Source organism: Calypte anna, chromosome 14, assembly GCF_003957555.1.
Source record: "Calypte anna isolate BGI_N300 chromosome 14, bCalAnn1_v1.p, whole genome shotgun sequence".
Classification (NCBI taxonomy): Eukaryota; Metazoa; Chordata; class Aves; order Apodiformes; family Trochilidae; genus Calypte; species Calypte anna.
In genome coordinates this window covers 9,703,169-9,847,347 of record NC_044260.1, presented here as the reverse complement: position 1 = coordinate 9,847,347, position 144,179 = coordinate 9,703,169, and the positions used below count along the sequence as shown (strand labels likewise).

The window sequence follows — 144,179 nt, the reverse complement described above, 5'->3', positions numbered from 1 at the left end:
AGCTGGGCCACCAGATCTCACAAAGTCTTTGCCACTGACAAATGTGTGATTAATATTAGACATAAGGATGGAAGTGTCTTTGCTACACTTTGTCTTGCTACAAAACAAGGCATCAGTCAGAACATTGAGGTGGTAAAACTTGACAACTGCCACAAAGAAAGGAACTGAAATCACCAGTAAATTAATGAGAAAGTACAGTAGGTTGTACAGGGAGATATATTCTGTTGATGTATAACAATTTCCAACCATACTCAACACTGGTATAACTCCAATGGCTTAAGTGGGCTCCTTCTATCTAGGCAGGACCTCTGCTAAGCAACAAGAAATCAGTAAGGAAGTCAGAAATACAATTTTATTTCATCCCTTTCCCTTAATAATGTTATATCAATATTTTCATCTTTCTTAATGCTCTTTTATAGAAAACAGTGACTGTGAGCAAGTCTGTACTATCAAGTCTAATACTGGTTAACACAGAGAGAAAAGATTCTTGTTTCCATTTAACCCTCAATCAAGCATGTACAGTCAAGCCCAAACTAGCTTTAAAGTTTCCATAAATCCTGGATAATACCAATAAATTAAAAAGACAGCCAGCACAGTCTTAAAAGGAGTGGGGGAATACTAGGAATTGACTGGTAATTTGCACAGGAATAATAAATGCAAAAGTCACAAACAGGATCTTCATTAGAGATCATCCTAGTGAGAAATCCAAGTGAATAAAATCACCCAAACTGTCACACTGAAGAGCAAGAACCGAGATACAAGGGGATAAAAAAAGGATTAGGAAACCACAAAGTGTCAGGAACAGATGGGCTTTTTTTGAACTGATCTTCATTTAGTTCTAATCTGTCTAATTCCCATTATTATTTTTAGGCAGAATGAAGTTTCATTTTCAGAATATAATTGCCTTGCTATTTTCTATGGTATTCCAAGTCTCGCTGTATCCTCCATGTATTATTTCTGCTCCTATGCTATTTTCTTTTTTAATAATTTACCAAGGTTGATTCTTCTTTTTAATCCTGTTGCAATCTCCCATTTCACTGCTAAAATGTTGCCCTGAGATGGCTGATGACATCTTTGACATTTACATTTTGTTGCAATGAATGTAGATTGCTTCTTTCCTGTCTGTTCCCCAAACATTTCCTCCATTCTTCTGCAACACATTTTTGGGGACAATATTTGCACCCCCATCAATTTCCTTGAATTCATTACAGAATTCTTCAAATATTACCTTTTCAAAATTTAATATTTCTGTGCTGCTATTCTCTGTACATATTGTAGCCTCATGAATACTTCAAATCCAATAGCATTATGATCACTCAGCCTCATAAAAGCTCACCAGCATCTTTCTTATTTATCATACAGGTCCTGCTTCATTTCCTGGGACTATGTCTAAAATATCCTCTAAGATTATTTTTTGTACTTGCTTATATAAATTACAAGAGAAAACAATCTTACACTGCCCACATGTATCTTTTCTCAGGTGTTACACAATTCTTGTTCCAGTCAAACTTGAAGTAACTGAAGTCCTATGTGATCAATGCTCCATCTTTTTAATGAGTCTCCACAAGTGCATAAATATCTCTTGATTTTTCTGCTTACCCTCTCATGAATAATATGCTTATGGTCATAATCTTAACCATTTCAAGAATGTATTTTAATTCTGATAACCTATTTGGAAACTTAGTTGGAAAAAACATAAGTCAAGTCCAAGCATCACACAGATCCTTATCTCCTTTTCCATATGTCCTTCTGTGCACCCTGCTGCAGAGCTCCAGCTGTAAAAACCTGTAAAAACATTTCATTTAATAACATTCCTTAAAAATTTCTCAGACTCCCCATTCACATAGGATTTTACCTCTAGCAACCTGCAAACAAGGGTCAATTTTGAAAGGACTCTCCTTTCATCAAAGAAAGTAATTTAAAATGCCACTCTGGATACACTAGAAATTTTTTAATACATTAAAGGGCAGCAGCTCTTACTGTAGTTCTTACAGCAATCAGGAATAGTTGCTGTTTGCCATACTCACTAGGGTGACTTGCAGAGCATGGGCTGTTTGGCCTGACTCACAAAGCTGTCCTTGAAATAGCTGCAGATGCTGAGGGGTCTAGGAGGAGTCCAGGCTGCTGCATCCTGGCTCTCTGTGCATTCCTGCCCCAGCATGACAGGTTCCTTCTAGCAGCAAAGCCAGACTGAGATTCTTACCATACCTAATGTCTGGCTGGTGATGTGAAGCAGGAACCCAGCAGCTCCATACACATGCAGGGAAAGGAGCTCAAAAGTGCACCCAGCAGGCTGAGAATCTGGCCACAGCAATCAAGCTTATATAGGAATAAATCTGCTGACAGCAAGATCAAGTAGTACATCAATTATTTCCAGGTAATGACGTTATCGGATCCATCTGCCAAAATCTATGTCTCTTAGAGAGTGCTGGCAAGAACAGATAAAGCCCTGGCCAATTAATGAACTTCTCCACACACATTGGGTGAAAATGTACTGAATATTTTACTACCTGCATAGCACGGAAGCAGCTCTGCTGAGGAGCCAACTCCAGCCATGTGAGCAGCAGTTATCAGCAGACACCATGCAAAGGATGGGATCCAAAGCCCTTCCTTGCTTGGAAATATTTTCCACCAATTTATTTCCTATAAAACTCAGGGCCTTTACAGAAGGTCCATAAACTTTCATAGGTTAAAAGCTAATTGCAGCATATTAGCATGGGGTTTTCTTTTTTAAGCTATGTAGCAAGAGCCCAGGTCTAGACTCCAGGAAAGAGATACAGAAAGCAATTCAGGATCTGTTGCTTTTTCTATTTATGTCTGAAAAAAGAGCTCAATACACTGTGACAGAACAAAGTGTTCTCACCTTCCAGAGGCATCAGGCAATGGAAACTCAAATATCATACTGCATGGTGTGGCATCCAGTAAGCTTATGAGACAGGGCAGGAAGCTCTCTCCTTTTTTACATACTTCCTTCAAGAGAGAGAAGATGCCTCATCCCAAATTAACACACTGTAAATACTGTGTGTTAATACACAGAATAACTGTGATTGACGTAATAAAGTCAGTGGGTGAATAGTAATACTACCTGAGAACAAAAACCAAACTCTATTTGCTTAGAGAATTCCAATAGTTTCCCATAGCTTAATTTAAAATTTTAATCCCACTAGGCTTCTCTAATTAAAATCAGATTAAATTTCAAATGATGTTAACATCCTCAACAGCTTGTATTCACTGGGGGTAAATTATTTCCATGCAGTCCCCAACCTGTCACCCCTCAGTATCCGTCATTAGAAACCATTCATCAAGATCCAGCTCTCCAGGTTCACCTACAAAAATTAAGGTCATTTACTCTCAAAGCTCTTGGCTGTTATCCTAATATTAAGTCTGAAGTTCCTCTTCTCCAGTGTTGCTTTGCTCTGGAAATGGAGAGGACCAAGAGCAGAGAGCAACACAGGCCTGTGCCCAAGTTTTAAATTTTACATCACAAACTTTTCAAATCTAGGGTGAGGGCTTTCTCCATGCAGCACCTGGGTGTGCTCAAATATACCTCATGTACAGGGAAAGAATCACCCAGATGTCCACTTCCAGGTATCATATTCCTCACAGTTCAAGATTTCCCTCTAAGACTCTCAGCAGAGAAACTGGTTTTCAATTTATTTCTTTTCTTAAATACAAGGCTACTCCAGCCTTTGTGATCCACTTTTGCATTTTCTCATGGAAGCAGATTCATTTCAGCAGCATGTAAGCCATGACTGCACATTATCTGGAAAGTGCTTTCTGGTCTTCCAGGGTGAAAGTCACTTAGGGGCAAGCTATTAATAAAAACAGTGGGTGGCTTGTTTCATTGTGTTTAAGTATCACTCCCTTTTAATAAGTGATTCAATCATTTAAGTTATTCAGGAAAGATAAAAATAAAAATGTTTGGGAAAAGACAGCGCTAGGCATGGCTCTCACAGGCAAACATGGGCATTCTCATTCTTTAAATTAAAAGTCCAGCACAGCTCTGGGAATTCACATTTAACTGAATTAGGGGTGAGCAACCACAAGGCTTTCAGCAGCATTTGGACTCCAGCCCTCTGGAAAGCAGAACAAGAACACTCAAGCCTGCAATCACCTGTACCCCAGGGTCATCTGCACCTTGTCTCAGAAGGGAAAACTGATGAGGGGAGTAGAGACATTACAAATGTTATGTTCTTTTTAACACCATTTAAAAGTAATAATAATAATAAAACATTACAAGATGAAATGGGTTATAGGTAAGATTTCAGTGTTTGAGGGTCTTGGGCTTGCTGTGTGCACAACAGTTAATTTCTTCATCAAAAAGCAAGTAGCATAAAGAGAGCTAGACTGCAAAAGGTATTTGTTGGCTTGCATCCAGCTGAAATGAGACTGCATTAACACATAACATTCAGCTGCTGCAAACAACTCTAACAATTACCTTATTTACCTATTCCAGTTCAGATATCTGTTCCATCTGTATTTGTCCTAGAGGCTCCATGCAGAAACTTATTGATCCTTTTTAATTGGTGAGGACCTCACTAAGTGACAAAACCGTCTGCCCACTTTCCCTAATTAAGAAAACTAATTATCACACACAAGTGTGACTTGTGAGACTGTAAATACCACCCATCCATCTTCAGAAATTGGTACAACTGGCATCAATGTTCCCCAACCATCTGTACAGTGACGGATTCATTAAAAACTTGTCAACTTATGTACTAGTTTGTAGGACAGAAACTTGCCAGAAAGTATAAGCATTTGGAAATGGTTATGAACAGTCAGGATTAGCTATTTCCTCATCGTGTGCGTGACTGTGGTCATACAGGGTTTCTAGATTCTGAGGCAGACATTTCTGTTCTCAATTCAGCCTTGCAGATCAATCCTCTCTTCAAAATCCCAAAAGAAGATGAAGTGGAAAAGTTCTGGAGAGGTGGAAATGTAGAACAGTGCTGCAGAACATACAGAATCCATGGCAGCTGCTGGAGGGGGAACAGAGCAAACAAGTACTCTCCCTAACACTGGAGAGGTGACATGACATAGATAAACTAAAATAACTGTCAGCAAGACACACACAAGCATACAGATATATTTTAGCTTTAAATTGATACCAACATCTTGCTCTGCACATTAATAAATAATCACTGTGATAATTATCTTTCTCCAAGGGCCTAAAATTAGAAGCAAACACTAACAAATGTTATTTTGACACAGGGCTGCTACTCTGTCTCCACTGTTTAGCTTCATCTAGTAAATTTCAAAATTTTCACTGACTCCATAACAGAATTTCCAGGGGAACAAGAAACACAGAAAAACTGAATTGTCTGATAGAAAGGTGATATAAAATGCAATGAAGCAGCTTCTCTAGAGCCCCATGCCTAATGTGATTGACAAGCTAGTGAAAAATCATACCACAGACAGACTTACCTTTAAAAGAAAATCAAAATTGTCTGCTCAAGCAAAAGCAATGTTGGCTTTGATCATTATGTGAATATGTCAGCTTCTGTTTCCTTACCTGCTTGGTGCTGCTAGAACACAGACCATTAGTACAAACAGATATTTACCTTCACCTATCATTTTGTAATAGTTATGATGTTGACATAGTTTCAATGTACACCTCAATTCTTAATGACACATGCTGTGTCTTGACTCTCTCTGGGTCCATTAGGCCAAAACTAAAGAAAAAACTGCCATACTCCATGCAGTTTGATAGGGGCTGATTTATCTTTAGCAAAACTCTGACCTTGCCTTTGCTACAAAGTCAAGAAGAGAGGAAAAAAACCAGTTCAGTTTGCAAAACTGGGAACAGAAGATTGGGTCCTTAGAGCCTGTAGTAACTGGTTTTAATATTTTCAATCTGTAGTTCATCTTTGTCACAAAAAATTTTCCTATGGAAGATGAGTATTAGGTACTATCCAAATTGTATGACTTTATTAATTCAAAGTAACTGTTACAGAGTATTTTAGACATGAATGTTGTTCCACTTGCAGAGCAATATTCTTAGCAATAATCCCATACATTCTTTCTTTCCATAGAGTCTTCTGTTTTTGGCTCTTCGAGCCATAAAACTACTTAAAAGGAATAGTCTGAGTTATGGTAAAAATCACTCAAAATTAAAAACAACACAACTGTTAAGGGCTTGAGATAAATTATTTAGTCACTTCTTCCATTTCAAATCTGCATTTAAATATGTAAACATTGCAGCACTCAAAGATTTATCCAATACAAAATGAAAACATCAGCAGTTTCCTTCTGAAGGGGCAGATGCTAAAGTCATTCTGGTGATTTGTCACAGATGTTGCACTCCCAAAATATTTTAAATGGGATTTCTGTCTCACTTCTGAAAATCCGTATTCTCATACCAAAATGCATGCAGGTGATACAGGCTATGAGAGCACTTCATGATAACTGCACAAACAGCCAGGAACTAAAGAGGGAGGAACTTTGGCATCCACATGAATCCAACAGCCTGTTCCCAATGTGCTATGGAATAGGGCATGCTGCAGCCTGGCTTCTATAGTTCTGCTGATGTAACTGAAGAGATAACCAATTGATACCTCTGCACAGTCTGAAAAATCTGCAATTTTTTACCCATACTACAAAACTGTCATGAGGTCTCAGAGCATAGAGGCTCCCACACAGTCTTTCTCTCAGAGCCTGCACCTGCCTTAGGGGGCATCCAGAATAAAGTGGTAAAAAGATTGAAGGCTGGCACAGTGTCCCTTCCGGTGTCCCCACACTAGCACAGGGGAAAGGGACACATTCTTGAAGATTTCAGAGTGCTAACAAATGTGTTAATGCTATTATCAGATCCAATGCTACTGAACAATACACAGCAAAGGCAGCAGCAAACAGCCCACCCCTCATTGCTCTTACAGTCTAAACAAGAGAAAATCCTGACATTTTGAAATATGATGGTAGGGATGAAAAATGTTTTCCTGAAAGTCCAAAAATCAAGGACAGGAGATGATGAGACAATATGAAAACATCTCCAAAACCTTCTTCTGAAATAAAAATCAGCCTGAAGCAAAGCACTGCAAACAGTATAAAATGTCAGCCTCGCAGGTTTCCTCCAAATCAGCTCCACCACTGGCTAGGGGCAAGATCAGAGGGGCACCATATTCTTCTTCAAGTGCCTGGTTTATCCTGCAGGGTATCTGTCACTCACATTATCTCCCTGAAGTCACAGACCTTCACACTTCCAGGCAGGTCAAAACTGCCAAGTCAAGCACCTGGAGTTTCCTAAGTACTTGAAAATATCTGCTTCTCAGAAGTTTTAGGGTCTGATTCACCTGCAGTGATGCAAATAAGGAATATTATTATTTAAAGTTAAGTAAGCAGAGACCAGGCAGCACACCCTGAAGAAGAGAATCTGAAAGATCATTTGTTGATTGGGTTTTGCCTCACCAGCTCCCAAGCACTGCAGCAGTCAGAATAGGAGGTAGGTAAGACATCAATGTAGAAACATGGGCAGGAAAAGTTACTACAAATCTGAAAGAAATAAGAACATGCATTTCCCAAGGAGAAATTCAGGAATGAAGAAAGTGTGACTGCTGTAGCACAAATCAGATTTTCTATAACCTCCTATGCAGCTAAAATGAAAGTAGCCAGGAGCAGACTTGTCCTGTTTGGTCTCCTGCAGGTCCCTGGAGCAAGCAGAGGAGGGAGAGGAATGAGACTAGAAGCTAATTTGGGAAAGGCATCCTACAAAGTAACAGCATCCTCTCTTTTCATCTTGCTCATGCCGAGCTGATGCACAAAGCCAGTGGTACTAAAGGGCATAAAAAAAAAAAACAAAAACCAAACAGAAGGTTTCCTATAGCCAGAGAAAAACCTACAAAATCCCAGATTCTAACATTTTGTGACAAGTTTGGTGTTTTATAGTCATGCAAATATATATATAAACCATCTATAGAAAGGTTTAGTAACCTAAGTAGATTTCTTTTGCAATGTGTCTTGCATCCAAAAGTTAGTAAAATTAAACCACCTTTTTTTTTTTTTTTCTTTTAGGGGTGGGGGTCAGAAAGCAGTTATATGTATTTTCATCATTATCAGTTTACAACTACATCTAAGTGCTCACTGCACACCAGACAGCTCAGATCATAACCACCACCTTTGCTTGCCCAGCAAAGTGGATTCCTGTTGGAAGTCAGACAGAAACCAGAGGCTGGGAGAGAATGTTGTACACATTTTCTGTTTCGTCTCACTAATGCACCTTGCACAGCTCTTTCAAAAAAAGTCCCCTATACTGGAAAATCATTAAAAACTTTTTTTCCAGATGAAGAAATAAAAGAGGAAAAGGTTAGACGACTCTCAAGCTCTGTCTTACCAGAGTTCACTGGCTGGAGTTAACCCACCTCCTACTTCTGCTCATTAGCACAACTGCTGGCATTTAAAAAAAATTTTCCTCTTCTCTAATCTCTGATCTCATTTATTTTAGGACTAAAGTTCTAACAGAGAATTTATCACATCAGAAGCTTTATTTCCCTGGCAACACACTGATATAGCCACAAATATCAAGCAAGAGACAACAAGCTATGACTGCAAAACAGAGCTGTATTTAGAGAAAAGCAACACCCTGCATAAAGATTCCCCATCTGACACACAATCACTCTCACTCCAGCTCTAAAAAAATGTTCTCAGGACCATCTTCTGCCCTATGTTTTCTTTTCCTCTGCTTAGAGTGCAGCAGATAAAGTACAATTTGGGAACAGGCAGCCTGAAACAATTTTCTCATGGAACCCTCTGTCCATTCCACAGGACACTCCTTCACAGCTGTAGGGCTTGTGGGGAGCTGCCTGCCAGCAGTACCTGGAAGCACTTGATGGAAGCACAGGAAGGGGCAATGTCTCTCCCTCTGCCTTCTCCCCTTCCCACTCCATCATTGGATCCAGCCCTTCGTCAGGATATGAGGGATGATAAATGGTTCTGTCAAGTAGATTCCTGGCTATGAACACTCCATAACACCTTGGGGACCCATAGTGAGGTACAATGGGTGCCTGGCATGATAACCACCCTGTGGCAAGGGTTATTTAAAACAACTGCCCTACTGGAAATTAAAACTTTATCATTCTGGTTTTCCTAGGCTCAGGTGTTTATGAAAAGCACAATCAGGAGTGGGCTGAGCTCAGGAAGAGATGGGTGCTCAGCTCCTATGGGGCTCTTAGGCAGCCCTGGACCAATTCCCCCATGTGTTGTCAAACCAAATGGACAAATAAATAAGAACCAAGACTGAAGGAGTTTCTGCTCTGGTGTTCTACAAAAATAATTCAGCTGTAATTGGAGAAACCAGGATGCATGAGACACTTCCCTTCTCACTAGGCAGATGAATCTATGATCTGTATTCTGTGATTTTAAATGAGATTCCCACCCATCTTCAGAGGATTTGATTGATACTGCACACAAGGACACTCAGGGGAATGACACAGTGTAGATCAAAGCATGAAAGATAACTTTCCCTGGAATGTATGTAGTGAAGACTAAGTTATGACTCTTTGTTTCACAGTTTATGGAACACAATTTCATTTAAAGCCTGTATCTGTCATTTCAGCATTGTTTATCAAAACACATCCAATACCCTCTCCCCCTAGGACAGTGTCAAGTCAGAGGTAGAAAATCAAACCAGTATAAAGACATTATTTCCAGTATAAACTCATGCAGAATTGCTTGTGATTTGCATTAATATTATCCACATGTGATGCATATGATGCAAGCAAAAAGTAAATCATCTGCAAGTTATATACACAAAATGGCAAAAGGTGCTGTAAAATTTATGATGGACTGTTTGATGTACATGTAAAGACACTATGAACTGTCTTCACCTGCTTGTTTATCTCTAATTTTATTTATTCTTGCAGGAGCTGAAACATATTCCAAAGAATGATAATTTTTAATCTTTTTTTCTTTGTTATCTGATTTTTGGCTTACTGGCACCTTGGGAGTAGATTTTTTCCTTAAATCATTTCACTGCCAAATTACCATGTACAACATATGAAAGCCACTCCATTTTTTTTCATTCCAGCAATGCCAGGTTGGATGGTTCACAGCAGCTTTGCAAACATCCCAAGCACTCTGCCCCTCATCCTCTGCACCACACCCAGTAAAGCTGCAACATCACTTTGAATCAATTTTTACAAACCTAATAGAAAAGTGAATTTGGGAGAGATTTGAGAAAGCAGAATAGTCATAAGAAAACATGTGGGAAGAGGAAGAGAGGAGATGAAAAGATGAAATAAAATTCTAAATATTCTATGCTTGTATTTTACATTTATTTCTGAAAATCTTACCCTGTAAATTTAATCAGGTACATCTCTCTGGAGAGCAATGAGCTATTATATCAGTCAGCCCACTGAGATGGAAATCAAATGCCAAAGCCTGTCCTCTATTATACCTGTGGATCCTTGGATCCTTCATAATTACTTCTGTGCTCAGTCTGGAGCTTTTCCACTAATGCATACACGGGTCACATAGTAAGGTTTGATGCAGTCACTTGTGTTTTCTTCTTTTCTAAAAGCAAGGCCCTCAAGCACAGGGGACATCTGCATCAGCTCACTGCATTCAGGAGGCACCCACACCCCATGACCCAGGCTGTGCTGGTCTCAGAACAAAACCCATTCATATATACCAGAATTTATGTGCCAGTTAGACAGGGAAAACAGCTCCTAGCTGGGACACTTGCTGTTCAATTTAATAAAGCTTCAGGAAGGGTCTAGATAAAGGAGAAATTTGGCCACTAGCTTGTGTCATCTCTGCTTCAGCCCCATGGCTCTTTCTCTTTCTACATAAAATGAGCAGTTCCCTGGCTGAAACATAGGAAGAATAAACAAACTCCACACAGAGCCATAATAAAGACAAATACTGCCTTTGCAGGAAACTTTCAGGAAAAAAAAATAATTTTAGACTTACTAAAATACTGTTATTAGTATATTTGCAAACAGACTTGCTGACCCCACAGGGCAGCCTGCAGGGGAGTCAGCAAGCTGAAGTATTTAGGTGGCACATACCAGAAAAAGTGATTTTTTTTGCAAACATAGTTCCACAGTGAAAATAAATCTAGGTTATTACCCAGCATAAAGCCCTGCACAAAACTATTACTGCACAAAGCCCTGCACAAAGTTTTTGTCCTGCTGCACAGGAGGAGAAAGAGGGTTGCTTATTACCCTGTGAGAAATGCCTACAGGAATCCTGTAGCAGGTTTTGTTAATAATACACTACTTGAACTGTCTGCAGACAAAGGGACTTCATTTTAAGTTATATGGTTTGTCAGATTTTATAACCAGCTAAAGAATTTATAAGTGACCATAGGTCATTCAGCCACTTAGATTCTCCCCCCTGCCTCCCCTCTCTCCCATAGCAATACATAAATAATTAAAACTGAGCTGAAACAAGATTCAAAGCAAAATAACATGGATGAGCAGATTTTTACCCTGCTGCCCTAGGTCTGTGAATGGCAAAATTACAAGATATATAGACAGAAAATTGAAAGCCAGCCATACTTGCAGATATGACTATTTCTTATTTTTGGTCTGGAGCCACACCACATGGAAGTCCAATGAGTTGAACAATATTTGGCTCAGAGTCCCCCATGACTTGAGTTAAAACTTAGGTACTTATTTATGTGTAACTTCTCATCTGCACATGCAACTCTGCCCTAACTTCACTGCCATGCAGGAGTGGTGGGATGGATGACCTGCCTAGAAACACACAGTGTCTGTAAAGATCTTGAGGAAATGCCTGGTGGGATATGTTCCTTTCAAGGCAATCCAGTCCTTCAACAAAATAATAACCATTGCTCACAGCAGGCAGGAGGACATTTAGCACAAATCTGTATTAATGTACAGCCAGTCCTCTATACTACTTAAAATTTACATACGGCTATAATTTGATTTTTTTTTTAACCTCATGATATTTCTACTTATGGCTCTTTTTGCCCACCAAATATGTCAAAATAAAGGTAGAAGTATTTTTGGCTTTATATAAAAGCTTTGAAAAAGCCCTTTTTCATTCCCCAAAAGCTTTATGCTCTTGGTTCCTGACCATTCCAAATCTCAAATGGCTCATAACTGCTGAAACAACCACTCTGCAGTGTTAAAAAGTAAAAGGAACAACTTAGTGCTTATTCATCTTCAGCATCTGCCAGAGGTTTTGGTCCAAACTACCTTGCACAAATGCTGATATTGTTGCTCATCTGAAGACTCCACACGTATTTCATCTAAAAATCTCTGCTCTACTTCACATATTACACTACACATGTACCTCTGCATGGAAAGCATAAATTTATGAAGCCTTTATTGCCTGTCACACAGTACCCTGTGCTTATGGATGCTCAAGCAAAGCCTATGAGCTTTTCTTCTAAAAACATCAAGCTGTAATTGCCAGCATGAGCATCTGCATCACACCTGACAAGACACTGGGGCAGCTCCTGGGAAAAACAATGACTTAATTGAAACAAGCACACTGCCAGGGAATGCATTTATTACTCTTTGTCACTCCATTAATATTGTATGGCATAGAAGTGATCACATTGAAAAGGTTACTGTCAAGTGAGTAAGAAACCTCTGTCACTACAGGAAGGTCAACATCCTACATTAGGACAGAGGCAGCCAGTCAGCCATTTACATACACCATGGTGAAAAATTACAGAGCTGGAGACAGACCCACCACTAGAGATTCACTTTGAATAATTCTGAAATCCTTTTGTTGTTCTTCATGGAACCTGACAATAGTTTGCATATTTTTAAATTGCCCTGATAAGGCCACAGGAAATGTTCTACTGATAAAAGCACAGGATATAAATTAGAGTTGGATTTACTTAAATGCCCACAATAGATCATCCTGACATGCTATTCCCCTTAAGCAACAACATGGAGGAAAAACACAAGCTGTGTTTTGCTTCCAAGAGTATATCAGACAAGTGTCTTTATTTCAAGATAAAACATGAAACACAAAGAAGAAAGGGAAAAGCCTGGTAAAAATCCTTTTTCATATGTGTTAATGCATGCATTAAAGCAGATGGCCCAAGTATTTTCATTATTTACATAATTTTTTCTATTAGTAAGAAACCACAACAGGCCCTAATGAAAGGTAGATCTAACTGTTTGAAACAGGGAAATCAAAACCTGGATGTACAGGAAAAAAAAGAATACTCAACATGTTTATCTCTTACTATTAAAAATCCCCACAGACTGATTCTACAGCTATTAAAGCAAACACATCCTAAAGGAACACTAAGTCCTTTATCAGAGCTGCTAGCTACAACTGAAGTCTAGAGCCTTCCCACTTCTACATATGGGATTTGGAGAAGTACCATGATACCACACAACAAATTAAAATTAGATATGAGATGGCAGAATTCATTCTCACCCACCTGAAATGCTGAGAAACCAAAACTTCTTTCTTCAAGAGTTTTGCAAAAAGGGGACAAAGTGAAATCTTCCCCAGCTCCTCTCCCCAACAGTACATAACAGAAGGGAAATACTGATAGATACACAGGTTGCTGCTTTTGAGTGCTGTCTTTCTGGTGGTTTTCATTTGAGGAAGGATAGGAGATAAAATGTTAAAAAAACATTCTTTTTAAAATAATTTGTATTATATTATTCTGCCCTTGGAGGACAATGTGTGTTTTTTTACTTTATTCAGGACAAAGAAATGCACAACATAAAAAACTTCTAGCAGAAATGAATGGTAAAGATAGCAACAGAGGACAGCCCATCCCCCCAGCTCCTGCACTGAGAATCATCCACATTGTTCTGTTTGAGGTCCTCCAGAGAGCTGAACATTTCCCCACTGGAGCTCCACCTGACTCCAAATGAAACTTGGGAACTCTACCTAAGACTTGTTTCTTTCCAGACAGCACAAGACAGGCTGTAAAGAACATTTCATAGGAGCATTCCAGCTCACATCTGACATGGAGGATTACTGTAGGATCAAGTTGAAATAACTTGGGAGTGGGGTAGAGGAGAGGGGATTCAGCATGAGATGATCTCTCTCCTGCTTCTCCACCACATGCTTTCTGCTTTTCAAAATGACTTTCAAGGGAACAGACTGCACAAACAGAACAAGGCAGTTCCAAGCTAGGAATTGACTGATTTCACCCTTACCAACATCTGTGAAATGAGAACATTGTCAGTGGTACATTCACTTTAACTGATTCCCAAGAAAGACCACTTTCCTTAAATTAACATTCTGTGAAAGCAGGGAGTGGAAGGAAGAGAGACCCAGGATCTTTGAAAGAGATACCTAACTTTCTGATAATTAAAATGTTAACAGTTCTCTAATTGAAAAATGTTGAATGTATTCCCCAGAACCTTACATTATTTTTTCCATTACATTAATCATTAGAGGACACCTATTACAGATTACCCCTTTCAAACACAATCTTCCTGATAGAGAGAGTCAGGAATACTGACGGGGTCAAATGCTCAGCTAAATCCCAGTGAGAGCAGGCAACCAGTGAGTACAGTGCTCAGGAAGATTTACAAAATGTCAGGCAATGAAGAAGATAAACGGTGGCTTTCCAAATTTAAGGCAGAACACATGAAGTACAGTACACAGGTCAATACTTCCCCATGAATAATGTATTTGTCTTCAGAGATGGTTCACATACTGCCCTATTAGTTCCCTACAATCAGAAAGGAATTAAGTTAAGCAAAGAAGTTTTAGGTAGAATCTGTTTATACAAAATAAAGAAGGACAGGATTTTATTTTTGCTTCTATAGGTCCATGTTCTGTAACATCTCAACGCTTTCCAAATATTTTTTTTGCAGATTATAAAGATTCCACTGCATATTAATTATAATGGCCTTAAATATATACCTTACCATTTCAGTATACTTCTGTTCCCTTTCAGATTAACAGAATCTATCACATGAAGTCATAATCACCAGAACAGGGAATGAGTATTTGTCACAAGCCTAAGTTATTTTTGCAGACAGTGCTGTACAGGGGCTGCCTGTAGGTTGCCTCTTAACTGATAACTTTGCATATCAGGGAGAGAGGAACAGGCTGGTGTGAAGCATGTTCCATCACACCCAGGAGCCTGCTGCCATCACTGACCTGTCTTTCTACCTGCTTCATCATTTTGTCTTATAAACATGAACAGTCACATGCTGGTAGCCTGTTTCACCCTATTTCCCTCAACATGATCTAGGAAAGTCATTGCAGGGACAAGACAACTCTACAGACACCTTTTGGGACATGCAGTATGTGGGAGGGGTGCTTATGATGAAGGAACATCCACTTTCAGACATGTAGCCAGTATGGCATTGAAAATGAGGTCTAGGGCAGAAGTACCTGAGGGACTGGAGCCCTGGATGAGCCACAGAGATTGATGTCATCCTTACCCCTTTATAAATAAACGCATTCAGATTGGTAATGAAAACATGACCAGCCTAGAGAAACAGTTTTGTGATGGAACATTTTGATAATGAGCCTTGTTGTAATTATGTAGTAAGTAGTCATAGATGGTAAAAGAGGCTGAAAGGCTGAATCATTTCTCCATATAATTTCTCCACATGTTTATTAAACAAACATCACATGAGGCCTGCAGTAAATTACAGCTTTAATTCTCTCATTCCCAGTAGCTACCTGGCAACACAAAGGGCTGGGGAAACCAAGCATGGTCTGTTAGCATTGAGCTCAGGGTCTCAAGGTAAACAGAACCCAGTAGTTTATCCAGTTTGCACACCCTCACTTATTCTGCTTGGCTATTACTTGCTATAGCAGTTGTTCTGTGGAACAACTTTGAGCCAAACTGTACTCTGTGTATTTCAAATGTAAATACAAAATAGCTCCATGGTATCCAGTGGCATCAGCATTTTATGTCATGACCTGATGTGGTAGAAATGTAATCTGCTGCCACTCCAGATGGGCTTTGTTCCTAATCTGTTAGTAGGCATCTGCTGAAGTGAGACTTTAGTGGGAACTGGGGCAGCCCTGCAGCAATCACTTGCCCAAAGGATGCTCCAACAGCAGTGAGAGTCCTCTGTGTAAGGACTAGGAGAGGAGGCTAGAGAGGCAACAGCAAGCTGTGAGAGTTGAAAGAGATCCTTCAGGGAAATCCTATAGCTCATGTTATGACAAAGATCAGGCTGGTTGTCTGACTATCCTCAGGCCAACACAATTAACAGCTCCTTAACTTATTTTTTTTTAAATTGCATTCTTCTGCAAATCTGTATCAAATAATTTTCCTCAACATTTATTCAGCCATGCTTTTATAAATGATTGTGAATTATTAACATCCCTTTTTACTTCATACCTTTACTTCTTTGGACACTACTGATTTTCAAACACACCGGAACTTGTAACAATTCCCCAAAGGAGGTCTCTGTTAAGATTAAACCCTCTTTAAAGAAGCAAGTTCCCTGCCACCTCTCTCAGTACCAAGCAGGCTCTGGGAGGCTTCATGCTGTCTGCTACAAAATAACAACGTTTTTTTTTTCCTTAGGTAGAGCTTTGTGGAGAAAGAAATGCTTTATGCTATTGTAAGCACAAAAGCCAATTGAGTGTGAAATACTCAGGTGCTTGCAGCAGAGCCCTCTTACTCTCATTTTGTAGATGGCATTCCTTGATTGGATGACCATAACTAGGTTATAGCTTCCAATTATTGCTCACCTTCATTGTTTTAAAATAATCTTGATCCACAGAGATTATTTCAACAAGTCAGAAGTGAATAAATTAAACAAGTGACAGGCCATAAGTGCTCTCTACTCTAATGGCACTTCTCCAAGCATTATGGAGTCCCAGTGCTTGCTGGTACCTAAAAATAGAACTTGACATATCAACAAATCATCAGCACAGGTACAGTTCTCCATGGTTAAAATGGCTAAAATCCACTTTCAAGACAGGACATATTCTTGGGGGAAGGTTTACTTCCAGGAACACTAGTAAACAATGATACAATATTAGCTACAGAAAAGTGCTTCTTTTTTTTTTTTAATATAGGTTTTCCCAAGCTTTTTTCTGTGTCTCTGTCATTGCAGAGATAAGGAACAGAACAGATCCATAAGCAAGTTAAAGTAAAACCCATGGGGCCAGAAGTGGGGGAAAAAACCCCAACAAAACAAAACAAAAAAACAAAACAAACAAACAAACAAACAAAAAGTTGTCCTGTTATTTATGTACTAGGAAAGATACAGTAACATGTATTTTAGAGTTTATGCATGGAGGTTATGCATTTCTTGTACATCCAAAATTTTTATTCACTAGAAGTTCAGGAGATGAGGAAAAGAGGATAGGGAATGATTTCTTAAGTAAAAGAGGAAGATATAAAGGGAAAAAAAAAAAAATTGAAAGCACCAGTATCTAACAGTATCCTGGGCAATTTTACATCTCACACATTAATAACAGGCAAAACTGAGAGAAAATTAGAAGCAGCATTCTGTAAAACAGGGCTGACATGCAAATATGGCAGCAGGAACACATGTATTCAGTCTGAGCATTTGATAAATTCCAGGTTTTTAAAATGAGTCTTACAGAATCAGCTACTGTCATTTCTCATTCCTCCAATTGTTCCTTGCTCTGCTGTCTCCAGAAGCCATTTTAGCTTCAAAATTAGTTCTTGGATGCCTCCCTCAGGACCATTCTTTTCTCTGGCTTTGGCAGAAGGAGCTCAGTCCTGGGCCAGCTGCAGCTGACCAGCCTTGGGATGGCAAAATCTGAGTTGCCCTACACTGCTGAAAAGCCCCATGCTGGCTCTGCTCACAGGGAGAAAGATGCTGCTGGCAATTTCAGCAGCACTGCATACTGACAGAGCCCAGTCAACAACTGGGGAAGAACAAGGGGAAGAACAGATCCCAGAATCAAGAAGAAAACCAGTTTCTGGGATTCAGCAGAAAGTCAAAACTCTGAGTCAAGAAGAGAGATTATAATAACCTTCTAGCAAAACAATTTGGATAACTATTTCATGTATTACCTATAATCTTGTGCACTCTTCTTTCATGTCGGGCTATGCAAATTGAATTGTCATTCAGCATCCCCAATATTCTTCAGAAATCAGTAGTCCTATCCTACAGAAAAGACAGACACTACAGCATCATCAGGAAAATCACCACTCCCTTCCCCAGGCAGTGGCAAGACTGCAGGGAAGTCCACATAGCCTGAACTTTCATATTCATTCTGAAGCTTTCCAGTTTAGCACTTCATCATCAAATGTAGATTACTTTCTTTCATTGCCCTATATGAATTCATAGCCAAAATGTTTGACTTGCCCAGAACTACTTGTCTATCAGGAAGATATTTTGCAGCCAAGCAGATAGCTTAATTGGATAGTTAATTTAACTGCAGGCTTTGTTTCTTCCTATTTTGAGTCTTATTCCTTAATGTTTGCTAAATCATGCATTCTGAACACAACCTTGGATTGTCTGCCTCTGAGTGTTCTGTTGTTATTTGATAATAAACTTTTCGTCATGAACTCCTTGCTTCCTGCCTTTTCTGTTGCAATTAAAAAAAAAAAAAAAAGTTTAAAAAAAAAAAAACCAAAAAACATGACAGGCAGGTCCCTTCTGGAAATAGAACAGATTGACTCCATTGTCTCCAGCCAGTTAGCATTCATAGCATTACAAACATAATCTGAAATATTTCATTTATTTGCAGATGAGAAATGTTCCTGATAGTGAAGTGAGGCACCTGTGGGAAGCAGCAGAGATGTGCAGAGGTTAAGTCACTGCAGGATAATCCCAGCTGACAGAGAGGACACTCCCAAGATCTTCCCTAGATGCTGCTCTGCAACACCAGGACCAGTGTTCACCTTCACACATAGGCAGGTCCTACAAGAAGTCAGGGCCAAGAAGAAAAGTGGAAATCAGTATTTCATCCCTTTTTTGTCCCTTTCCCTAAAGAAAAATGTAGTTTTAGATCCCAGCTCCCTTGTCTCTTTACTCCTATCAAGGTACAGTTTATTGTCAAATTTATCAGCCGAGCAGAGTTCACACAATGTACTTCCAGCCCAAGCTGCCAAATCTAACTTATAAGGTTCCTCAAAAGAGGAATCTCTGAAGAATCCTTGTTTCAGAGATCCCTGGCTCTCGCCAGATCCTTAGCATTCTCCTGATAAATTTTCTAGTATGTCTTGTGTAATGATCATCTTAAAAGAGAAAAAAGATATACTCAAAATTTATATCCCATAGCACATGGCAAATGGGATAAAGAGCATAGTAAACGGAATAAATTACATGGACAGGGATGCTTCTGATTTTATTATCAGCCTTGTCTAGGCATCTGTTGTCCTCTTTGAAGCTGCACAACAACTGCTGATAATGGTCTCCCTCCTGATTAGGGCAGTGTATGTGATCTTCATTGTCTAACTGATTAGAGCTTTGCTAACAATTTTTCAACATCACTTATTCAGACACCATTGATTTTCAAATGCATCTAATTACATGACACTCAGACCTTTTTTGTAAAAAGCTTTTTATTTGCATAAAACAAGATCAAAATAATGGTGTTAAGGGTCCAGTGAGAATCAGAAAACTGACTTCCATAAGTCTTACAGGAATTCTACATGTATAGTCTCTCAAGTAAAGCTTATCAGCTTACAAAGCTTCTCTGAATTACACCACCCTAGCATTAGGTATTGGACCTGGATTTCTAGTCAAAGCTACTTTGGTTCTGCCTAGGACAATCTACCTGGAAACCATCTAATATTTGAGAGCAGTTTGCTGTGCTTCATTTTTTCATCTTTATTCCTTATTGTTATTAAGGACAGGATAACCTTAAGGACTATTTTATAACTTGTTTTCAAACAAGGTCCAGCCCATATTTTCCTTTTACTGCATTTCAAAACAGAAGTTGGCCCTTTTGAACACATTCATTCCAATACAATTTCTAAGTTCTTCATCAGGGCTTAGAATAGACATTGCTGAGAACAGAAATCACAGTGAAACAAATCTGCTTTACAGAGAAGGATGCACAGAAGGAACTGAACGTTCATCTTAAGAGTGAAGGCAACTTTCCTTTAACTATAAAGCTATGTTATATGATACTTCAATAAAATATACTAAGAATACACTGAAAAAATACATCACTCTAAATGCCCATGTAGTTTGAACAAGAGCAATAATGGTCCTATCAGCTACAAAGGATCTGATTAAGGAAATTCCATTCTTCAGATAAGTTATGATTAAAAAAATAACAACACCTACTGAAATCAACAGAGAAGACTGTATAGAGTAGAGGGTGAATGTCACTATACATATAAACAGAGAGCTGAGATCTTGCCTTTCAAATAGTTGATGAATAATTAATGGTGCACTTGATGAAATAGATTTGCTTATTTTCATAATTTCCACACTGTCAAACCCTTTGCACCTACATCAAAAAGAGGACAGGAGAAAGGAAAGAAAATGGCAATTTGTTTGAAAGTCTGTTTTGTTTCATTAATATTCAAGATCATATTTTTAAAGCAGCCATTTGCAAATGAAACAGTATGTGCCATTTTGCATATGAACAGAATTTTAATATGAACAGCACCAAATTTCAATTACCAGCATAGGAGGCCAAAATCAGATCTCAAACAGATGAACAGATGAAGAAAAATGCTCCAGATTCTTAGTGTAGGACTTCATACCACTTTAAAGCATTATCACTGCCCAGAAAAAAAAATACAAAAAACCAAAAAACAAAGCACATTGTCAATTAATAAGTGAAAAATTATCATAATAAGATAAGCATAAGTACAAACTTATTAGTAGCTGTTTATTTATTTTAACATCTTTTACATACCCTCCAGTTTTGCAATCTCCATTTTAAAAGTCCTCAGGACTATCTGCAACAGAGAAGTCTTTACCTCTAGCTTCCTCCAAGCCCTGTTCATTATTGCTCAGAGTCACACTCATTGCTGTTGCTCTGGGGCACCACATTTCCCCTGACTGACCAGTATATTCCCTTCCCAAGAGTGCCTGCCAGACTTTTTTGCTCCAGGGTAAGCATTTCATTCAGCATCTGTCTCAGCTCGATTTAGACTCAGGCAAATTTAGAACGCACTGAATGTGACAAAAATCTTGCTTTGCTTAGCACTCCCTTAACTCGTATGTCACATCCAAACAATACTAGGAAGCTTTTATTTTACTTTGTGATCACCAAAAAAATAAATTATCAGATCTAAGAATATGCCCCACAGAACCCTAGACCACCCATCTGCCCAATATAAGTCATTCTATGTCCAACTCTAAACATGCTGTGGTGGGTGGTTGTGATGGATTGTATAAGGGGGAGGCTGGAACAATTATTTGACTCAGAAAACTATAAATCCCTAATCCATAATTCACACCTCCAGGACAAACAAACATTAATTCCTTTTTTGCTGGTCAAAACAATAACTAAGGAACTTGGGAAAAACCTCTTCCAATTTGCATATAGCAATCCTGGACACCTATATTTTTATGCACATAACCTCAGAAGTCATCAGCAGAAAGCAGCACTGTGCCCAAAGTACTTGGTACTGGCAACAAGGAAAGCTTTTCTGTTCACTTATGCAACTCCAGTTCTTGAGTTTCTCTTCTATGCTGCTATGAGCATTTGGCAAACAGCAATCTAGGGGTTTGTTTTTTTTTTTTTTTTACTCTGGAGCAAATGTTTTTCTGACAATCAGTATAATTATTTCTCCAGGACCCTGCTCTCCCACCATCAGTTTTGTTGAATAAATCTTTCAACCACAAATAGCCATAGCAACTCTAAAGAAAGGGGGTTTCCAGGCTGTGCCAGGGGATGTAACATGCTCTGCATGCATATTCCTTGCTGCATTTTCACAAGGTGGAAGCTGAACAAATAGCTTACCTAGCCTGGCAAATACAGAGGTATCTAATTTCCCAGCTCAACTACCCTTAAGTACTGAAGAGACAATTTTAACCTTAAAAAAGAGAAGATAAGGAAATAGAGAGGCAACATACCTAGCTAGAAGAAGCAGGAAAAAAGGACAGCTTGGGAAATCAGAATAAATGTTTTCTAGGATTAAAATTTTAAAAAATAGATCAAACCTTTGACAAAATTAAGTCTCTTGGCCACTTTAAGAGGAAAATTAGAATTTTGAAGGACAAACTGCATGAGATGAGGACTAAAAAGCTGTTCAAGCAAACGTGCTGATGTTCCCTGTTGGTAGTTCAACCAGTATTCCTAGACACAGGACAGGTTTGCTGAGTGCCTCTCAGTGAAGCCTCCAGAGGCCAGGGACAGCAGCTGAACCAACTGCACACCCAACCCATCAGGAGTCCCAGCTGGAGCTAAGCAGGGGAAATTTAGGTTAGATATTAGAAAGAACTTCTTTACGGAGAGAGTGATCCGGTATTGGAATGGGCTGCCCAGGGAAGCAGTGGATTCTCCATCCCTGGAGATATTTAAAAAGAGACTGGATGTGGCACTCAGTGCCATGGTCTAGCAACCGCAACGGTGGCAAAAGGGTTGGACTAGATGATCTCTGAGGTCCCTTCCAACCCAGCCAATTCTATGATTCTATGATTTACCAATTCAGTGACTGCCCCATTTATTATTTAAGGCTTGCACTAAATAGTCCAAAGTTTCACAAGCTCTTCCCTCATGACATTACCCAGATACACAAAAAATTTATTCTAATGTTGTCAGCCCAGCAGTTTGTGGGGTATTAGTTCCCAGCTCCATCAGTTCCTGTGACAAAGCTCCCAAGCACCATCCATGCTGGATGATATCCAAGTGTATAGCCAATATATGTGCATGGTCTGTATGTTACAAAATTCTACCCTCAAAGGTAAGAATACTTGGCAATCTTGTATCATTATAGAAGTGCTTCGTTATCAGTGTGAAGTTACACAGAACAGAACTCTTAATCAACCTTAGAGGACAAAAATGCCACATAACTTGACCCTCTGAATTATGCACACAGAAATTATCCATCATCAGCTGTGTCTTGGTCATAAAAAACATGGCAAAGCTGAAAAGTTAATTGGTAGACATTCAGTATGACTAATCTGAGCCCAGGACAATCAAAGATCTTAATTCTGAAACTTTCATCTGAGATTCACCATCAGCCCCCCTTGCAATGTTTAAACAGCTCAGCCAGTGCCCTTGCAGCAGCTGTCCCAGAATTTGCAATATCTATGCAGATGGGGCATAACATGTTTGCATTCTTACTCCACAATATTTCATTTGTCATAAAAAATTAATAGAAATTTTCAGAAAGGGCATTTTGTGCTCTGACTGTGCTAATGTGGCATTCAGTGGGCCAGATTAATCCCTGAAGTAATATCTGGCTTCCTGGAGCTCATGCTGTGCCTGATTCAACACAGGGGCCCAGTTATTCTTTCCTGATGTCTGCAACAGGGAAAATTCCACCCTTTGTGATGTACAGAAGGAAGCAAAGAAATTCTGACAGTTTCATTTTAGACTTGGCCATCTCTGTTTCAGTTTGTCATTCTCAGCCTCTTTCCAAGTAAGACAGACAAGTGTGTCTCCTGTGATTCACTCCCCACCACCCTCTCCTTGTAGACTAGCACTGCATCTCTTATTTCCTAGTGGGAGTTTCACACACTTGAGCTGATGCACAAACATGTTATGTCTATAACCCCATTCCATTTGCATGTTGAAAATTCCATCGTGGCCAAAACCTCAGCCACTCAAACTTCACAGCACATCAGGGATTTTCAGGCACCCCATCCACTGGTGGACTTCAAGAAGAGGACAAGGACCTCGATCTGTTGGATGTGAACACTTAAAAGAACAAGTTTATCACAAACCCTATTCAAATCCTCATGAGAAACAAGCTGGCTTCCCACAGAGCCAACAGCTGTACTCCACCCTTCAAAGCCAAAGACTCAGGTACCTTTCAAAAAGCTCAAAGGATGCAGTTCAGCAGTCACAAGCTAAAGGTAACTAGCAGGACTATGCTAAGGTTTGCTCAATAAAAACACATTAAAAAAATAATCATAAGTGATTCCTGAACCAACACCTAAAAAATTCTTTTTCTCTTTCCATTCTGCCCCGTTCATGGGAGTTTGTCCAGTGCTCCCCTGCCTCTCAGCCTCACACCCTCTAACTGAGGGCTGCCCACTCCCAGCAAGGTCTCTGACTGGGCACACAGCTTTGTCCCAGCCTACCCACTTCACTCAGGACCTGGCACAAGGAGGTTGGCCAGGATTCCACAGTCCTGCACCGTTGTGTCTGCACTGTCAGGTTTAGAAAAAGCAGCTGGCAAGCACCCCAAGCAATCCCTTCTACTGCCATCTAGTGCACCTTCAGAGAAAACTAAAAATCTACAAGCACTGCAAACCTGTATTGGGGTCAAAATTTGACACAAATCATCCCAGTGCTGGTCTCCATTTCTAAATGGACCCAGCCTTTTCTTAGCTCTCTCCTTCATGCACTCTGGAACCCATGAGCACTGCCTCAGAGGATAAATTACTTAAACACAGATGGACCTGATCTGAAGCCAGGGTCAGAGAGCACCCAACTGCTGAGTAACATCACAAAAGCCTGACCTGTGTCCACAAACCAGGTGCCTCAATTTGCCAGAAAGAGCAGCCTCCTTCTTACAGTCTGCCCTCAGACAGCCAGACCACAGCAGAACCACTAATGACACTAAGTTGCTCCACAGCCCAATTTAGGACCAGTCCACAGGATAGTGAAAGGCAGCAGGGGAAAAGAAACACCCACATAACTGTTGGCTACAGAAAGCCACAGCTTCAGACAGGGGCACTGAATGAGCCTTCTGTCAGTGTCAGGTATTGTTTATGTGTTCATGGATTTTTTTAACATCCCACAAGGAAAACACCACACTAATATGACATCCACTTAAAAGCCAGAGCTCAAGCTACAAGAGCAGCTTGTTCCATCCTTCTGAAAGGCAGATGTGTTTCTGTAACACTGTACTAGTGCCTCTATGTTGACCAAGGACTACTCAAAGTCTACAAGGAATTTGCTCTCATCCTACATTACTATTAAGAAAAGTAAAGGTCTTCGAGTTTACTCTTGAAAAGCTTTTAGAGAGACTGGATATATAATTTATCTTAACAGTATCTGCTCCATCATACATGAATTCTGGACAGATTAATGCCAGCCTGTCACACTTTTCAACAAGCAGCATCCTTATCTTGTCCATGTAATTCAAATATTGTATATAAAAAGCTGGGAGAAAAAAACCCCTCAGAGATGGAAGAATGTTTAAGTGAAAAAAAATTAAAATGCATTTACACTTAGGAAAACAAGTGCCAAAAAATGGCATGCTGCTTCACAGCAAAGATGTAAAGGCAAATTGATTTTTTGGATCACTGACAGAACAAAAGTTTTTATTCACAGCAACACAAAGGTATTACTTTACCTTTATTTAAATAAAGTTAGAGTGTTTTGAAATTAGAGTTGTGCAGCTGAAGAATCTAAATTTTATGCTTCTAACTGATCTATTCCTCCATGACCCCAATGAAAATGTTAAGTAGTTTTGGCTGACCAGAACTTTTTTATTAATAGAAGAGTGCAATGCACACATCCCCTTCAGCACATCTCTGAATATAATCTGCACCATTCTGGTTTTCTGCTCCTGTTTTTCCTCAGGTGAGCACCTCAAAGCTAACACTGCCTGAAAGTTCCCCAATCATACAGCCTTGGTAATCCCTTGCTCCTGACATGGAAAAGCTGGAGATTACTACTAGATAATCAGTGTTATAAATCTGCTGTGACAGAGTTAAACAGTACTTACTTGCACATACACACACATAATCTTCAGGAAAGAAATGGGAACATTGTGCCATTGGTTCCTCCCCAGCTCAGCAATGAAAAAAACTGGTTTAGGAGAACAGGTAAAGGTTACATAGATTGCAAGAGGAGTGTTATGAACAACCTGCAGCTGCAGCAATTCATTTATGAAGACAAGCATCTAATATACATTTTATAGTGTCCATGTATACATATTAAGGATAAAATATATCCCTACTTTTCAGGGCTCCACAAGATATGCAAGACTCAGAAATACATTTTTCTTAAATGTGTCTTCATTTAATGTAAAAAATACTATTGACAGATGAAAAAAGGCAAATTTAATAATAATGTTCAGATGCTAAAGCTAAGCTGTTATTCTTAATTAAAAAAACATTTTAAAAATTACTAGCATCAAGCAGATATCATTTAATTTTAACATCACTTTAGAGGTTTCTCCTTTCATAACTTTGTAAGTGTAAAGCAGAACCACCATTTCACATCAACACACTCTGTATCCTTCCTAAGCTGCTATAAATAAAACATATTTTAAAAACCTACTCTAGTGATTCTCTTTTCCATCACAATTTGCCTGTGGTGTTATTAAAAGAAAATAAAAGCTATAGCACTACAAAAATGTAAGTGGAGGTTGTATCTTCAATCAGCACTCCCACCTTGTAGGAACAAATTCTGATCTCAATAATGTTAATTACTTTTCTTAACAATCCTACTCTTTTGCATTTACAGCTCCCATTTTACGTCATTGCCTAAACTTCTGTTAGGGTAACTCACAAGTGTCTGAGACAGATTAACACAAAACTATTTTAAATTTATTGGTTTATTATTTACTGAAGGTTCAGTTCATTGGTGGTAGTCAAAAAATGCATGCTATTTAGGAAGTAATCTGATTATTTGATATGTTTCCAGTTAAATATGTTAATAGTCCATTTCCATATAGTGTGGACTCTTATTCCCAAGTGAAATAGACTTCTTGGTGGGGGTAATGCTGCATGGCATCCAATATCACACCCAACATAGGAATAACACATTTTACATTGAAACTACCCATCAGCAGTGAGAAGACACCTAGCCCACTCAAGGAATAAAAGTGTTGCTACTAATTTCAATGTAGCCTGGGTTTTACACATCCTCTAGTGCTAAGGAAATCTTTCATATGAATTTCTAGAATGCAACTCCTTTCACAGCTCAGAATCTCCTCCTGTGGGTGCAGGCTCAATACTGAACCCAGTTCTCCCCGAATGGGAGGGAGTTTAGACTGGTGTAACAAGCACTCAGGACTCTAGGGAATAGCCAGCTTTCAATTCAGCTCTGTGTCTAACTGCTACAGCACTGTGTACTGTCAAACAGAGAAAAACTGAAAAAAATAAATAGAAGAAAAAATATTTATATATAAAAGTAATGATCTAAGCATCATAGATATTTTTTCCTATCGCAAGATCAGAATTGCTCCTTTCCTTCACTCCAGCTTCACACAAACCCAATGCAATTGGGAATTTCAGAATACAGAATGACCAAATCTCCCACCTATAATGGTAATAGGGTGGCAAGAGTAAGGTCAGACTAATCAGGGCTGGAGTAGGCAACCAGCACCTGGAAAAGCTGGTGCTATGGCACTTGGTAAAATGTAAGGCTTTTTTTACTTTGTACTACACTTAGTCTGGACCCTTCTGTTGCATGTTTCCACCATGATTTGAAGATATCCAGCAGATAACATGAAAGACCACCTGCATCAGCCATTGGAGAGCACCTACAGTAATTCTTGATTCATTTTGGAGAAATCTGAAATATCACATGCACTGAAGTCATTCCCCAAAAAACAACATAGAGTAAGCATGGATGACTGGAAGATTCAATTCAGGGTAACAGTGCAGTTTTGAAGTGCAATGCTAACAGTATCAGCCATTCATTGACTTTTATAGCTTTTCTTTAAATGTCTCCTATTTCATAAACACAGTACCCAAAAGTGTAAGAAAAGTCTCTCAGAAGTCAGATTTCCAGGCAAATTACTGTCTAAATAAAGACAGCCCCCATGAATCTACAGAAGCTATAATCACCCTGCTGACATCATCAGCAATTAATGCCAGGCTTGATTTAAGCAGCCAGGGAGTGTTTGTCACGTGGTTTTATGAGTTACCCATTAGTAGAAGTGAAAAGAGTATCATGTCCCCATAGGTTGTACTTGGTCAGCAACAGTCATACCAAGGGCTACAGGCAAAAAATAAGAAAGGGTCTGTTGTACTCTTGATCATTACTTACTGTCATATTACATCTTTTGCTTTTATTACTGGCAAACATAAGCAAGTGTCTTACTCATTTACAGCTGAAGACAGCAAAAAGCTGCAGTGTTTAATGAGAAAAAAGTAGATATTGGGTATTGATGCACACTTCTGACTCTAATTCAATAGACATAGTAAATGTAGCATTCTCATTTTCATATGCATTCATATGCATTCATCATGTGCTCAAGTATGATTTTACAGACTGCTTAATATTTCAAAATTAAGTAAAATGAGCCTCTTGTGGCTAGAGATGTTTATTATTCTAAGTATTTTAGGTTGTTAGGCTAATTTTATTTAAATTACTATCCACTGCCTGACACTTTTAATAATTTTCATTGATACGCCTTCAGGGTTTTATTTTACCCTGAAGTCAACTTTGTTGAAGCAGTACATTGGATTTACCTGTAATTTTACCATTACTAATTCTTCACAGCTGTTCAGATATAGTGCATCCCTAATCCTACTGAATGATATGGAGACACTTTTTATTACCTCTTCCATTTGAGTTAAAACCAAGTTGTTAGGAAGAGTAAGTGGCTGACAGCAGCACATTCTGCTCCTGTGGAGCCTGCTGCCCAGCTTCCTGCACCAGGAGTGGTGCTGGGCACAGGCCAGACCTTGGCACATGCACACTCCCCAGAGCAAGGCTGGAGAGCACCAGAAGAGTGCATGGTCCTACAAGGAGCAATGACTTCCAGTATCCCAGAAATACTCTCATGCTTTGGATAATGAGTGACTTTAATTGTTTCTTTCTCAATCTTGAAATTCTTAGACCTACTGGAGACCTCATTTTGAGAGCCACAAATAACATTACCTCTGTAGATGTAAAGTGGTCCATGCTACTTCCCCTATCAAGCAACTGCAACCAGAAGAAACAAACCTTTATTTAAGCCTAAATTTTCCATCAAGTTTTGTCATTTAAGATAAAATATGAACTATAAATTATAACTCTTTAGGATTGCAGATTGAAGTGACATTTTCTCACACTCCCTGCAATATAGTGGTCTCTTTGATCCCTGAAAGGAATCAATTTCTCATTTGCCAGTGGCCCCCAGCAGATCTCACCATTTTGTAGCCACATCCAGAACAGTTCCTGCACTGCTCACACCCACACTGTCCTGTGCTTCATCAGGACTTGGAGTCAAGTAACTACTTCAGGTAGCAGTGGGACCTTGGGCTTCATTATCCCCAGAAAGGTGCAGGGAGGCTGCAATGAACAAGAACCATAGTTCTCCAGAAAGGGACTGAATTAAGTCTCCAAGAGCCACACCACTGCAGGGAAACGTGCAATACCATTATAAACACGTAGCTGGTATAACTAAATCCTCAGCACAGTGCTTGGTTTTCACCACTGGTGATAAAAAACCACCAATACTGTACATCAGCCAACAAGTCCATTCTATCAATTTTTCACTAGCAGCCCCACTCACTGTAGAATTCAGCTCTTTAAGCTTTTCACCTCATACTTTATTTACAATGTTTGTGGTAATAAGCATTTGCCACTAAAAAGGTGACTGGAGAAATTACACAATATTAGCAAAGCAAGCTTTTCAGTGCACAGCAAGAAAAGCATCATTCCTAATTATGAGTTTTAAAATAACTGTATGATACAGTAATTGGGATGGATTTGAAGTGGCTTCAGCAAGTTCCATTTAAAGAAAAATCAGGACAGCGGAAAGTAATATTCATTATAGTCAGCCATTAGTAAATATTCTCAACAATTCCTGGAGGAAACATTTCTGGGTTTCCTATAATTACTGGAAATCCAAATGTATTTGGGAGAATGAAAATTATTTGCCTGCACTGACAAAGTTTGCAACTATGCAGGGGGGTCCAATTAATGAAACATTGCTTTAAAAGCCACACTAATTTTCTCATTTCTTTTCTTCACACCTATTCACTCACTAGATGAACAAGATGCTATTTCCCAATGAAAACACTGTTCTCCTATTTATGTGTAACTCAACATTTCTTGCAATAACTAAACAGGATTTGTCAAGTTGTACATCTCCAAAAGCATCATTCATTGCTTGCCAGTGCTTACCATCTGGAAGAGAAGTATCTAACTGGTTTATGTTCAGTGCACATTCAACCCAGCAGCACACTACCAAAGTCACTTAGAGAAGACTCGATTAATAAACTATTCTTCTGCCAAGGGTATAATAATTTAAAGCCACTACAAAAATCAATAGGAACATAAATTGATTTAACATGACACAAACCAGTGTGCATGTAAAACTGTAAGCACGTCTAGAATGTTGGAGCTCCACCAGTTTCAGTTCAGTTAGTGAAGATTTCAGCTCCACAGCAACAAGCCTGTTCTTTGTCCTCTCATCTAATACTACTGTAAATCACCAAAAAAAAAAAACTGCTACGAAAAACCAACACAACGCAGGCATCAGTTGCCAAAAGGCTACAGGGTGTGTTTGCAACTCTGTTACAGTCCTTAGTTCCATTTTCATTCAAGAGAAGAACAAAATACATGGAAAATTAATTCCACAAGGTTTTGGTTTTTTCTTTTGAAATTGCTTTTTAAACTGGCATGTCTAATCTGTGTATTAGACTGAAAGATAAACGACCTGCAGCATCTTGTGATGACTGCCCACAAACACACACACTGGTACCATAAGCCTGAGGATTTTTTGCCTCTAATATAGGTCCTTCTAAATTAAATTTTTGAAGACTTAACTAGAGGCTGGAAAACTTAGGCTCTTCTGTGTCCTTTACAACAGAGATAAGCTAAACACCAGGAATAAACCTGAAAGTGTTAAATGTGCATGTACCCAAATAATTATAATATGGGATTCATAAGGATTAAACATATTAATAAAGTAATTTGTGGGGGCTCAGTCAATTATTGGCATCTTTCATGTTAATTAACACTCAGGACCACTGTATTTTAGTCTCTTAAATTCATATAATTTCCAGAGCATTTTTAAGTAGCTGCTAATGAGAAATAATGGTTGCCTGAGTGAAGTGTTGGGCTAAGCTGAAATACAAGGTCTTGTTCCAGAATTTAAAGGTTAATTCCCAAGAGGATGGCTTTTATTCCAACACTTTGATTCAGAGTAATACCTGATGCAGATGGACAAGCTTCTCCAGTTACAGGAGCTCTGCCATATGCATCCATCTTTATCTATTTGCAAGATAATATTCTGTAGTTGGAATTAGCACCAGAAATCAGTTCTGTGTGTATGCATATATAAATCTCTCTAGTACAACTCTTCCACTAAGCAGAAAAGATAGGCTTATTTCATTTTTGAGGCTCTAAATGTAAATTTGTGTCTTGTCTACAGACCAAATGCTGAAATGAGTTTGTCTGGCATGTTCATCTCTCAATGACCACCATAGTAGCCCTCATTTCATTCTTTCCAGAAGGGACAAATGGGACCTATCTAGCTTCAGTTTGGCTGCATGGGATAATTCATTTGGACAGTCACTAATGCTACTCTCCAAAATGCCAGCCAAGCACTATCAGAAATAGGCTACAAGGCCTTCAACCCAGACTAAAACACTGGCTTGTTCACAACTCTGAAGTTCAGATATTCATTTAAATAGCTATTAGACACCCTGCAGTAGTGCTTATGGTGGCTGCAGAATTATCTGAGCTGTCAGAATGGGAGCAGTTGTCCCCTCTGACTTCATATATTCACAGCCCCTGATTACTTGGGAACATTGCCTGCATCTGTACCCAGGAATCATCCAGTTCTCATTTAGGATTTTGTCTGATCTTTCCCCAGTTACATTCCATATCACCTACTCATTTTATCAAACAGAAACTAACTGCCAGCACATAGCCAAATTAATGCATTAGGCAGAAGAAGGGTAACATCAACTTCTTCCCCTCAAGAAATATTGCTGCAGCAAGTACCTATCCCTTTGAGGAAATATGTTGCTTAAACTGATTATTTCAGTTTTTTGCACTGAAAATTAAACTAACACATAGGTCAGGTCATCCTTAGCAGAAAGTTCAGATGCTCCAGCTTTATTTCTGCAAATGTTACAGTAATCCTTCATGCTTCAAGAAAATAAACATTCCTTAGTAAAGTAAAAAAAAACCTACCAGCTTTCTCGGTACCCTCCCTAGGTCATCAAGCGGTTTTTTTCTTGTCTTGCCACGCTCAGAGGATGACAGTACTAGACAGGTTATCATCACACTGTCAGAGATTCTTCAAGTTGCCAGCTGCTGCTACTTCATCCTATTTTTCAATAACCACAGCTCATTCTGATGCCTGCCAAAGTCTTCCATTGCTGTAATATAATCGTTGCTGACTGGCAGGATTGCTTCAAGAAGAAAAACTTTGCTACATGTCTGCTCCCTGCCCGCCACCTCCCTCAAAGAGGAAGTGCCATTTAGTGACAGGTTCCTGTCAGCCAAGAATGACTGGCAGGTTGCTTGCATTCCTCTTGAGAGCAAATTTCACAAATTTATGCTTAAAAGCTGTAAAAGCCCACAAGTCAAAAAAGTTTAACAGTAGTTCTTCAAGTACAAGGACAACTTAAGCTTAAGTGCTTCCTTAATGTGCAATAATAAAACAGATTTACATAAATACTGTGCTTAGTAGCACTCTTCCTCATAAAATAGCTCAACAGCAGAGATGTGACCTTATTTAAACACCCTTTGAACTAACAGCATAGGAACTCTCTCAGACACAAGTTTCTTAGATTCAGCTCACTAAAGGAACTTTCTATCTACAGCAGGGAGGAAGATCAAAGGTGTTACAGGGTTCTGCTCACTAATGAACTAGTTTGGTGGGCAAGTGCAAAAAGCTCAGCTGACACTTACCTGCACTGGTACAGCCAGCCCTGCAGAAGGGCTAGCATAAGACACAGCCAGGGTTTTTTTGTATATACCACACTAAGCTTTACACATACCATGTCCTTAGAATATTCCAGTCATACTTTTTCCTTTTTGACTGGGCTTTCCATCTGTCTTCTCAGGCAACAAAATGATGCAGCAATATGAAATACCACGTTTTCCAACTCCCACGCTGGATGGTTGCATGGGAGTTCTCATCTAAGACCTTGATTAGATTTCACTTAAAATCCAAAACAGGAGTACCCAGGGCATGTTTCATGTGGCCTCCCCGAAGAATGATTACAGGGACTCTGAGTATTGGTGTTTGCCCTCTGTCAACATTTTTAGAAGTAAAAGAATGAAAAGTCACCAGACTTGCAACAAGCAGGACAGCTCATCTTAAACAAAATCCATATGATGAGACAGTGATCTAGAAAACTACATCCTTGCAAGTGTTTCCTGCTCACCTAAACAGCAGCACTGAACTCTGTGAAAACAAAGTGATTCATCAGGTGAGCACCTGCAGTCTGCTCCAGACACACAGAACAAATGTCAGGTTACACAGGTATCCCCAAACAACTCAAATATTCAAATAATCAGTAAAAGCACAATTTTAATAACAAGATAAGGAACATACCACATAACAGCCCTGTCTGCAAAGCTTGACAGGTCACCAGATGCTTTAGCTGGCATGCACACTGTAGGAAGGGTTGGAAGCTCCATGAGGACAGCAGCAGCCTCCTGGCCATCTTGTGAGGAGCAGCAGCCCCCACACCATGGAGAGGGTAGAAACCTGAGGAAAAACATCCTCTCCTGAGGAAAAAAACTTAAAATGCCCTTAAAGCTTGCCGGTTCTTCCAGTTGCACCTCCTAGTCTACCAAGAGCTATTACATCTCCCAACAAACATTTCTCTGCTATTATGCGGGCTGGATCTTAGGCCAAAAAAAACCCCAACAAACCCAAAATCCAAACAGGTTATCAACCTGTTATCGTTCCAATATTACAGTCTTCCTCACTCATGTCCTTCTCTGCTTTCAGACAAAAGGTACCTTCAGCAGTAGGCCACAGCAATTATCAGTACCTCAGCTCCTGTCCCACACAACCGCTCTGCTCCAGCCCTGAGGTAACACCAGTCGCCATCTTGTGCGCCCACGGCCACCTCGAGAGATGAACAAGGAACATCCACTGGGATTAGTCCCAGCTGCTCTTAACAGCTCCATGTGCCCCTCGGAGACTGAAGAGGAGCAGCTGTGACCACAGAAGCCTCTGGGTCTCCATGGCACTAGAGGAAGACAGCCTGGCAGTCCCAGACATGGCACCCACACGCACACTCCCCTCACCCAGGCCAGCTGCAGCCGGTTCCAGCCAGCTCTGCAGCCCCGTGAAGTGCAGGGGATGAAGCTGCCGCCCCCAAAGCCCTACCCACATTCCTCTTCTCAGGTTTAATTATATTTGTGGGATCTTTTCTGCTTACTACAAATGAAAAAGTCTTTAGCCTGTTCCCAGAATGCACATTAAGTCATCCCATGAAAACTGTTCCACATGTAAAACACCAGGAATTGTATGATTGTACCTCATGCTTGCTCAGTGCTACCTGCAGAGATATTATACTATTGCTGCAGCTGATAGTTTAAACAGGAATATCAATATTTTCTTTTGCCTCTAAATTCTTCCATTCTTTGGCTCTCCACAGTAGGTAACCACACTTACCTGCTCTGCACACATTAACTCATCAAAAGCCTGTACAGCCTCAATCTGTGCTCCAGCATGGTTGCACACAGCTATTGTGCAGTTCTTCTTACTGCTTCAAGAAAGATCAGATATATTTTGATACTACATTTCTCATTGTATCAGCAAGGCTTTATTCTCCTCTCCTGAAAGGATTCAGCACTAAGGACACTGCTTGGCTCACAGCCACATCATCTCATATTGAAGTCCTGAGAGGGAACATATGCACGCTAAGGATTATGAAAAGCAATGACAGAGAGAACAGTTGCTCCATCACAAATGGCACACAGAAGATGATCTTTCTTTTAGATCACAGTGGGTCAAGATGAAACACATTTTCCCCCTTTTTACAAGTTACATTTTAAGTCCGTGTGGTGCCTGGGAATCATCCATAATTATCTACTTTTAAAATTTCACTATACTATCAGGCAGCCCTAGTTTTCTTTTCTGTTTTGGGGCATGTATTATTGCTGTGCCTATTACACGGCTTTTTAACTCTGAAACCAAAAGAACGGAGAGTAGGTAAGAAAGCAGGACGTACAAGAGATATTGAACAAATCCTCATTCACTGCATAGGAATTGTGAATATTGATTATTTACAAAGGTCTACGGGGTACCACACTACATATACTGCAGAAGTATCTGGAGTTTTGGTAATGGCAATGTAGCTCAGCACAAATCGAGAGCCACTTGGTAGTGTCCTGCTAGAGGGCACATGTCATCACCACATAGCAAGTCATGAAAGTGTGAAATTGGATGTTTGTGATCTCCTGCCCCCATTTTGAAATAATGATAATGAAAACAATCTATTCCTCACTCATCCCAGAAACAGCAAAACTTAAGAAAAACAGTTAAAGAAAAAATACTGAGAAAGAAAAGTGATTTTTCAAAGTTAACTGTAACACAATCTGCAAGTTCAATGAAGTGCATCTTCATTTTAGTTCTAATTAGATCCCCAGTCAAAAGAAGCATTATTCAAAGAAGCAGCACTCATTTACAGCAATTTCAGCACAGTGCAGAACAGCAGCTGAGGAGCACAAACCGATAAAGAAGTTGAAAGTTGAGTAAGGGAAGCCTCAGAACACCAGTTAAAATGAGAAGCTTTTTCGCCTTACAAAACTCAGCAGTTCGCTACAGTCTCATCCTTGCTTTCCAGCTCCTCTCCATACAGATCCATCAGACTACTGGAACAGGTCAGATAAGACAAGACAGCTGTTTTGTTTAGCTTTTGCACACAGCATTAAGCTCCTTTCTTTTAGGGAGAAAATAATTTCCTGTCCATAAAAATAAACATCCAATACAATGGGACATCACATTCACTCCAGAAATTGGAAGCTAATTCTGTTGTTACTACCTCACTGATAGAAGCAATATCTGCTCCCCCACACAAAACTGCTGAAGCATAATGTTGTCCCCAAAAGGGACAAAGTATCTGGTAGGAGGACTTACCCCATGGTGCAGGAGAAGGGACTGTCTCCTCACTGTGTTCTCTTCAGCACACTCAGCTTACATGGCAGCCTTCCAGAGTAAAGCTTTTCTTTAGATCGTTCCTCACAAGATTGAATTATTTTGGCTATAAGGTTTGGTTTTGGTTTTTACAGCCTTAAGTTTCTAGGATTTTAAGCATGACCTCCTCCTCAGAAGGGCAAATTTCTCTGTTTCTGTGGGAATTCAGTTTTAGCCAGGTTCCTCCACTACAGCAGGGCCCAGCCATGCTTGTAGCTCCCAAAATGCACCTGAGATTCATCCCTCTGTGGGCTGAGCCTTTTCTAACAGCCCACAGCCACAACTCATCTCAGTAAGGAGCAGGGCTGGCTTTATCCTTGAGTTCCTTGGCCTGGACCATATCCTGTCTGAGGAGCAGCTATAGGGTGAACAGCCCAGTAAAGCTGCTGCTGCCAGCATGAACTTAAGCAGTAGAGCTTTGCACACCAACTTATTTAAAAAGTGGGGAAGAGGAAGATACAGGTGAGGGTCCTCTGAGATTATAATCAGGGAAAATTTTCTGAAGCAGGGAAGGTATATTGTTACTTTTGTACATATGCTGCTGACCAGCCCAGGAGAGGTTTACTGGAGGATATGAATTGGGACTCGTATTTATTCTGCAGAGAAAGAGCACATTCTGTAGGGGATCTTTCTGCTTTCAGGTGTCTACACAAGCCTGGTGATGCTGCAAAAGAAATCCTGCAGTGCAGGCAGAGACTCTCTCTCCCTTGGCCAGGGACACTTAGATGGCCCTGCTACCACTGCACGTGCTGCACACACCATCTCACATTTCCTTAGGAAGCTACAACCACTCCCAGCCTAGCTGGTACTTTACACATTATGAGCTGTAATAAATCTGTCTGGCTATTTATCTCTTTCCCCAGTTACAACATGCTCGTGGCTCCAACAGGTTGGACCGTTCAGAGATTTGTGCTTTGCTAGTCTTACCTCCCAGCTCCAAGGTACTGCCTTGTTATCTGATTATTATCAGATTACTGGTCATGTTATTGTCACCAGCTGAGGGGAGACTCAGAGCCATCTGACAGCAATGTGTTGTAGAGACATCTGAGCTTCCTGAAAATAGTTCAGTGCTAAAAGCTTTTTAACCAGGGTGCTGTGAAGCTTGATTTATTTATTCAGATTTTCCTGTACCGAGTTCAACACTGCAGCAGCTAATACAAAGTGCAGATCACCATGTCTCCTAACTTTATGTTTAAAACACCTCCTTCAGACACTGAGATCCTCTTCACCCAGCCTAGCAGGGAGGGTAAAGGATGAGACAGCAAATTTCTGCAGGGAGAGAAACTTGTTTCTCAGAATGCTGAAGACATAAATGAAAGACCCCGTTGCTTGCCAGGAATGCCAGGTGTACCACATTCCCACCTGAATTTTTCAGATTAGACAGCTGGCCTGCATAAACCTGAGCTTTCAAGAAAAGGCTTGGCTCACTGCAAAACATTCTGGGTTTCTGGCTGGAGCCATTTGAAGATAAAATATCCTAAAAGACCTGGCAATTTCAGATTTCTTTCTGTTATAAAATGAAATGAAAAGAACAAAAATCCAATAAAGTCAACTTTCTAAAAAGTTTTTAGGCAAATAAAATTCTTGTTCTCTCTTTCATTATGGTATGAAATCTGCTATATATGATATAATACAAAATTACCATATGAGTATGCTTCTTTACATCCAGTATTTTAAAACGTGTTTTTATTTAAACCAACACTTCCTCATTAATGTAATCCATCACAATTTTTTTTTTAGATTCTTATTCTTAGTGTTAAACTGTGTACTTAGCTTCTGTAGGAAAAAATGTGATTACATGCCATAAAGTCACAAAGTATTTTCATCTGGAATATAAATGGAAGTAACCTTTCCAAACAGAATATATTAACATATGCTGAAAAATCCATTGGTTACTCTGAGACCTCTGCCTTTCAGTCCTTAATCACTAAAGCCATCATTTTAGAGTCAGTTTTACAAATGACAAAAGGACCAAAAGCTCTCACAAGATGTGGGGTTTATTCCCAATCCAGGCAAGGTCTCACAACTGAGCTATATTCTAGACATTTTTTTAAGCAGAAATGTCTTCCCCTTCCCTACATTTATAAATGAATCTGATTCTTCAGAATTCCATTAAGCTCCCTGCAAATGAAATAATGCTCACCTGAGAAGTACAAATATGCAGATGACTTTTCCATATTATATCTTATTCTTTCAGACAGAAGGGAATTTAAAGAAACCAGAAACTAGCAAATATTGCCAGGGAAGATTTGAAAGACCCTGAAGAAAACGGAGCAGCTCATCTGTTGTTCTTCTCCTGTGATAACAGAGAATAAAACTGACAGAATACACTTCAGAAAGGGTCATGTAAGGAGAAAGGAAAACATTTAAGATTTACTTTAAGGAAGTAAGTTTTTAAACTCTCAGGAGAGCTGTATCATGTTTTTTAAAAGACCAAGTCTCTGTGCTCTATCTTACATAAATAAAGTTCAAGATTCTGCTTTTACAACAAGATACAAACCGAAGAATACTTTTTTTTTTTAGTCTCCTTTTCCCAGATCCCCAGAGCACCATGCTGTCTTCTTGAAGGTAGGTCCAAAGGCTTTGTCCATCAGGAGTCCAAGTAACAGGGGATGCAGATGCCCTAGCAGGGAGCAGCTATGTGGGGACTGGGTACTGCAGTGCTCAGTAGCTGTGAGGAGTGTCTGGACCTCTTTGGATCTTGGTGGCCATCATATAGACTTTGCACATTTGAATTTCCTGTCATTTCCTATCTGGCTGATTGTTGTGGATTTCATGGCCTCCTGGGGGGATATTTCAGAGAAAGGAAGGTTGCACAGTAATGAGGGTGTTCTCTCAGTAACTCCCCACATCTTTGTGGAGGTCAGAGAAGAGTTCTCTTAGAATTGCCCTTGATTTTACCTAGAGCTCAACACTGCAACTTTCACACCAAGGCTTCATCCTCCAGATTGCCATCATCATTACCAGGATGAACAACAGGCTCATGATCAATGAATGCAGCTCTTTGTTCAGCTTTATGTAATGCTGGGCATTGCATATGGAAGCATACAAATGAGAGCCCAGCTGTGTAAGAGCACATCCATGTCTGTAGTCAGGACATAAATGTTTTGCTTTCAGAGTTATAAATCACACAACATATAATCACTGCAACTTGTCAGCCCCAGTTTATCTTAACAAGCACTAACTATTGGTTATTTTTATGAAATTGCATTCTTTAATGGATCTGACACTCTATTAGCTCTCACTTCTCTCTCAGCAACAGCACATGGCATGGAGGAAGTCTGATGAGGAACAAAAATCTATGTGTTTATATGGATCATGACAGAGGTATCATTTTCTATATAAATATTAATGAATGCAATAATTACAGACAGCATTCACTACCAGAAAGAACACAGGTTCATTGACACAGCAGTAAGCTCAGGCAGGGCTTTGTGGATGAAGTTTTTCCTCTGATTAATTTGATGGAAAAAAGAAATGTTGCACAGCACAATGAAGAATAAAAGCTACGTAGCCAAATATATTTGTGCCTTTATATTTTACCTTCTCTGCCCCTTCCTTTCTGTATTTATTCAGCTGACACATAAACAACTGAACACTATATCAAAAGGAAGCCTTCTTATTGTGCGAGACATCTTTATTGAAAAGCTGACTTTTTCAGTAGTTTGAACATTTTACTGTAGAAGAGCTGCCCACATAGCTAGAGTTCAACAGAAACAACTGAAAACTGAAGATGCATTTACACAGAAGTCCACTCTGAGCCGCTGGAGCAGCTTTAATGCAGCAAACAAAGAGACCACTGAAACAAAGGAACTGCTTTTTGTGTTTTACCTAAGCCCCTATTAGTTTCTTTTGTGTGGAGAGTAGGAAGGCTTGGAGAGGCAATAAGTAGCTAGGCTCAGTGTGATGCAAGACCTGTGAAGAAACCAGAGTCTTCCTGATGGGGATTTAATTATTCTGGTATCGACAGAAGTGAAATTAAAGCAGGAATCAACCTGCTGACTTCCACAAGCAGTGAGAAAACAGGTTATCTTTCACTGCTTATTGAGCTCTTAGATATGATAAATTCAATAATGGTCTGGTGGGTGTTTAGTGCTTTATGATAATATATCATTAGGCTTAAAGTAATCATGATCTTAGGCAATGAAGGTAACAAATGAAACTTTCAACAGCATCATGTTGCTAAACTAATATTCTCAGAAAGATTGTGGAAGAGGAGGGGGTTGAACAAGGAAAAGGGATATTTAAAGCAAACTGAGTAAATAATGCAATCATGTTGACCCTAGTAATAGCAAACAGTTAAAAGTGATAATGAAAGTTACTAGAGTACAACATATCAAACATAGACAGAAAGCAATTACAAAAGGTATAACAGAAAACTGAAAGGACAAGGTGGCTGATGTAAAAGCTCACAGGAACTCTGTAAAACATCCAAAGGGAAAAAGTTGCACTTGTGAATACTAATCCATGAAGGCTCAGGGAATGCTGATTAGTGCAGAGATGCTCTTCATTTATACAAGAATATATGGGCCTGTTCTAGGTTTATATAAATGACTGAATGACAGAGACTAAACCCATTGGTGTTCTTTGGAACGTAAAAAAAAAAAAAAAATTTCTTTAAAATTACAGAGTTCTGGCATAATTCGATAATGCACCAGAAGTAGATTTACTGCATTTTCGGTGGCTTTCAGAGGTTTCCTAAAGCCACCAATCTATCTGCAAGGACAACATGTCTTACCATACATAATGTGAACCCACTGCTTGGTGTGATTTGAGTCAATGCTGTTTCAGGTCAGAAATGTTGCTACCTTTCAGACCTTCTCTACACCACTCATTTTATTGCAAGAAGGCCAATCTACATTGCTTGTAGAAAGGTAAAAAATAGAAATACAGACACTATACAAAGTAGAGAATACAGAACAGAAATAAATATAAACACAAATCACTTCCTGGTGCAGTTACATATTCAGCCTCACCTTTTTTGGACAAGTCAGTAAGATGTCTGGTAGGTTTTGCAAAGCTATCTTACCTTCAAAATCCTCAGTGCTTAAGTCTGTGTTTCCTCATCACAGGACTGAGAAGGGTGCTCATTACTTAGTAAGAAAGCTGATTCTGCAGCTGCACTTGCACATCTAAAGAACAAAATTCACACAAGGATAAACAGCAGCACGAATGAAGTTGTGGTCTCAGATGAGAGATGTTGGAAAGTCACAGCCTTGTCTTTTTGTTTTCACAGTTTAGACAGTATTTGCTGATAGAAAGCAAAATATCTAAAGCATAACACCATGGTATTGAACTGCAATATCAGAGGATGGCACATTTGCTGTCAGCCATGCCTGAGTTACTTTTCTTTCCTTCTTTTCTTTAGTGAGTTAGAGAAGTTGGCTCGGGTCATGGCTATTCTGCTGCATAAAAAGTAGATCTGGTAGGAGGAGGAACCCCTCCATCTGTACATCAGCATGTTAAGCAGTAACACTGGAGATATTTCCTCCTGTAATCCTGTCCTGTGTAGGGAGGGAAACACTGAGCTGGCTGGCATGTGGGGCACTTCATCTCCTCTTTGGCCCCTAGAGGATCTACAGACCCAATCTCACACTATATTATTGCTTTTTCCCCTACATGTTTTTAATTGAAAAAAATTTTAAAAAAAAATGCTTAGCCCCAAGCAACTGATTCATACAACTAGGTGTTTCACATTAAACAGTGCAATTAAGCAAACTAAACAATTTAGATTTTAAAAATAAATGTAACTAAGTCTATTAACTATAAAGATACCTGTACTCTTCCACTCTTGATGAGAATGCTTATTTTCTGTTTTAAGACTAAGTATGTTTTCCTGCTTTTAAGCACGTTTATTTTTTAAATTGCTGTATTTTTATTTAACAATATTGATGCTTACACAGCAAAAACACCTGTTCAGACAGCCATCTAATAAAGATGATGCTTTAGAAACTCTGAACCATCTATAAAGAAACTGTAAAATTCAATATTAATGATCCGTTTCATTCTTAAACAATAGAATTCCGTGCATCACTGATGAGCCAACCAAAAATATGTAATATTCACTGTTGCTTTTGATAGAAAAATCAAGTAACTTGCATTGCCATCTTTATCCGGAGGGCACTACTCCCATTTGCACATATTTACCTCATACCAAGCAAATAAATTAATCATTCTCTCCCTACTGTGCATGAAAAAAAAAAAATAGCAAACACAGCCTTGAATGTTTTCTACTAAAAGTCAATGTCTAAATGTTATTTCCATTCTGCAGTTAATCTCTATATTAACATAAATTAAAGATGCACAAGCAGCTTTAACTGCAATTTTCAATAGGAAATCCTGCAAAGGCCAGTCCAACTGGTACACTGACATCTTACGTTTTAAAAGCACAAAATCAATGGCAAACCTTAGATACCTAGAGCGTGTAACACCTAAATATGCAGCTTTGAAGAATACAGAAGGTAATCCAAAACAGAGTCCTCCATTTCTGCACTGAAAAGCAGAGCAATGCAGCCATGCTGTGTAAATGAGACCTGCTAGACCTACATGCTCTGTTAAATCAACAGGGCAGAGCTGTCACCATCCCAGGTCTGCAGGTGAAGGGCTATGATGACTGCAGAAGCTGGGGTTGTCTCTTGACCTCTTGTTCTGCCTGGGACCCTGTCCAGAATCAGCACCATCCTGAAGAAACTCGCTGCACCCCTGGTGGTGACTCTCTCTCTCTCTCTCTCTCTCTCTCTCTCTTACTTGCCACTTTCTTACCCTTTTTCTCCACTTTTCTCTCATTCTTTCTTACCACTCTCCTCTCTCTCTTTTATCTTCTTTTCCTCTCTCCCTCTTTTGCCTGGCTCTATATTTTTGCCTGTGTCAATTGTCAAATAAAATCTGCTTGCACCCAAACTTTCTACAGTTGGACTTTGTTTTGTGGGTCCAAAACAAAAATAAATTTTAATGTTACCTCAGACCATAACACATCTGTATTTCTAAGAATGGTAGAATTTGTAAGCATAAATATTTAAATGTAAAGGGGCTTTATTTCAAGTACTATAAAAGAGAAACATTGCCACTTACTGGCAGTACCAATGCCTTTGCAATATTTATAGACATTTATGTGCATCTTTGAAAAGCTCTATGAACCTTTATATTCTGTCAACAAAAAGGCCCATTAACATTTAAACTGCATGGCCAACTGCCTACTTCAAATAAGAATCAAAAGATAGCCTGTAAGTAACAGTTATTACAGACTACAAAACCAAACCAACCAAACAAAACCAAACAAAACAATCACAAACCCAAACCAATCATCAATAGGCAAAAAGGCTGCGCATGGCCTGAGCTGGAGATGTGACAGCTACATGGGTGTGCATTCAGCAGCACAGTACAGCTTTGGAAAGAAGAGTACAATCAGCTGGAGCCACTTCAGGAATACTGGAGGTCTAAAGAGATCACATTGTATATGGAACTGAAATTTAAAACCTGCTTTCTCAGTACTATCAACAGACCTTCTCTTACATTGCCCCATTTAATCTCTACAATTTGTCTTCATTGAGGAAAAATTTGATTTTAATCAAAGATAACATAACCATTGTGTAAGAACTGAAACCACAGCTGTGCAGATAACAGACTCTTCAATCAAGCTGCTGAATTGGAAGTGCCATAGACATAATTCACGTTTGTGTATGTCCCCCAGAACTTTTTTTAAACACCACTGATGTAGTTAAATCCTCACATACGTCTTCTACAAAGTGGGTATTTCAAAAGGTAAGGAAAAATAAGGCCAAAATCTAGAAAACAAAAGTCAAGTCAGGCAGTCTATGACCACTGCTTTTATAAATCACCACGACCTGTTACACTGAAGAGAAAAAAAAAAAATCATGAATTGTCTTCAAGTATGGGGGATGCACTCACAGTGATAATAGAGGAGTTCATTTCATTACTTTACAACAAAGAATTCTATAGACTCCAAAGAAAATTTACAACCAAAATGGAGCTAGTCTGACAAACAGCACTCACGTAGCAACAATAAAAATGTAAAGTCCCCAGATTCAACAAAAATGCATTTTAGTGGCTTTACTTTCTCAGACTCCAGTTCAACGGGGCACCACTTGATGCAATCATTCATCTCATGTCCGTCTTGTCTTCTGTTTTTTTGTTTGTCTCTTTGCATCTTCTGAGCCACCTGTGTCAGAACCTGTCTGTCCAAGAGCACGTACTCCCTGCAGTCGAGTTGTCAGCTGCAGCAACAGGGGGATAAGCTGGGCAAAAAAAGAGGAATCAGCTTGTGATTACAGAGGTATGTAAGGTCTGAACTGTATCACTCTTAGATTCATGCATTCCCAAGCAAACAGCTGCAGCACATCTACAAAGATACCAGAAAATGGCAACAAATCTTGGGAAGGCATCAAACCAAACTTTTGGGAACTTATGATAATCAAAAACTAAAATGATTGCCAGTAATTTTTTTTCCTGGAGTCATCTAGCAGTTTAAGCCCTGAGTCTAGGAGATGACCACTGTTTTCAGTAGAGGCACTTTGAATGACACTGCAGAAAACCCTGGAGAATCCCAGGTTTTCTTCTGTTTTACCCATCTTTAGGAGGAAGCCAAATTGCACAGACAAATTTATTTTCTCTTACCAGTAGAACAGAAATCCAGTCATATCAGAGAACATTAGAAGAGTGTGGCTTGTTAACAAAGACAGTGGGGTAGGTAACATAGAAGGTAATTCTCTTGAGACTATAACCCTCCTTTACACCCTCCTTTTCACTAGAGAGGGTGTAACACTACAGAGACCAGAATCAATGACTTGCAAGACTTTTTCCAATCTGACTGCTCCTGAAGCCAAGAAAATAATTATTTTCATTCCTATTAGTACTGAGTCTGGTTACATGAATTTGAATGAAGCTGTATTGGTTTTTTTCCTATGAGAAGACAAAATTCATAAACAGCAAAATTCATAATTATCTTGACACTGAGTTTTTTTAAAAGAAAGTAATTGTCAAAAACTTGGCTACCTTGTGGCTTTTCTTGAAATGTGTCACTTAATGTGTGACTGCTGATTGAATTTCTTTCTGGATAACCAACTCAACAAGTCCTCACTTAACACAGTACAAAGCATTCATTGATAGGACAGTAATATTTGGATAAGACAAGAAAACCCATCACCTACCTTATCGTGGTTGTAACCAGCCAGCAATAGAAGCAATGTCAGTGGCAATGCAATGTAAGATCCTTGGGCAATATCTTGTTCAGGCAGTTTTCTCTGAAAACAGTGAGGACCAATACATTTTTTTTTCAGTCATTTCAAATATGAAATCTCTCAGCTCCAAGCAACATCAGTGACAGGATCATATGGCATGCCCAGCTCTTCCTATATGACTTTCTTCTAACTGCTGCTCAGAGATTCATTTGACCTTCAGCTTCAAAGCAGTGCCCCTGATCAGATTCACTCATCTATTACCTTCAACCTCTTCCTGGGGTTTGATTTTTTTAAAGCTAATCCATTGATGGCCAGTCTCCACTTTACAGTCAACCTGGTGTGTTTTGTCTTCACTGTCACATGCTGCCCAAACCTCTGTGATCCCAATGACAAAACTACAGCAACCACACTGGCATAACATCCTTTAGACACATCTGCATCCTTCACTTAGAATTGTCATTTCCTGTTTCCCTCATGTTTCACTGGCATCTGAACATTCAGTGATGCAGAAAAGTACTAAATCATACAAGCATTACAGAACAAACATTGCACTAAATTGACTACACTGTTCAGAAGTACAGACACACCTCTGTCTCCAGGGAGAAATTTCCCCTGATGCTAGTTTGAGAACCACTCCACTTTACCCTCTACCTCAGCTCCAGTATCTAAAGCTCTCTTCTTGATCCCATGATACGTCTTTCCTATGCACAGAGGTCTTTAAAGGAATTGTGACAACAATCCTATGTTTCTCCTTCTCCCCTTTTCAGTTAATGTCATGGCTACCATTTCATCAACTCTTTAACCTGCTTCCCATAACATACCAGGCTATTACAACCCTGCCTGATGCCTTAAATGTGGCCAAATCCAAATCAATTTCCATTTTAATGTCTCTCATAAACCTCCTTATATTTACATTCACAGAAGGTTTGGCCAAAACCACAAAACACATGCAGGCTATAGTACCAGACATTGCTCCCAAGGTGAGCATTTGGGCATTTCAAAATATTGTACTTACAGTGGGACTAAAGATCAGTGTGACATGTTTATGATATCCAATAGTAGTGAACGAAACTTGAGGTAGGGTGTAGTCATACTGTGATTTAGACAATGTAGAATCCAGGAGCACCACATAGTTCTATGGGTAAAAAATACACTCAGTGTACAGCATAAGTAGCAGTCTGAGACAAAATTACATTGAAAGGCAAAAGTCAGTTTAACAGGCTTCACATCTTCTGTGACACTGGTCACTTCAGCATGACCACAGTGCTGCAAGCACACCAAAAATACCCGTTCAGTGTCCCTAGGCTAAAAAAATAAAAGCCAGCTAAGCTGATTATTCAGCAACATTCTTACCTCTCCATCTCGCAGCAGTGGTGGGAAATGGAAAAACAAGGATAGGCCTAAGTTGACTGTGTGAATTGGGTTGTCAAGATTTTCACTTTTGTAGAGCTTCACCTGTGAGACAAAGAAGAAAGCACACACCAGGTATTTCTAAGCCTGCACCACAATAGAGATTTCAGACATCCCACATCTTAAGGGAGATCATTTGCACTCTAAGCCAAAAGAATGTTTATCAAGGTTTTGTCCCCATCAATGTGCAGTCTTTTGAATTTTGACAATTTCAGCTTTACTATTTGTCTCATACTTTCCCTTATAACAGTACTTTTAATCCATGTGTCCTACACCTTGCACTCATGTACTATCTTCTTGCTACCAAACAAGCATATCAAAAACTGCTGGTATTTCAGGAATAAATGCAGTTTCTTGATGCATATGACATTTCACCCCTGATGTCTGGCTCTTCCTCTAGACAGGTCATGCCTGCTAATCAGGGAAGAAGAATCAGAAAAGAACAGGCCAACTTGAGAAAGTATTTTTTAAAACATATTCCCATGAAAATGGAAACATTAAAGCAAAGTGGGGAGGAACACTGTTCTATCTGGAATTCAAATTCACCTTAATTAAAGTATTAGTCATAATTTGAATTAAATGTGTGTTCTAGATACAGAGCGTTTTCCAGTGAACTTGCAAAAAATTTAGGAAACCAATGACAGATACACTTGATAGAGATAAAAGGCTTGAGCTTACACATAATGTGGAAAGATATTCAGAAGATGTAATTACATTTCCACTTAAATCAAACTGATTTATTTGCCGGAATGCTATAATATTCACATCATCAATGTCACTGTTCCCAACCTGCAACAGAAAACAAAGTCATGTTTTTACCAACAGAGAAACAGTTAATAGAGGACAGTTAGAACAACACAAATGCTGCTCATAATTTTAACAAAGTGAATTTTGTTCTATACTAACCACATGGAACCTTGAAGGCTTCCCAATTGCAAGTACCTTTCCTCCAGAGTGCACAGTTTGCCATTATATATTTGTGCATTTTCAGCATAAAGCTGATGTCATTAAGTTAAACTAAAAATTAAAAAAAGCACCAAAAGAATGTATTATTTTGGAAGAGGCTGAGTTACATACACAGGACTGCCTGATGCCTGAACATTGGTCTCAACATTTTGCAGCTGTGCCAAGATGCATATTACTGTGCTCTGAAGTTTATACAGTTGATTAATGAGGAATATGCTCATATCATAACCTACTTCAAAAACATGTAACTTTATATTATTCAAAATTTAAAATATGAAATACTTGTGTTTCTAACTCTGCTGCTAAATCTAAATCAAATCAGAGTAAGGAAGGACATTTACTCAAATAACTACAGTGACAAATTATGGCTAGGCCAAGTTCCATATCAACACTCTGGCATCACTGAGGTTGCACATTTTTCCTCCAGGGTCTTTCAAGACCTTCTTTCTCCTGTCACTTGCAGTACATGACCTTCACAGGATTCACTGGAACTTAGGTTGGAGTTCTCCTCACCTTCCCAACCAGCAGCACTCCTAACAAGAAGACACCAAGGACTGGAAAGATTTCTGCCCTTTGTGCTGCTGCACAGGAGGGCACCCTGGTCAGGTGCCTATCTGAGATAAAGTAATGACCACCTCCCACTGAAAAGATTTGGGCAAACAACAGGGTAATTAACCTTTGCTGGATGCCAAGAGATAAATGCAAGGCAACAAATATGAATCCAAAAGATGGAGGAATATTTAACAAGTTTCCAATTCAAAGCTATTATTAATTCAAAGCTTTATAAAGATTTGCTAGTCTGAATGACAATTTAATCTACATGAAGACTGCAGGATCTGGACCAAATAAAGCATAACAAAATCTATCAATCAATAACTAAATACAGTGCAACATAACATAACAATTTATGACATCCTCAAGTCATCAGTGCTTTGTTCCACATCATAAACAAATACTGAAAGGTATTCTATACGTGTATGCTCTCATTATGTATAGTTTTTGTGACTGTAAAAGAATCCTTTTCACTTGTTTACTGTTCAGGCTTTATCCTACTTCCATTAACTTCCATTTAACTACATCCTACTTCCCCACACAACATGGGGCCTAACTTGCTGAAAGGTACTTGCCTAAATAGAATGAAATAAAGTCCATTACTGCAGACAGAACATAACTAATGCCTACACAGATGCATTTCATATTAAAGTGATACTGCAATAAAAACCAACACAAGAACCAAAACCATAATTACCTCAATTGCCCGATGCTGGGGTAAAGCTCTTTCAATGTGATCATTGCCTTCAGCTTTGAGTTGGACATGATACACACAACCAGGCTAAAAGCAACATTCAAATGATAAATCCCAAATTGAATAATACATATTACAGTTTCAGAACACAGTTAAGAGATTCCATTTAATAAACACAACCCAAACATCTCTAAATTCTATCCCGTTAAAGTTTTCCATATCACAAATAGAAAATGTAACACAATCACACCATTAGGCATGTTTACTGCCAGCAGATACAAAAGGAATACCACACAACATTCACTAGTTTATTACATTAGGATTAAAATAAATAATCTGCTGTGGTTAGCTAGAAAAAAAATCCATTAAACGGGATTAAAGCCTGATCAAATACTGCTTTTTACTTCAGCATAATTGCTTACTCCATACATAGTGGTCCCAGAAATTCAGCTTCCAAGTTTCCTGCAGAACATCTTCACACACTTGTACAATCAGCATCATACCCAAATACATACCAAATATTCTGCTAAAAACATAGTGTAACAGTATTTTCACAACAGAAACTAAACTATTCCCTATTTTCTTTTGCTGAAGAATATTCTCTGCTGTAACACTGCTGAATACCTGTTAGACACACTCAGAACATGGACAAGGGGCTCAGGTTCCACCATGGGAACTGTTCTGTGTTTGTGGGAAGTCACCACAGTATGCTGGCAGCAAGTTCCACAGACTTTACTACAATGTTCACTACATGACAAGTGTAACAAAGAGATTTAAGGGAATCAGAGCTAGCAAATATGTAGGAAACACAAATCGGTAACTAATTAATAAAACACTTTTTCTCCTCTATTATCACACGAACATAAAAGAAAATGACAGGGAGTATTCCAGTCCTTACCAGAAGGCCACGTAGCCTGAATTTGCCCTCTTCATCAGTTATTGTGTCTTCTCCATAGATGCTGCAATCCTTCTGCCCCACAGCTTCTACAGAGACTCCCTGCTCAGGCTCTCCATTTAAAGAAGAAACTGTGCCATAACAGCTAGAGGAATAAAGAGAACCAATTCCTACAGGTGTAGAGATGCTGTTTTAATACACATTTTAAAGACAGTTTCTTGTTGTAAATCATGGAACAAGTATTTAATATATTTAGCATACCAAGAAGAAAAGGGGAAATTAGAATGTATATTTAAAACTGTTTGAAACACTAGAATTAGCTGCAGTTCAGACAACAACTTTAGGAATCCAAGTTTCCCTGACCTCCATGGCCAGTAGCAGCACTTACAAGGAAAGCACAAGGACAGGAAGGATCTTGAAGTCAGATACCCAAAGTGGTACTCAAGTACAGTCCACTCCTTTCCCATGTGACAAAGCACAAGCCACTTCCAACTCCACTGACAGTGCTTTCATCACAATGTTTCTCCTCACAGTCCTGCCATCTCAACTTAGCTATATAATCACATGCATGAGAACAGGCTACAAAGAAGTGCTTATACAGCATAAACTATGCCTTCAAAATAGCATCCAATCCTTCAGAACAGAGGTGTATCAGAAGAATGAATACATCTTGCATAATGCACCTGATACAGTACACAGCATTTTGCTCTACTGACCTGTAAGCTGTTCTGTAGCCAGTTATCCGAATTTTAAGATTCTGTCCTTCCTGCACTTCAATCATTTGTGAAGATGGTTCAAAACGAAACTCTTTCATCATGGGTTTAAAATAATACTGTCCTGGGCTCTACAAAGAGGCATAAAACAAGCATAAAACACAAAAACAGGCATAAAACACAAAAATTCACCAGCTCCCAACACTTATGCTTGTGCAAGAGCTAAAGCTGTCTGTCCCAATCATGGGTTAAACTGGTTGGAAAATGGGAGCACTGAAAAACAAGGAGCACTTTGGACAGTAAATCAATGGAACTCCACCAGGGGATAAAGCCTGAAGTGTGAGGGCAAACTTTGGCCCTAAAACATTACAAGAATAGCACAGTGACCAGGTGAAAAAGATGTCTGTAAGGAAACTATTCAGGCATGTCTATACAGATGTACAGATCAATAATCTAATTCTATTTCTTTCCTCTAAAGACTCTCAAATGATCATCAACAAATGAGCTTATTTCATGTTCATAGACTGCAAATTTGTAACCAAGATCAATCAATACCACCTACTACCTATTGGGAAGAAATCTCCTTCCAGGTTACATTTCACATCTTTCTTTTGCTAAGCTTTTAAGTGCTGTGCACTCTGAGGGATCTCCATCTCTTATTGTGGGTTGTAATTTCTAAGGAGACCATAGATTCCCCTGCCACTGAAGAAAACCAATAGCATCCCTGTTTCAGAAGGCAAAGTAACAAAGCATCACACATGCAGCCACCCACGGAAGAATCAATTTCAACTCACCAGATTGGAAAAAGTCAGCATGCCATTATCTTGTGTAAGGAGGTTGGACCGAAACACCCCTCCACTGAGAGACAGAAGAACTCCAGCAAGAGCCTGGTCATCCTCTGACTTGATCTATTTTCAAAAACACAAGAGTTTTAAGTGTAAGCAAGGGCTGTTTGAGGAAGCAGGGCTCAATTCTGAACTTCACAGAGAGCATGGACATGCTGGCTCTGAGCACTCAGCTGTAAGCAGAAGTAAACTGGCCACAACTGCAGTGCATCCCCCTGCAGGGCTGCAGCAGCTTCTGCTCACATTTGGGCAGCTGCAGCTCCATGCAGCATGTGCCACCAGAATATTGGTTCTCTATCACTTCACAGGACAGGCCAGGGGCCAGAACAAAGTATCCTGAAGAAGAGAACCAGGCACTATCTGGACCATACTGTACATGAAAAAAAATCACCTCAAGGAATAAAGCATTAAGAGAAGGATGGTCCAATAGTACAAAAGCTAATAAAACCCATTGTTTCAAGAGCAGGCTCTAACTTAAACTCTATAAACCCTGCAAAACATCTTCTGAAGGATAATTCATGGTCTGCAACTAAGCTCATGACAACATTCTCATTCCCAAATCCCACAGCCATTTTGTTTGGCTGAGACATGTGTTAACTTTTTTGTCTTGTCTAGGTCTAACTGCACACACTACCCATCTAGAACCCAAAGTGTTTAGAACATTACCTCAAAAGTCACCCCAGCAAGAGCAAAAGCTTTGAAGTCCCCAACTGTTCCTTCTACTGCAGTCAAAACAAAGCCTTCTTTCTGAGCAGTAACTGTATATTCCAAGTCACTGTGGAGTGGCCCAACACTTCAAAGGAAAGGAAAGAAGAAGCCACTTGAAAAAAAAGCACTTGAAAATGGATGCATTCTCAGATCAACAATGAACTTTAGCTGAAGAATCCAAAAGATCAAAAGAAATCTGTTGATTACCTGTAAGCACCTTTGTCATCAGTGAAAACAGTGATGAGTGGGGAAGCTGCTCCCTTTTCACCAATTACAATCTCAACACCTTCCAATTCCGGATGAATTCGCCCTTCCAGAAATAAGCCTGCTTTTCCATGAATTTCTATCAGCTTTCCAGGACAACTCTCTTGGTAATTGCAATATGGATTTAAGACAAACAATAAAGTCAAAAATACACTCATCATTATGTCTCACATCAAGAGTTTAATTACTTCCAAAGTGATCAGTTTCTTTTACCATGGAAGAAGATACCAACCCACACAACTGTACAACTTCTCAACACACACACCAAATCAGTAACTAGAGTTCCAAAGTTATAAGCACATCTCCAGAACAAACATTCTGGATCTGCTAATTGCTTTGAGGATTTAAGTTACACATATTGCAGCCACAGGAAGAAGATTCCAACCATATTCTCTTCTAGCTCATATTACACTGAGCTTTAACGATTTTTTTTGAGATCAAATTCAGGTCACCAGATGTCATGTTTAATGACAGAAATAAATTTTATTTGTCCCCCTTAAAACGTATTTATAATGTGCACAGAAAAGAGGCACATAAAAGGAGGTACCTAACACTAATGATTTCAAATGATCTATGTTCCTTTAGGAACCTGACAGCAAGATGGAGACTGACTTAACAAGTAGCATCAACTATCTGATGATAACCTTGACAATTCTGAAGTTTACTTTTTTGTATTTTTGTCATTTGCTACCAAGAAAACTTGACAAAAACATCAATTTGGTAACAAACTCAGAATACAAACACAGCTTTTGCACAACTACTTTTCTAGATAAGAGTAATATGAACAATTCTGAGAATCTGGTGCAACATCCAGAAATCTAGTGCCAGCTGGTCTTTCAGCACTTGGAAGCATAATTTGCTGATAAAAACTGTACTTGCACTCTACCAAACATCTATGCTTCCAAACTGCAGAGTAAAAACTGACACAAATAAGCAGCTGCAATAGAAACTTTCCTAGTATTTCCTTGAAGAGTTATTATTACATTCATCTATAAGGATGCATTTCTGCCTTAAAAAGTTACTCCTTTCAAATTCAATTCTGTTTATATTTACCTCCACTAACAACTGTTTCCACATAAGGTGGGTAGAAGAGTAGCTCTTTTGATGATGGTGTCACAGTAATTTTCTCTCCAGACCTGTAAGACACAAATAAGATACAATCAAGAAAACTGAATTGGCAGCTTTCATCTAGAATGGAATACTGCATATTGACCCAAGAACCCTATCTAAATACCACAAGGAAAAAAATATCAACAATTACTTGAGCAAAATTAATATTACGTTGTACTATAGTTCCCATTTCACAGAGAGTCACTTATAACTGGTACAGGTACTCATACAGCAGCTCTTCCCTGTATGGAATATATGACATTCTGTTCCGTTGAAACATTGGACAATAGTACGAAGAATACAGTTTGTCCATTGGAGCTTTGTATTACCTTGCCCAGTATGAAAATTCATATAAGAATGGTCCTTGGAGTTCCTCCACCATTTCTTGCACTGGTGGCTTTGTTCCTTCCTCCTCCTGACCCTTCTTTTCTCTCTCTTGTCGTCTGCTCTCAATTTCTGCCAGCTGCTGCTCCCTACGTAACTCCTGTACAGATTTCAGGGGCCCCAAAACTAAGGCAGGTTCACTGTCAATGGATGACCTGAAAACATGAAGAAAATGAAATCAACTTCTTTCATTCATAGGAACTAAAAGAAAGAACCTACTTGCAACTCTCAAATTCTGCCTCATCATGCTTTCTTGATAACCATTCAAGTTACAGCCTTGTTGCCTTCTCCTCCCCCTCAGCACCCCACTGCAGAGCCAGTGTCACATTCTTACATCTCAACCACTTTGAAGAGTCCAACATCTTAGCTTGGCTTAGGTTTTGTTAAGTAGAGTCTTGATTTTGCACAAGCCAGCAGGAGTGGTCAATTCTTAAACCAGTTTGCCAAAGTACCTTTAACAAAGCCCTAAACTAAAAAAGAAAGACTGGAATCCAACTCTGACAACATGCTTGATACAGAAAATAAACAGAGACTGGTAAGCTCTTTTTTTTTTTCAGTACTAGGAACTTTACCTCAGAACCTATCACTCAGGAGTATACAAGGAGAAAATAACTTCACAAATAAATAATTCCAATAGCTAGAAATTCCCAGAAGAAAATGAGTTCTAACCTATCTGCTCCATATATTTGAACAATCCAGATATCTTGTCACTGTCTGCTGAACATATTGCTAGGTAAGTTTAACCAAGATCTTTAAATCATCAGCTCAGAAGAATCTTGTTTCACTTTCCCTGATCTTACATCCTCTCCTATCAACCACCCTTTGTATCATATCTTCTGTCTCTCCAACAGAGGTCTGAAAAACTGTCAGAGAATACTGCAAAACTGTCTATAAGAAGTGAACTGATCACAACTACTTTTCCTGCAACCACTTGAGAAAAACTCAGCAAATAGCTTCTTTTTACCATGACACACAAGCTGTGTGTCAAGAAAGCAGCTGTATTGAAATGAAGTGACACTGTTCAAAATGAGGGCTGAGCTACAAAGAACTTGAAGCACAGTTTAGCATAAAAGCTTCCAGCCTAGAGTAGGATACCATCCCCTTAGGAGGCAGTCACTGCAGGATTAAAACCAGAGCAAAACTTTACAAGAGAATTTTCTTTTTTCTTCCCTTTTTTATAGCCTCAAGATTTCTTTTTTCTTACTTAATGGTAACAGTCACATCCATCAGTTTATCTGTTACAATCGTGCCAAGGACATGGTGTCGAACTGCAGTGAGTGTCAGGATACTGGGAGAGGACCTGTAAATCAAAGTTACAAAGAGATGAATTTGAAGCTTCCTCCTAAACAAAATAACCAGATCTTACTTAGCAGAGTGTGTTCTCCCCCCCTAAATTTGAAGTGCTTTATGAAAGGCAATATACAAATTACACAGCAAAGCTATGGTACCGAGATGACAGCATCTCAGGGAAGGGAGCATTTTTCAACTTTGAACCCCAAACCACTGCATGGTATTGGTGAAATCCACTCCCTCCTTTGTGGCTCTTGCTTCATCTCAGGCTAAAGCTGATTTGATTGATTCCATATATACAATCTCTTCACACACATCAGAAGTACATTCAGAAGCCTGTCATACTGGACACAGTTCACCAGGATGCCCCAAGCTTTGCTGTCAAAAGGGCATTCTATCAAGTCACTTTGTGCTGGCTCTAATGTTTAGCACATATCTCTCTAAAGTACTTTTAGTTCACTAACAAAGCAGAAAATAATCACATTTTAATGATGGATTTGTTTTCTGCCACGTTAACGAATCAGAATTAGTTTGTGAGCAGAAATCCTCTTTTTTTAAAACAAAGGGCCATTAAGCACATTGTGAGATCATAAACTATAAATAATCAATAAAACATGGCTGATTTAGGAGGATCAGCACTGCTTACTTGTGATTAGGATGACTATTTATTCAGCTTTCAAAACCTGGGTGAGCAGAATCAAATCACCAGAGTCACAGAACTAGTGATGTATAACAATGATACATGCCTCTCAGTAAACTTACTATCTTATCTTTCACATTTCAACTCTCATCAGTGATTCACACTTTCTACTGAAGTATCTCTGCTGTGTTACAAAGTAAATTCAACATTAAACAGAAGGCTGACAATATCCATTTAAAGTAGCAAGAGGATTTTTAAAGCCCTCCATTAGCTGATAATTTTTTGAAGCCTAGGAAGGGCAGCAGAACACATCTGACGTGATCTGATGTGATTCCCTCTACTGGTTAAAGCAAGTCATAGCAACACACATTGAATTGCTGAAAGAAGGCAGCTGCCTGCAGCAGAAAGCAGCTTTATGAAAGCATACTGATTGATCTGCATAAGATCAAAACCAGATTTTTCTCTTACGTGTCATAAGTGTAATATTCATGTTCAAACTGATGGCAGGAACGTGGGGTCACTTCATATACGCCTGTAAAGAAGAAAGATTCTCTGAAAAAAACCAAGCTTACTACATCAAGATCACACAAAACCTGAGGGACATAACTGCAAAACTTGAGGATACATCTAGTGCCTCTCAAATAGACTCGGGCAAAATAGTTCAGCTCTGCTCAGTGACACATGACTCCTGGAAGCAGCACAGAGTTTCTAATGCACACTGATACAAAACACCCTAAGACATCACTGCAGATCCATGTACTTATAAACACAACAAACCAAACAAGTGGTGGGACCACAAGACCCCTTGGGTACAGAACCACTGTATTATTGTGAAAGAGACCACTGGCTGCAGGGGTTAAATTTTCAAAGCTGAAAACTGAATCAAAAGCAAAAAAATTTTTAACTGTTTTGCTAAGTGGCCATAACAGAGAATTAGCTCAAAAACATTAAAAGGAGGAAACAAAAGATCTGATTTTAATACATTCCTTTTTCCTGTTATAGATGACCTGGGGGCACTTTTAGAAGTTATCATTTAAGAATCCTGTATTGAAATGAATCTTTTATGTCAGTTGCACTCTAATGAATGATCTGATATGAACAAGATTATTAATTTAACATGCTCTTTATTAAAGACCAGAATCAGTCACCTTATTTCCCCTCCTCCCCCCCAAAATTGTTCTATTTCTGGAATCTCTATTTAGGGGAAGGACTAAATAGTAGGAGAATTCTAAGAAATCAGAAGAGTATTTACATACAGATGTAAATAAAACAAGGCCTCTGAGAAACAGTAACAGATTTTCTTTCTTTTTTTTTTTTAATTTCCTGCAATATTAGTTAGTTGACTGGTTCTTTTTTATTTTTTAAACTAACATTTTAGAGCTGTTACCTGGCTTTGAAAGACAGAATCTATTAACTCCTTTGGACAAGTTATAAACACCAACATTCTCTGGTCCATTTCCATCCTGATAAAATTCCTGTGAAGTCACAACACAATTCACTATTAGTAACCATCAAACAAGAAAATTAAAACAGTAATTGCCTAAAGATACAGTACTGCTTCTCTTACATAGCAGCCAACAACACAAACTATTTTACCCTAACAAACAAATCCCAAAGCAATCCAAACACAGAGCACTGGCTGTGTTAGATGACTCCCCAGAGACATGAGAAACACCTTGATTCCAAGCATAATCCAATCTATGTACATAAATTCATTTTAAAAAATAGGATATTTGTTACCTACATACCAGTGTAATTGCATGAGAAAGAGAACATCTCAGCATATATCCAGTCTGCCTGAATTCTACTCCCAAAACATCTTCCTCCATGACTTCCAGCTCCAAGGACTTATTCTTCCAGCACCAGTCTTCATGAACAATGCTTACTACAATGCAAACCAAAGCATTTTAGCACAGTACAACTGTGTGAATATGGCAGGGTTTGTGGTGTAAAAAGCCTGTATCACTCCTTCACAAGATGCCTGACAACAATCTTCAAAGCCAGCCAACAAACATGGCTCACAGCACTGCAGCATCACCAGGAACCCAGCACATCTTGTATAAAAAAAAACCTATTCTAAAAAAGAATAATGAAGTCTGTTCACCCCGGACAGTTCTGCAATGTGCACTACCATTGCCACAGGCAAAGCAGGCTAGAGGAAATCAGAGTCTAACTTCAATTTCACCTGGCTGAAAGGTCTTCTGATGTGTGTAAAAAGAGCAATCTGTATGTAATCCTCACCTTCCCCTTGAAAAAAATTTATCCTAATAAGCCAAGGCAGGCTGGCCAAAACATGTACTGCTCTTGAAAGATGTAGTCTAGTTCTGGTCTAGTCTAGAACTAGTGTGCTCCTGTTTTCAGGCTTGGGACAAGTCAGTTCATGATAAAGCCCTTTTCCTCACACCAGGCATGTAGACTCTAAAACTTAGGGGAACAGATACCTGTAAGGTGACAAAAAGGTTTAACAGATAAGATTAAGAAAACTTTATACACTGGTGTATCATATTTTTCCAGATTCTCTCAAGCTTCAAAACTAATTCCACATGCCGGGCATATTGTAAACAGTACCCTTATAAGAGAAGCATACAGATTAAGTCACAAAGTTAGCTGTTAAGGCAACACTTTAAGAAGTTGCCCATAATCCCACCTTTGTATTTGCTTGGCAGTACATTTTCAAATGTGAAACCCACTGAGTCTGTGTTTCCAGAGAGCTGCAGGTTGCGTTTCTCACCCTGACGGCTCACAGACTGCAATGTCACCATCAGGTCACCACAAGCATCTGCAAAGAAAAGACAGCAGAAAATGAGTGCTAAAGTTCTCTTTTTCCATTTCTAATTCCCTTTCAAAATTAGCTTACCTAAACAAGAGATCTTTCCTGAGACAGATGCCAAAAACTGAGAGAAGGTCACATCCAATACTGGTCTGTCTGTAACAGTAACAGGGAGTAGTTTGGGTTTCAAAGCCAGTCCTGCTCTGGTTTCAGCCTCTGGAATAACTACCTGTAGAGAATATGACATCACCAGTTTTTAAACACCAGTTCAAATACCCACTTTGCTGAATTCAATCCACTTGCCAGAAATTAGGAAGTGGAAATTTACTGTAACTCCCAGGCAAAGCAAAGCCAGCCTCCTAAATAGGCTTTTCTAGCATATTCTGTACTAAAAATCCTTCAAAAAAATGCAAAAAAAATGAGCTTAAAATCCTCTAAACAGTCCAGATTAAAAAGTTACAGGGAATTTTCACTTCAGGCCATACAGCTGCTTCTAAATTGGGCTATTTCATTATCTGTAAGGTCAGTTAGAGGCCTTATCTTCCATCCTGCACATGCAGCATCTCCAACAATGGAAAATTCATGGTGGTTCTGCTGTCACCTAGAAAATCAGGAATCATTTTGATACCTGAGAAAGGTACACATTACATGTCTCACTCAAAAGATACTCTATCGAGATAAGTAACCTAAGGGATATCAAGAATAAAGGAAAGAGAGGTAAGAACTTTCAGCCTCGATGGCCTGATCTAATGTTAACAATTGTAACACAAATGGAGCCTAGGAGTTAAGAAAAAAAAATAAGTCATTGTTTAAATAGTGGAAATTTTAGAAATTAAAATTTTAGACATTAAAATCTTCTAAAACCTCATGACATTCTTACAATGAAGAAACAGAAGCTCATTCTTACCTGAACATCATATACACCTGGTTTTGCCTTAAAACAAAACGCTCCATGAGGGTCAGTTTCTGTTGTAACCAGTGATGCTTTGTCTTTGTCTTGAGACATCATGGTTACCTTATATTTACTGATCTGTTTGACTGTGTCAGGGAAACGAGTTACTGATATCTGGCCACACACACTGAATCTGTTAAATAAAAGCCAGTCATCAGAATACATACCTTGATTTGATAAAGCTCAGAAAAATACTTGTTCTAAAATTTCCTTAAAAAGTAAATTTCACTATGTTGAGGTATTAACACATGAACTGGAATTATCTTATCCTGAAAGACTTCATATAAGCAAAATACTGCAAGTGAAAATGGCAGAGCAGCTGTACACTCTCATACAATGAAACACGTTTCTGCAAACACATATTAACAGATCTTTTCTTTTACAATGAAGGCACCATGTTGTTATGTTCCTATTTCCAAGCAATTTGCCTCACTCTTCCCCCACACTCCAACCCAATCACTTTGAACCTTTTTTCTCTATTTTTTTGTCAGCTAAGCAAGCAATTGACTTCCATCCCTCAGGTTTTTTTTTAAATGGTATGAAATGCTTTGTGTCAGAGACCTCAAATACAGTGGGTAATTTACTGGGACACAACCCTTGTTCACCTACACTTGTGAAAACACAAGACAAGATGACCAACTAGAAGCTGTCGAAATTTACTTTTCACCTTCAAGGGTACAACATATTTAGGGACATTAAAACTGGAAGTGAGCATTAACAGCACACAGGGTTTTTTCTCTAATCAGCCAGCTAAGTCTGCATGAGCTGGTTGCCATTTGCTTCAGTAAATTCCTAGTTTTTACTTCTCTGGAAGGTTGCCAATATTTTGTCCTCCAGGAGAAGTTCCTGGACAGAGAACCACGGCCCTTTTATGATGACACCAGTACTTACCCTCTGGCAATGATATTTGCTAGCTGAGGTGTATTTGGTGCAATCTTCACTGTAACAGTATCAAAGAAGAGATGCTCTTTCTTGGCATGAATTGTGTATGTACCTGTTGTTATGTTCTCAAGGCGGAAAGAGCCATCAGTTTTTGTTTTTACTGCAGCAAAAGAAGAGACAAGTTACAATACAGAGCATGCCTTGACTGTCAATCATTCTGTGTCAAAAGAGTTAGAGAGCACAAGCTGCTTTAAGCTAATTTTCATTTATATTGCATGACAAGGAAATAGTACTATGCTTTCTTACTAAACCAGCCTTCATTTCTGTATTACAAAACAATATTTGGCATGTGGTTGAAAGAAAATGTAAGAAACATTCTACAGCAAAACAAAACTAACATCTAATACTCACATCTAAACCAGAAAATGCAAAATAATCAACTGCATGAAAACCAGTTTTCAGACTAACTGCAGCAAATGTAGTACAGTATCCTGAAGGCTTAATTCCATCATACACCAGTCCTGTACCTAATTTTAATACAGGTTTCCCTGTAGCAGCAAAGATCAAGACTCCTGCACACCTTTGATCTGATTGTTCAGAGTCACAGTAGCATCAGCAACTCCTTCTCCACCAGGACCATTCAGCACCCGGCCTGTGACAGAGAAACCCATCACATGGAAAACAGGCTGGAACAGGAAAAAAGTGAACATTAATCTTTACTCAGTAAAAGCAAAACAATAGCAATCAACAAGGACTGTTTTTATTACACACACATAAAAGGAAATTTACTTCCAGTTTTAGGAAAAAAACAGCAGAATAATCACAATAAAAGTACATGTCTATCTCCAGGCACACTGTTCTCCTAAGTACATGAACAGATTCTCAATTTATCTGCATCAGTACAGCTCAGAAGGCCCAGTTCAGAGATCAAAATGCCATTACACAAAGCATTCTGAAACCTTACAGGCTCTCTAGCAATCTAAATGAGTAAAATTAAGCAAGCTGAAAGTTTATTGCCAGTCTGCAACATGGACACAGAAATGAGCACGGTAGACAGCTTTTCACAATTTCATTTCTTACTAGTAAAAGGGCCTGAAATGTAGAAATACAGCATAATGCCAGATATTACCTCCTACCTGATGTGCAAGAGGGTAGACATAACACATCTTTAAACTTATCGTGAAGAAGTTGTTGTGTAATACACTTGCTTTGGCCTAAAATCAGTTATTCTTTTACAGGAATGAATGGCACAAGAAGATTACTTCCTCTGAACTCCTTACCTCAATTTGTAAACTGTCATGCTCTACAAGGAAGTCCAATCTGGAGGGAGCAACATCAAAGGTAATTCTTTCTCCCCTGTAGAATGGTATCTGAAAGAAGACACATTATTTTGACTCCTAACAAGCTGTGGTGACAGCACTGTTTTCTTTTACCATTTTCCATGTCCTATCTGTCATCAGACACCTCTATGAAGGGTCAAATGGCCTGCAGACATCCTGGAAAAAAATAACTCAGGTGGATGGGGTGAAGAATAAAGGCTGTATTTCAAGACTCTTTGGTGGAAACCACATGAAATTATCCAAAGAGACAGAAAAGTAAACTTACTCAGAATAGAGCCAAGGTTCACACACACACACGAGTTTACAGATAGGAGATAGATAGGATACAGATAGGATTGCTAGAAAGGTGAAAGGAGTAAGGGATGCTTGAACCCCAGTTCCAGATCATGCAGACTGAGAATGCAGAAAAATCACCCTAGGCAGGTCACAGATAAACATGTCCCTACACTACTCAGGCATAATACAGAGAAGGGACAAAAAAGAACACTGAAAACTTAAAGCACATGAAGTAGCTGCAGTCAACTGAAACTTTCAGTATCCCAGCAGCCTCCACATATGGTTCTGGGACTGACAATGTATTTGGGTAATTCAGAGACTGATTTGCAAATAAGTCCTTCCTCAGAAGGACTTCCACAGATCCCTACCACAGCAACCTAATTGACTTACATCCTGAAGTCATACACTTTAGGATGGAGGTTTCTACTCCAACCATTTCATCCAATTCAGAATATTTCAACTATTTCTCTTTTACCAGTTCCCAAGTTATTTGCAATCTAGTTTAGAAAATTAAATCTAACAACCCAACAGTTAAACAAGCAATGACATTTCTAGCTACTTACCACAGTGTATTTTCCACTTGGCAGAGAAAGAAACGTGAAGGATCCATCTTCCTTTGATACAACATTGCACAAATAGGACAGAGACTCATCTCTTGACTGGAATCCATCCACAGGAGAAATATTGCAGCCCACAACATCCTGCAATAATAAATGCAATATAACTCCCATAGGAGAACAGAGAAAATCATTACAAAGTAGGGATGTAAGAGGGTTCAAAATACTATACTGTGAATGAAGGATAGGAAGTACAAAACCATTTTAGAGGCAGTTTGACAGCATGTCTTATAATTCATGTATAGGTAAAGAGGAAGAAAAACAACCAGTCATCAACTTTATGGTAACAGGGACAGAAAACAACACCCCCAATACCCCAGAAATGCACTGCATGTCTTAACATTAATTGACTTCAGTTCTGCAGACAAGGTTCACACTCTAGAGCAAAGCTCTATCTTACACAATAAATCACAGCACATAACCAAACGTTTCACACTCACTTCTTAACACACTTCTAAGGTGGCAACAGAAGCTGTTGAACTTCTTTCACCACGGAGGAGTGTCATCCTCATGAGGGAACACATTTACTAACCAATATTTAACATGCAAAAAGCTGTAACTGGAAATATATTGTCTTAAAATTGTAGCCCTTAACCCTATTGACCCACAGGGAATATATAGATCAATAACCTGCTGAGAATCATGTTATATTTTGTATCTGTTGCTTGTTTTAGTTCAGCTCTCAGTCTCCTATGTCTTTGAACCTGACTGTTGAGTACATGGTTGTTTGAAAACAATAATGAAGAGTTCAAAAGAGTTGAAATTAAAATCATTTTCTAAATTTTCGTGTTTGAAAAAAAAATACAGACTTTAAACCTCAATTTTGTGAACATTTAAAAAGATAAAATCCAAGTAATTCCATGAAGGTCAAGTAAAAACTGAGTATGTATACAAATGAACACAAGGGCCTTGTTTTAAAAAAAATATATATATACATATATAAAATATAGCTTGAGGAGTTGTACAGCTTATGTTTTCTAAAAGCCAAGCTCAATTAAGGACAGAGATGAGTAAAAAGGCAATATAAACCTAGAAGCTATTTAGCAGCTACTTATTTATGTCCACACATACTGAAAGATCACTGATACACCATTACCTCTTTAGAAACAGAGGAAGAGAAGAGGAGGAACATGACCCCTTTCATTGGTTCTCCATCACTCCTTACTGACCCAGAAACGTTGTAGCCAGTAACAATCAGAGCGCTGGCAGCGTAAGCATTGGAACTGGTCACTCGTACCACTGTGTTTGACTGAAATATAGAAAACCAAACATTCTCATCAAAAGTAGGCATTAGATCTCATTTACAGCACCTAAATATCAATCAGAAGCTGTATGTTAAAAAACAGAAACAGAGGTGAGAGCAGCAGTACTCAGAGGGCCCAGAGGCTGCTCGTATCACAAAGACTCTAAAGCAGCCATTTTGCAAAACAGTGGCTTTCCTATTTTCACTGATTTAGGAATTGGGCAGTATCTCAGAGCTCCTCAGCAAGCAAGAAGTCTGACAGAGAAGGATTAGAGTATCTGCTATAATATTGAAGGTCCTGCAAAAAGTATAAGATTAGATGCCCAAAAGCAAGAGCTCATTTGCCACTGACTGACTCCACTGTGTCTGAGCTGAGCCTGCACGAGGTAGTTTCTTCACTACCTAAATTTATGAAAACTCTGTTAAGCTTCTCCACTCACAAAACCCCTTCCTCACAGTAGCTGATCAAGAAAGGATCAAGCAGATCTGCCCTGACTAAAGAGGTAAACCAGAACTTTTGTAGGCTCTAACCTCTTTCAGCATCCAGGTAGGATGAGATGCAAAGATTTCATATTCGCCAGGAAGCACTTTAAAGAAAGCAAACCTGTAAGGCAAGAAAGGGGTTACACCTCTTCAGAAATAAGTCAAAAACTTTTCTTTACAGAAAACCAATTCAGACTCTATACATACGTTAGAAAAAATATTTCAGAACCAGTGTAATGCCAGTTGATATGGCAGAACTGAAAGAATCTGGTGTAAATGAACAATATGCATCACCCACACTCACTTTCCTCCAGGCTGAGTAACAGTTGCTTGTATGTTCACGTCACTACCAGCATTTCTCAGTGCAACCTGGACTCCAGCAGGACCTAATGTCTGACCTTTGCTGAGAACCTGTCAAAGTGAAGAGAAACCAGAGTACAAATGGATAAAAATATTGTGCAGAGTTGAAACAGAATTTTAAATGAAAGTAGAATTAGCATAAGATGGAATAAATAAAGATAAAGGAATCTAACCTTTCCATTCACAGAAAACCCTGTGAACACAAAGTTAATATCACCTCCTTTTGTACAAATGTCATTAATGCCATCCACATGGATGTCTACACTGGTTGGTTCTGGAGGGGAAGAAGAATGAAAGAGCATGGCAGTTAGTGAGAGAGCAATCATGAAGCAATTCTACTTTAGCTTTACAAAAGTCTCATAGATACACATTAACTCAAGCATATAAGTGCTGCTCTGGAAGTCTTGCCTCAGAAAAGTTAAAGCACCCAAAAATCTTGAAGTTGAAAATCCTCTTTCCCCCTTCCATTGCAATGATTTCTTTCAAAAACCCACATCCCTTCAAATCAGTTTATGTGTTACTTTGTCTGCCTTAAAGTTTCATATTCCTCTGGTACAGTAAGTACTTTGTAGTTCTTTAAACACATGGTAGGACTTATCTCTTTCAACAGTCCTTTGTTTTCCATGCCTACTGCAAGTTACAGGTAGTTAAGTCTCACACTGCAGATACACTTGCCTATTGTAAAAAGACATACAAGCACTTACCAAAACTCCACCCTAGGGGAGGCTCAATTTTAAGAATGAAATCCCCCTAAAAATAAAAGAGCAATTACTGTCTTCACTGATCTAATTCAATTTAGTTAAAGGATGGGGAAAGAAAAAGTCAGAATACAAGTATCATGCTGTACAGTGTAACACAAGACTCAAATGTCTCATTCTCCTTTCCTCCTACCTAAGATATTCTTCAAAAAAGCAGAAGTATCTTGCCAGACAGGCAAGGATGCTGCCATCCCAGACAGGCTGGGAAGCTGGGCTTATATCCAGCCAGCAAGGAGCTGAAATTATGCACAATCACACTGATACCACTTTCAGACCAAACCTGGCTCATGCTTAAGCAGCTCAGTATTATTAGAAAGTATTCAAATCAATCTCTATCTACCCCAACAGATGCGCTCTAAATCCATTTCCACTAGGAGGTCCTATATGATAATTCTGCCTAAAAATGGGATAACAAAATTTCAATCTTATTAAAAGTTCTGTACCAAAAGATTATTAATCTACACAGAGATCTACTTTACATCAGTGAGCACCTGCATATGCTGTTGCCACATGTGTTCTGAAGTTCATCCATGGAAAGGCTCAAAGACCTAAGAATAAAATCACTGGGATCAGAAAGCATCTTACATTCTTAGATTTGAAAGGGAAGGATTTATTTCTAATCCCTGAGATAAAAACTCAGACCACCTGAAGGCAGGCTGTATTTAATTTGAATGTAAACAGACATCAAACTTCTAATACACTCTGAGCTTCCTGTCATTTCTTAATATCCACAAGTAGTCATTCAAGTTATTTTCAAATCAGTCACATCAAACACATTCCCATACAGATTAACTTCTACAGATTGGTAACTGAAAACTTCATCTGTACCCTGTAGGGAACCTCCACTTTTTCTGACTACAGCTAACAGCTCACACAAGGCAGCCGGCAGTGACTCAGGCTCCCAACGCTGCAGTGATTTAGATAAAAAGCACAAACACAGCACTGCAGCTGAAGCTGCCTGGCTTTTCCCATAATAGTTAGCACTGAAAAATAAAATAGCTGCATTAGAAAACGAAACACATTAAAGTTTAGTCCGAAACTAAACAGTGGCTGCCCTACCGTAGAGGAGACAGAACCGGTGTTTCGGTTTCTTACCTTATCATAAAGGGGAATCATGAAATATCCATTGTTTGGAGCGCAGTCTGTCTGGTATTTCAGAGTACCATGTTTTGTATACAGCTTAATCTAAAGGAAAAAAAAAAACAACACAAAAAGTAATTCGGAAAACGTGAGCAAAGCACCTCGTAACCAAACGCTTTTACACAGCAGCAGCCGCCTGTCCCCCGGAGGTGCCAGGTTATTGCACGAAAACCACAACCTGCCAGGCAAAGAGTTCAGTCCCGACTAGGAATAAGACGTTTATAAGAGCCCGATTTCAGCCCAACCGAGGCCACAACCGCAGTCACCTCAAGCAGCGGCCGGGACAGGAGAGCGGAGCCCCGGGCCGAGCCGCTACAGCCGCACGGGCACCGGGGGCGAGGGCCGCCATCCCGGCGGGCTGAGGGCAGGGCGCGGCACCCACCTCGATCAGGGAGTAGTTGATCTCCACGTCGGACTTAACGAAGCCGCCGCAGCCCACGACGATGTCCTCGGAGCCCCTCGCCAGGGCGCATCCGAGCGCGCAGAGCAGCGCTGCCGCCCAGGGCCCCATCCCACCGGCACCCCCCTGACTCAGCGCCAGCCGCCGCGCTGCCGGAAGCGCCGGGACAGAGCGGGCCGGGCCGGTGGGTGCTGCCCCCTGCCGAAGCGGCGGGCTCCGTGCCCCCTCTCCCCCCCCGCGGGCTGTCCCGCTCCACAGCGCTGCGAACCCCGCAACGCGACCGTGACCAGCGTGGCTCCACGGGTCCCCGCCCCGGGATTATCCCTTGTTCCTTCCTGCCCCTCCGGGTATCACCCCGCCTGCCGGGCCTAAGGCGAGAGAGAGGCGCGGGAGTCCCCAGCCTCTGCCCCTTCCCGCTGCCGGGGTCTCTGCCTCCGCCAGACTGCACAGATCCGGGCGTGTACCCGTCCCGGGTGGACTTTGCCCACTGCCCCCAGCCGGGACGAAGAGCCCGGGAGCTCGCAGCAAGTTCCCCGCACACCCGGCGGGCACGGGGCTCAGGGCTGTGTGGAAACGCCTCTCCCGCCGCCTCTGAGGTGAGCCCCGGGCCCGCCCCCACCGCCTGCCGCGCTGGGACACCCGCCCGCCCCTCTGTGGGAGTCCGGGCGGGCGGCATGGCGGCGAGCGGGCAGCTCTGCGGCTCCCGGGAGGGCTCCGCTGGGCTCTGGGTGAGTGACGGAGCGAGCGAGCACCGCGGCAGCGTCCCGCGGTTGGGCAGCCCCCCCAAAGCTGTGTCAGAGCCCGCGCCCCGCGGTGCGAGAGGAAGGAGGGAGCGGTGAGGGCGGCCCCGGCCCCTGGAGGGTGCGGGTTCCTCCTGAGGGGAGGCGCGGAGAGCCCTTCCCGGCCCCGCAGAGCCCTCGGCCGGGCTGCGGTTGGCAGCGTGAGGCGGGTGACACCCGGCAAAGCGGTGCGGTGCGTTCCTGTCAGACGGGGTTGGTGTTGCGGACTTTGCCTCCCAGGGGCAAAGTTTCACCCCCAGAGAGAAGAGCACAAGGGTCTGTGCGATTGCAGGGAATTTGATGACAGCACTTCCAGCTGCACTGCTGGCAGGTTGTTGATATTAGTCCTTCATTGTCTTCAGAAAGTATCTGCAGAAAAACTTCTAAAAGGACTGTCATGAGTTGGTCAGTCCAGATTCATATGAATTCGTCATCAGGGTTGATAAACCCGCATAATTCGTGATCCATTAACTGCTTTGGTTTTTCATCAAGTGATGCCTTTCCCCTAGTCTTGCTTTGCCTCATAACCTCCACATAGAGGACTCAAACCACCTACATAAGTAGCTGAACTAAAAATACCCTTGCCAGTTCATCTACGGTTGTTGTATTTTTAGTATTTTTATGGTAGCAGATGAGATGCAAGTCATTATTTTAGCAATTTGTTCAGTCAACAAATTACAACTGGATTATAAATATAGCTGAGGAAATGCAGAGGAGATGCAGTTTGTGCACTAGGACACTTATTTCCTCCTCATCTCCATTTCAGCAGTATTCCCTCATGACTATTCTCATGGTTCCTAAATGCCGATATTCTTTTCTATTCCAAAATTAATTTTTCTCATTCAACATCAAAAAAACTTCATTTTCCTCTTTTTCTCTCGTTAGGATACATGATGTCCTTTCTTTAGCATCTTTCAGTTTTCCCACCTTTCTTTCCCCTTTTTTCTACTTCCATTCCCTCCAAAATGCTGCTGCTGAGTCCTCCCTCACCTGTGACACCTTCCTAGTGTCCAGCAGCCCCTCTCTCCTACATTAGAAACCCTAAATCAGGTTCCTCTAACATTATAGGATGTCACTATTGTAGCATTAGCAACTTTCATTAGCTGGTGGAATTCTGTGTATAGTATCTTTACTGCTTAATTTCTGTGTTGATTCTGTGACAGGACTGGAACCAGACATGGTATACAAACACCCCACGATTTACCTGGTGCTTTGAGAATACAGTCATTGCTTGGATCCCTTGTGCCTATCTTTGGATATGTTTTCCTTTCTACTACTTGTATCTTCGACACAAAAATAAAGGCTATATCAGGATGTCCTACATCTTCAAAACCAAAATGGTAAGAATGTAGAATGGGGTTTGACCCTAACATCACAACTTTGATGTAAAAATTAATTTTTCTAAATCATTGAGTCTTCTGGATGATCCATCTCTGGATTTACTTTGACATTTACTCAGGTAAAGTCAGGTCAGTATAAATCAAGTAAAGCTTTAGCAAGAGTTGTCATAAGATCTTCCCTGAACTTCCATTCAGTTCCACACTAATTCCCACAGTGCTCTTTATCCCATACTTGCTCTTCCACCTCTCCAGTCTTACTGCCCAGGCTGCCTGGAGCATTAAGTTCAGTAGCTCATCCCATCACCCTTTCAGTCCATTCCAACTTGTGTTTGCTGTCTCTGCCCTAGGTCCTTGGATTCATCCTGGTAATACTGTGTTTTTCTAAAGTCTTCTTTGTACTATGGGAAATAAGCCAAGGAATCTCACGGGATCCAGCATTCTTCATTAGTCCTGCTGTGGTGGGAATCACAATGGTAATTTTTCCTTTATTTTGTCATTTTGTGGCCCAGCTTAGCCCTCCTGGGCTGGATATTGGTTTTCCCATGTTTCTTGATATCTTTGAATGCAAAGGTAGCAGATGAAGGGTAGAAGACTGGAGTCAGGCTTTGTGAGATTCTGCTGTGTGACACCACATGGGTTTTGACTTGGGACAGACCCCTGGATCGACAGCTACAGTAAAGAGCCCTGTGGGCAGACTACACCTCACAAGAGCTGAGGTAGAAGTAGTGTTTAGAAAGAGGTCTAATAACAACAAGACAAGATCTAGCTTCTCATAACCATGGTATGCAATTCAGCACAGTTTAAAATGAAATGAGATTTCTGTTCAACCTAAATGCCTGTCCTCCCCTTCTGCCATTGCAACTTCATAGCCTAGATCCTCCCAGCCTGTTGTTCCATTTGTACTTTTATTTGCCCTTTCTGGAGAGACAAAATGGGCAAAATGGCACACAATGTTTTTCAGTTTTAACGTTCTAGGAAGAATATTGCAGCTCTGAACATCCTTGAAATATCTGTGCAGGAAACTAAATATTTTTTCTACTGTATCCATTACTTGATAATAACATTTGGCATTCCATTACCAGCTGTTTATTTAGATAAAACTGTACTTCCTCACAGATCCTTGCCATATTCCTTACCCATGCAGAAAGAATGATGGGTATCCAGTCTTCAGGCATCCTGTTGATTTACTGGCTGCTGTCATTTGTGGCTGCAGTTGTGATGTTTAGTTCCAAAGTCCAACATGCCCTGGAAAGAGTAAGTGAAATCATGTATCTTTAACATGCAGGGCTATGAAATCTCTAAACAACAGGGTTCTTTTTGCCTCACAGATTGTGGAGAACCAAATTATTCTTTTGAAATATGTGCTGAGAAAAATTATTGTTGACACTTTGTCATCCCTCTGTTATCCCTTCCAATGCAGAGGGAGTGTGGCAGATTTCATATATGAATGAAAGCAAAATTAACATAAACAAAAATGCCACTAAAAACTGGCCTTATGCCAGGTTTTGCATCAGCACAAATCTGTTGATATGAGATACATTTTTATTATTTGGGTGCTTGTGGTGAATGTTTATTTGTGGAGGAATGCTTGCTGGGTTTACACATTTGAGACAGTGTCAGTGACCATTTTGCTCAGGCAAAGAGTTGGACCTTTCCATTACAGCAAGGAATAAACATAAGTGTATGTTACTTGTGTGTTTAAGTAACAGGGGAAAAATAAGCAGCCAATAAACAACAGACAGTTGGGAACTTGCTTGTTCCTACTGAGTTGAAAGATACAGGCACCTGGTCTCTTGTAGAAATACCACTTTGCCACTTTTTTATTTTCCTGAAATAGTCACATTTTTCCCTGCATTTTTCTCTCAATCACAAAATTAATTATAGAGTCCTTCATGGAACCCCTTAGACACAGCATTTATAATGGCAGCTGGTTTATTGTGTTAACAACTCAGGCCACTAGGTAAGCAAGGAGCTTCAGTCCCTCAGGACACCTTAACTTCCCTTATTCCAGCTGCAGAAGACACCTAGTTAAGTAGCTCTACATGTCTGCATTTTAAATAAATGAACCTCACGAAAAACTCACATCTTCTGGCTGGTAGAACATGAGAAGCTATTTTTCTCAGCTGATGATGTAAACATTTTTACCTCAGTCTCAACAGTGTTCTGTTTTGTAGGGCTTCATGAAAGACCATTTTCACTACGTTACAACTTACCTTCATACTAGCCTGGTGCTGGGAGAACTTGTGTTATTTTGCTTAGTTGATCAGCCTCCCTTCTTCTCTAAAGGTGTCACCAATCCTGTAAGTATAACACACCTTCTCCTAATGCATTGCTTCTTTGCTTGAAAAGGAATTTAAATTCATGGAGATACAAAATACATGAGTATGTGGGAGATGCAAGTTGCATCATCCTGTATAAAGGCTGATGGTTTCAAAAGGTAACCGGCAGAATTTAGGATAACCATACTCTGTCTATGTAGATTTTGAAAAACTAAAACCTCTTGTATCCATACTCCTGTTTTCATTTTCATTGAAACCAGTAAAGAGAGCTCATATGGCATCCCCATGCTGTCCTGTGCAGCAGTACTCTCTTTGAGGTATGAGCATGGCAGAGCTCAGTGCTTCAGAAAGTATCTTTGGGTATGAAAAATGTATTTTCTGTTCTTCCATCTGAGACATTCTCCAAAGTCTCCTGACCCCATTGATCCTCCACAATACATTTATACTTTCAGGTACTGGGGAGGGTGTAACAGTTTGATTGCTTTTTCTGTGGAACCACAGAGATGATTACATTCCTCTGACACATGCCCTTTTCTATCTATAAATATGACCTGTGTTTTTCCTCCCATCAGAATCAGTGTCCAGAAGCCAGCACTTCTTTTCTTTCCAAAATCACATACTGGTGGTTCTCTGGGTAAGAAAACACAGAAAAAGACTTGGTTTTGCTAGAACAACAAAACAACAGAATAAGAGAGAGTGTAGATTACAGCCAGTAAGAAATGTCTCAGCCCCTGAGTTAGCTTATGCAGCAAGGATTTGAATTCTTTCTCTGGGGACTCCAGATATTCTCACAAGATCAAATTACAAAAATTTAACTTACTTTTCCCAAAGTAGTCCAAAACACAAAATTGTGATTCTAGCTAATTCTTTTCCCCTATCCAATGACCCTTCCAGTGTCCTCCCAACCTTGAAATAGGCCTCAGCAATCTCAGAAGATCACTGCACACCAACCACAGACCTAATGCCATGTAACAACTGCTGGGCAAGGGTAAATAGTGAATAGTGAATTAGCCCAGCCTCCTGTTTAGCATTTAGATAAAATGATTGCATACCTTAGGCCTAACATCCACTATTGTAAGGTCTCATCTGTGTCTCACAGAACCACAGAGTCAGTGAAAGTGAATTTTGTCCCCCACTGTACAAGACCCAGGTCTCAAGATGGACTAGAACGTAGAGTTTACTGACAAATCCTCTTTATATTGACAGAAGATAGCATAGGAACTTGAGACAAAACTGTAGTTCCTGAACATTCATATTTATTCTGTGAAAGAGTAGTCCTGAGTAGTGTTTTCTATAAGTAAGTCCCCATGTGGTCACTGTGGCACACTAACTTCAAGCCCCTCTGTTTTGAAAACTACACACACACCAAATCCTGCTGTGCTTACCTTACAGCAGTCTGTGTGTTCTCCAGGCTTCTCTGGAGAGGCTGTCAGCAGCCCTTGGGAGTGGATGACTTGTGGCCAGTGAGGAAAGAGGACTCCTCTGAAGAAATTGTTGCCTGGGCTGAGAGAGAGTGGAAGAAGTGTCACAGTGGCACTCAGCAGTGAGTACTTGATCCTGAGAGTGTGTCATGGGCTTAGCTGGGCAGTTCCTCTCTTGCCTCCAGGCAATAGAAGCTCCCAGGCACTGGTTTGCCATCTCAAAACAGGCTTTAATTCCTTCCATTTAATTCCTTCCATTCCCCACAGAGTGCTAGACAGACTGCTTCAGCAGGTATTCAGGCTCTGGACATGTGCTCTTCCAGTGCTTCATATCTCAACAAGAGAATGGTTGGAAGGTTGAATCCCATTAAATTATTTGGGTTTTAAACAGGACAAAGAAATATCTAGCATACTTAAAATGGCCCCAGATATACTCTGCTATGAAAGCTTGGGGGTCTTTGCAGCAGGTGAGTGATGAGTGAGTTTCTCTGTGCAAAATCTGATTTTAAGTATTGAAATTTGCTGGAGAAGATCCTTCCATTCTTGTAAGCATGGACCTGTTTTCTTTTTTTTGTGAGAAGGATCACTTTTTGGTGAGTTTTTATACTGATTGTGACATGGGTCCCAGTGTAACATCCTTAATTACTTTCTTGAAAGCACAAGATTCCCAGGCTTTCTCTAATTGTGGCTAGCTTTCCTGTTGCTTTCTCTAGAAAAGTGGAATCTGCTACATTTAAAAAGAGTCAGAAGAGTGAAACTGGCAAAGCAGAAGCTGAAGAGACAGAGGTTCTACTGCAGTCAGAGCACAGTCAGAGCAGGCCCTTAATGAAAGTGTTTTGGAGCATGTTTGGGACCTATTTCCTTCTCAGCACTGTCTGCTTAATTATCTGTGATATCTTCTTGTTCTCCATCCCAAAGTTACTGAGGTATGTGCATATTTATAATGTATTTATCCCACAGAGGGGAACACACAAACACCTTTTACAATCTCCAGTGGCTGATAAAAAGAGCTGAATTATCATTTGTGCTAAGTTCACAGTCAGCTCAGTGGGGGGGAAAAAAAAACCCAACCACTGGGAAAAGCTGTGCACACTTTCCCTACTGCTGTATTCCAACAGTGGAAAGGACAACCTGCACTAAGCCTTTTGACAGGTTTACCTGAACAGGGGTGAGGTTTTTGATGGTTCTTTGTATCACATCATTTCCACAGGCTGTCAGCCACTTGCTGTACTCTTAATGCATTGTGCTCCTATAAAGGGCAAAGCTACAAATCCTACACATCTCAAAAAGCTTCTTTCATCAGGTGACATAATGCTTGTTGATTGTGTTGGTACAACACAAACCTGCATTACAGAGAAGTTCTGGAAGTGTCAATAACTTTCCTAGATTATCCCAATTTCCACATTCATGAAATTCACTGAAAATGAGCTCTTCCCCAAGAAGATGATTCCCTGAGAAGATGATCAGAGATTGTTTGGAAGCCGAGAGTAGCTGAAGGTTAAAAATTAGGGTATTATAAGATGGAAGATACTCAGTAGTTTTTCCAACTCTTCAATTTTACTGATAAACAACAGCCAGGGAGAATAGAGGAAAACACCTGGTATTTCTGAGTCTTAGTGTGTCTAATATTTTTCATCCATTCTACATAGTTTCACCAACATTTTACTCCTGTCTTGCAGTCTTTTCCTGGAGTTCATTGAAGATCAAGAAGTACCCAGCTGGCATGGTTATTTCTATGCCTTCACTATGTTCCTTTTGGCTTGTCTCCAGACCCTGTTTGAACAACGTTATATGTACATGTGTGTTGTTTTGGGCTTGAGACTGAAAACTGCAGTAACAGGCCTTGTGTACAGGAAGGTGAGTCTGTAGCTTCTTTTTCAGCCTTTTTTTTTTCTGGCCCTACATTAGTAGTTATGACATTTCTGGTATATTGTTCTTAATATCGGGGGTGATGTTATTAAAAAGTACTTTTAGGATGTAATTATCTGCTATATTCATCTCTGAACAGCATGTGGGAGGTATTTTACTATTTCTTTTTCAGATCTTACTTCAGAAGGAAAAGCAAAGGAAAGAGGAAAAAGCAACATTATCTTTTCTATGCTGTAGATTGGGGCTGGGGAAAGGAGTAAATTCTTACCTTAAAGTGAAGTCACATATCCCAGACAACAGTGTGTTTTCAGTACCTAGGATTTAGGCTTTTTGTCCTTCCCTTTAGTTTTTGGTGTTTTTTCCTTCATAAAGAAAAGAAAGATGTTTGATTTTTGGACCAAAGCTGCTGTTTGATGATGTCTTTCCTTTCTTCTCTACCCCACCTAGATCCTAGTTATGTCAAATGCATCAAGGAAAGCAGCAACAGTGGGTGAAATAATTAATTTGGTATCTGTTGATGTCCAGAAGCTAATGGACCTGATTATCTACTTTAATGGGATCTGGCTTGCTCCCATTCGAATTATTATCTGCTTTGTCTTCTTGTGGCAGGTAAAATATGACAGTACTTACCAATCCCTTTCTATGCTAGGTAGCAGAAGAAAAAGGGCTTTGCAAATTTTGCTGAAATTGCCACATTTTTCTTAGCTTTGTAGTATGATGGATTCAGTTTTCTTTTTAGAAGATATTTTTATTGATACAGAATCCTTACTTGACCCTTCACTTAATCATCCCAGCAGTGTATTCAGTCTCTTTTGGGGAAAAGACTGTGAGTAGGGTTATTCTGAGCTGACTGATAAACTTCTGCCTCACATTTCCTGTCACCTCTCTTTCCAACCAAAATGTGGTGGCCCAGTGCAGGCTGAGAGTCCAGTTCCAGCTCCTCAGTATAATACAGAACATAAAGGGGAATGGATCTAAAAAAGCAACTCAGCATACCTCATCCTGAAGCCTGATTACCACAAGATCAGTTAAAAGAGCTTGAAGCACTTACATGATATCCAAAAAGAGCATTGGATATTGCTCAGTCTACACTGAGTCAGTGTAGACTCAGTGCTGTCTACACTGAGTTTCATAGGCATAAAGGAGTTAAGCAAGGAGAGACTTAAATCCAAATTAGAAATAAAGGATTATAATCTAAAAGATCCTTTATGCTGCAATAACATTTTGGTTGAGGGTTTGGTTTTTAAACCAGGTTTTGTTTTGGGTCACTTACATATGCCAGCCACAAGGTGTCCTGCTTCACACATCCCTGAAGAGATGGGAAGAAAAGAGCAATTACTTGACTTGACCGCGTGCTGCTGGATGGCTTTCAGCACTAATAAAGTCCCTAAAAGGGAAGTAAATAAATCTAAGAGAGCTTGATGACAGGAGTTACCCTGCCTGTCGAGTTAACAATCCACAATGCTTAGGGAACACAATTCCCAGGAAAGGCAAAGGCCTTTGGCAGTGAAGGATGTTAGGTGTAAGTTAAAAGAAAGGGGGAGATGAGCAAAGGGCAATGGGGAACAGTTGTTTCTAGCAAGCATGAGAAGCTCTTCCTTTTTCCTTTTCTCTCCTGGCAGCTTCTGGGGCCATCTGCCTTGACTTCAATTGCTGTATTCCTTTTTCTTTTGCCTCTGAATTTTGTGATCACTAAGAAGAGGAGTCAATTTCAGGTATATTTTGCTTCAGAAAAATGATGTGATTTGTGGACTTGATTTATGCTAGGATATTACAGCTAAATCTAAGTTAGAGGATGCCACACTCTTCCAAAAAGGGATCACATGGAACACAAGGCTACTGATGATTACAGCATCTATACATTTTGGAAAAAAACAACCAACAACAAAACCTAGCAAAACACCAAAGCCTGCAAACTTTACTGAAGTTTAGAGTAAGCTCTTGAATGGTCAGTCTATTACCTCGTTTGCCCACCTTTTCTGTGTTTATGTATTGCTAGTAAAAATAAAGCTGTGAAGATGAAAAGAAAAATATTTCCCAGCCTGGAAGACTCATAAGCAAAACAGCTCAACTGCAGGGAAATTTATTCAGAATTCATAGGCACAAATAAAGGTATTTTTTTCAGAATAATTGACTGTTAAATGTTCAGCCCCTTAAATGACAAAATTCAACCATTACAGGAGGCCCAAATGAAACATAAAGATGAGCGGGCTAAACTCACCAGTGCCATTCTGAGTGACATTAAAGTCATCAAACTGCATGGCTGGGAGAAAATCTTCATGGAGAAAGTGCTTGGTATCCGGAATGAAGAACTCCAAGCCCTAAAAAGATCTCAGATTCTCTTCTCAGCATCTTTAGTCTCTTTCCATTCATCAACTTTCCTGGTGAGTGGGTCACCTTCCTACATAAAACAAATGCTCTGACTTCAGTGTCTCTTTGCACTCCTGTCTGGACTGATTTTTCCTGTGGGACAGCTAAAGATCATGTCTGCACAGAGGAATTGGGGGTCTCACAGGAGTTGCTGAGGCTCAGTGGAATCAACCACTCAGGTATTTACACTGCCTTAACAGTTCCATGGACAAATAGACTGGTCTGGCAGTGGACATCAAGCAGACTAAGCCTGCTTTGCAAGAACCACCTGGAGAACTCCATCTAGACAGAATTCATTGCAGTAGCTGCACAAGTCACTTCTGCACTTGCTGTTGCAGCTCCCATGCATGTTTTCAATGGGAAATGGCTTCCACAGTCTTTAGGAAGATATCTGTCACCCTTGAGCCCTTCTTTTCCCTGTCTGAAGCAAATGGTTTGTCTTTCCTTTGCTCCCTTTCAGATTGCATTTGTCATGTTTGCTGTCTACACCCTGGTGGATGACACTCACATCCTGGATGCTCAGAAGGCCTTTGTATCTTTCACACTGATCAACATTCTCAACACTGCACACTCCTTCCTGCCCTTCTCCATAAATGCTGCTGTCCAGGTTAACTACAGCCATGTTCCTTTTTCTTTGGCCATAACTGTTGGGTTTTTTTCACATATCACCATCTTCCTATGGTAAAACAGTGAAGTGCAAGGACTAGCAGCTAAAGATACTGTTTTTGGAGTACTGTTTTTCAGAAAGGCTCCATATATTGACAATAGTCACCCAAAACAACTCTTTTAAGTCTTTTGGGACCAATCACAAGGACCATTGTATCTCAGAGGTGCTTCTAGTTCTGTTTCTAATCACAGTATATATTGAGAAAAATCTCCATGGGAGATGAGTGGAAACCTGCTAGCCCAGGCCAGAGAGAAAAGCAAGTCATTGTCCAGTGAGAAATTGTGAAACTGCATTTCCCTCTTGCACCTGGAGAAGACTCCTTGTGTACAGAAGCAAAACTGGAAAGATTGCAGCATGAACTGGAGAAAAAAAGCACAAATTTCACTGTGTGAACAGCAGAGAAACCATAGGGAAGAATATGGGGGGTTTGCTAAGCTAAGAGGAAAAAAAAGGCAGTTAATATGAAGAGCAGTTGCATTTGTTGCATTTGTCATACAGCATCAGCAGCACAGGACCAAGTCAATATTAAGAAAGTCTTCAGGTTAGGTCTTAACTTTGGGTTTCAGCTTCCTTTCTATTTTAAATTTTCATCTTTTGTGTTCTTCTTTATTTCAGGCCAAAGTTTCTTTAAACCGCTTAGCAGCTTTTCTGAGCCTGGAAGAACTGACTCCTGAGACCTCAAGCAGAGACTCTTCTGACTGTGGTGAGCTTTAGTGTTAGCACTGCTATGATAAAAGCAAAGTAGCTTCCATTGTTCCACTTAGGGTGCCTCAAGAGACAAAATGCCTGCCCCTTACTGACACTTTATCTCTCAGGACTATTTATTTCTAACAATGAAATCTCATCTGGTGATTTAAACTTCATCATACTTAAGGTGCATATTATGTAATATAAATACATACTGAAACAAAGTCACATAAGTAGGGATGTTTCTTTATCTATCTTTAACTTTATAAGTGTTCTATTTCTCCTTATATTTTAGTACAGGCAAGTATCACCATAAGAACTGGGACTTTTCGCTGGAGCAAAGAAACTCCTCCTTGTCTCAGAAGGTACAGACTCACTTGGTCCTCTCAGTTCTGTAGGTCAGGGTGGGTGCTGAATGAACTCAGGGCCTAAGTGAAACCAGCATGGAATATCTAGAGGCTTCTGAGTTTGCTCCACATTCAACCTTGAATTCTGAAAATTATAAAGTCATGAAAAAAATGCAATCTTGCTTTTATGTCTGGTAGCACGTAAGTGGGACGGTACCTGTATCTGAATGTTGCCTTAATATACAGAGACTGCTTTCTTTACCTAATTTTTGGTCCAAATATGAAATTACAGTAATGTAAGTTTAAAAAAAGTTGAATGAATAGTATGCAGGTATTATATATGACATCACTACATGTTTATTTCAAAAGACATTTCAGCTTTAGAGAAGAAACTGTGTTGAAAAGGTCTTATGTTCAGGAGTGGTTTTTATCCAAGTGCTTTGGGCTAAACTATCTCCAGAGTGGGGACCTGGGTGCTGGCTCTAGGTTTAAAACTGAGATGGAAATGTGGATGAAAACTTTCTTGGTTGAAGGTGTCCAGTTCTACTGCAAAAGATCAGTGTGACAGGAAGAGGGACCCAGTGCAGCTCAAGTAGAAAGCCTCAAGTACAAAACAAGGAGGTTTAGCTGGTATTTTTATTGCTACAAGACAATAGCTAGAATTTTTCTTTTCAGAAGGTACATCTTCAAAAGTGGTAAGAGACTAATCTTTCCTCTTTAGGATTGATCTTACTGTGCCCCAAGGCTCTTTGCTTGCTGTAGTTGGCCAGGTAGGTGCTGGAAAGTCCTCCTTGCTGTCAGCATTACTTGGGGAACTGGAGAAGACAGATGGCTGTGTGACCATGAAGGTAAATTTTCAACTGTTTGCTTCTTAATTAGGCTGTCTTCAGGAACAGTAAGGTATTACCCAAGGCATCAGGTCCTTGATGAAAACTCATTTACTGACTTTTAACAAGGGCTGTATGTAGCAGCCTGCATATCTGCAGGTGCTTAAGACCTCTCAAATAAACCTGGTCCTTGGGAATGGGAACAGAAGCAGGACTTCAAAGACCCAGTTCCACTTCCCACTCTGACAATAAGCTGAAGTGGCATTTTGGGTCACAACCTGTACTCACCCTTGCTCCTCCTTTATCAGATGAGGAAAGTGCAGACTCTTATTTTACAAAGTGCTCTGAGACCTGTCAATGGGGATGATCATTGCAGACGTCTGTAAAGCTGATTAGGAGAGTTTTTCTTCAAAGAAGAAAAACTTCTCCAACAGTGTCAAGTTGAGCTTATGATAAAGATTGTTAACATTCTTCCACTTCCATTTTTACAGGGCACTGCAGCTTATGTCCCTCAGCAAGCTTGGATACAAAATGCTTCAGTGGAAGATAATATTCTCTTTGGGAAAGAGATGGATGAAACATGGTTCAATAGAGTGACAGATGCTTGTGCACTGCAACCTGATTTGGAGAGCTTCCCTGCAGGGCAAAAGAGTGAAATAGGAGAGAAGGTATCAGCTTAGGTTTATGTTTTGGCCAACTTTTCAATGAGTTAGCTACAACTATAGCTGTCCTGCTTAGAACACCTACAGAAGGACTGAACTTGCAGGAGGCAGGTGCTCAGTAATCTCTGACAAGTCAGGCCATGATTCAACAGGGTCACAAGCCCACCCTCTGACAGGTAACCTAACCAGAGATGTGAGAGATGCTGAAGGAAAAAATCAACAAATCCAAGTCATTCTTGGGTTCTTTTCTGCATGAGAGTAGAGTTGCTCAAGAGAATCTGCCTCTATCTCAAGGGCCGTATTTGGAGGGAGGCTGGGAGGACAGAGGAGAGAGAGAACCACTGATTTATAAAAAGAAGGAAGTCTTAAAACCTTCATGTAAAATGGGGCCAACAGTGGGGATATATGCAGTACCTTTTGGAACAAACAGTGTCAATATATTTTTTACAGGGAATAAACATATCTGGAGGGCAGAAGCAAAGAGTCAGCCTTGCTCGTGCTGTGTACCAGAAGGCCTCCATTTACCTGTTGGATGATCCCCTCTCAGCTGTTGATGCCCATGTTGCTCAGCACATATTTGAACATGTTCTTGGACCCAATGGCTTGCTGAAGGACAAGGTGTGTTTGAAGTCCTGAAATGTAAAATATTGCAAAATGTATCTAATTTAGGTCCCTAGCAGTGTTTCCAGTAAAATGGGTTACTCTCTTTATCAAAGGCTCCCAAATTCTTTTTTCCTGGTGGCAGCAGGTAATACCATTAATAACAGGGGCAGTGTTACTTTTAGGACATTCTAGGAAGAGCTGTCTGATCTCTTCCAGCTCACTGTATGTTACAGTGTCTTATTCCATCAATTCTGAATAGTTCAGTGGCACCTCTGCAATCCTCATCTCCCAAGTGTTCATCTCTTAAATGTCAGTCTTAAAATCCATCTTACACATTTCTCTTTTTTTTTTTTTTTTTTTTTTGCATTAATTGTGTTTTGTTAATCCATGATATTTCTCTACTGTCAAGCAACTTGGATAATAAATAGGGTTACCTGAGAAGGAATGCTAGGTGAGCTCTAATTCTTTCATGGTGTAAATACTTGATTCAGTTTCATATTGTAGAAGGAAAATAAGTAAATTTCTTTCATTAGAGTGTCCAATTAAAACAGACATATCTGATTGCAAATATTTTTTCCTTCATGTGGAGATTGGTTACAAGTACCACAATATAATTATTATATTGAAACATGGAAAGACTTGCAAAGAAATCAGCTTTCAGACTTAAGCAGTACTCAAAGGGCTTGATTACCTTAGAAATACAACAAGACAATTTGTTACCTTGGGAAAAATTATCTTATGTCCTTTTCTACATGTAATTATCTGTGCAAATATGCTCAGAAATGTAAATGGAAAGGAGCTGCACTCTAACTCCATTCAGGTTGATGAAGTTCTCACTCACAAATCTTATTCTGAAATATTGATATTGGTCACAATAAATGTGACAAATTCTTGAATTAAAATTAACATCATTCTACTCAAGATCTTCAGCCTGAGGGGAACCAACAACATGGAAATGGTCAGTGAGCCAAGCTAGAGGTCCTCCCACAAACAGGATGCTAGCCTGGGACTTGGAGCTTCACTTCCCATCCTCACTCTTTCGTGCTGTGCATAACACAAAGTGAGTTGATTCACCCCTCCACTTCTGAGTTCTGCACTTGCTAAATGGGCACAAAGCTGTGCTGCAAAGATAAACTTCACCAAAGAGACAGGCAGAAGTGATAGCAACAAATAAAACAATATCTGTCAGTAAAAATCACAGCTCACACTGAGTAGATGTCTTGTTTCAGAAGACAGCTGATTACAGCAGCTTCAGTGAGCAGGGCAGCACCAGAACAATTCTGTTTCCTCTTTACCCAGACTCGTGTGCTGGTGACTCACAGGACCAACATTTTGCCTCAAGTGGACAACATTGTTTTTCTGGTGGATGGAATGATCTCAGAAATTGGTTCCTACCAAGAACTTCTACAGAGAAATGGAGCCTTTGCAGATTTTCTTCATTCACACATTACTGCAGAGGAGAAGGCAGGTGCCAGTACTGTTCCAGGTAACCCAAATTAGTTGGAATAATTCTTACTCTATCAGTCAATTGGTTCCTTAATATTACTCTTAACAATTAGGAACTGGGGCATTTGCTGCTGTTCAAAGGTAGGAAAAAGAGGAAAAGAGAATAAAACTGGGAAAGCCAGACTTTTAAAGCTGAGATACAATAAGCTGTCTCTTTCTGTGGGGAAAAATAGGCCTGTCAAATTAGCTGACTCATCAGCTCAGAATTGGTTCTTGAATAAACATTTCTACAATAAACATTTTTGCCTGTAGATAACAATCATGCAGTAAATGGAATAACCCACTTTATGTGCCACTCTTCAATCCTCACCTTGATATTGCTCTCCTTAGAAATTCTTTGTAGTGCATCTTTCCTATATTATACCAGTTTCTCAAAGGCTATACAGATCAAAACAGGATTCTAAAGCATTTAGGGGAAAAAATGCATTTATTTTACAGCTCTAGAAAACACCAAAGGCATCCTCACCTCTAGAAATGGTCCCTCACAGGAGAAGCTCTTAAGGTAAGCTTCAAGCTGTCTCAGACACTGAAGAAGTTGCTCCAAAAGCCCATACAAGCCTACACAGAGACTGAGTCTGATACTGGTTTGGGATTGATCTGTAAATTAGTAATAAGAGCACTCAAGAATAAATAGGAAAGTACTCTTCAACATGGAAGGTGACTAACATTTTCTCCAGATGTCACAAGGAGTCAGAATTTGTTCAGAGATCACATACAATGCATGTTGATACATTTACTTGTTCATTTCCTAGTGCAGTGGTAAGGTCTGACTCACTTCAGGCCAGCCACAATTAGTGAATGCTTAAAGCCTCAGTTTGTTGACAGATGAATATGTTCCTGTGATAAATATGGACAAAGGTTGAGCCCCTCTGGAGAACCTCAAAATAGGCATGAATATAGGGGTGGATGGGTAAGGACATCCAGCTTTAAAAGGCTCATTGCCTTGGCTAGAAATTGAAAGAATTTATTTTTTTTTCTTTATGAAGTGACAGTTCAGTCAAATCTTCTGCTATGGAAAAGGAGAACATTCCACTAAGTCAAGACTCTACTACTGCTGCAGCCACCAAAGGAAGATTAACCAAGGGAGAGAAAACTCACTATGGCAGGGTAAGCAGAGCACCTTCCTGTGAAGGCAAAGACACAGACCATGTGCTTGTTACTGACCCACTTGTTCACTGCCTGAAGGAGACCTGTGCAGCTCCAGGGGAGTCAGCTCAGCTGTACAGGTTTGCCATATGATGGAGACAGAGTCATTTAGCATTATTTTACATAGCACCTTCTATGCAAACTGAACCTCCCTGGATGCCCCAGTCTGAGAGTCTATTCCAAAGTAGGAATAATGCCCATACATTGTGGAGAGCACATGGAAATGAGAGAGGAAAAAACAATAATTTATGAATGCTTGAGGAGTGGGATCCTTATTCAAGAGTTGACCTGAAGGGGAAAAGCACACTGAGGCAATCAGGATGAGGTGGTGGGAATGGACAGAAAAGGACAGATTACAAGGGACTTGTAATCTTGAGCCTCTCTACAAATTCTTGAGGTTGGTGGGAAGGGACAAGGAGCCACATCACTGTTCTCATCTTGCTCAAGGGAAACACCTCAAGAAGGCTGAAACAAAGAGGGTACAGTGAAAAGAAAGAAGCAGATGTGGGATTCTAGTGAGGAGAAGTCAGGTATGGAGGAGGTGTGTATTCAGGGCACATTGTAGTAACAGTAAAATATAGGAAGGAAATAAATAGCTCAGGCTACACAGTGGTACTGGGATGTAGTCAGATGTGATAAAAGAGACTTCCTTTTCTCCTGAGGAAGCACAGGATTAGCCAGACTGGGATCTCCTCACCTCTGCCCATCAGTCAGGGAGATACATGATAGTTCTCACTCACACTGAGAACAAATGTAAACCACCAAGGAAAGCCTTGTGTACACTTTAGCAGTAACAGAAGCCTACTAGAATAATCTTCATTAGTTGATAGTAATTGCTCATTAACATCAAGGATTTATGTAAGTATGACTTCATTATTCATCCATGAGGAAAATATACAAAAGAATTAACAGGATTGCTATGGCCTATATGGACATATAATTGAGTAGATGTGCCATAATAAATCATTCCTTGTTTCAGAGCTGGTTTCCTTGCAAACTTGATCTTCCCCACTTCTGCTATTTTTCCCCAACTGTTTCACTCTAGGTTAACACTTCAATTTATGCAGCCTACCTGAAGTCACTGGGCTTACCACTGTGTGTGTACATCATTCTGATGTTCACCTGTCAGCAAGCTGTATCATTTTCTCGTGGTTACTGGCTCAGCATGTGGACAGATGATCCTGTTCACAATGGGACACAACATCATACAGAGCTGAGAGTTGGAGTCTTTGGTGCACTAGGAGTCATTCAAGGTTTGTTTAACCTTCTCACCTGATTCTTCTCTGTATTTCTATCTCCCTTTCCATATCCTCGATGTTTTCTCAAAATATACACAAGTCCATACCCATTGGCTTTTGGCACCAGCCCTAAAGGTATGGCATAGGACAGCACAAAGAAAATCACACTCTCACAAAGAGGAACTCTGAAGTGAATTTGTTCAGACCTAGTAATCACTATTTTTTATATTACAGCCCTGGGCAGATTTGCCTCCACAGCAGCAGTCCTCCTAGGTGGTGTGATAGCATCACACAAGCTGTTTCTGCAGTTACTGAAGGATGTTGTCAGATCCCCTACAGTCTTCTTTGAGCAAACTCCCATTGGAAACTTGCTGAACCGTTTCTCCAAAGAAATAGATGCTGTTGATTCTGTCATCCCTGACAAGCTGAAGTCCTTGCTGGGATTCTTTTTCAACTTGCTGGAGATCTACATTGTGATTATAGTGGCTACGCCAAGGGCAGCAATAGCCATAGTGCCTTTGACTCTTCTTTATGCTGCATTCCAGGTAGGAGCACAAAGATCCACAGACAGGAGAGGTTGAAGCTGTGCCCCTGCAGAAAGCCTCCTTCCATGTCTTAGGAGAGGAAACATTTCATCATCTCAAATTGCCTCTGAAAAAGAGTAATATCAGCAGCTCCTCCCACTTAACCTCAGCCTTTCAAAGCATACCAGAGACCTCCCCAAGAGGCCTGTCCTTTTCTGATGTCCAGATCAAAGCCCACCTAGAGCTATGTTCCTTGTCTCCATTAGTGTAATGCAACTATATAAAGACCAAAACAATGTTTCTTTTCCTCCAGAATTCTCACGCTGCTTTTTAATATATTCCTGTATGCCACACAGATCTCCCAATGGGCTATGAAACCTTGTTCTCCACCAAGCAAAGGGCTGGTCTACAGAAGAAAGTAGGAGTAAGTTTAGAGGCTTTGTGAGCTCAGACCCTGGCTTCTTTGCAGGAACTAACCATGGAGTTATTCTTGTAAAAGTTAGGACATGACAGACAGAAACACTACCTCACCTTTTAAGGGCATCTCTTACCTGAACATTAGGTTTTGTAACACTAGGATAGTTCATAGTATTGCACATGTTGAGGCCTTTCCACACTTTGTGTGGAACATCTCCACAGATGCCTAAGCCTTCTAATCACTTCCCCTTTCATTTCCCTTTGTACCAGCACTTCTATGTCACCACCTCCTGCCAGCTGAGACGCATGGAGACAGCTTGCAGGTCACCCATCTATTCCCACATTTCAGAAACTTTCCAAGGGAGCAGTGTGATCCGTGCTTACAAGGAGCAGGAGAGGTTTACTTTGAAGAGCAATTTTCTAGTGGATGAGAATCAGCGAATATGCTTCCCTGGAGCAGTTGCTGACAGGTACAAATCTGCATTTTAAATAAACCAAAACTAATAGCTTACTCACAGTGGAGAGATAGCTGCTCTTTTGGGCTGGGGGGAGGTACACAGAGGATGGGACAGTGCTGCACAGTGTTTTAGGGACAGAGGAGCTTCTTTCATTATCATATGCTCAGCACTGACAAGGTGCCCTTGCACAACCAGTGCACTCACACATCTGCTGTGTGGCTGGGCACACAGATGCTGACACATTGCTAGAGGTGCTGCTTAGTGTCCTAAATGCAGGAGGATGCACCACCTGCCATCACCATATGGCCTGTGGTGTACACAGAACCCATCAGACAATCCAGCCATCAACCATCAGTCATGAAACAAGTGAGGAGTGAGAGATGCCAAACCAACTAATCCAAGAAACTGCAGTGCTGGCTGCTCTCATTAAAGAGGCCTTGGAGAAAATCCTAACACAGACCATAAGCCAACCAGTTCAGACAGACTGGAACCATTCATGAGCTCCAAGATGGCTGGGATAAGAGCAACCAGGGTGTGACAAGAGCTTTGTTGAGCATCCTGTACCCACAGGTCCACAGGTGTTTTGCAAAGTAATCATTAATTCCATTGGAAGAAAGGAAGAGGGCACCCAGCAAGAGGCCTGTACTCTCCTCCTCTTGTAGGTGGCTTGCTACAAACCTGGAGTTTCTGGGCAATGGCCTTGTGTTGTTTGCAGCACTGTTTGCAACAATGAGCAGAACACATCTTAGTCCAGGAACTGCTGGCTTCTCAATTTCATATGCTCTTCAGGTGAGTCAGCATTGAAGTAATAACATTCCTGCCTTTCACCAAAAACCCCTTGCATCTTGATTTCTTCTCCTATTTTCAATTTGTAAGAAATCAAAAACTATTTCTATGGCTTCCTAGATGTCTTCTCCTACCAAACTCTGTTGTAATTGCTGAAACCCTGGCTTTAGGAAATGAACCTTATAAACCTGTGCACCAGCCATCCTCTTCCTCCTACACCTGAACTCATATTGAAGTCACAGCATGCTCTGAGCAACCACAGCAAGGTTTTAAGCATCTTGTTTTATCTGCCTGTAGACTAAGAACACAATAGCCTAAGAAATAGCTACACTGTCTTTCAGCATCCAAGTGAGTGGCATTTCATTGCTTATAAACTGGCTGAGAAGCAGCAATGGTGGGAGCCAGCTAAGCTCTTTAAACACAGCTTTACAAACTTTTGTGAAGATCTGTTACTTTTTTAGCCTTTTAGGGGACAATTTCTCAAGTAATTAGCTGATGAGGAAGTCTTTATAACTAATGAAAAACAAAGCATCAGGTACCTTGCAGGCACAGGTGGATTCTTCTTTTATCTTCCCTAATGCTTCTGTTTCTTTCTGCTAGGTAACTGGTGTTCTCAACTGGTTGGTCCGCTCCTGGACAGAAATAGAGAACAACATTGTTTCTGTGGAGAGAGTGAGAGAATACTTGCAGACTCCTAAGGAGGTAGCTTGCACTATTGACCTTACTAACAGAGGTGAACATTTCTGCAAACTAAACAAGTAACTTCTCTGTTCCACCTGGACAGATCCCCTACTTTCCTCCTTGTAAAAAGCCAGTTATGTTTCCCTTTAAGAAGTGCAGCAATTGGTTTTTATCCAAATGACTAGATTTGTTTTATAACCTCTGATCATCATAATTTCCTTAAGATAGTTAAGCATTAGAGTGCCATTAAAATAGCTTCACTTGGTAACACTCATGGAATGAGCCATATTTTCTGACCATATTTGGAGTCTGTATTTATTGTCTGAGCTCAGATGCAATCCTCTGATAACTGATGGCTGCTAGATAGCCTTTTAACCACTGAAACTCTTCAGAACAAAAACTATTGCACTGGAGTCATTAAAATTATTTCCCCATATGCTGCCCCGACATCCTACTAAAGGAGACTTTCACAGTCCTGTTTACAAGGGTGTATAAATTTTTTAATTGAACCACTTATAACCTCAGCACTCTAGCATGCAAACAAATGTTTATCCTCATTTTCAGTTAAGAATATTGGCACTTTTTGCATTAAGTCAAACTTTCCAGTGTGAAAGCTAGAGGCCTTTTTCTCTTTTGGAAACAGTAAATAGATTGGGGGAATTGGGCAGAGATGTCTTCATCAGCTTCAGTCCAACCACTTGATTTGGTAATTTAAAACCAATTTTATACATTGCTGTTTGTTTCCATTTATTTAGGCACCCTGGAGACTGAATGGCAAACCTCAGGGTCAAGTTTGGCTCACTGAAGGAAGAGTGGAGTTCAGAAACTACAGTTTGAGGTACAGGCCAGGCCTGGAGTTAGCCCTGAGGCACCTCAGCTTCACCATCCACGGGCAGGAGAAGGTAAGCAGAGGCTTCAGAGGAGCTGTGAAGTGTGAGCAGGGCTCTGCAGTGAGCAGATCTGAGCAGATCCTGTCCCCACCCTACACCAAGGCATAGGAGCTCGTAAGCATGAAAGCTGCATCCATGTGTCAGCCCATTTATCACTGTGCACCCCTCATCCGGTACCAAACAGGAGTGCTGCACACACTAGACATTCTTCTGAGAGAAATCTGATGTCACAGAAGATTGATTTCACTTGTTGTAGCTGTCAAATCTGGTAGTTACAGTTCCCATCAAAGGCTTTTGAGATTCCTTTTCATACAAAACCATTACAAATTATAAATTATTCCCTTTAAGAATATATTGCTAGACTATGTGACCTAAGATTTGAACCATGCAAAAACTGTTTCTCTTCAAAAGGCCAATAAGAAATACACAAACAGGTCTGTCCCACTGTGGAAAACAATCAACATCAAAACCCAAAACTTTCCATTGCACTTTACAGATTGGGATAACTGGAAGAACAGGTGCTGGGAAATCTACTCTTGCTGTGGGTTTGCTGCGATTAGTGGAAGCTGCAGAAGGAGCAATCTTAATTGATGGACAAGATATTGCTCAGCTAGGTCTCCATGACCTTAGAACCAAGATAACTGTCATTCCCCAGGTATGAAATTAAATATCCAAAATGCTTCAGCAGTGCAGTAAATCCTAACACCTATGAAAGGCTTGAAAAGAGTCTGTGGGAAGACACAGTCAAAGTTGGAATGCTGATCTCCCCCTCAAGGTAACATTAGCCATAGATTTGCAGGGAAAACCAGAGACCTTGCTTTTATAATTAATTTCAGGGGCTATTTGTACTGTCTCTTGTGCTCAGGATCCAGTTTTGTTTTCTGGCTCTCTACGAATGAATCTGGACCCATTAAACCAATACACTGATGCAGACATATGGACAGCTTTGGAACTGACTCAGCTCAAGAGCTTTGTTGCAGATTTGCCAGATCAGTTGGAATATAAGTGCACTGACCAAGGGGAAAACCTAAGGTATGTTATATGCACAGACTGTGGCAGGGCAGTACCAGCCTGAGGGCTAGGAGGACACAAAGCTAGTGGGGCTCATTAATTTTTAAGAAAAAAAATTATTCTTTTTAATGGTGCCTAGACAGCAAATTTCTGTATTATTGTCCTGCTGAGCAGCATGAAATCAAATCATAAGACACCAAGTGGAAGACTTTTGAGACTTACCCATTGTGGTGACTTGTGTTTGTGCAGTACCTAAAATGCTGGAAAATCCAGATCCAAGTGCAGATCTCCTGACTGCTATAGTAATTCAGCCCCTGCATTTCCTTAGGTTATTTCATGCTGCTACCTGCAGTGACACCAGCCTCAATCACCCTTTCAGGGAATGGGAACTATCACCTTTTTCATTACTATTTTCAAAACAATCACATACTCTGATCCCAAGGAAAAACTACCACTACTCTCAGTTTACCATCCCACTTCTTATTTGCAGCACTGGTCAGAAACAGCTGCTTTGCCTGGCCAGAGCACTTCTTCGGAAAGCCAAAATCCTGATTCTAGATGAGGCCACAGCAGCAGTAGATTTAGAAACTGATCTTCAGATTCAGTCCACCCTGAGGACTCAGTTCAAAGACAGCACTGTGTTAACAATAGCTCACCGGATAAACACCATCATGGACTGTGACAGGTAATGGCTTCAGCCCCTTCCCTAAGGAGGGAGGAAAAAACAGGCAACTAGACCAGCTACACACTGTTAGTGAGCAGCAATTTCTGTCCTTTTCTTGTTTAACCCTCAAAACCTTGCTTCAGAGACTGCAGAAGGCACCTTTAATCAGCTAGACACCAAAAGGTTAATCAAAGATTATTTATTCTCATGATGCATTTCATGCTGTCAGACCTCTTTTTTTTCTCCCCACTGACAGCAAAACCACAACTACAGTTATTTGCTTCATCTTAAAATCATGAAGCTAAAATACACATTCATAAATCATACTCCAGTCTGACCTGCCAAAAACCTCTCCCACTACCTCAGTACTTGAACAGTCACTCATGAGAAACCTATTTCTATCCCATAGCTGTTTCCCAGCTGAAAATCTTCTGGAAAGCTTGTTTAAATAACAAGCAAGTACTGAAATTTATTTTAGAAATAAGTAGAAATAACTAAATTTATTACAGCTGCTGGTGTATCCCCAGATTAACACTTCTGTTCTAATATCCACAGGATTTTAGTCTTGGAAAATGGTCGGATAGCTGAATTTGATACTCCGGAACACTTAGTGGCTCAGAAGGGATTGTTCTACAGACTGGTGGAAGAATCAGGCCTGGCATAATTTGCTCATGGAGTGTACCATAATGTCACCACTGTCAGGAATAATTGATCTCGTAATTGAGTTGTTGTCTTGGTTTTACTCTAAAATGCCTGACACTCAACCAATTCCTGTTTGAGCTATAACAGCAGTGAGGAGGTGAAAAGGGATTACTTAGGATCTAGAAAACTTGGCAATTCCATTTTCATTATGTTTCCAGATACTGAAACCTCACTCTTCTGTTGAAAAGGAGCAACTTGTAACTTAGTGCCTTGTTGCTTTTAAGACAAAAAAAGCAAACAAGCCAAAAGAAAAAGTTATGCTTTAAATGGAGCCCAAATATACTACCACACTTAAAGATTATCCAGATTATTTTTAAAAGCCAACAAGATCTTATCACAGCAAGAATTAAACTGGTAGCAAGCAAACTCAACTGTTGACAGCTTAAGGACTGCTCACCCGAGTGCTGTTCAGATGTGGACTCCAAGGAGCATCTGGATCTGGTTACCCAAAGTGCACAAACACTGGGCAGGCAGGAAAAAAGAAGAGGGATGTCACTAGGCACAAGAGCATTCGTCTGCCTCTTGTCAGATAGGGATCAGATGCACTCATCTCTTCCCATGTCAGCTTTGCAAGGGCCCCAAATCAATGGTGCTATGCAGCAGAGCATTGTTCCTTCTGCTTGAAGCAGCCCTGCTGCCAGATGCTGGTTGGTCACAGCAGAGCACATCCAAGCACTGACACCAACATTTCCAAATTGAATTTGGAGACAAGGAATTTGCATGGTGGAAAGTGTCCTCCTCTGATCCCTGCAGTACAGTAGCCTGGCAGATGGAGAAAGCAGCAGGGACTCATCTGTCAACTTGGTGGTTAATTCCTGGACTTCTTCTTGAGTGTAAGTTTACCTTCTACATGTGCCACCCTACCACCATGGAGCCTCTGGCACGGTCACCTCTCAGATGTTGTTTTAACAAACCAGAATGGCAGCTGAAAGCAAAACCTTCCTGGGCTTCCCACAGCACCAAGGAGCTGTGGTCAGAACTGTCCTCATGTCTCTCCTCAGGAATCACATTAAGACTGTGACAAATCACACTGTGAGATACTGCTGGTTACTGTGCCTTTGGTTAAAGCACTTCTATTTCTAGAAAGCTGAAATAAAAATAAAATCAAATATTGAAAGAGATCTCTTCAGCATGCTCAAGTAATACAGTATAAAAGTAGTACCAGGAGAGGGGATGGGAGAGTTCAAACTGGTAAGGATCCACCCAAACCAGCAAAACCCAGCAGTTTCTTCTCTGACAGCTGTCCAGCAGCCTCTTCTACCATGTTAAGATCAGGTAACAGTTTCTGCTGGGCATGGGCAGAAGGTACCAAAGTCTGATGGCAGCTGCCATGCTTGAGCTTAGACACCAGGACAGAAGCTATTTTTTTCCCTCTGCTTTATCCAACCCTTACACAAGAGCAGGAAAAAATAATTATATATGTACAAGGTTAAAACATTCTAAAGAGTTATCAGTTAATCTCAAAACCAGGAGCATTTAGATCTAGTGAGACAGAAGCTAGGTATTTTTTCACTTGAGATCAAAGAGTGCCCATGTTGCTGGGAAATTCTGAAATTAGCATACCATAATCTGACATAAATGTCTCTAAAAAGCTTGCTTTCCAAGTTGGTAAAGAAGAGAAGGCAACAGAAGGAAATATAATCAAAACATACTTTCACACTGGTACTCTTTGAAATGGCTCAGTTCTGCTGTTGGCTTGCACAAAGATCAAGCAAAAATACCATCAGCTTTCACACATCAAGCTGTGCTGAAAGGGCAAAAGTATTCCCAAAATTACATGTGAGAAAAAACCTGTTTCAGACGAGTCAGAGTCCCCAGCTAAAGGTCACAGACATCACAAGAAAGTTATCTTTAAGTTGGGTAAAGCAAAATATATGAGATTCCTCTTGGAGATACCATGCTCTCTTGAAAATCTTATTTAAGAAGAACAAGCACATTTAAGACCCACATGCTGGGTCTTTGCAAAGGTAATTTTTCCTAGATCAGACTTACCTGACTGAATTATCCAACTAGCACAGAGGGTAACTGCAGCAGGCTCAGAGCTATGCTAACAGCCTAATTCATAATTTGGTCTGAAAAAAGTTTTAAATATTAAGAAATAAAAAGTCTGCCCAATACCTGCAGTAATCTGAATGTCTAAAGCTGATCTAGAGGAACACATGGACTTGCCCTGTGTATGCTTTTACAGCATTAATTTTTAATAGCTGTTGTGCAGCGTAAATGCAAGATCCACAGAGCAGCTGTGTTTAGCTCAGCTGTAAGCACCCACTCCAAGTCCAAATAAAATCCACTGAAGAGGGTTTATTAACATCTAAGTGGCTTTACAGCTCTGTTTTTCTCTTAGGAGGAAAACAAGTGTTTCACTCTAGGTCCAGCAGGGACTCCTAGAGACAAAATAAGTTTTTGCCTAGACCACAGCAAGAACACAAGATAGCCCTGCATTTCTGTGGGAGAACTCCTTTTCCTGAGCACCCTCCTCCCTCAGCTGAGCTGTGTTCCAGCTGTGGATGGATGGCCAGAACACCTGATGGAGGCAGAACCCAGGCTGGGGGCTTTGCAACCCCTGCAACCCCTGGGAGACAGCCCAGCCCAGGTGGAGCACCCACCCGTGGCAATGTCATCCTTGTAAAGCCACCCACTCACTCCACATGGGCTGCCTGCTCTGCCAGCTGAGCCCCTGAAGAGGGAGAGTCTTGCTCTAGGTAAGTGCAGTACTCCAGTCACAGAACCCAGGAGATGTGATCCAGCCCTACCACAGCACAGTTACTTGTATTCAAGGTTTCTTACCCACTCTAACACCCCCCAGATATCAGGCTTGCAGCCTGGCTAGTCTAAGCAGTACCAATAACTTCTCTTTTCAAGGTAAAAATATGAACTGCACAAAATAATCCTCTCAAATACAAAGCAAGAAATGACACATTCTTTCAAACAATTTTTTTACTTCAAGTTCTTTGCAAATATTTGTATAGTCATTACAAAAAATACCAAAGAAAATTTCAGTCTATTCCATTTGAGAGTCATAATTTACAAAAAAATAAATAGTTTTACTCTAAAGAAGACAATTGTCTAGTATTAAGGTCAGCAATATCATTCACAGAAGCCCTCGTTCTCAGAGTGCTGAGTATTTGGGTCTGTCTGACTTAATTTGCCTTCTTCCAGCATTTTCCTTTAAAATAAGACTAATTAGAACATGAGAAAAGTAACTTTTTTCTTCTCACAGAAAAATGAACATTCAACACAGATCTTGAAAACCAGACTCCATTCCAAATTGGATGGTTAGACCCCTCTGACACGTAACTTTAAAAACAGCAACACTTTTTTTCTTTTCAACAATTGTAACAGAACAGTTTCCCTCAAAATTTAAGAGTCAACAGCAGCAGCATGAAGGGCATGTTTCTTCAGTATAAGGCTAATGGTCCTTGATGTGGCAGAACTTCTCTTTAAAGCACAGAACTGCCAAAGCCAAGGTTATTACAATCAGTAACACACCAAGCCTGCAAACTCCACTCAATCAAATCCTCACCTCAGCTGAGTCCCCACAAGCACAACCAGGATTCACCACCCAAGTCAGAATTCCTGAGTGAACTGGGTGTATGACCAGGTACTACATATTGCAACACACCAGCTGCTGCACAAGTTTGTTTTTGGAGTGATTGTCTTTCTAGACATGCTTAAATACTGCCTTGAAGTTGACTGTGCTTTTTCACATCAGCACTAATGATATACTATAGTGAACTTGCTGCTATACACTGTAAACACATGAAACCTTTAGGAGAATGCATAAGAGCATTAATCATGAACAGTAGATGCCATAATGAGGAAGTCTGGCACATGTTATTTCACAAGAAAAATCTTTGGACTATAGTACTGTATGCCACAAAATGTTCCAAGTACATCCCACAATAGATGGCTCATCAAATGAGGGATCAGCAAACAAGCAAATAACTAGCATTTTCAAAAATGTTTTAAACAAAAAAAAAAAAAAAAAGAGGGGGAGGAGGCTTTGGAACATAAGAGCAGATGAAAAGAAAAAGCTTTTCTGAACTTTTCTGATTAATCACTCTGCCTTACATTTGAGCATATAATGACAGATTCCAGGCAAAAATTAAAAGTCTCTAAAGTGTTTTGCACAGTATGTGCTTCTCCTAAAGCTGGCTAAAGTCAATACTAAGGACAATTGAAAAAAAAAAATTGCATTTTTATGTTACTTCTTTCACCACTCTGGCTGAATTCACTCGGTCTGAAACTGAACTGTACAGCTCACACCAGCTCAGGGGAAGTTACAGTTCTCAGTGTATCACCTCCATCTTTTCCACTCAAACTGACAAAGTTCAAATGCTACACCAAGCCTGAGTCTTTGGCCATGCTATAGAAAATGCCTTTCTTCTGAAGTAGGTGGTCTGGGCTACCACACTCCACCACTTCTCCTCTTTCCAGGACTAAAACTCTGTAAAACAAGAAAATAACATGGTCACAAGAACTAGAAAGCCAATGAGCACAAATGCATATATACAGACACTGACTGTAGTATTAATGTCCTGGTTTTATAACACATATATAATAAACCTGCAAGCAGCTTTGTCTATGCAAGCAAAGACAATCCAGACAGTATTCAGGGACAGAGGCTGTCAACTCCTTCCTGACATTGCAGGTGGCCTGTCTGGTGTACTTTTTACATAGCATTATCTGTGCCCAGTCCTTTGCAGGCAGCCCTGACTGTTCTGTGAGCCAGCCAGAAACTAGATGGCAGCACTACTTGTGAGCAAGAGCCTCCAGGATTTCACAAGATCTGAAATAACCTTCTGTAATACTGCACCACACCAACTGCTGTTTTACAGCTTCTGCTGACCAAATACAAACACAGACATAGCTTAAACAAAACAAATGCACAACTGGAATTAGAAATTTTGCAAAGCAAGTTACCACAGTCAGTAAAGTCAGCTCACAGTTAAAACACTGCAGCTACCTCCAACTAATCACAGCCAGGCACCCTAGGGATGCTTTGCTGAGCCCTTAAGCTGGTGCTGCTGTACTGTGTCACCCTCTGCCATGACTGGGTGGGGTGTTCATCTGGTGACAGTACTGCTGGTGCCAGGCCTGGCACGGGCAATGCTCCTGCCTCTTATCTTTCACTATTGAAAGAACAAAGACAGATGCACAAAAGTACACAAAAATCTTATCACTGGTCATTTGCTCTCTGTCATTCAGTGATAAAAAGGCTGAGCGAGCTTAAAACTGAAAATATGAGATAGCAATTCTGTCCTCAACCACACCTTAGCAAGGCAGCTAAGGACAAGGGAGGCTGTGTGAAGTATAAACCAAAAAGGATGGAAAAAGGAACGTTGAATAAGCTTCAGAAAAGTGCAGGACTTGCTTCTCTGATGCCTCACACTGTGCTGTCTGTACCTAGTTTAGGGTATGAGCTCCCTAAAGTGATGTCTCTTCCAGCTGTGCCCAAGTTAGGGCAAGACCCAGGGATAGACTCCTGTCCTTGCCTCCCTCTCCTTTCCAGTTTGTCTGAACAAGAACAGCACAACAGCAGCACAACAGAGGGATCAGAGAAGCTCCCCAAGGCCACACACAGCCACCACAAGCCAGAACATGCACACACCCTTCACCCACCCAAAACAGGGGTTCCAACAGCTCTGCAGAGAGGTGACTGAAACTGTACAGGTAAACATCTGGCTAACACAAAGATGTGCATTTAAGTAGAGCACAACACAAGTCACACATCATTCTTTGAAACAAAATTGGTATTGCTTTACCTTGTGTAGTCCATGATTGTGTTCAGACGATGTGCTATAGTTAATACAGTACATTCTTCAAATTGAGATTTTATTGTTGACTGTATAAGCTTATCTGTTTCAAGATCAACAGCAGCTGTGGCTTCATCTAGAACCAGGATTTTGGATTTCCTGAGAAGAGCTCGTGCCAGGCACACCAGCTGGCGCTGTCCCACACTGCACAGATGGGATGGGAGGGTGGGGAAACAAGTCAGAACAAGTTTGCTGTATGCATTTTGAAGCCCAGCAGTTCCCTGTAAGAATTCTTAAGTGCCTAGGTGCCAAGAATCCAGCTAAATAAATAAGGTTGATCTTACTATTTCACTGCAGACTATCTACCTAACAGCATCTGAAACCACATCCCCCTCCTAATGAAGTCTTGGCAATATTGTAAAAGAATTCATTACAAATGGTTTCAGCACAACTGAAACATTGTGGTGTTGAGGGCTGGGCTTTAAATGGTTTCTACAAACTGACCACATATCCCTGTCATAGTGCAAAAAGCAGGCTAACAACTCCCATAAAAAAATGCATCTGTTGGGTAAAAGTCATGGTTAAGCTCAGAGTATCCACTATAAATAGCAGGCTGCTGCTACTAAAATCCTTCTTAAGACTGCCAAACCTACCCAACTTCACAGCATTCTGACTATTTCTTGAATTACTTTGAATTCATAGACTTGAGAGTTTAAAACATAATTGAATAAGACTTAGTTGATTGGTTGCCTGGTCACACATTTAGAAATCCCAAAGTCTCTCCCCAGATTCTCATATGAGGCAGGGGCTATGGGGGAGCCCCACAAAGCAGAGCTATTGTTAAGGTCCAGCTACACAGTCTCTTAAGTGAGCTGTAGGGTATCAGAAAGTTTAGATGCAGGTAGGAGGGCACAGACACACAGACACAGACACAGACAGACAGACAGACACACACACACACACCTCTCTTTGCTCCCATTTAGTTCTTAGGGCCATTTTCACATTTCTTCAACATACCTGAGGTTCTCTCCACCTTCAGCACACTCATGATTAAGTTTATCAGGAAGAGATGATACAAAGTTTTTCAGGTGAGCCAATTCCAAAGACCTCCAAATGTCTTCATCAGAGTGTTGGTCAAAAGGATCAAGATTCATACGCAGAGAGCCAGAAAACAAGATTGGATCCTACTCAAAGAGAGAAGCAATTGACAACATACACAGAACGTGACACGTGCTCAAAAATATTTCTCAGATAAAGAAAAAACTTATCCAGATACAGTTGCAAGCAAGCTCATCTACTGCATTTAGGAGTGGGACCTTGCTTTTTCCAGTTAACAGCAAGTTATTCACCCTCACCCTTATTTCTTATGCCTCCCAGGCACCTGACCTCTGCTCTCTGCAGACTCTGCTACTCCAGACCTTTCCAGGAGCAGTAAGTCATGAACTCAGAGAAGACAAAAAAGCAAAACAAAACCAACAACAAAAAAATAGCCAACTTTCTTTTTACTTTTTACTACTAACTTAAAGAACAGGCAGTCCCTGTGCAGCCTTCTGTCAGCAGGGAGTATCAGGTCAACTTTACACTTCTTAGGGAATTATGTATCTGTAAATAATTAAAAAGTCTTCAGCTGCAGTTATTAATGGATTTTTTTTTTTTGGACATGGAGAGAATGTGGAAAAATTTTTGGCCTAGTGGTGTCACACTGATGCAGTGATCAAAAGGAGAAAGCAAAGTCCCCCACAGATTCCAAAAGAAGTGTTGCAGCAAGGCTTTTATAGCACACTCACTTGTTCTTGCTGCAATGGTGATTTATATAACCACAGTTTATGGTCTGTCTTTGGCCAGAACAGGCAGGCTACACAGTAAGAACAAGAAGACTTGAGACTAAGTCCAACACTTGTAAAGCCATTATTTCCAAATGTTTTGGACTATCAAACCCAGTTGCTGGGGGCTATATACAGATGTCTGTCAGTGAACAGTACTGCATACCTGGCTCACAAGTCAGTATGCTTTGTACAAAGCCCCAAAGAGCCTGTATCAAGTCTAAAAGCAATGCAAAATCTCAATCTCTCACAACTAGACTATGCAGTACCTTAATTCCGTTTAAAAAAAGAATGGAACAACCTAAAATGAAAGTGGAAACCAATCTCTAGAAAAACATCCCTAGGGGCTCTACCCAGGTGGAAATACCTAGACTCCCTTTCACTAGCAAAAAAAGCAATGGTCCCAGTTCAGTAAAGAACTTTGATCTGGTGTTGAGCTGGGAATCAAACCTTCCCACTCAGTCTAGGCTGTCTATAACATTTAAGTGATCAGCATAGGGTGCTGACAAAGCCCTTGAGTCCACAGGTAAAGATTTTGCTTCCACATCATGAATTGGCCATAGCCAAGCTCCTACTTGTTACTCACAAATCAGCCAGTTTAGGAAATGGCTTAGTTTCAAGTTCATGAAAGAGCATTCTGAAATCTCATAGCTATAAATCAGAAAAGGAATAGATATTTTTTCCCCGGTATATTATGGAAGCAGCATAGCTTCAAAACAAGTTGTGGCAATGGCAGGATTTCACACCTACCTGAGGGATAATGGTGATCTTGAACCGCAAATCATGGAGCCCTATCTTTGCAATATTAATTCCATCAATAATAATTTCTCCTTCAGCTGCTTCATTAATCCGAAACAAACCTAAAGTAAGGGAGGATTTTCCAGCTCCTGTTCTTCCAACTATTCCAATCTGTTGGAAAGAAACACAGGAACAACTTACTCTGGAGAAAAGTTACAGCATTTCCAGCTGACACATTTTCAGAAAGTTGCCATATTTGCTAGGGTGTCAACACCCCAAAACAGCATAAAAAGCTGAGGCTGAATGAAGGGGAAGAAAAATTAAAAAAAAAATTTAAAAAGCAGTCTCAACATCTGCAATGTAATGCAATCACAGTTTTCAGGTTTTCTAGAAAGGCAGATGGAATTGGGTAAAGCAGGCAAGCCAATGTTTCCCTAATCCTTTGTTTGGTTCATCCTTCAGTTATAACCACTGACTTGACATCTATCTTCTTTCCATTTGTAATAAATATGCACCAAAAGCACTCAGTTTCACACTGTATATTACATTTTGCTTCCTAGTTAGACTTAAGCCTCTCCCCATTACTTTTTTTTAAATACCTATTGCTACAGATTGCTGCTTTGGTTGGTTAACATTTCCCTTGCCATCTGCCCTTTTATAACCAGTCCTGAGATAATATTCTACCCATCCAGAAAATCTACTCTGAAATCCCTGCAGAGTGTCTCACCTGGCAACCTTCAGCTCACCAGATCAGGACTACCTTCCTCTACTTAGCAGCTTGTTTTCCTGAGACTAGAATTAACTTAAATCTCCCTGCAGCTTGTACTCTTCATTGTTTATGGCAAACAAATCAGCAAAATTGTCTGGAAAGGGGACAAGAGACAGCACAGACCTCACTTCCTTACAAAACCAGACCATAAGATACCCCACATAACAGTGCATCTTTATCCCACAATGCAGGACAGACTACATCTGCCCATAGCATTACAACTGGTTTTAGAGAAGCTCTTCTAGTTCTTAAGGAGCCAAGACACACTACAGAAGAGGATTAGCCCACTCTTCATCTTGTAAACAGTAACACTTTGCTATACATACAGATCAGTTACCTTCTCACCCCCATTTATGGTAACATTTATGTTTTTCAGAACCAAATCCAAGTCTTCCCGGTAACGCAAGCCGTAGCCTCGGAACTCAACCTTCCCCTCCTCAGGCCAGCTGCTCGGCGGGGCCGTTTGTTCAATGCTCCACTCAGCCTGAAAGAACCACACAAACATCTCTGATCTGTTCCTCCTTCAACCAGACATGGGCTCAGGGGAACAGAGGAAAGCAATTAAGAAAATTTGTTCGTATAGTTGTTTGTAATCACTGTTAGTAATTTGGAAAAGTAACTGTGATGGTGATGGGAGGAGAGGGAAAGAGGTGGTACAAAGCAGATGAAATGATGTCTGTAGCCAAGGGCTCTGCGGTCTCAAGTACCACCTGTACTTTCCTCTTGCAAATAGCAGACTCATACATACAGCATATATTCAGATAACCTGCCTGTGCACTCTCAACACAGTATCAAAACCATAGAGGAAACCAGACATCCAACTGGTAGCAGTTTAACTGAGGCATAAGCACTGAAAGATTAACAAGATGGCAAAGGAAACATCTGCTGCCTCAGCCTCCCACAGAGGTGTGAAAGGAGAGAACATAACCCATTGCATTTACTGTCAGCACCAAACAAGAAGGCTTTTAATAGTATAAACACCAGTCTGCTACCATAAACTGAGAAAAATACTCTAGGAAGGGTCCTGGCTGCAAAAATAGTGACTCAAGTCAAGTTCAAGTGACAGGCATAGCACAGAGAAGCCGTGGGAAACTCTGTTCCATAGCCAAAAGGGGCATAAGTGCAGATCAAAATCAGTTGTTTTGTGATTTGAATCAAAACAAAAAAGTAAAACCTCTTTACTCCCCACATTGAAAGCAAACAGAAAAACAGAAATAAAAAGAGTAACTTTTAAGCACTTAAGAAACCAAAACATTTCTACAACTAAGCTCAGCTCAGAGGACATGCCCAGCTGTATGCTCCAATCCATTCAGGTAGTGAATGAGACCTCAGAACAGGGCACTGATTTCTACAGGTGTGGTGTACAATGTACCTCCTTCTCCATTTCAGCATATTCTTTAACTCTTTCTACAGCAACAATGTTGGTTTCCAGGTCAGATGACATGCGAACCAACCAGTTCAAATATGCTGTAATCTGCAAGAAAAGAAGTCAAGAAGCACACTAGATATGCTACCTGAAATAAATTTTAAAAAACCAACAAAAAACATGAAACAACAAAAGCACTGCAAGTTCATGGAATAGATAAACAGACAAGATGTTGGCTAATCAGTGCTGGACAGGAGAAAATTCCAGATGCCTTCAATATGCAGGGGATAACTCATCTTTGCCACATCCCCCCATACAGGCAAGGCACAGAAGTAACCTCCCAGAACCTTTGCAAATGCTTTCTGTAGTTATTATTCTCTTCTTACATTCCTTATATTAGTTTGCCCTCCAAAGCCATAGCAAGGTTCTGACTTTCTCATGCAGTCTTAAAATTCAGAGCTTTTTTAAAAAAAAATAAAAAAGGTCAAATTACCTGCAATGAGTAGGATACTGAGAGGCCAACCAGTCCTGCACTGAGTTTGTTGCGTGCAATCACTGCAAACAATGCTGCAAAGAGGACAATGCAGTTCCCCACGTACTCCAGACGAACAGCCAGCCACCTGCAAGAGCAAAATGTATTGCAACTTTCCAGTAATTAGGGAAGTAAGCAACCAATCTTCTGTCAGAGATCCTGTTTTTGAAAAAATAAGTAACATAAGTGCCAGTGATACAGGAACTGCAAGATATTTGATGTTCTGCTCCAGCAGCAATGCAAGCCTGGAGGCATCCAAAACTAATAAACATTTCAGGTGCATACGTTAGTCTTAGTTAAGAAAGCAACTGTAGTTAACATCAGCATCAATTAATGCAAGTTAAAAAAAAAACAAACAAAACCCCCAAACATTACCCAGAAGTAAGGCAAGAACTCTCAGAAAGAAAAGAAACTCAGAAGTAATCTTAAATTTAAGTAAACATTTGTGAATGAGATTCATCCACACAAGCTTCCCTCCCCTGGACTATCATGCTGAGATGTGTGACTGATATGGAGCACAGGCAGCAGAACCACATCCTCCCTACACAACTGCCTTTCAATATTTCAACCCTACTGTTACCTGTTTGCAACAATGCTTGGATAATAAGCTTTCTGATTTTCATCCACTTTTATGTCGTTCTGCCTTATGAAACGTTTCTGCTCCTCAAAGGCTCGAATGACACTGACTCCCAGGAGGGTCTCATTGAAGTGAGAATACACAGGAGAACGACTGACAGACTCGAGGCGTTTGAGCTGGCGAGATGTGGCCACATAAAACCTCTGCAAATCAGAGTATGAGAATTATGGTTACACCTAAGACTGTCTGAAAAGACAAAGGGAATAACAGTAAGAGTTCCTTGCCATGTGGGCTGTTAGTTACTGATATTCAACTTGGACATGGGAATACATGCTGCTCCCATACTTTTAGGAGTAAGAAGACCCTTACATACGCTCTGATGTCTTTAAACAACCACCAACCAAACCATTACATGATTCCCCTCTCTCTCTGCAAGCTTAGCTCAACAGTATACAACACACACATCACTGCCTTTAAGGTTTACTAATGGAGCCTGATATATTCACTAATTCAAGAGTCAAAGTCAAACCCCATAATCTATACTGGTTCTAGAAGATTTCCAAGAGTAAAGCAAGAGTGAAGCAAGCACATCCTGCCTACACAAAGACAGGAGTGAAAGGCTGCAGTCGTTCCTCTTGCTCTGAAAACAATATTCTGGTAAAAAAAGCCACATCAGTGTTGCACACATACCCCTCTAAAAGCTACTGTTTTGTTTGGAAGCAAGTTTTAGACAAGTTCACATTTTCTATATCTGAGCTATGAGCAACAAGCTATACAAAACTGACCTCAAAATCTAATGGCATTTTAATAAAATATGCTTAGATATGATTACCTTCTGCACACAAGTCATTCTACACTTGACAAGAGAAGGAAATGCTCTGCTAACATCAGCTAATCAGTAAACCATGCAAAGCACAATCAGTCAAGCATGACTCAAGCCAAACACATTAAAATCCATTCCAGTGCAGAGTCAGAAAAGAACTATCTTAAATAACAGTGACTGCTGTTCACAGTGCCCCCAGATAAAAAAAACCCTACCTGCACAAACAAGTAGACAAGTCCCAGAGGTGGAATAATGACAGCAGCAATAGGTGTGGCCAGCAGAATGATGATACAAGCCCCAATCACATTAAAAGTTGAGCCCATGAACATCTTGATGATTGGTGGAATGGTGGAGTCAATGGTATCCAACTCCTTAGAGAAACGGTTCACTAGATTGCCACTGGGTGTACGCTCAAAGAAACTCATTGGGGACCTGAGGACATTGTGCAGCAGGTTAAGGTGCAGGTGTCGTGAAGCAAATATTCCCCCTATTGACACAACCATGGAGTAGCCAAACACAGCAATACCTAGAAAAGAAGATTTGTTTTTAACTGCTTTCACCTCTCACACAAAACCTTTCCCTTTATTTGCTCATTGCTTAGTATCAGCATGTCTCCTGCACAGTAATTCTCACAACTGGGGCTCATTATAGGTAGAGTCTGCAATTACTCCAAGTAAATAATAATAATAATAATAATAATAATAATAATAATTCACAAAAATCACCACATTGCTCCCATGGAAGAAATTGTTCCTCCACTGCAAAATTTAGTGTAGTATTAAAGCACCTTCCTTGAGTAAAGATCACTCAATTTTAAGGTTGGCATTCAGTTCTCACTACAAGATTTTTATGGTAACTCTTACATGGTGTTAGGTTTCATGGTAAACAAACTTTGACCATAAAGAGACACTCAGCTGCCCCTCCCATGGTGCTCTGGACCCTCAAACAGTCAAAAGAAATGCCAGCCTACACAGCTCAGCCAAGCTGTGGCTACAAGGAAGGCAGCATGGCCAAGGCTTCCTGTGACAAACTGTCCTTGAGCACCAGGCTACCATGGTTCTTGTAGAGGCCAAGGAGCCATTTCCTAGGTCAGACATCTTGTCATCTACTGCTGGCTCATCAGCCCCTGCAAAACACTTCCATTCTTAGTTTGTACAAACAAAAGAAAACCATATTCACTAAGTCATTTTATAGGTTTGTTTGCTTGCCCTTTTTTATTATTCACTCAAGTTTTTTATCTTTCTATGAAGTAAAAAGAAAATAAAATTAAAAAACATATGAATCCTTAGCAAACAGCTGCTGCAGTTCTGGGAGTATAATGTCACCAACAGCATTAGAAACATTCCAAAACAGCCAATTTTAAAATAGACAAGACCAAGCAAACCTTGAGAAATGCCCAGTGCTCCATACACTCCCAGTCTGACACTTGTGTACTGCTGTGTCCCATTGATAACAGGATCATCTGTCCATAAACTTAGCCAGTAGTTGGAAGCCAGGGAAGCTATATGATTACACATAAAGAGGAAGATGCTCAAGAAAGAGATAAAGAGTCCAATTGCTTTCATGTAGTCCCAATACACTGTTGCCTTTACCTGAAGACAGATGGGGAAAAAAAAGAATATATTCATTTTATTGATTAAGTTTCAAAGCCAGCAATTCCCCCTTCTTCAACCTCGATTTAGAGTCAGAATTCCTCCATCAGGCCATAAAAATATGACTATTGCACTCAAGAAAGCTACTGCTTGGGAACACAAAGTGCAAAGCATTCTATGGAGACGTGCCAAAGCCAACATCCCTCCAGTACAGGCACACGTCATCTTTCCTGTGTCTTCCAAGGAAAGGGAAGGGTAGGGAGAGAGCTGCCTGAAGTAACACAGCATCAGTGGCAGAGCCAAAAACTTCACTGAAAAGTTCCAGTTTTTGGCTCTCTCATTTTACCACAAGATTATATAGCCTTTAATTAAATCTTTGCTCCACATGGCTTGGATGATCCTATGATCTATCTTTAACAAGAGGATCCAAGCACCAGTGCTAGGAGGTGTAACTGCCATTTTCCCAGGAACCTCACTCTCAGGCTTTTCAGAAAGCCAGAAGTATTACATACTTGTGTTTTAGAGTGGAAACTTGGCTATAAATTAATTTGTGTGAATTCCAGCTCCCTACACTGAAGGGCAGATTTCATTAGATCACCTAATTCATGACAAACTCCCTCCAAGACACTGCTGCAAGTTTTTCATTCCTTCTGTTAAACTCTGATGTAGTCAGGCCCACCATCTTAAACAAAAGTTTTAGTGTCAGCACTCTTTCTGCATGCACAGGGCTCAGCTTTGGGAGCAGAGGGCACAGCACCACTCCCCTGAAGTACTACATAAGAAATAGCAAGTCCACAAATCCACTCAGACCATTCTCATCCCAGTTAAATGGTATTTTGAAACTGTTTTCTTCTTAACTATGTAGATTTTTCTGGAACTGAAACAGTGTAGGAAGTAGGAACAGGAGACCTTACCCTTCCAGTCTTTGCTGTGTCAGCCTCTGTCAGTTTCCAGGAATTCTTTTCAGCAGGTGGCTTCTGCAGCTCTGCTGTGCTGCTCTGCTGCTGTGACTTCCCAGTGTCTCTGCTGTATGTTGAAGAGTTACTGAGCTGCCTGTTAAAGACATTTCTTTTTCAACCTTAGCATGATAGAGGGCAGGTGCTTGCTTCATAAATAGACTTAACAGTCTATGGCTTCAAGGCAGTGTTCAGGTGATAATCTTTTAACTTGTCATCTTCAGAGGTTACTAGTGCTTCCCTCCTCCTCTCACAGTGCATTCCTAATCACCCTTGATGACATTCAGATCTCAAGCATCCATCTTCAGACACAAGCAACTAACCAGTTAAAGAAGTTTTACTAGGGCAAACTCCCAAAAGAAAAATGCTTTGTGATCATCAACATCAGCCTTTACAAACCATATCATTGTACACAGTGCAGCCACCAAATTGGGAAAAGAGTACCCACAGTGGCTTCAAAACAGGCAATTGAGCCCACAGACATTCATTAGCCTCCAGAAAAGGAATACCTCTAGAGCACCATAAAGATAACACAGACTATGAGACTAATTTTGAGGAATTATCAGCTCTCCTCAAGCAGCTGTATTAGGTCAGATTAAAGGTCCAGTTAGTACTTTATCCCATCTGACAGCAGTCAACCCCACAAGCCTTGAGAAAGCATAGAAAGCTGGAATAGCCAAAATGATCCTCTCCTTTTTATGCAAGTCAAACCCATGGTATTGATCTACAACACAACTGTTTCTTCACATGGAAAGAAGAGTAGCACAAGAGTGCAGACATGCAGGGGAGAAAAAAAAAAAAAAAGAAAAAAAAAAAGGGACTACACACCTATGCATCAACTTTCCAGGGGCTTCATTCACAAGGACTCCATTTTCTGCAGGCTTTCCATCCTTTCCAGATGGACCATTTGTATCTGGGAAGAGGGTGAAAACAGACATGAAAATGGTAAGGAAAAAGATACAAAGGTTTCCTCTCAGTCCTGAGTGCTAGGTGCAGTTCAAATGTGCAAACAAAGCAGGGAACACAAGAAACTATTTACATACACTAACAAGTAATTGACCAGATGAACAAATTGATTTACTTTCATTCCCAACAGGACCAGTTGCCAAGATAGCAAACACTAACTTTTCTGTTTTCCTACTAAATATAGGTAATAAATGTCACTGTAAAAACATACTTGATGTTAAAGGATGCAATACCAAGTCACACTACCACTCAACTTCTGAATTAATGATGGAGTGAAGCTGTAAGTACAGAAGGCATTAAGCTTTCCTGCAAAATTAAGCAGGAAACAACATGCAAAAGCCTGGTGTTTGTAAGCAATTATAGGAATCATATTAATTTAAGCAGGAGATCTTTCCAAGAATGTCACTTGGACAAAAGAAAAAAGAAAGAAAAAAAGAAAGAAAAATAAAAAAGGAAAAAGAAAAAAGAAAAAAAGAAAAATAAAATTAAAAAAAAAAGCAAACTTGTTATCTACAATATCCCATTTGTAACAAGATTCAGCACACACAAGACAATTGGCTAAAACACCTGGAAATATTAAGCATTTTCTGAGCAACTTAATGCAGTGTAATACAGTGTCATAAGTAGTACTTCCAAGTCCAAGTTATGGCACAGTTTCCTAACAGGAACCAAATCACTGACTTCTAAAAAATAACTGTCAATTAAGTTGAACTCTATTTTCAAATATGAACATTAATTCAGAATTTGTAATGAAAAAAATTTGGATTTTAAAGGGTTTATCTATTTAAAAGATGGATGGGAAGAACTGTAGATCTAAAGTTTTCATGGTTTTATACTAAAGCAAAACAGGCATAAAACAGTTGATCAATACATTAAGTGTGGAGCAACTGAACATAAAACTATTCTCTCCTGTGTCTACAAATTGAACAATGTTTATTACTCTAAAATCCAGTGCTGATCTGTACAGTGTGGTCTAAAAGCAGAAAAAAAGCAGAAAATGTGAAAAAGAGAAGAGTTCAATGACTTAGTCCTTATTTATATGAATGAGAACAAAGCAACATGGGACTGCTGGTTATATTAAGCACTTGACAGCACTTCTTCTGAAGGGTTCCCATATGACAATCAGCAAGCACTCCAGCAACACAATGCTTTAGAGCATCACTGGAGTTCTAAACCCACATGAACAACATAAAACTGAAAACCATCCTGTCCTCAGAGCTCTTAAATCTCATTTCATGTTGTTGACTACAAAGATTTCTTACTTATACTCCAATCACTCCTTGAGAACAAGAAATGCTCAAAACTGCCACAGTAAGTCTGCCATGTGCACCTGGGGTACAAGCTCCCTAATGAGGGCTCTGCTGGAAAATGTGTCCAGAAATTATGAGAGGAAACAGCTGCAAAGTACTGAGTACACACATGAGAACAAAAAGGACTTCTGGGGCTCAATCCTGAATGATACCTCTCTGGGTAAGTCCAGGATACATCTTTTAGAGTTTATTCAAAGCTTCCTCATGGAAGTGTTAGAAAGAATTACTGCTGATGAGTTATCTACAAGCTGACACACCAACTGTTGTAGCACCACACAGACAAGTAACATGCAAACCAAGCTGATACCTTCTATTATGCAGGCAAAACTCCTCTAATGACACAATCTCTTTTAAATGAACTGCAGCTACTCGTATTACTCCAATGCAAGCACTAATATAAAGCCATACAGCAAAAAAACAGTTACCTGTTTCCAGAGGCTGAACTGTTCCTTCTAATGAAGGATCTGATTCTAAAAGGATATATAATTAACTTTTTCCAGAACACACTAAATTATTTTCAACCTTTACAAACACGAATGCATCCAAGTAGCACAAACAAACCCACAAAACCATAAATGCTGAAGGCATGATAAAATTTGCTATAATGGACCTCTTTTTCATCCCAAACCTCAGAGTCAAAAACAAGACAACCTTGAGGAAAAAGAAAATATCCAAATCAGAAGGCTACAGGCGAAAAATCAAGAACTTTCCTTTCTTCCAAGTACTAATGAAGAAAGAATAAAAAACTAAATTACTCTAAAGTGGTCTAATGGACAACAGAACAATCTCCCTATGTACAGGGAACTGCCATGCTCATTTTGCCCAGTGGTGGGGAAGGGACTTCATTCCAGAATCTTAAGAGACTCTGTCCTTAACATTAAAGATGCAAAGCATCCTGTTTACAGAGTGGCAACTTCTTCCACATTGCTGTATGTCTCCTCCCACAGCTCTGCTACCTAGGCTATAGAACAAAGCTATGCAGCAAGGAAGCTGTCTTCCTTTCAAACTCAGCACTTAAAAATAAAACTGTTTTTCTTCCTTACTGTGAAATTGGGAAGCAATTTATACACAGGTCAAGCAAGGCTCTGCAAATCTTACCCCTGTACTATTCTGTCTTTTCCAGAAAGCAGATTTCTATTTATTTTGCTTAGGACAATAGCTGAGATTTGGGGAATTACATCCAGAAAATGTGAGGGGAAAAAAAAAAAAAAAAGACATTCCCATTGAATAGCTACAAGTGACAGATCAAGAAGCTTCCCTTCAAGATGAGCAGACTGTTGAACTAAATCCTACAGTCCAGAAACTCTTAGCAGTTTTGAGGATACTTTTACACTCTTTTCCCCTCCAAAATGAAAGAGGAACCTCTTGTGCCTCATATGAAAAATGAACTGAGTAGCCACTGAAAGGTCTTTCAGCTTCTTGACTGCAGGGTCAGAGCTGTGGAGACAGCCATCTGTAGCACAGCCCACACAATGTAAACCAGATTTAGAATTACTAATTGTGCTGTACATCTCTTTCAGGCACTGCAGTCAAGATCAAAGGCAAACCAGACAGTTAAAAAATAATTCAACCTTATGGTGCAGTTGGACTGCCACTTTATTCCTCACAAACACCAAAAATAGTCCTGGGCTTTTCAAGGACAAACCAAAGTTTATGCTGAAGCCATCTGGAAAAGACGGAAAAACCCCACCCCCCACACATGTTAAAAAAATAAAATAAAATCTGCTGTATTAGTCTGTATGGGAGATGAGGGGAAACAGTCATAAGAAAGGTCATCTTAGCTGTTTGCCATCTCTACAGCAAGAGGTATTGCAGCAACAGCTACAAGCCTGGAGGGAGGTACACTGAACACTGAAATTCACTCACAGGAGACAAGGGCACAGCTATGACTCCAGACCCATCTGCACAGGCAGGAGTACTGGCATCAACAAATCAGACATGAAATGCCAGAGAATGGAACAGCTACTAGAAGTAAGGAGAATCTGGATGCTTTTTCTACAGTCCGGTAGGTCAGTTTTACATGTAGTTCCTTTGGAGATGGTTACACACTGCAGACACATTAAGGCATCCACTTCATGTGTGCTGAAGGCAGCAGTGCTACACATTGCACTCTGTAGCTAAGCAGCCACTGCTGGCATCCCTGTTGCTGCCTTCTGTGTCAAGAAGGATGCTGGAGAAGAAGGGGGAGCTCACACCTCCCCTCTGAGCCATCCCAAAGACTCACACAGGGGCAGTTTTTGGGCATGGGGAGTTTTCACGAACACACAAAAAGCACCACCAAGCTGAGGACAGGACAGGCAGGCAGCATGTAACCCTCAGGATCCCAATGGGAGAAAAGGACCAGACTCACATCCTGGGCAGGTGGAAAGGCTTTCCCACCCTTGCAGAAGAAGGATGCATTCCAGCCAGAAACTACCAATCCACAGCTTTGTTATGCTCCATCTCAAATGCCAACATGTAGCTTCAGAAATAATGGAGCCTTCCTCTCAAAGTGGGTGTGTAAACCCCCTCCAGGTAGGCTCAGGCTGACCCCAGCAAAATTATTCTGTGTTTATCCAAGAACCTGCATTTTTAATAATATTTAGTGACCTTTTACACATCTGATATTAGTATCATCTAATACGATAATATGATCTAAATGGACAACACTGCAATCCTTTCTGAATTACCAGGGTCATACTGAAGTTATAAGTGCCTTTTATTAGGCAACTGCAGAGAAGCATGGCAAAACAGAAATCACTGGTTCACTTACCAGAAAAAGAAGCAGTATTTACAAGGAAAAGTAAAATAAGCTGGTTTAATGTAAAGGACTTCAAAATCAACTGTGCACTTGGAAAGGAAACAAAGACAGAAAGAAGGCTACTGAAGGAAGCAAATCTTCATACAAACCAGCTTTTTAACTTTGTAGGGAAGTGCAGAGAAAGTTAATTTGCCTGCAGAACTTTCTTACACTTAAGACTGCAACAAGTCAAACTGTGCCCAAAGTAGCTATAGGAGCACCTATAGAAGATATATGTTAGCCTGATTCTACTTCCATAAAATCATTCCACACAGCACTTTTCATAGTGGGAGACCTGACCCATACAGCACTTGCTGTTTACAGACAGTGTCCACCCAAACCAGTGTCCTAACCTGAAGAGTGACAACTGAAACATATCAAGTGACCTTTCCAAGAGGAGAGCTTCTGCTTTGCCTGTGACAGGCATGACAGTAAACTGAAAAATATCTCTGCTTTCCCTCTAGGGAATGGGTGGGAAACCAAGGGTTTACCAAACGGAAGATGAAGGGAGAAGTGGGCCAATCCCTTCCTTCTTCTGGAGATCCTGCTCTGCAGCACTCAGCAGAAGGTGTTTGCTAACAAACAGGCCTCAAGCACATGGCAACAACTTAACCCCAGTAGCAGAGTACAAGCATCCCTCATACTCTGCATGAGCACGTGGAAGAGTGTCAGGGCAGGTGTTGAAGAAAACAGGCTGGAGGTAAGAGACTTAAGTTCCAGTATTAAAATTCAATACTGCAACCACCTGCAGATAAAAGCAAACAAATAAACAAAAAACCAAACCAAAACCTAACGTATATTCCTGTATCAGCACCTCTCTACAGCTGTTCTGTACAGTAGAAGCAGGAGTCAGGGACATCAGCTAAAAAAAAAAATAATGAGCTGCTTCTTCCTTCTCCCCATCCCTTACAATGCCATACATCAGCTTATCCCCAGAGAATTTATTTGTACACTCACCACTCTCCTCCATGCTCTGTTCAGCATTAGCATAGGTACGAAGAAACTCAGCAAAAGCCCCATCTTGCTTCATCAGCTCCTGGTAGGAACCCATTTCAGATATTTCTCCATCAGTCATTACCAGAATTGTATCCATTTGAGGCAGATAGTTGATGGCATGGGTTACCAAAACCCGTGTCTGAATATTAAAAGAGGAAAAAAAAATTTCTAACATCTCAAATTAGTGAATACAATGGTTAAACTCTTGCTGCATAATTCTGTGTACAACACAGTAGTCACTATGGACATGCATGTAGCATTATTCAAGAGAAAAACACTGTTGTGAAAATCAAGGCAAAAAAGTTTCAAATACAGAAATGAGAGCACATTTCATTATGAAAACTCAGTGTTTTAGAGAAGTCTTCTAAAAATCTCAAAGGATCCTTTCATTTTTCAGATGTTTGAGACAAAGAGCTGATCATGCAAACTTGACAAACGGGGAATCATTTGAACTCAGCAAAGCAAGCAAGTTCATTCCCAAGAGAGAGCTATCTCACTATGACATACTTTATTTTTCAGGATTCCTTTTGGTCCAATAACTTTTTCAAAAATATGTTTCCCAACATGAGCGTCAACAGCTGATAAAGGATCATCAAATAAATAGACATCTGCATTACAGTAAACTGCCCGAGCAAGACTGACTCGTTGTTTCTGTCCTCCAGACAAATTCACACCCTGGGGAAACAAGAAAATATGATCATTTATTTATAGCTGTAAAGAAATGTCTTGCTACAGGCCATGAAAGACACAAATCATGGTGATTTATGCAAACTAGAGAAGTTTCCACATTGTATGAAACAGATCTCTATGATAATTTCACTGACACAACAGCACAAACAAATCACAGTCAAAATCCTCTTGGAAGGAAGCACGTTTCCTCAGTTCTAAGTGAGTTAAAAGAAGTGTTTGCTGGTGTTGTAAAGCAATTAACCCAGACTGATCTACCTAACTGTACAATTAGAGACCACTCCTCCTCTCACCTGTATTTCTGCAGTGCTGCCTCTGGATAATAACTTCTGTTCACACCCCACAATCAGGGTCAGCAGGCTGACCGAATCTGTGCTCTTTACTCAATCTGGGGCTGTCAGTTGGCAGCTATAACCCACCACCAGTCAGCAGGAAAAGCACATATTCCTACACATCCCTGTCTTCCAGAGAGCAGAACACCAAGCCGTCTACATACACATATCCTGCCAGCCAGGTGATTAGGGGAGACCTGGTCATGCTCCCATAGCAAAGCACTACCACATCTATGCAAGTTTCTAAATCCCACACTATAAATACTTTAGCAATCAAATGCCAGTTTTGGGGTAGTGGTGGTTTTTGTGGTTTATGTCGGGGAGGAGGGGTTGCTTCTTTTTTTTTTAAAGAAAGAGGAATGTTCAGAAGATTCTTCCTTTCTTGTTTATTTTTATTTTTCTGCTCTACAACCATGAGAGACAGATTGTCATTGCAAGATTCTTTTTCATTTGTAATTGAGGACAGGTTTCCCCTCATTTCAGGCTTAAAAACCATGAAAAGATACAGTTCAGATTTGCCTCTTATTCTAAAAGACTTTTACTGTGAATGATTTAAATTCAATACATCATTAAGACAAAGTAAAACAGAAGCCATATGTCCTTAATTACAAGCAATAGCACCATCATAGTAGAGTGGGTATTTAAATACCTTTTCTCCTATTTCTGTTTTGTCTCCTGTAGGAAGAAGCTCGATATCAGGCAGCAGTGCACAAGCCTCAATCACACACTTGTACCTGCTCTCATTCATCTCCCTTCCAAAGATAATGTTATCTTCCAGAGTTGCATTTTGGACCCAGGCTTGCTGAGGAACATAGGCTACTGAGCCCTGCAAGAAAAATTAAGTTCCATATTCAGGACTTTAGATTACAAGTCTGCATACAAAGTCAAAGCACAGCAGAGCTTTGTGAGGCAGGCAGTGCTCATGATCTCACCAATTGCCTATGATAATTTCAAAATTGCACAAAGTAGTTCTTAAACTACAGCCTTCTCAAAAATGTTATTTTTATAATCCTCTCTACAAGTGAATGTAACAAAGTGTGTTGGTGGAATGAAAAGGACTTCAAATAAACTATAATTCTCTAATAAAAAGTTGGAGGAAACATTTGTTTAGAGAATACATTTGCACAATTACTGAATGTCAAAAGTCATATTCTTTCACAGAGTTAAGGCTTTTGTTCTGCATAAACAATTCATTCTAGAACAGAGTGCATCCCAGCCAAGATATCTCCAGAAAGTAGTTCTTTACATATAAAGTTACTTCAAAGGAGAGACTGCAAAGTATTTTGCTTTGAAGATTAATTCTGCCTTCTCTTCATGCACAAATATTCAGTGATTCAGAACCCACCTACTTTCTTCCTCCAGTACAATTTTGGAAGTGGACAAATATGCATTCTTTTAAATGCAACATACTTTGTTTGTTCTTAAAGTAATTCTCTTTCTATACATCACAGAAGCAGAAAAATCTAAAACAATGTCTTTCTCATTTGTTATTTTACTTCCTTCCTTTCAGTTTTGTGCAGCTGATGACTAAGAAAGCACAAACTACAAGAGCAGTTTATCCCATGTTTGTGTACCTGTGTGTGTCCTCTCTCCTTGGAATTCTCTGATGTCTAAGAAGGTATGAAACAACACTGCTCTCCCTCAGGCTGGTGTATGTATAATAGGGCCTTCCTCCCTGCCTCATACCTGCCTGCCAACAAGACTCACCAGGATACTTATCCCTGAGACCTCCACCATTCTGCCTATTAGGGTAAATCTGAAACCAGCAGATTTACAAGTTGTTGAGCCAAGGCTTATCTGCCTATTTAGAGTGCAGCCTAAGGCATATACATGGTTTGTCAGGAAATCAGGTTAAAAACTCATGCATTTGAAAGGCTGTCTCTTCCCACCTTTGCACCACTAGAATCCCTCTGGCAAGACCCAAAAATACATGAACAATTCTTCAGACACATCACACCTTGACAACCACATAGCCTTCCTTTTTGTCCATCTCCCCCAGCAACGCAGACAGCAATGAGGACTTTCCACAGCCAACTTGACCAACAACAGCTACCAAGGAGCCTTCAGGAACAGTGAAATTAATGCTGAAATAAAATGCACATAATTCAGCCTGGGTGCTGGAACATTCCAGTAGTTAAACAGTTAATTGAACAGCCCATATAAAGTCAGATGCAATGTGAACACCAACTGCAACTGCTGGCACAGCACAGTAACTTTAACTGTTTGAAAATGCAAACTTGTCATTCAGAAAGCACTCAACTCTTCTCATCCTTAGGACACATCATCTTAATAGGAAATCAGTCAAAAGATTAAAAAAAAAAAAAAAGAAAAAACACTGTGACACCACCTGTCCACTATGTCTCTCAAACATTCTGTCACCACAAATGTAAATACCAATGGATATCTCCCAAACAATATCCTTGTATCAAAGAATACACAATTTTAGGGCCAAGAAAAAGCAGCCAAAACTAAGAAGCAGACAAGGCACAGAAAATATGCAGTTTGTAGATGCATCACCCCAATTACTTTGTTAGTTATACCATGGGCAACACTCTTCACTGGTTTTCTCCAGCACAGGAATCAAGGATGGATACAGTTCAGCAAGAATCAGATTTTAAAAGAAAGGTTCTGAAGACAAACTGCAAACATGAAGTACTAGGGGAGCTAACCTGGCTGCATCCTCTAGATGGAGGTCATCCCATCTGCACCACATTGCAAGAGCACAAAATCTGAGGCTCTTCTCTCCTCCCATCATACCTCTTGCTACTCCCCTTCATGCATTCCATACACAGATCATACTTTATAAATTCCTCTAGTTCACCCTTTAAGGCAACAATCTCTTCAGCATACAGTTTTCATAATTCAAATGCAGATAACTTATGATGCAGCAGATTACAGAGCAGAACCAAGGGTAGTCATTCTTACCTGTTGAGTAAAGGAGGATCATTTTTGGACCAGCTAAACATTGCATTCTTTACAACAATACTTCCTTCAGCTGATAAAGAGAAAATTGATATTTAAAAAAATGTTCATGTAAGCAGCTAAATCGTATGCTCTGCATCAGCTCACAGAAGTCAATCTAAGCACACGTTGCCAGAGGTATAAAGCTAATTTCCAGCAGAATCACCACCTACTGCTTACCAAAAGCTTGTGTTCTGCTTTTACTGAATTTACCAAAAGAGCAGAGGTTCTGAAGTTACACTTATACAGTAATCAGGAGGTACATGAATGTCAACTAAATACAGTTCAGTGAAATGCTGCATAGTACTGGTATTTGTAGATATTTACAGTGACATTTCTAAAGACACTATTCCTAATTCAACTGCATATGCAATAAATACTTGTCCTAGGTAAACATGTACATTATGGATCCAAAAGGACCCAGCAGACAAAAAAATTTTGGAGCAATGTATTTATGATTATCATCTGAGAAAGAAGAGATATTCCCAAAAGGAAAAAGAAGAGGAAAAAAATACAAATACAGGAGATGACAGCTTGCCAGAAAGCCTAGTGACTACAATTACACAGAGCTCACCTAGAGAGAGCTGTCCCCCTCACATGAAAGGGACACATGGGGATTTTACTGTCTTTGTGACAAGGAATTATAAAATTAATTTAGAAATTAACGAAGCGGTAGAAGTCATTTTGCTTTGCAAGAAAAATGGTATTAGTTTTTCAGTCAATCTGCCTTCATGCTTATCAGTCTTCTAAATTACTCCATAGAAGTGGACCAGCAACACAGCATACAGTGGGAGTGACACTGGGAGTAATGCCTTCTGCACATAGCACTGTAAAGGCATTTGCCAGAAATGGGACTTATCCTTTCCCCTTAAAGTGTGCTGAAGGTTCACATGAATGGTCTCCAAAATGCTGGCTTGGTGTCACTCTGTTAACTGCCTATTTACATGGCTCCACTTAAAACAGTAACAAATAATTTTTAAAGTGACCATATACATCTCTGGATGTAACCCTTCTATAGTTTGGACACAGAGCTGGGAGAAGAGAAGAAATTAGTTGATAAAGTGGTACAAACTTTATATAACTTCTACTTCATAAACTGCATTCTCTGCTTTTTGCCTGAAATCTATCAGTTAAGTCCACCAAAATGCAACCTATTTGTTACAGAATGCAAAAGAAACAGTGCAAAGCCACCCAAAACCTGCAGGCACTGATTTTCAACAGGAAAAGAAACTCACCCTCTGTGGTGGGACCCCTGATGATGCTGCTTGGATCTAACTCTTCATGAGACAGGAACACCCTAAGGCGCTTCAGGGAGACACTGGCCTGTGTGAAAAAAGAATGCTAAATTGTCTTATATTTTGACCATTATTTTTAAGAGTTTTGTTGTTTTGCACCACATTTACATAACATTATTGTATGCACTCCTAATCCCTCCTCCTTAAATCCATTGGATAGTTTCTTGGATAGTCAGCAAACTCACTTCCCAAACCACATGAAATATGGTTGATTTCTGGAACACCCATACACCATAAATGGCATTGATAATTTTGCTTGCACTGCACTTAGCATACAAGAAATGCAAAGCTCCCATTCTGAGGTGTCTGATATTTCACAAGTGGACATTCTCTAAGCACAGGAACTTAAATCTTTCCACCCAGTGGCTACTTGTGCACAGAAATCCCCGTGAAGACTGAAGTCTTACTTCTACTATGTTGCTGATAACCATAGGAAGCATGTTCAGTGGAAACCTGAGGATGTTGAATAATGCTAGGGACACAAATGCCTTCTGAGCATCCAAGATGTTGTTCTTGTTTATGGTGACATACACACCAAATGTGGACAAGGCAACCTGAAACAAAGAGTAATGGTTACAGTTAGAGCAACATTTTTTAAAGCCACTAGCTTAAGACAGTGCCCTCACACTCAACACAGTGATACAGTCTGACAACTGGAATCAGAGGTTTATAAATCTAAAAAGAGCATTTTGGTAACTTCTTTGCTCCTGATAATGCTTTTTACAAAACAAGAACATTTGATTTGAATCTGCTGTTGTAAAAAAAAAGTTGATGGTTGATGTAAAAAGAAGTTTCCTCTTGGAAAGGTTTCAAGTGCTCACTTTCTTCAAATACCAAGGGTGAAACCACATACATTCCAGGATATTTGTGGTAAGGAGACCACTGCAGGAGAAGGGAAGGAGAGGGAGGATCACTAGTTTTTCTTGCCACTCTGTTTCAATTTAAGGCAACTCCCATGGTACTAGATAGTGGTCCAATAATATATATGGAGGGGAAAGTCAGAAATACTCCACTGCTAACCTATTTTATATTTTGTAGAGACTACCACAACTCTAGATTTTCAAGTAAAGCCCACCTTATCACGGATAGATTTTTTTCCAAGAAACATGGAATGTTACTGCATTACTGAGATGATGCCCCACAGTATCTAAGCAGTTCACAACTGAGACTCCTAAAATCCATGATGAACAATAAAAGACACTGAACCATTTTTATCATCAAACATACATGTAAAAAAAAAAAAATCCAGATACTTATTTACATCTTTTTAAATGTATATAATAAAGTATAGAAAATTAAAGTAAACCAAGTAAACCCAAATGTTCCCTTTCAAATCTATTCCCTTCACAGTGTTTATTTCCATAGTTAACACTCATGTCACAAGATCCAGCAACTCTTTGACATAGATTGCCACTTAAAACAAGAAATCAAGTTAGGCTAAACTTAGTCATTCCCTCTCCTACAAGACACAAGCAGCTCCAGTGCCTAAGGACAGTCTCATCTAAGCACAGTATCCATTGAAGACATGAAGAAGACAGGCACTGAAGACAAAAGCCTGACTGCTGTGAAGGCATGCATTGTTCTTCATGTGGTGGCTGACCCAGCTGTGCCTGGTACAGTAGCTTGTTTGTACAGTCCTTAGTTTGGACAACCATATCCCAGGGAGAAAGCCCTCCCACAGAGATAAAAAACAAGACATGGTCCAAAGAATAACCTCACAAACAGCAAGCCTGCAGTCTCTGTTACCAGCAATTATCAGCACACATAACAGTAGGGGAGGTACTGCAAAATGAGTATTTCCTCACACTGTTATTGAATAATGTTTAAAGAGCACTGGCCATGGAAACAGGAGAAGAAGCAGAGGAAATAAAGTGTTTTTATGTCAAAATTTCTTTCAAGTAGGAATTTGCAGTAATTTCTTAATCAGAAGTTCAGAAGAACATAATTGAAAGAACAAAAATTCAAGAAAAAAAGCTGTTAAACAGCAGTCTTGCACTTCAGGATGAATCAAGTCTGTCCCAGTGGGAAACCCCTTAAGGTACAGGTCCACTGCCACACATTGACAGTGTGCACTGAAACAGAGCTAATTGTTAAGGGAATGTGTCTTCTCAGACTCCAAAGAATGGCATTAAGGACTCCATCTGCATAGTTTCATTTGGAAAGTTCATTTAATAATGTATTTACATTAAAACCATCTAAGACTTCTTTTAGAAAAGCATTCACTGAAGAATGCAGCTGAAGATTCCTAGACAGGGCACAGCTTCTTCTGCCTTTCATCATGCCCGAAACTTAATGTAAACACTAAAAATGTTTTCCAGGATGGAATCTGATGCTGGAAAGTACATTTAAACACTCAACTAGAATAGCACATATTTCATCCTAAAGTAGTCATAGCTTTTATTTGCTTCTGCAGAGAACAGCAATGACCACTTGTTCTCATAGGGTCTGAAGGAATTTTGATGTGATCTCACCTTTTTCTCCCTTTTATTAACTTAAATGTAAGCTAACAATAAACACAGTGGGGATGTTTCACATAATGATTTTTTTTTAAGTAAGAATTTAAAACAATCCCAGGGTACATAATGGCTTTACAACCCCACATTGTTCTTAAACAGATGCTGGGAGAACCCAGGCCAGAGGTATATCTGGTACACAGCCTCATCCCATTTGATCAAGGTCTCTTTATCTCTCTGCTGCTCCCAGAAAAATGCTGAAATAAGGGAATTTTTACTGTGAGCCACAGCTACCACATGGAGTGTCCACCAGTAACCTCTTCTACATCTGATAGTTCATTTAATCTTAGGTTCCTCAAGTGCACAACAAAAAAACAGGGGAATGCAGAGGAGGATTTTATTTTTGAATAACACAACCATTAACTTCTATAGAATATATACACCTTTTCTGTTACTAAGTTTCAAAGAAAACAGTGGTGCCTTTTCACAGAGAAGTGGATACGTAAGTGTTCAATTTCCTACCACTGCAGATGGCATTTTGACTCTTCCACTCATTAAAAAACCAAAACCAAAACAAGTTCTCAAGCATAGCCTTGGAAAGCTTAACCCCACACAGAAGAGTGGACTTCTCGATTTGTTCTACTTACCAAAAAAGGAGCACAAACCCAAGTGAAGGTTGCCATTGCAGCAAGGTAAGCAGATTTTTTTAGGACTTTGAGTTCTTTCTGTCTGATCTCTAAAACCTTCTCTCTGAAGGCTAATTCCCAAGCATAAAGTTTCAAAACTTTAATCCCATTGAGAATTTCATTCATCAGCTTAATTCTGTTGTCTTTGCTCTTCATTTGAGCCACCTAAAAACAACATTGCAAAAAATAATTAGCAGAGCACAATACTTGGCAGACCCACAAAGTTCTGAGCTTTGTATTTTGCAATAGCAAAATTTACCTCATTATCATCAAAAGCTTACTAGCTTTCCAAGCAGGAAATCTGAGATGCTATCTGAACAAACAAATGCACAAAATTAACAAGATGCTTTAAACCAATTAAAATAATGCTTCATGCAACTAAAAATCCAAGCCAAGACCAAAACTATTGGGTGCTGGTGTAAGTGGGATTAACTCTACATCAGGAAGCCCTGGGACTAAAGTTCCTCTTATGTACAACTTGCAGACAGAAAAAAAATAAACTGCTACAGTCAAACTTCAGTTACGTGTTGTTTGCATCTAACCTTAGACCAAAGTTGGGTTTGCTTTGTTTTCAGAACTGTCAATGGCTTTCTGATGGTGCACTAAGGCAAAAAGCTTTCTATTCAGCCATAAAAAGTAAATCCATTCTTCACAAGTTTGTCTTCTTGAAGTATTTTAATGAGGGCACTGCAAAGCTCAAATGATGTTCTGACTCAACACTAGGCAGTTAGTAGCCTGTACCAGTACAGCTATTCCAGACAGCTCTTCCCAGTGGCAGTCTGGCTATGACAAGCCAGATAGCTCTACTGTCCCATGTAGGAGCTAAATGCTGTGTTATATCTAGCTGAACACCTAAGAGCTAAAAGGTTTTATTTAAATAAATCAGTCTCTTCTGTCCTTTAGTAGATGTCCCCATGCAGCATATAATGGGGCTGCTGGAAGCAGTTTTTGCATGAGTGAATCTACATTAACTTAGGTGCACTCTCACTCTAACAAACTGATCCCTTCTAAATACAATTGATGAAGAAGAGCCAACAACTAAGGCTTCTTTCCCTCCTCATCCTTTCAGTAGTGGGGGGCTGGGGAACAACAACAACAAAAAAAACCCAAAACCAAAAAATCCAAAACCACTAAGAACAAACGACATAAAGCTGCAACACCTCTGACCTTACAAAAAGGGAAGGGAAAGAAAGAGATAAATAGAGGGAGAGAAAAAAAAAGAACATGCCAGAAACAAGTTAAAGAACAGAACATGTTCCTTAGAAGCTCTCTGTTGCATATATAAAGGTTCTAACCTGATAGGTTTTTGTCTTCATTGCCATCACAGCATTTATCGGAACCAAAAGGATCATAACAGCCACTCCTGCCAGCACTGAAGGACCTAAATTCTGAAAAGTACATAATCATTAACATGTATTCAAACTCATTTTCTAAACATTGAGCCAAGACACTGCATATGCTACACAGAAGAGTTCTGAAATAGCTTTTCAACCTTCCCTTTTCAAGAACAGCTTGAAGGAAGAAGTAAAGGATCAAGTATGGTCTTGGGCTAATGTTTATGTGCTTTGCTTTTTGAAACAACCATAAATATGTAGCCCCTATATAGAGAAGTAGATACAGATTGATTTCTTTATATGTCTATCTCCCTGTTCATGCACAAATAGACTATTTTCTCCACTTTTGGCTGGTTTGCCTGCTTTTCCTAAGTAGAGACCCATGCAGGGACTGAGCAACTTCTTGGGGAATTTCACCTTTCAGAATCACAGTGAGAATCAGGAGGAATCAGCCTTGTGGCTTTCTAGACTAGAATGAGCAAACATCTTATACAGTGGCTCACAGAGCACAGAACCAAGACCAATTTTCTTTAAATCAAGTGACAAGTGAGATACTACAAGTGCTGTAGTTGCACAGAACATAGTAGCTGTCATCAGCATCCTTCCCCTGTGTGCTCAGGAGTGCAAAGTAAGAATCTCCTGCTTTACTTTTTGACAGCAGTGACAAAACCACCTCTGAACAGCTTCCAAACAGCACTTCCACCACACTACTGTAAAACCCCCAGTGGTCTAAACAGCTGTTTGTAGCATGACAAAAGGAAGCAGCACCTTACAAAATCAAAACAGCAAACAACAGACAATACTCACCTGCCACAGTAAGTACAGTGCTAATATCACTTGGAAAGGTGCAGACCAAATCATGTTTATATAGGTAGCCAAGTCCATGAATCTCTGAGCATCCACAGACATGAGATTCACAATCTCACCCACAGTTGAAGTCTTTCTAGCAGAATTTGTAATAACAAGTGCCTAGGTGAAGATTAAAAAAACAAAAATTAAGGCAATATGAGTGAAGACTGACTCACCTGCATTTTCTCCACAAAATTCAATTGCTTTACAGAGTTTCATCTTTAAAATTACAAGCAACCCTCTTCCTGCTTCATATTCTATTTACCCTGCACCTCTTACAAAGTGAAAGTTGCATAGTTTGAAGCAAGCAGCTGGATTTAAACTAAAAAAGAATTAAACACAATGAGCAGTCCTTGGGGTAAGGACTGATTGGTGGTTTTATTGCTTTGGGGAGTATCATTGGCAGCCTTTGTTTTTTTAGTGCAAGATGTGGAATCTTAACTTCTTGTCACACATTTTTCTCACACAGAACAACCAGTCCACAGCTTTCTAAAATGCTCCTGCTTATTCCAAGAAGAGATGGCACTGATAATAAGGCCCAAATGAGGCTGTAAGTGTAGGTGCATACTCATTTCTGCATAAACTGAAGCAGTTTCACACCCTAGTCTAAATGAGATAATGTCTCCCACTTGGCAGTGGCAAGAAGGTGCCTAAACTTCAACTAGTAAACTAGATAATTCCTCTATCTTAAAAGCTTTTCCTTATAGACTAGATACTCCCTTATAGTGTTAGGAATCAGCCTATCAGAGTCTCCTTAGTATTTTAATTATCCATACTTATGCAATGAATTTGCAGTCACCCAGATTTAACTGTCTTATGTTTAAAGAAACACCTACCTTTCGGTAAATTACACCAACAATAGCTGTTTTCAGCCTCATTCCAGTTACAAAACAAATATGGAAATACTGGTGAAGAATCAGTGTCTGCAGACAGGCACAAACAAACAGCAGCCCGGTATAAAAGTATCCTTGCCAGTTTGGGGCAGCTTTGTTATTTACAAATTTGATTAGCAGTCTGTGGAGAGAGGAATTAGTTCTCTTGAGGTATCAACAACAAAATGAAATGGCAGGGTTACAACTTCAGAGTATTCCACACATTATATGGGTCATGCAAGCACTCAAACTAAAAAACTTAGATAGAACCCTTAAGCAAATTTCTTAGAAACTGGAGATGACTTTATACTAGCACACATCACTCCCTCCTCCTAATAATGTGCTACTTCAAAACATGAAGTATGTACCTTACGTGTACAGCATTCTCTTGAAGCTACACTGAAGTCTCACATTGCCCCCAGCTAAAATACAACCACTTACTTAAAATGCACCACTTTTACTTCTCACCTTCAAGTAATACAACTACTACTCCCTTAGCTCTCTGTTGCTTCACATACTGTGACTTAACTGTCCCACATTACAGGTAAGAATAAAGTCAACTCTCATGCTATTGCTGATTTTGTTCCTGTCCTGCCTTCTTAGTGTTAGAAAGCAATATAAGAAGTCAAATATTTATCACATGCTGTTATAAACCAAAAACTAACAAACCAAAATAACTTGTATGCACGGTCTCTAACTTGCGTGACAACCCTTCCCCAGAACCAGCTGAAGGAAAGGCAGCTTGGTGAGTGAAATACTACTGTGTTTTAAATTCTATTCACATACTTTCAATACAATAATAAAGTATATAGGTCTTACTTCAGAATTTCTGGGCCTGTAAACATCAAGAGATCATGTGCAGCTTTAAACAGGAAGCTCATGAGAAAATATGGTCCAAAGGTTTTATATAACACCTTGAACAGAGATGCTTCAGATCTCTTCTGAGATGGTTTTATAATCAAAGCTTCAGCCTCTTCTGTCATATCACCATTTGAATTGCTTGACTTTTGCTGCTTTTTGGGCAGGTATAACATATTTAATGGTTGCCTGAAAATAGAACAGATACATAACAGAGCCTTTATTCAAGAACAAAGAAAACTGGAAAAATGCACAGTACAAACAAATGAGATTTAAATGAGATTTTTATGAGATGCTTATTGCTCTGCTTAATAGTTTAACTGCATTTTATTCTCAAACAAACATCTTTTTAATCATTCCACTATAACTAAACAAACTGGCCCTTTAAAAATGGTCTTCTTTTTAAGGATAGGCAACATTTCTGTTGAATCTCTCCTATAGGTCTGCCCTGGTGAATGAGATATAGGGCTGTAACTTGTGTTAAACTTAAAGAGCAAATGGCATTGCTATTTTAGAATCCAGTATGTTGAACTTTCATCAGATTCAAGACCTCACTGCACCACTGGAATTAAAAGACTGCAGTCAGATTTATGCCTAGTCATCCCCAATGGAATAAACACATACATTTCATACATCTGGCTTATGCCAAGCTACATACTGCTCAACTACTAGGACAAGAAGTATGTAAAAATACATTGTGTAAGCAAGCAATTTTCCTTCAATGAAAAGGTACTTCTATTTCCTGCAGTAAAGGATGATGAAAGTAGAATGGAAACAGCAGGCAGGGAGACTTTCTAATTTTAGTCATCTGGATTAGATGCCTGAGCTCCCTATATATTCAAAGGAAAGGAATACACTTATCACTTTTACACTCTGAACTGCCCTCCTGAGGCTTCACTAACTATAGAGGGAGCCCAAGCTCCTAAATTATGTGACTGAATTTGTGTGAAAATATTCCCTCCACAGGTAAAAAACTACACATCAAAAGTAACAATAATCAGCTGTGGTTCATAAAAGACTAAGGGAAACTTGACACAGCTCTTCATAAAGAAGACACACAAGGCTCTTGGTTCTTGTTCAGTACAGACAAATTCAGGGCAAATAGAGAGCTGCCACTTGGGCCTTAAAAAAGCAGATGACAAGCACATCTAAGTAGAGTCTGAGTAATTGAGCTTTTGAACCTCCACTTCTTGGAAGAACTGCCAGCCATGACAACTGAACTTACCTCTTGGTCTTTGCCCATTCTTTTGCCCAGTTTCTAGCTAAACTTGGCACCACCTCCTCTGATTTGTCCTCTTTATTTAACGACCACAAATCCTTGGCTTCCAAAGGTCTCCGATAACCCTGAACCATCAGCCTGTATTAGAAAGAATCAACACAACACATTTAAGAACATGGAAGATATGTGTGTGTGTATAGAGATATATTTGCATCCTTACACCCAGACACAAAACAGAGACTCCTACACAAAAAACCATGCAAGAGTTAGCACCTGTAGCAACTCAGGCCCAGATGCTGAACCATACATACATCCTCCCTGTGTCTTTAAACACCAAAACATGTAAGCATCCAGAATGTGCCACAGAATTAAAATTCCAGGGAAAATTAAAGAAAGGATGGAGTGATCTCATTTGAAAATCAGCCAGGTAATTAATATTCCCATGCCTACCAAGTTTCAAAATCTTTATTAGCCTTTAATTTTACAAAGCAACACCTTTCATCTAGCTTTCTCTTGGAACTCTGGCCAAGTACTAACCACAATTATACCCCAATGCTATTTTACACAGTTTTGTGTTTGAACTTACAAGAACATGTATGGAGATAGAATCATATAGCATAACTAAAACTAAGTGAAGAAAAAAAAAAACCAAAACTTATTGGATTAAAAGAGCTAAGAGTTTTGAATGTCTTTGTTTCTGAATACAGCAGATAATTTCTATCTTCTTATATTTCCCAAGGAAATACTTTTCACTGTATTCTTTTAGCAGACCCACTAAATATATACTGGCAAAATTTAAAAATACAAAGACCCTGCAAAGGAAGTAAAAAAGATTAATCAGATTTGAAAAAAAATATCAATTACATCTATCTTCAAAACAACCCATCAAAATAAGTAATATTATTATTGCACAACTGTTGCTAATTTAATTCTGAAAGCAAGATCCTAAATTGCCATCTAACTTTAACTGGTGCTTGGGCATCATCTTGATCTTACCCAGTGATCCACCAGAATGTGATTCTGGAGAGAAAAGAAGCACTGAACTCTGGACACGGATTCTAAAGGAGAGAAAAACAAATTAGTCCACATACAAAGTGACTGATACAGGGCCAAAAGAAACAAACAAAGCAGAAAAGATGGTTTTGGAATTCCTTTTGTTTGCAGTATTTTTTTCCCATTACTGAACTTGTTGAAAGCTTGAAAACACAAGCACAGCTTCAGGGCTGTCAGCAGACTCGACTACTGGAATGCAACAAGTAGGTGAAGGGATTTTAAAAGACAGTGCTGGTAAGACAGTGTCTCAGGATGTCATAATCAGTGCCTACCTGTGTCAGTGCAAGGTATCCTACCATATGAGAGACTAAGTATGTTAATTAGGCTGAATTAGTCGTAAATTAAAAATTCCAATCTACTGCTCTAGCAGTCACATAATTGTCATGGTTGGAAAAGACCTCCAAGTCAACCACAAAAAGTCAAGTGCTGTGACACCATTGAAAGAGACACACATGAAAATTGATTTGTAGCTCCATGCAAGCAACCCAAAACAGACCCTAGAACCCCTGCATCTCATTTATCAATAAGATGGAAAATGTAAATATATGTAAATGTATGCATCTACCTCATGTTCTTCCTCAAGCACAAAGGCTGCCTGTTTCAACTGCTCCAGGTTTACATCCTCTCCTAATCTGGTTGGATTAAAACAGCAGAAAGAAGGCTGGAAGAATTTCAAAGGCACTGAAGTTGATTTACTTCCAGAATTCCAGTGCAGATCTCTCTCTTGCCTCTATCATTGCTCTGAACAGTATCTAAAGAAGGCTAAAACCAGCTATCCCTCTGGCATACAAACCACTAGGGTTTTATCATTAAGTATATTTGGAGCAATTTGGATATTTCCATCTACAAAAGTGACCAAATGCCATTAGAGTACCACAATTAAAACACATATACCTGCACAGTGTTTGCCACTGGTAATGCAGGGCACCACTGGCACAGAGGACAAGGGCAGAGAATTCACTAAGTGCAATTAGCTGTGGACCTTTTCGAGTTAAAGGCAACATTTATTTTCCCCCTCACACATTTTCCTTTGTCAGTCAGTGCTACCTAACATCCATCAAATCAGAATTACAGCTTCTAAAAAATACAGAACTGAGGTTTCTAAACTTGGCACATCCAAACTCCAGGCAGTGACAGGTGTCACTTCACTGTGACACAGAAGATCTAGCCCAGAGCTATGCAAACAGTATAATGATCCAGCATCCCTTGGGTCACTTTAGACCCATGCAATATAGCTACCACATATAATTAAGGACACATGCAAAAAAGATCATGTCCAGATAAAATTACATTTCTAAATCCAGACCACCCTCTAAATGCTCTTACAATTGAGTTGGTTCATTTTTGCATGACCCAAGAGAGGTAAACAGAAATCAAAAGTATCTATCCAGATTCCCAAGTTTTCCTTATGCATTACTGCCTACTGAATGCTATCAGGTGACTATAAAGGCAGCACTTCACACCAGAATTTCTCACCAATTACCAGAAACACTACTGAATCTCTATTGTAAATATATATTGTAGATATACCATCTATATATCTACATATGACTTGACCTACAGGAACCTATTCAGGAATGACTGAAACAACATTTTTGCACTCTCTCTTCAATACAGCCTATCCTGTTATAACTGTTACAGCCTTCATCTTCTATGTCATGAACTGAAGAGCAGAAGGAACACTCTGTTGCAAACAAGACAAAACATTCAAATTATCTGGCATATGGAAGACTATGGGCCTGTAACTCACTGTACAGAATATTGCACATATGATGCTCAGCACTCACTGCAGACTGAACACTTACAGGATCCTTTACTGTTTCAGAAAACAAAGGTGGTTCTTCTGGGAAACAACACAGGATGAGCTGTACAAGTAACAAGATGAAGTAGATGCCAAAGGTGACATAACGGAATGCATCCACTCCAGCACCCTACAAAGGAAGGTAATATTGCAATTAGAAGGCCTGAAGAATTTCTTTAGAAGAGCATATTACTATTAAACATACACCAGATCTTTACTGTAAATCCAGCAAAATACATAAATGTTACACTACTTAATTCTATGCCAATAAAGTCAATACCTGTTTTGATAAAGGTAAGGTTAAAAGAGAGGAAAGAGATGAAAGATACCATTTATTTTTAATCAATTGCTGCCATAAACACTCAAGCACGAAAAACTTTGGTAGAGAAACTTTCTTTACACCACAGTTTATATTAACACAGCAAACTCTAATTTGAAGTCAGGGTATTCTTTCCAGGAACAAGGCAAATTCATTAAATGGTAGGCATAATCAGAAGAGCAGAATTCACTTTATAATTTGTTGTGTTGTACTTTAATTCCAGAGGTTCTTACATGTTTTTGACTCAGACTGATACATAAAGCATAATACACAGACATCAAAGCACAGGGACAAATGGGGACACACCTCCACCCACCAGTGAAATCCCACCCCCAACAACTAAAGAGAAAAAATCCACTACCTGGTTTAAAGGCTTTAAGTAATAAAATGAATATGCCACTTTCAGGCAGCTCCACGATTAATGCAATATTTGAGGCTGCCTTACTATAAAGCAGACTGACTTAAAAATGTTTCACTTGCACACTTTCATTTTGTCTCAGCAGGTGTGACCATCAAATCAACTATTTCAGGAAATCCACTCTATAATCAACAGGAAGATGATGTAAACCCCTAAAACAGTTTTCTGTCACAGATTATACACTTTTTTTGTACTCGTGCAGATACATCCCCTTTCTGGAACAGCCAGAAAAATTTTCTTGTAGACTGCTGCAGTTAAGATCACTATGAATTTCACCAGCATTTCCAAAGTAAGGCCATTAAGTCTTGTTTGTTTTGCTTTTATTACCCGAGGAATGACCATACACTGAATGAGTCATTAACTGACTTGACTGGCATACTTAGCAAGGAACTACTCTGTTACTGTAGCATTTGGGATTATTTTGCAATCACTTACCGTATTTAAGGCATGTATTACTTTGGATCTAAAAATCACTGTGGCACATGACAATGAGATGAGCCAGAAAATCATCATTACCCCTGAAGACTGGACACCTTTTAGTCTTTCATATTGTATTAAAAATGTAGCAAGCAACTGTGGAGAAATGAAGATAAAAATAAGGTCACAAGCTTTAAATTTCACACTACATTCATACCTAAGGTACTGTGCTAAAGTGTGCTTATGTAACATTTTATAGCTAATATCTCCAATACATTGTAACACCTAGATTAAGTGTACTTCAAAAATATGTATAAATAGGCAATTCTCCAGAGAATCAAATATAGGAAGTGGACAAAAAAAAAAGAGGAGAGATATATACATAAAATATATAAAATACAGAGGTAAAAGGCCATGTCCATAAAGTCTCTGTCAAAAGCTGTCAGTCTTTATTTCTTTACTTTTAAGGTTGCATGTCACAAATCAACATGCAATTACACCAACACTACATCCTTTCCAACTATTCCTGACTAATTCTTTTTAAAATAAAAAATAGTCTCCATATACAGCCCCGACATCAAACAACCTGTCCAAATGTTATTTTGTCTCTGTATTTTGTATGTTCTCAGAGTCCTTAAGAAATTAATCTCACTTTGCTGCTACAAAGTGCAGTTTTAACCAGCCTGACAAATGCTTGACATTTGCATTATTAAATGGCCACAATTTAATATTTCTTCCATCTGTCAGTATGTTTCAGGTCTGTTTGGTCTTTTTCAGTTTTTTGTTGTTGATGTTGGGACTGTTGTATCCTGCCCTGTCCCTCTCCTCAAGTAACATGTTCAGTCACCACCATTCCAAGTCTGTGATAAATGTAAGGCAACTGACAACAAATTAATAGCAAGGCATTTCCCTTGCCATGTAGGCTGCAGAGATACAGGTATGAAAGTAGGCAATATGTGCCCATCTAGGTATAAAGCACAACTATGTGCTTTGTAAGACTCTTAGGACTTTTTTCCTGCCACCAAATGTAACAAAAAAACATGCACTAAAAATGTCATAACTAAAAGAGTTTGTAATAAGATACATAATAATGCAATGCCTTTGACAGTCTTTTACCAAGTTCATTGTGATCTGGGTTTCAATCAGTCCCCTCAACTTGATTCCTCCACTCCATCCTTGAGTCAAGCTATTGAATAAATAATAACTAAAGCCCACCAACTCAAGGCAAGACAACCAGCAGTGGTTTGTGTGCTGCCATGCAACACACTGAGCACAGCTGGGTTGGGGTTTTTTTTCCATTTTTATTTTATTAAAAAAAAACAAGACATTTCAGAGTTCAACTGCAGATTAAATCTGTATGTACAGATTGCAGCTCCAAGAATTACTACACTGTGTAATACTAAGATGTGTGTTACTGCTTGGCATTAACAAAGGCTGTAACAGAAGAACTTACCATTGTTATACCCAATACTGTAGGCGTAACAAGAAAAAAGGGAGCTCGAAAAATATTTTGACTTCTTTCCCAGAAAGAGTAGAAGAGGTCTGCCCAGCAGACTATCCACAATATTAAACCCAAAGCCTGCAAAACAAAAGTGTTTCATACATCAGTTCACACAGATTTGGCAGCACAATATATACATGAACACTATATGTTATGTGTTAGTAAAGGAGTCATCAGCTCTTCTCTTTTGGACAATTCTACAATATGCACAAAAAACTGAGTAATTTGGCCATACAAGAAAGTTTTAGTAATTTTTAGTACCATATAATTCAATGTGTTATGAAGCAGAAAGATGGTGAATCACTCCTGAATAACAGACTGCAACACACAATACTACTACAGTTCTTAAAACTTTTCACTCGTTCTACGGGGGGAAAAAAAAGTAAGAAAACATTAAGTACCTATTTCACAATGGAAGTGAAATAGAACACCTGCAGCAGCTCTAGAAATCTGTGCTTTGTAACTTCAGAAGTTGACAGGATAATGAATTCTTTTTATTATTGAAATAAAAGCCTCGAGATTAAAATGCCTTAAAACAGTCTTCTCTAACTGGACTTACAAAGGATTTGCATGGTTTTTGCTATGTCAGAATAAATCTCAGAAAGCCTACTGATAAAAGGGCAACAGAACCCCATAAGGTGTGGAAATCAAACACAAGCAGAACAAGCAAGTTGCAGCTCAAGTGTGCATACAGGCCAAGATTGATGCTCGACTAAAATAGCCCACGAAACCATAGCCAAAAATAGATTCAAACTTCCAGACAAGCTTAATAAATTCTGATTTTAAAAAGACACAGACCGTTTTGGCTTTGTTGAGATTTGACATCTGTATGTAACCCCTGTCATGACAACGAAGGTATAGAAAGTACACTGGGAAGCAGACCCACAGGTAAACACAAGGAATCCAGATCAGGACTGTGTTCTGAAAGCATGGGGTAAAGTCTGGATTTTCTGTGTGCCATGTCAGATTCCAATCCTGGGGAGAGAAAACAGATCAAATGGAAAAAAAAGGCAAATGCAGAACTTCAATATTTAAAGAAAGAAATAGACCCACCTGCTTTATTCTCTCTTATTGTATATTTATTTATATTTGCATTAAACCAGCTTAATCATGTGATATATCTAATTTTATTGCACTTTTTGTAGCTCAGAGGTTTTAAACCTTCACATGACATTACTGCCACTTGTACTGGTTTTACACAGCTACCACAGCACACAACTCACTCTAATGTGATACTGCAATCTTTACCAGTACTTATCAGATCTTCAACAGTACTAATCACTAATTTTCACATTGTCATTACAGAAAAGTAACATGACAACACTATCTCCCATTATAACCTCTGTGCATGTACATACTAATACTGAGATACACCACATTCCCAAATTCCAGTGTGGAAACACTACCTGGCACACAGTAAAAGTGAACAGCACAAGACACCACCACTTCACTGTTTGTAATGTAGTCCCATAGCTCCGAAGCTGTCTGCAGCAAACTCAGCTGAGACTTTCTGGTTATTCATAACAACAGGGCACAAAACTAAGTAAAAGGCTTGCCCTTGCAGCCCACTTCCTACTCAGTAACAGGAAAAGGTACATCAACACATTTCAGTGTTCTCTGATTTCTCTCAAAAACAGAGTAAAGCACCATACAATCAAACCAAAACTGACACAGTAATAAAAATGTGATCACCATTTCCATTACTGGTTTAAGAACTATTTACATTGACAGGCTATTTAGTAAAATTAACTTTCATTCCATACCGGCACAAGTTAGAGAAATTTCTAGCAGGAAATGTTATCTTAAAATCACTAACTTTGCTGTCAAATGATCACAAGTCACTTCCTTTCAAGTGCTGCAGGTTTGTGATTCTCCCACAGAATGATGCAATACAGAGATATCACTGCTGTAGATGGGCTGTAATACTCAACAGCAAAAAAGCATAGCTCAGAGGCTTCTGTTTAAAAGCCACACAGTCAAAAGTAGCAACCCCATGCCCGAAGGGTTGTTAACCGCAGTGTCATTTTCAGTTGCAAAGCATTTGACAGCTTACAACTGCACAGTCAGTAACCCTTCTTGTCTGTCAAAGTCTGAGCTGGTCACAGATGAGGAAGTGTGATGGTCATCCTAAGTGTGATGATCCTCATTTTATAGATGAGGAAACAGAACCAAAAGAAGCTGTAGCGCCTGCCCTTTCTATTCCAACATCAAAGCTGGAAACAGATCCCACTGCTCTGAATCACCACACTTTGATCTTTATTTGTCCCCATCTTCCACTGATTGAATAGTTTCAAACACAACTACAAAGAAAGGAAAATAGATCTAAAGAGAAACAGAAGCTATAACTTGCAAAACTTTCAACTCAAGACTAACCAGAAACTACTTTATCAGAGCAGATTTCCCCTTAAATTTGACCATTCCCTATTAACAAGTTTTGGTGGTTTAAAAAACAAAACAAAACAAAAAAACCAAAAAAAACCCAGGCAACTTCTTTTGAAAAAAAATTAAAAAAATATTTTTCCTTCCCCACCTCCCTCTCAATTCTAGAAGTTCTAAGACTTCTTTCTCAGTTAGATAAAAGAACCAGCAAGCACAGGACACCACTGTTATTTTGCTCCTCCAATTTCACAGCATTCTATAAATTCTTCTCACTTCATGTAATTTTTGTCAGGTTTAAAAAAAAACAACATTTCTGAACTCAAGGAAATTAACATTGGTAGAGCATAAAAATACCTGGTTATATTTTAGTGTATCTGCACAGGGGTCATGTAAGTTGTTTGTGACAAGGCAGCAGCTGTAAGACGTAAGCTGCTGTGGGCAAGCCCCATGCTTAGGAAGCTCCCAGCCTGCAGATCAGCATCAGAAATTTCAGCTGAGTCATCCTTACATTTAGCCACGGCACAAATATGGTTTTGGCATTCTAAGTTCCAGCTGCTCCATTTCAGTACAACAGCCAAGAGAAAGTCTCATGACTCTGCAGAACAGTTTACAATTCACATATTAAGGACAGCTAATGTGATTATACCAGTAAACTGACAGGATCTAGTGAACTTTAAAACAAACAAACAAGAGCACTGACATACTTTGTTGAGTAAATATTTAGAGATCTCCACTATGCTTAAGAAAGGCACCATCACATTTTCAGTGATATTTAAATTCTTGCTGTAAAATTAGTCAGACAATTACCAGAAAGAACTGAGCAGGTAAAGCACATGTCAATGCCATGTGGCTAAATAAAACTAAGAAGTGCTGTATGCACTGTATGCTGTATGTGTATCAGCTGGAGAATATGTGCATACTTACACCTGAAATTCAAATTTGCAAATTATCTTGAAGTGTTTGTGCATGAGAGGCCATAGTATACAATGCAATGGTACTTCATAGTATCAGAAAGTCAAGACAACTGGGTAGTTTGGGGCAAGATTAAAGCTAGAATTTACCAGTTACAGTAACATCAGAAAACCTTCCTTCATATTTTTCCAATATATGGTCCAGAGGCTGTTGATATCAAGCAGGAGTTTGCTTAGATTAAATGCACCATTACTCTCTTTACAAGAGAAATAGCTACACACAGATGACGTGCAGGAGCCTCTTCCATTTTATATTCATTTCAAGTGGCAAAAGGTAAAGACAACATGCATGTGGTACTTTTTCCTGCTTATTCTCTAAGTGAAATTCAGGCTATGTATACACAGAGTGCTGCAGTGCTGCAGACCAAATACTTGCTGCTGAGCACCTGATGTCCACAGAAAACGCCTTTTATTCAGGTTAACAGAAGATGAGTTGGACAGTTTGCAGGAGAGCCTGCATCAGCCACTAGAGCACATTTCCCACTTTGCAACTGTCCAAAAAAAAGGTGCTCAGACCACATTTGATTGAACATGCAGGACAGGGGACTTACACCACAGCAGCAGCCTCCCAGTCTGAGATATTAATGCCCTCCATGGGCAAAGTCAAGAGGAACAGAATCCATTAAAAAAGAAAGGCATATCCTAAGTTCTGCATGGAGGATACTATAGCTTCACAAGAGTCATTCGTAGCTGGAAAATATGTCACTCTCAACATGAAACTAAGATGTGTTCATATGCAAATCACAATGTTCAGTTACACAAGTCTAGACTAGTCCTGCCAGTTTTGGTTCTGCCATGCTTCAGCTTTGCTTTATAGAAGGCCAGTTTCAGAGGTTTTTTTTTTTCAAGCAGAGACCAAAATTCTGTATTGCTTAATGCAAACACTCATTGAAGAAGACCTTTATCTTAATTTGCAAATTAGCAACATTTTTTCTGACTCAAGTTTTAGAAACACTATTTTAGCCAGTTTTATTAAAGCACTAAGTTGCTCCATTTTCACATCTGAATTATTAGTAATAATTTTCACCTAATAATCAGCTCACCCTTCTACTTTGCAAGGGTACATCCAACGACAGAGACCCAAATATCCATTGAAAGCCTACACAAACCAGCATTCTCCAGCAATGAAGCAGGAGGAGAAAAGGAGTTGGGTCTGTAGCTGTTAAACTGTATCATCTGAAAGCAGCCATTAAGCTATGACTGCAGGCACCCACAGGAAAAGAATCAGTGTGATCCTTGCTCCCTTGTTGGTAGATGTTGGCAGAGAAGAGAACTGCTGTTGGCTTAGTTTTAGTCCAGCCCAGAAGAATCACGTCTCAGATGTTAAATAGTTTCAGGTTGGGTTGCCTGTTTTTTAATTATTTTAAAATCCCTGGACAATTTCCTAAGTTTCCCAGAATAGCAGATGGGTATTTTTAAATGTATCCAACCTATTTCTCAGTTTCCATTTCCATCACCAGCAGTGTGATTGAAAAAAAATATCAGTAAGCAGTTTTTGTGCCCAATAGAATGCTTTCTCTTATAGTACAAAAAGGCTTCCTTATCACAGTTTAAGTGAAACTCTACCTCCAAGAACAGCACATAAAAATGCCTGGCATTTCCCAGACTCACATGCACTTATTCACAGGTAAATCACTTATTTAACAGTACCCTGATAAACCCTAGGAAACTAAAGAACTACATTGCTTCCTGTCTAAAATTTCAGGAACAGACAAAATAAAATCTTTGGCAGTAGAACTGTAAGAAAAAAGTTGCAACACAAAAAAATCAGTTATTCTACCTCTGCTGAGGCAGAGTACAAGGAAGCTGCATGCCTCCAATGTGCCTAATCTAAGAAATAAAAGTATCTGACACTGGACAGGATCTTGTGGCTGGCTGCCTCCCTGCTGGCAACCAGGAAAAACTGTTAAATGAGCAGCCAGCAGCCGCCTGTTCTCACATCAATAATCCTACTTGACCCACAGCACATTTCAAAACTCTTACTGGCAGAAACAGAGACCAAAATCACTCAGTTTCATGCCTGCTGTGCGCATGTGTGCTGGAGATGCAGGCTGCCAGGGACTGTTAAATCCACCTGCATGAACCAGCTGTGACTGAAAAAATGATTTAAACATCGCCACACACCTACGTAAAAAATGAAATTACAAAACCACACTGGAATCTTAATAGTAAGTAATCTTAACAGTAAGCCAACACTCTTTCAAATGGAGTTTGACACTGACATAAGTGTGTACCACACCTCATCCACAGAAGAACCCCCTCCTTTATAGTAGCAGATTTCTCACACTTATTTTTCCTAAGAATAAAAAACATTTTCCATTTAATGCAATGCTTGCATTTAGTAGAATGCAAATAATTAACTCAGATGCTAACACTGTAATTGCAGCTGAAAACTTCTATTATAATAGTACTATAATAATAACTTTCTCATTGAAATAGGAAGTGTCACAATCTAGCAACTCTAGTTAGCATATTAAAAACTCTTCCAGTGTAGTACCTGTAAACCTGGCTCAACCATTCTCCCTCCAGTGCCATGAGGTTACAGGCCTTTAGCCTATGCTATCTAGAACGGGCAGTTTCCTTCCTGTCTCTCTCAAGATGGGAGATTTGGCTCATCTGGCTGAGCCTTCAGTCTCAGAAGAGCTGTCAACATCAGTGGATAATGGCAGGGGGAGCAAGGAGTGCGGGGTACAGGAAAGGAACTCTCTCTTTAAGGCTGCTTAGGAACTCTGACCTTACTTTTAAAGCCCCTAATACCACAATTCTACATTAAAACAATAGTAAAAACCAGTTACACAGTTGAACACACTGAAAATTAAGGAAAACAATGAACTTCCATGATCCAGATTTTGCAACAGGTTAGAAGGAGGTCTGCTTTCAAGTGAACTTAAAAGAGCGCTCCAAAATTATGCAGCACCAAGTAAGTTTTACTCAATTAGCTTCAGAAATCTTGAAGAAAGATGGAAATTATCTTTTTCTTTTTACCTCTACAGGACAACTAAAGCTACCATGCAACTGAGAACCATCTCCTCTTATTTGATATTAGAGACCTGGGGATAGGGGAGGGCTGTTTACCAAACACTGAGAACCAAAACATTTCTCCTCATAAAACCAATAATGGAGTAAAACTACTGATATTAAACGTGACGTTTACTGGTTAAAATGCTAGTAGTAGTCAGGAAAGCAAGAATTAGATAACAGTTTGCAAAAGTTAAAAAAAATACAGATCTCCAATTATGATTTTAATGTGTTAGTCTTGTCCCTGAACAAAAGCCTTCAGTCATTCAAAAGCAAGCCTTCTAGCCCAGCCTCCCAAAACACAGTGTTCAATCAAGAACCCAGATGAGGGGAGAGATCGTGGTCTTTCTTCTTTTGTTTCAATATGATTCTGAAATCTAAACTTTATTCTTGTAGTCACTTAACACTGTCACAAGACAAAATCGTCAAAACAAGACAGGGAATGTTAAAAAAAATAATCATATAATAAACAGGGATACTTAATTTTTTAAAGAATTTCTATGAAAAAGATTTAGGGACAAAAAATACCAGTGTTTCCAGCAGTAGGGAAATACAGATAATTTCTCGTGTTTTCTATTAGCAGTGTTTTTAGCAAGACTAAGTCCTCAACAGTAATGACTTAATTAAGCAGATGAGTTGTTAACACAGCCAAGAAAATGCCTCTACCTTCTATCACCTGATCCTGAACTTATAACAGGTGTCTGCACCTCTTTGTCTAAAACACAACTGGTATTTCCTTATGTTTACAAAGAGGTAAAATTAAAATCCCGTGTTATAAACAGCACTGCATCGGCTGAAACTCTATGTAAAATGACAAGAAAAATCCCTTTGTTTCTCTTTAGCTTAAAGTAAGAAGCTGACAGTAACAAGCTGCAAAATAAAGGAGCACCTGCAGCAGTGGAATTTACAAGGACTGATCTTTGTAACCCTACAAGCCACTGAATAATGGCTATTTTTTGTGGGGGAAAACATGTGACAGATTACATCAGCACTTGCAAAATTAAAATGTTTAGCCTTTTACTACATATGTATCATTTCCATGCTGTGCTGTATCTGAGAGTACCATGAAACATTTGGCTGCATGACAACAAAATATTTACAATTCAGTTTCAGCAACAAAAGGATGCTTTTTTACCCTTCTATAAAGTTGTTCATTGAAATTACTGTTGCTTAAAAGGGAAAAGATTCCTGCTCTTATGTCCTTTTTGGACCAAAATCAGGACTTCTGCTTAATAATGCAACAGCCTCCATATCTAGTTCAAATCACTGTGAGAAGTTTGGACATACCTGGGTAATAATCTTATAAAGGGACTAAGGTAACAGCTTAAGCTGGTATAAACTGTACCCAAAGCTACCACAAATGCAAACAGTGAGAAAACAGTAACGTATGGAATTCTGACTCTATTAAAAGTACGCAAAAGGTCAGTAGCCAGCAGTCGGCTTTTTAGGGATGTGACCCAGAGTGACTTCAGTGCAACCCAGGCTGACCTCCACTTAGTCCCAGTATAGCACAGTGTTTCAGTGTAAACTGCATTGTAACTGATGGAACAACAGTACAAGTTGTTCAGGTAGTTCGATGTGTTTTTTCCCCTCATTTAACTTTTTTGAGCAACCTTGAACTGTGAGCTGTAAAATGACAGGTTACCTGTCAAGAAAACCCCCATCAGCAACAGAAGAACAGGCTTCATTTTCCTTTATTTCCCTTAAACTGAATTATTCTGGACTGAGAGGTAGCTTAATTTCAAATGCAAGTTTAATTTCCCTGCAAATTTAGAACCTATTAAATGAGAGAAAGCTGATAAACAAGCCTCTGGGTTCCATTGCTAAAAAATGTAACACCAACCAAGCCATGAGAATCAGGGCTATCAGCTATTAATTACAATAAAACCATGGTCTCGTGTAAAGATTTTTCTGTTTAACACTGCTGCTACTCCTCCTCCTTCTCCTCTGGTCCTTGTGCTGTCCACATACAGCCTTCCTACATCAGCAAATAGAAGCAGTTTTCTGATCTGCACACTCTTTTAAGCTCTTAGTACCTAGCTGCTCAGAAACGCATTTATAACCTCAGCTGTAACGGTATCAAGTTAAGAGTCTAAAGTCATAACTTGTATCAAGCCCACTCAACACCACAGCACCTCCCCTGGCTCCACCACAAGCATGCTGAAAAAGCACTGAAGACATTTTTTACAGTGCAAAACGCTGCAGGAGTCCAAGACACAGGCTAATTTACTGCTTTTCTAATGCACGAAAGCATAAGCCACAGAACTTCAGAACATGAAATTACTCGGTACCTAAAAAGTCTGGTTTTCCTTCGGACCTCCATTTCAAGAAAACTTGTGTGCCAGTGTTCTCGTAAACAATATAGGCATAGCAGTTGTTTACTTCACACAGTATCACTTCAAAATTGTCAGCTAATCATTATAATGAATTAAAGAATATTTTTTTCTCCTTAATAAAATCCCACCAAGCAACACTATTGTCTTGAAAGATCCTAACAGAACTGCAACCAGCTGAGGGAGGCAGGTGCATCTCCCCTAGCTACCACGATAGAAGTCCAAATGCAAAACATAATGCCTTCAGGAAAGAACATTTATTAAGCCAGACAAAACATGCCAGAAAGCCTGAGAATTCTGAACAGCAGCAAGGGAAGCAGATCCCAATCCAATCCAGCAAGCTGGTCCCAAGATTTTGTGTGCATGGATCTGCCTCACCTTTTCTCATCTACCCTATTTATGTCCTTCAGTTCAGTTCCATATGAAGACATGCTAAACCCAGAATGGTGTTTGAATGCAATTTCTTTACTGACAAAGACACCACAAAAGCTTTCTGCACCAACAAGAAGCCTGGGTTTACACAGGCCAACACAGCTCTAGTAATTCAAACAAAAAAGAGATAAAACTTGCTTTTGTCCAAGAAGTGAATGGCATTAGTTGCTTTCAATTCTTCCACAAGAACTAAAAGCCCAACTAGAAAAGTGCCAAAAAAAAAAAAAACAACAGATGAAGAGTTAGAGGAAGCTTCTATTTAATATTCTATTTAATATTCTATTTAATCTATTGGTGAGCCTTGAAAACTCTTAAGTGTCACAAGAACTCTTTACCTCTTCCTTTAACAATTCCAAACATGAACAGACATCTCCAAGTGATACTGCATAGTTCACAATTTCTGAAAACTGAAACTATCAAAAGATTTTATTCAACAGAAAACCAGCAAACAATTTCAAAATACAACTGTACTGAAACGAACCTATTGTGTGACCACCATGCAGCTAGGTCAGCAGGCCAAGGTGTACAGTCAGTTCCAGGTTGGTATTGACACTTATTTCTGGTTACTTAAAGATTTCCTCACACCACTTGCTTTTTTCTTTTTCTCCACTGGTATTGAAGCAAGGCAGACTGCACTCATGTGCCAGTGATAATCTAGGCAAAGCTATCTCAGCATGTCAGGTCACATATTAAGTTTTACTGTTTAAACAGGCACATGGAGTCCCTGAACTGAAATGCAAGTAGGAAAAATATCCCTAGACAAGTAGTTTTGTTTTTTTTTAAAGCTTCTAGTGTTATCAAGAGTTGTTTTATTAGTAACTTTATACTACACAACTGCATCTTTCTTTATATTATGGTCAAAATACTAATTCTGAGATACTCGGAGATGCCTGAGAACACACTGAAACAACCTTCCAAAAAGAGTATTGTTCAAAGGAAGCAGAAACAGTTTGGTTTTGTAAGCAAATCTGGTTGTAGTGAAGTTAATACGCCAAGTGGGGGTACAGAGATAGGTTACAAACTGAGGAGAAAGAAAAAAGGAGGGAAGAAGATATCGAACTTTCTTGGGCTGTTGACCTTTTAGGGTAAGTTTTAAATAAAACCAATCTGTTTAATTCTCAGACAAGAACTTCCAACAATAACATTCCTTGGGTGTGCAAACAAGAAAAATCCTGGCTAGCAAAGCTTAAGAAGATTAGCATAGTCTTTAAGGGTCCATTAGGTCCTTTCAAACTGTAAAGTCTTCCCCACAATTTAAAACTGAGTTGCCCCAAACTCTACACCATCCTTGACACAAATCATATCTCTTCCTTGATGCCAAGTCTTGTGAGTGCTAGGAAATCCCTCTGGTCCAGTGGCAAGGCTTCAGCAACAACAAAAACAGCTCATGTGACCATATACTTCAAACATGTGCCACCAGGTATCTACCTATCACTTTGAGAAGCCAAAGAATGCAGACCATGAGTCTGGAAGGACAGTAGCAAACACACAGATGATAACTAGAAGCCCAGTGAAGCACTGTGTATCTACAGAAAATCCATTACAACTGCAGCTTCAAATAGTAGCAACTATGGGAATATGAAGCAGGCAGAATTTCTGTAAGAACCAAAACCAACATTACTACACACACATCCCCACTACTGGGAACAATACAACAATAAAATGGATACAGAGTGGTGCTTATGAGGACAAGTTCAGCAAGAAGATTTTTCCAAACATATTTTACACTGACTGAAATTTACAATTGTTCTTTTGCAGGATTAGGCGAATCCAGAAATTCAACAACCACACCCATAGGATCTTTAGCTGGAAGAAATTAAAGGCATGCCATTTGGAGAAGGATGACAAATCACAAAAACATCTATATTCTTGGGAACCAATGCAAGTAGAGAAAAAAAGGTATGGAGTAGTTATGACATGCCACAAACATCAGATACAGGTGAGCACATACAATTGTGTTTTCGTAACAAAAGAAGCTGCCATAATAAATTCTGTATAAAGTAGTTGTTCCAGTCTCCTAAGTGTTGTTCTTGCTTCTACCTGACATTTCATGTCGATAGTTCAAAGAACTGGCAGCTTTTTCACAAAACTACTACTGTCTCACCAGTTTTTCCATAAACTGAATTCTGAAATATGTATTCTCTAAAACTCTTCAAATAAAATGTCTCATTCTAGGAGAGGGGGAAAATATATTTGATAACTCATAATTTATCCATTTCTGAGAAGCCTGAACATTATCTGAAAAGAGATACGAAATTAAACAATGTGAAAGAAGGTTAACAGTCATTGTTGATCAGCTGGAAAAGCTAAATATCTTAAAGTTTTAATTCTTTTATTAATATCTGCTGAGTAATATTTTAATGGTTCTTGAGATAAATGGTACAAAGGCATTTGTTGATAACATTTTTAATAGTAATCTTCATTAGCTCAATAAAAAAATCTAAGATATAAGAAAAGTTCTTTGAACAGTAAAAACAAAACAAACCTACCACATTTGACTGTTGCCTTTATGTTGCCTTCATCTGCTCACCCCTTTTTTTTTTTTTTAACTTCCACCTCTCTCTCCTCCCTTTCACACAACCTCCTCCGTGCAACCTGTTTCCCCTTTAGAAGGATTTTTCCTACCCTCCTGCCTTCCCAGGAGCCTCGCTGCTGTCAGCACCTGCGTGCCTCTGTAGGAACCCTGTACCTCACCGCTGAGCAAGACCCACACTGCAACACTTCACAACACTTGCACATCACTCACCTTCCCGTAGCTGGTTTTCAGCTCACCCACAGCGGGCTGCGCTCACCACTCTTCATTAAGGCAGAGCGAAAATATTGCCATACAATCACGCGATACAGCTGCTAGACTGCAGAAAGCGTATCGCTGCCCTCCTTCACAGGACAGCACACCAGTCCCTGCTACGATGGCAGCACTCTGTCACCGTTATTGTTATCAACGCCTCAGCCTCGAGTGAGACAGACGAGCGGCGAAACGCCGTAGGCAGAGACCGCTCCGGTGACTCGGGAACTTGTCTCCAGTCTCTCGGACAAGCCCTCACTCACCGGTTCCCCTTTCCAAGCACTTCCCCGCCGGAAACCCCGAACGCCAGGGACGCCGGCTCCCTCCCCAGGACCCAGGCGGGGAGACATCGCACCCCGCCGGAGACCAGCGAGCTCCGGCCCTGCGCCCAGCCCGCGGCCGCTTCCCGCCGGTGCTCACACGGGCAGGGGCAACGGGGCCCCGGCACTCTGCCCAAGGTGAGAGCCGACATGGGAAGCTCCAGGTTCCCCGCCGCCGGGCGCGGCCCCTTCGGGTTCCGCCAGCGGGCCACGACCGTGCCCCGTCCCACCCGGCTCGCCGCCATCCCTCAGTACCGACACCGGCAGCCGCCGCCCACCCGAGACCCCGCGGCCCCATCTCCCCGCTCACCCAAAAGGGTTCGTAGCCGCCGGCGCTGCAGAAGCTCTCGATCCCCATGGGGAGCGCCGAGGCGACCGCGGGCTCCCGCGGCAGCGCTGTGCCTCCCCCTCCGCTCCTCTCCGTGCCCGGGCGGCGGCGGGCGGGGCCGCGCCGGCAGCGCCAGCGCCGCGCCCTGATTGGCTCCGCGGTCACGGGGATGCCGAGCCCCGGAGGCGCCACCGCCCGCGCTGCGCAGCCTCGCCTGGGCGGGGAGGGGCGGGCGCCGGGGCGCTCCCCGGGCACACCCAGGGGGGGATGGAGGGAGGGAGCGGGAGGCTGGGACACCCCGGGCAGCCCCGAAGGAGAGGGAGAGGGGTTAGCGGCGTCCTGCGGAGCGCTCATGGCCTCCGCACACGTGGCGGCCCGAGCCACCGCCCGTGGTGGAGGACGGGCACCGGGGGCTGCGAGCTCGGCCAGAGCCCAACACGTGTCTTCATGCAAAACAGAACTCACCCCTGACGTCGGCAGGGTAAGAGGGGCGGGAGGACTGTCCCCTTGTCGCACCGCCGCCTCACCTCCCTGCCGAAGGTACAACTGTCCGTCCCCGGCAGCCTTCTGGGCCCCGCACCGCACCTGCCCGGTGGGTTTGACCAGGGTCACCGGCGAGTTTCACGGTATCTCCTTCCCTGGGACGCCCTGGTACCAAAGACCCCACTCAGCCCCCTTGGAGAAGCACCGCAGTGTCCTGCCGGCACCGGGGCCCCGAGGGACAGAGCCAGGACACCATCCTTGGGGAAGGCCACAGTAAAAAAGCCTATGGTCACCTTCAAATATTTCACTTTTCGACGTCAAACTGTTTAATTTTTTTTAAAGCCCTGAA

General features: G+C 40.0%; 3 protein-coding genes across 7 annotated transcripts; 1 reads left to right on the top strand and 2 right to left on the bottom strand.

Moving 5' to 3' along the window:
• Positions 1-40,235: 40,235 nt before the first annotated feature.
• LOC103525396 (nodal modulator 1) lies at positions 40,236-67,039 on the bottom strand. Of its 2 annotated transcripts, none has more exons than XM_030460144.1 (31): positions 66,852-67,039; positions 66,425-66,514; positions 65,276-65,321; positions 64,745-64,845; positions 64,516-64,622; positions 64,260-64,332; positions 63,582-63,734; positions 62,432-62,569; positions 61,533-61,622; positions 60,833-60,938; positions 60,262-60,412; positions 59,326-59,503; positions 58,506-58,647; positions 58,296-58,427; positions 57,397-57,533; positions 57,036-57,123; positions 56,117-56,180; positions 54,923-55,018; positions 53,664-53,873; positions 53,278-53,360; positions 52,168-52,327; positions 51,919-52,045; positions 51,202-51,315; positions 50,411-50,538; positions 49,698-49,839; positions 48,803-48,886; positions 47,266-47,376; positions 46,531-46,632; positions 46,193-46,312; positions 45,148-45,240; positions 40,236-44,235 (listed from the first exon to the last, which is right to left on the bottom strand). In XM_030460144.1, exons 1-31 carry the CDS (start codon positions 66,978-66,980, stop codon positions 44,104-44,106), a joined length of 3,627 nt encoding a protein of 1,208 aa, XP_030316004.1. In that variant the 5' UTR covers positions 66,981-67,039; the 3' UTR covers positions 40,236-44,103. The 2 variants fall into 2 exon arrangements, with proteins under 2 accessions (XP_030316004.1, XP_030316005.1); XM_030460145.1 differs by lacking the exon at positions 66,852-67,039 and adding an exon at positions 66,736-66,824 and having other exon boundaries at positions 43,779-44,235.
• A 447-nt stretch (positions 67,040-67,486) lies between these two features.
• Positions 67,487-91,847, top strand: LOC103525418 (multidrug resistance-associated protein 6). 2 transcript variants are annotated; one of them, XM_030460142.1, is made up of 31 exons: positions 67,487-67,597; positions 68,812-68,988; positions 69,336-69,461; positions 70,105-70,242; positions 71,163-71,288; positions 71,840-71,901; positions 72,679-72,810; positions 73,402-73,614; positions 74,368-74,545; positions 75,005-75,166; positions 76,180-76,272; positions 76,738-76,941; positions 77,388-77,534; positions 78,210-78,297; positions 78,577-78,646; positions 79,350-79,476; positions 79,947-80,123; positions 80,568-80,735; positions 82,020-82,206; positions 82,665-82,728; positions 83,213-83,333; positions 84,418-84,625; positions 84,845-85,155; positions 85,822-86,021; positions 86,672-86,798; positions 87,396-87,497; positions 88,232-88,378; positions 88,863-89,021; positions 89,232-89,398; positions 89,868-90,062; positions 90,597-91,847. In XM_030460142.1, the coding sequence occupies exons 1-31, from the start codon at positions 67,544-67,546 to the stop codon at positions 90,703-90,705; spliced, it is 4,539 nt and encodes a 1,512-aa protein (XP_030316002.1). In that variant the 5' UTR covers positions 67,487-67,543; the 3' UTR covers positions 90,706-91,847. The 2 variants fall into 2 exon arrangements, with proteins under 2 accessions (XP_030316002.1, XP_030316003.1); XM_030460143.1 differs by lacking the exon at positions 69,336-69,461.
• A 1,815-nt stretch (positions 91,848-93,662) lies between these two features.
• ABCC1 (ATP binding cassette subfamily C member 1) lies at positions 93,663-143,446 on the bottom strand. Of its 3 annotated transcripts, none has more exons than XM_030459599.1 (32): positions 143,330-143,446; positions 131,580-131,756; positions 130,734-130,859; positions 129,299-129,436; positions 128,131-128,256; positions 126,269-126,330; positions 125,279-125,410; positions 124,015-124,242; positions 123,160-123,337; positions 122,282-122,443; positions 121,436-121,528; positions 120,102-120,305; positions 117,409-117,555; positions 116,942-117,029; positions 115,671-115,740; positions 114,703-114,829; positions 113,395-113,571; positions 112,234-112,401; positions 111,688-111,865; positions 108,377-108,421; positions 106,504-106,588; positions 105,634-105,772; positions 104,512-104,719; positions 103,343-103,653; positions 102,308-102,507; positions 101,689-101,815; positions 101,202-101,303; positions 100,167-100,313; positions 99,073-99,231; positions 97,517-97,683; positions 96,509-96,703; positions 93,663-95,190 (listed from the first exon to the last, which is right to left on the bottom strand). In XM_030459599.1, exons 1-32 carry the CDS (start codon positions 143,375-143,377, stop codon positions 95,082-95,084), a joined length of 4,623 nt encoding a protein of 1,540 aa, XP_030315459.1. In that variant the 5' UTR covers positions 143,378-143,446; the 3' UTR covers positions 93,663-95,081. The 3 variants fall into 3 exon arrangements, with proteins under 3 accessions (XP_030315459.1, XP_030315460.1, XP_030315461.1); XM_030459600.1 differs by having other exon boundaries at positions 105,634-105,745; XM_030459601.1 differs by lacking the exon at positions 108,377-108,421.
• Between the last annotated feature and the right edge of the window lie 733 nt (positions 143,447-144,179).

What these genes read in the sequence shown, in the direction of transcription:
- LOC103525396 (XM_030460144.1), bottom strand. Translation starts at nt 66,980, where the DNA reads ATGGGGCCCTGGGCGGCAGCGCTGCTCTGCGCGCTCGGATGCGCCCTG. An exon ending in GGTTTTCTGTGAATGGAAAG is followed by an intron (nt 64,623 to 64,744) that starts GTTAGATTCCTT and finishes TCACTTTGACAG; the next exon opens with GTTCTCAGCAAAGGTCAGAC. An exon ending in TCAGGCTACGTGGCCTTCTG is followed by an intron (nt 48,887 to 49,697) that starts GTAAGGACTGGA and finishes TGTTGCTTTTAG; the next exon opens with CCTGGTTGTGTGTATCATGT.
- LOC103525418 (XM_030460142.1), top strand. Translation starts at nt 67,544, where the DNA reads ATGGCGGCGAGCGGGCAGCTCTGCGGCTCCCGGGAGGGCTCCGCTGGG. An exon ending in CAGGCCTTGTGTACAGGAAG is followed by an intron (nt 74,546 to 75,004) that starts GTGAGTCTGTAG and finishes TACCCCACCTAG; the next exon opens with ATCCTAGTTATGTCAAATGC. An exon ending in CCATAAATGCTGCTGTCCAG is followed by an intron (nt 77,535 to 78,209) that starts GTTAACTACAGC and finishes TCTTTATTTCAG; the next exon opens with GCCAAAGTTTCTTTAAACCG.
- ABCC1 (XM_030459599.1), bottom strand. Translation starts at nt 143,377, where the DNA reads ATGGGGATCGAGAGCTTCTGCAGCGCCGGCGGCTACGAACCCTTTTGG. An exon ending in GATCCTCCTTTACTCAACAG is followed by an intron (nt 114,830 to 115,670) that starts GTAAGAATGACT and finishes ATTTTATTTCAG; the next exon opens with CATTAATTTCACTGTTCCTG. An exon ending in AAGGAATCCTGAAAAATAAA is followed by an intron (nt 111,866 to 112,233) that starts GTATGTCATAGT and finishes TTTAATATTCAG; the next exon opens with ACACGGGTTTTGGTAACCCA.